This window comes from Theobroma cacao, chromosome 9, assembly GCF_053813885.1.
Source record: "Theobroma cacao isolate CCN51 chromosome 9, ASM5381388v1, whole genome shotgun sequence".
NCBI lineage: Eukaryota > Viridiplantae > Streptophyta > Magnoliopsida > Malvales > Malvaceae > Theobroma > Theobroma cacao.
Window position 1 is genome coordinate 49,833,345 of NC_142647.1, and position 133,379 is coordinate 49,966,723.

The window sequence follows — 133,379 nt, forward strand, 5'->3', positions numbered from 1 at the left end:
AGCCCCACTTGATTTCGACAAATACATTCAAATGAATCGAAAAAACACCACCACCACCGCCACCACTACCATCACCTCCAATAATCATCACCACTTAATTTCACTCAACTCTGTAAATTTCGAACATGAATTATCTGAATCTAAACAATATTGGTCGAAATACTTGAAATTTATGAGAAAAAGGCACCAAAGGGTATCTTTCTTTGGCCATAAAATCTTCTCCTATGTCCCACTTGACCCATAATTAAACCAATGGATAAGGTCCAAAAATCCTCATCTACTTCAATTTGGCGGTTTTAAGGAAGTTTGTGACTGTCAAAAATTGGTACCCTCGAGTACATGGAAGGCTGTCCAAAATTCTCCCTGATCTTTCAAAAGATTCGAATGGATATTGGCTTTGAGAGACAAACAATTTTTACTGGTAAATCATATTCAACCAAAAAACAAGAGAGAGAGAGAGAGAGAAAAGATTTATTTATTGTAATGGAGGCTGGTCGTGCACGTCAACAGACTTCCAACTCAAAACTCTCTCTCTCTCTCTCTCTCTCTCACTTGGCAAAAGCCAGACACAAGCATCGTGGGGGAAGAGATGGAGACAGCTAGGGTATCGGTCCATCTATTCTCAACCTTTAATTTTATCTCTCTTAACGAATAGCCTTAAGTTTCTTTGTTGCTGCGACGTGTACCTACCGCTGTCTGCCACCTAAGCTGAACCGTTTAGACCCTACAATTTTATTTGGTTTCAAACAGCAGTCTCCAACCGAAAACTCGGTCCCCACCCGCTACCGGACTTGCCTTTTGGCCAACAACTTTGCCACCTCCAGACAATTTCAACTCCCATTTTTTTCCCCTGCTTCACAGCCACGTGTACTTATTTAGGTGGAGACGGCTAATAATACGATTCCGATTATAAAATACTCTATTTATTTTTTTTGAAAAGCAAATACTCTACTTATATCTATTAAGTGGAAAAATAAAAGCTAAGATGAAGGTTTTTTCTTTTATAAAAATTTGATCTGAAAATGAGTAATACGATAATACTGTGATATATCCGAATCTGAATTTTATTAAAATCTATTTATTTATATTTTATTTGAATTTGATTAAAAATTAATACTTAATACTTGAATCTCAATATAAATGCTCTTAAAAATTTCTAATTCGACATTTTAAGCTATAAATAACATGAGAAAATGTTCTAAAAACTTGATTTAAATCCGAATTGTGAAATCAGTAGATAAGATGAAGTTTTTTTTTTAATTTCATTTTGAGTTAGGTTAACTTTTCAACTATTTTTTTTTATAAAGTAAAGAAATACTTGGGACACGTTTTAGAGGAGGTGTTTTTTTGGGGCAAATATTCTATTGCGCTCACCAAAAGTTTTTTGCTTTCCATGAATCGTGTAAGCTATTACCATGACAACCACATGCTACAACAAAAGACACCAAACGCCCATCATCAACCAATCTATGGCGAGAACAAATCTTGCAAGTAAAAATCATCCTTCACCACATCAAGAACGGCTTGGATTAACTCCACGTGGCCGTCAGATAAGGATAAAACCCAGAAGCATCCCGCTCTCTTTCCCGAAGCTCAGTTCCTAACATATAAAAAAGAAAGAAAAACTCGTGACGTCATCATACCGTTTTCCGAATTATCCATTTATAAATCCACGTAAGACCAAATATAATTAATAAAATATTAGGTTACACGTATTTAAATACCTGTTTGGGCCCTCAGAAAAACACACGCCAAAAAGAAACAGAAAACAGAGAGAAGAGTTTGAGTTTCAGAGATGAAAAAACAGAGCGACACCCGGAAAATTTCTTGGACTAGAGGGAAGTGTTTAGGCAAAGGGTCGTTTGGTACCGTGAGCTTGGCAGTCAAAGAATCGGACGGTGCCGTTTTTGCAGTGAAGTCCGTCGATTTAGCTACGTGTCTTCCGAGCCAATTGGAGTCTTTGGAGAACGAAGTTAGGATCCTCCGCTCGCTTTCCTCTCCTTACGTCGTCGGGTATCTCGGCGATGACGTGACGACGTCCTACCGGAATCTTCACATGGAGTTCTTGCCGGGTGGCACCGTCGTTGACGTAGCAAGTTTTAAACGACGGTTGGCTGACGTGGACGAGAGGATTTTGCGGTGGCAGACGCGGTGCTTAGTTTCGGGTTTGAAGTACGTGCACGGTGAAGGCATTGTGCACTGTGATGTGAAAGGGAAGAATGTTTTGGTGGGCCCTGATTTCACCTCCGTAAAGCTCGCGGATTTCGGCTCAGCGATTGAGATGAAAAAAGGAAGCGCGGGTGACGGATGTAGGTCCCTGATCACGCCACGTGGAAGCCCGCTCTGGATGGCTCCGGAGGTGATCCGCGGTAAGTATCAAGGACCGGAGAGTGATGTTTGGTCCTTAGGCTGCACCGTTATCGAGATGGTCACCGGGAAGCCTGCTTGGGAGGATCGCGGTTTCAACTCCCTGAGGCAAATCGGATACTCGGAGGAATTACCGGAGTTACCGACTCAGTTATCTGAACTTGGTAAGGATTTCGTGGACAAGTGTTTGAGAAGGGATCCGAATCAACGTTGGAGCTGCGATCAGCTGCTGCAGCATCCATTTCTCGCATCAGCTTCAGCGCCGAACACGACTGGGGAATCATCTCCACGTTGCGTGCTCGATTTTGCCATCTCATCGGACTTCGAAGAGGACGAAAACACGGAGAATTTCGAAGCTTCAGCGAGGCAGAGGATCGGTAAATTTGCGACGGAAGCAGGCGTACTTTGGGAATCAGATGGATGGGTAGCGGTCAGGAGTTACGCGCCGGAATCGGTCGTGAATTGTGAGGAAGGCACAAGTACAGAATATCCGGAGTTGACGAGGACAGAGAAGGAAACGGAGGGGACAAGTTTGGAATTTTACCATTGTTTCGCGCGAACTAGTAGCAGTAGCAACTCAACCGCGTGGCTGTATCGTCATAACGAGGAAGCGCTAGGGTCGAAAGGGTCAAGTAATTCACTACGGTGCGGTGGGTGGAGGTGTAGGAGGTGCTCGGCTGGTCCGAGCTGTCGGTGTGGGTCGCAAGAGGTGGAGTTAGCGGTGGAGAAAGCAGATTTGAGATTCTCCACATTTTGTAATTTATTACAATTATTCTCGTGTAAATCAAGAAAATTCAGATATATTTTATTGGCATTTTTCAAATATTACTCCTTTGTTACTATATTCTTTCCCCCTTTTTTCACCTTTCTTCCTCGGCCTCAAATTTATTTGCTCATGCGATTCCGACCATGAAAGGATTTGTCATAGGCCACTAAATTATGTTAGTGACGGCAATCTTTCCTTTTTTTTTGAACAATCTGAAGGGCGTGGGTGGCTTTAACTTCCCGTCCAAGTTGGGTTCAATGCGGCGGACAAAAAAAGGCATGGCTTGAATTTTCTTCATCCTTCGTTTAGAAAGTTGCATGACACTTTTGATTCAATCATGAGTTCATCCACTTAAACTAGAACCCATTATTAAGTTTGTGTTTGGAGAGTCCATATCAACTTAATTCTAACACAACTATCTATTTTTTACGAGATAAAATGCGTTTTTTATGAATTTGATTGATTCGATTTTAAAATTTAAAAAATTAGATTTATGAAACATTCATACAAAATAATCAAAATTAATTTTTTTAATTGGTTATTAGAGTTTATATAAAGATATTTATATATTTTGAGGTATTTTAATATTTATGTATATTAAAATATTTAAAAAATATATTATTAATAATCATTTTTTATACTATTCAAAATAATCGAATAGATTATTTCTCTTAATCAATTAATATTGAACCAAATAAATCAATTTAAATTAATCAAAATGAATCGATTTTGATTGATTATTTTGATATAAATGGATTGATGCTCACCCTAAGCAAGTTGAGAGGATATTTAGGATAAGCAATGAGGCGTTAAATATTTATGCACCAAAAGTGGAGTCAAAATCTTTTCTTCCTCTTGTCCCCTAGTATTAGCTATTAGGGTGCTGTATCATTGACGGCTTTCCTTAGTCATGAGAGGGCAAACGAAAAGATTGGACCAGTTCTCGATTGCACAACTTGATGTGGTGATAATCTCTCCATTCAGTCAAGTGCACAAAACTCCATTAATTTAAGTGCACAATTTGCTAAGATATTATTTGCAATTTACATTATTCTTATCCTTTAAGATATGCTTGGTCGACAGGAAACAAATTCCCCCCGAAAAAAAAAAAGAAAATAAAAGAAATTGGGGAAAATGAGAGGAGGCTGATTCCACGAGTCTTTGAACACTTTCTGGAAGTTTGGATGCTTCCTCAAACATCCTCTCCATCGTCTCTCATGTAAGATTATGGTTTGTCAACAAACGACACGGAAATTTTCCCAGGTGTGAATGCCAACTCATCTCATCTAGATCATCGTACGATGTTTAGATTCCTTAGCTGGTTTTGGATTCTCATTGCCTTTGAACCTTCCCACGAATTTCCCATGTTCCTTACATCACTAATCTTTTTGATATGATTTATACATATTATTCGATACACGTTTTTTTATTTATTTTAAATTAAATAAAAATTTATAATTAATGATTAATTAATACATAATGTTAAAATGATATATTGATATGTTATAATGAATTATAATATAAAATGTTGATACAATTATATGACATTTTTACTCTCCATCTAATATTAGATGAACGTAAAATAACATATAATATTTTGATTAATAATAATTTATTTATTTATTTTAAAATTTTAATTAATTAATTATTAATTATAAATTTTGTTAATTAAAAATAAAAATATATTTGCAGTAAAGATAAGGGTACAACAATTTTCTTTACACGCATTTGGATGTGGGGGAAAGAAACCAAAGATGTATTCACAACTGTTTTCCGTGTGAAGAAAATACTTCCAATTGTTGATATGGAAAAAGTCTGTGTGAGCTTTAGACTTCTAAGTAAAAAATTAAGAAACAAGGAAAACGCGGAATGACACGTGGGGAGTGTGTATGAACAAAATACCTAGTGAAGGATCTTAATGTATGAAAAGATTAGAAGGATTTGGATTATTTGATGACTATCTTTTTCACATTTACATTGCAAATTTATTCAATGTAAATCATTATTGTTTGAAATTTGTGAAACAGATTCAGCTTGACCTTGACTTAGTTGAGTTCTAGATCGATTGGTATTATTTTATTTATTTCAAATATTAATTTTAATTTTTTATCATGAAAATTTTTTTATATACGTACTCTTAGATATTTTATGAATGATTAAAAAAACGTACAAGACATTCAATTGAAATAAAAAAAATTAGTGTTTGGTGGTGAGATATCAATAAAAATTAAAATTAAGGGTTTATTGTACAAGATTTTTAAAGAAAACTGAAACTATTTTATTGAATCATTTATAAGTTTGGGTATTAATTATTTTGAATTTTTTTTTGAAGTAAATACGAAGAGGTACGAGAGGAAGCAAAGATTTGAACATTGAACCTTCTCTTAAGGAAGATAATATTTGTTAGGTTAAATATGAGTTTATTTATTGGATTCAAGTTTAGTTTGTTTATGTAAGCTCATGAGTTGTGATTCAGTATAATGCAAGCTCCATATATATTATGTCAAAAATGTAATAGATAAAAGTATATAATATTGTTCTTGACAAGCTTTAAAAGGATTAAAATCAAACATTTAACTCAAGAGTAAATATATATGTCACATATTTAAAAAATTGAGTCCGAGTATTTAATTTCGTAAATTAAAAATAAAAAAAACATTGTTAAACTCAAAAAAATTAATTTGGGCCTAATTAATAGAGATTCATTAATTATCGGGCCATCTACACAGCTTATAGACTCATCTGTTTCAGAGGAGCCTTTTTTTTTACGAGCCCATATTCGGACTCTTGATTGTTTTCCTAAGCCCAAAGTCCTAAGTTTGTACAACAAGGTACAAGCCTGCTGCTAATTCTTACAAATCAAAAATAGCTCGTCGACTAGAAGAGAAGACCCTTTGGTTCTTCTCCCTTTTAGTTCTAGATCTACACTCTTTCCCTCTTTTGATTTCATTTCTCAGATTTACCTCCACTGATCGGAGTTTCGAATATCGAGAACGCTAATCTAAGCCGCAGCCATGGCTGCTGCCAACGCTCCCCTCTCCATGAAAGAAACCTTGACGGTAAACACCAGCAACGAAACTTGTTCGCTCACTCTCTTTCAATTCGTTCGTTTTTTGATCTGCTGCATTTCGTTTCATTTTCCAGATCTAATGCTTATTTTATTTTTATTTTTGTAAAAAATTTCGTTGCAGTTGCCGAGCATCGGCATAAATCCGCAGTTCATAAGCTTCACTCATGTGACTATGGAGTCGGATAAGTATATTTGCGTTAGGGAAACGGCGCCGCAAAACAGCGTCGTTATAATCGACATGAGCATGCCTATGCAGCCTCTCAGGCGTCCGATCACTGCCGATTCCGCTCTGATGAATCCGAACACTAGAATTCTCGCTTTGAAAGGTACATTTAATCATCCTCTTAATTAGTGATTTATTTTTGCTCTTTTACTGAATCTCTCTCGTTATTTTTCGTGAGTTCTCCTTATTAGCGGTTAAATTTTAGTTGAATATCTGATAATTTAGTTGTGACGTTATAATATGAAGCTCAACTTCCGGGAACAACTCAGGATCATTTACAGATATTTAACATTGAAATGAAAGCGAAAGTGAAATCATATCAGATGCCTGAGCAGGTTATTGTTTTTCATTTTGGATCCTTACTGTTTTGTTTTGATAGGCTCTTGATTTTGATTCATTGCGTTGGTTCTAACTATTTGCTGTTTTCCGCTGTGGATAGGTGGTGTTTTGGAAGTGGATTTCTCCACAGAAGCTTGCCCTGGTCACACAAACTGCAGCATATCATTGGTCAATCGAAGGCGAGTTATCTTTGTATTATTTTTTTTTTGTGTTTCTAAATATGCATTTTGTCTTGACGTTAGTATTATGTTTATCATTTGAGTCTCTAATAAATTTGTGTTCTTCTTTTCCTACTGTTGCATCTCACATGCAGGTGAATCTGAGCCTGTGAAGATGTTTGAGCGAACTGCTAATCTTGCAAATAATCAAATCATTAACTATAAATGTGATTCCAATGAGAAGTGGTTAGTCTTGATTGGAATTGCCCCTGGTTCATCTGAGGTATGCATGGCCGTATTTTTTTATCTCTTATTAAATTTGGTCTTATTGATTAGATTAGAGTGTTTTCCTTTTTTAAGATAAATGATACTGGATTTTGAACTCTAATGAAGTTATGAAGTGCCTGCCTTGCTAAGCCTACTGAATTCTGTTTGCTTGTGTATTGCATAATTTTTTATTGGTGAATGTAGGAAGAAACAGATTCATTTGATATGCAGTATTTCTTTCTTTTCTTTGTTCGTATAATGATAAATGATTTTCATGCCATATGTATGATGTGTTATTTGTGATCATTGACCTTTTTTTTTTCTAATTTCAAAATCTTGTTGCAGAGGCCACAATTGGTCAAAGGTAATATGCAGCTTTTCTCTGTGGATCAGCAGCGTAGTCAAGCTCTTGAAGCACATGCTGCATCATTTGCCACATTTAAAGTGCGGTTCTGCCCTCCAAATTTATTCTCTTTCATTGTCTTTATTACAAATCTGTATTGTTTTACGTTTCAACTTTTAAACAGGTACCTGGAAATGAAAATCCTTCAACTCTTATTTCTTTTGCCACAAAGACATTCAATGCTGGACAAATAACGTCTAAGTTACATGTCATTGAACTCGGTGCTCAGCCAGGTAACATTTTTTTTCACTGGCATCTTCTTTATTGTATAAGCAGATGCATAACACATGCACTTGTAGAATTTCCTTGTTTAGCTTATTTTAATTATTGCATGGTTAGATGCATGCATTTCATAAGTGTTATGCTATTCCATGGTTCTTTTGCTGAATTTTTGGGTATTGATCATGGAATTTCTCATCAGGCAAACCTTCATTCACAAAGAAACAAGCAGATTTATTCTTTCCTCCAGATTTTGCTGATGACTTTCCTGTGTCAATGCAGGTTGATTTTGAGCTTCTATTGATCATTCTTTTATATTTCAATTATTTTACTAAGATGAAAGGGCTAACTATTTTTTTCTGGCAGATATCTCAGAAGTATGGTCTAATATATGTGATCACAAAGCAAGGACTTCTTTTTGTATATGACCTGGAGACAGCTACTGCAGTTTACAGAAATCGGATCAGTCCAGATCCTATATTCCTGACAACAGAGGCTTCATCCATTGGTGGCTTTTATGCTATAAACAGACGAGGCCAGGTTCTGCTTGCCACTGTAAATGAAGCTACAATTATACCATTTATTAGTGGTCAGGTATGAGAATCACATATTTGTAGCTATGAAAATAATTTTTTCTTTTTGGTTACATATGAACTGTTTTGTAGTTGTTTGTTAAATTGTTTTTGTGTGTTTTGCAGTTGAACAATCTTGAACTTGCCGTAAATCTTGCCAAAAGGGGGAATCTTCCTGGTGCTGAAAATCTGGTAACTAAATGTTGGTTTTGGCTTTTAATTTGCACTCTCAGTCTTGGCAGCTTAACACTGATTTTTAACCCAGCATCAATGCTTATCTTTGAGATTAATTTTTTATTGTGTCAACCTGTAATCCAGCATATCAGGCGGCTAAGTTAAAAGCTGGTTGCTTTAAAGGAAAATTTGAATTGAATAGTTCAATAGTATCTTTTTTATTCTACATCTACCTTAAGTTACCTTTATTTTTTGATGATATGTTCTTGTGTTTGTGACTGATTTTCAACCTAATTTAACAATCAGTTTCTTGCTACCTGTTTGTGCATACCATGTATCTTTACCATCATTTGAAGGTTTTGGCGATCTTTGTGCTCAGGTGGTGCAGCGGTTCCAGGAATTGTTTTCACAGACAAAGTACAAAGAGGCTGCCGAACTTGCTGCTGAATCACCTCAGGGAATTCTCCGTACTCCAGACACTGTTGCCAAATTCCAGGTATGTATTTATGTATTAAGTTCTGCACTTTGGTACAGTTGTTCTATTTTCCTTAGTGTTGTTAGTTCTTGTTCTCTCAGTTGAGGAAATCCTTGGCAGTTTTCCATTTCAATCTTCATGCAGAGCGCTCCTTGCAAAAGTTCAAATATTTTTGTTCTTATTTGAAAGCTTGGAAGGTGAAGGTCCTATTGTGCTTATATTGTTCACATGTTGCAGAGTGTCCCTGTTCAAGCTGGACAAACTCCTCCATTATTGCAGTATTTTGGAACCTTGTTGACTAGAGGAAAACTCAATGCTTTTGAGTCATTGGAATTATCACGCCTTGTTGTAAACCAGAATAAAAAGAATCTTCTAGAGAATTGGTTGGCAGAGGACAAGCTTGAGTGCAGTGAGGAGCTTGGAGATCTTGTTAAGGTTTTATTTTAAAGCTCATTTTGATCTTATTCTGATGCTTTGATTTTTCCACTGGTCTATATGAGATGTTTCTTCCTTGGTAATCTTATGTTATTATCAGATAGGTCTTGAGAGATCACATAGTCAACTCTATGAGGATTTTTTTTTTTACATTAATTAGGGTGGTGCTGGGTCAGTGCACATCAGCACATGGTTGGACAATGTCTATTTTAAGTCTTTTGGCCTGGCATCTATTTAGGTGTCTATCTATTTTGTTTTTTGTTTTTTTGTAGACAGTAGATAATGATCTTGCACTGAAAATATACATCAAAGCAAGAGCAACTCCTAAAGTTGTTGCCGCTTTTGCTGAGAGGAAGGAATTTGACAAGATTCTAATTTACTCAAAGCAGGTATGTACTTTGCAATTCTACAAACAATCATTATTATGTAAAAGCGTCTTCCATTTGTAATTGTGTCACTGACATTGATACAGGTTGGATACACTCCTGATTATTTATTCCTTCTGCAAACAATTTTGAGGACAGATCCACAGGTATGCCGATTCATTTACATTTACAATTATTGGAAATGTTGTGTTTTTATGCTCTTATGCTTATGTGGTTGACCTTTTGTACTATTAAAAACAGTTAACTTGATGCTTGCTAACTTTTTTAACTTTCTTGATTGCAGGGTGCTGTTAATTTTGCTTTGATGATGTCTCAAATGGAGGGTGGTTGCCCAGTTGATTATAACACAATAACAGATCTATTTCTTCAGGTTTGATTGGTCTTGCTTATTTTTGTGAGTGTGGGTTTGGATGTGTTTTAAAGCTAACACTATCATGAAAATAATTAAGGTTATTAAATAGAGTGAAATACAGGCTTCACCTACCCTGTTTTCTTTCCAGCATCCTTAAATTGCTTAGAAGGAAAATTGAAACATATATCTTTAAATTTCAGAGGAACTTGATTCGTGAGGCAACTGCCTTTTTGTTGGATGTGCTAAAGCCAAATGTACCAGAACATGGGTACCTTCAAACGAAGGTGAGCTTTCTCCTCTCTCTCTCTTGCTGTAATTTTTATAGTTATCTTGGATGTCTTTACCATATCATGATCTACTCTATTCAGGTTTTGGAAATCAATCTAGTGACCTTTCCAAATGTTGCTGATGCAATATTAGCAAATGGTATGTTTAGTCATTATGATCGTCCACGTATTGGCCAACTCTGTGAAAAAGCTGGTCTGTACATACGAGCTCTTCAGGTAAAATACCTTTCCAATCGTGTGCCTAGCATCTTGATCAGATGGTTGATTAATTTTTTTTGACTATGAAGAAACTTATTGTCTGTGCAGCATTATACGGAGTTGCCGGATATCAAACGTGTCATTGTGAATACACATGCCATCGAGCCCCAGGTTTTACTGCAAAAATGCTCAATATGTTGTTCATATGAAAATTTTCTATCTTACTAATTCTTCAACATGTTACTTTTCAGTCCCTTGTTGAGTTCTTTGGAACCCTTTCCAGAGAATGGGCTCTTGAGTGTATGAAAGATCTTCTAATGGTCAATCTTAGGGCAAATCTTCAGATTATTGTACAGGTAAAGCATCAGTTTGTTATGGCAGTCATCAGTAATGTTGTTCCTTGGATGATGTTTATGGATGCATTGTTTGCAGACTGCAAAGGAATACTGTGAGCAGCTTGGTGTTGATGCATGTATAAAACTCTTTGAGCAGTTCAAGTCCTATGAAGGATTATACTTTTTCTTGGGTTCATACTTGAGCTCCAGGTTTCTTCTTCTTTTTGTTTTTCTTTTTTTAAAAAGTGTTACTTCTTCTTTTTCTTTTTAAATATTTATAGAAGAGAAGATATGATTTTAGCATTATATATCTACTTTGTATTAATTTTCCAATTCTTTTTTGTCTTGGGATAGTGAGGATCCGGATATCCACTTCAAATACATTGAAGCAGCAGCAAAAACTGGACAAATAAAGGAAGTAGAACGTGTGACTCGTGAATCAAACTTTTACGATGCTGAAAAGACCAAGAATTTTCTGATGGAAGCTAAGCTTCCAGATGCACGTCCCTTGATTAATGTTTGTGATCGTTTTGGTTTTGTTCCGGATCTCACTCATTATCTATATACAAACAACATGCTCCGATATATTGAGGGTTATGTTCAAAAGGTAAAGTTACTTTTGGTTTCAAAGGCATTGGCAAAATGAATGCCAGCTTATTCATCCTACTGGCCAGGTTAAATTAAGTGGGACTCTTGGGTTATAGTTTTTCATTTCTTGCTATAGGTAAATCCAGGGAATGCTCCATTAGTTGTTGGGCAGCTGTTAGATGATGAATGCCCTGAGGATTTCATCAAGGGTCTTATTCTTTCAGTTCGTTCTCTTCTTCCAGTTGAGCCCCTTGTGGATGAATGTGAGAAGAGGTATGTTTCTGACTTGCTATATCGGGGTCCCTTACGTCATATTTCTTTCTTTCTTATCCTCACTTGGATTTTTGTTTTCAGGAATTGTCTCCGGTTGCTGACTCAGTTTTTAGAGCATCTAGTGAGTGAGGGCAGTCAAGATGTGCATGTTCATAATGCTTTGGGTAAAATTATCATAGAGAGCAATAACAACCCAGAGCATTTTCTCACTACCAACCCGTATTATGATTCACGTGTCGTGGGTAAATATTGTGAAAAACGAGATCCAACACTTGCTGTTGTTGCTTACCGTAGAGGACAGTGTGATGATGAACTGGTCAATGTCACAAACAAGAATTCCTTATTCAAGTTGCAAGCTAGGTATGGACTATCATTCTTATTAGCTTGTAATCATGAATCCTGGTGCTTTTATTTCGTAAATTAGCTTTAGTGAACTGATACTTTTCTTGCAGATATGTGGTGGAGAGGATGGATGCAGATCTTTGGGAGAAAGTTCTTAATCCTGATAATGAGTATAGAAGACAGCTTATTGATCAGGTTGTGTCAACTGCTTTGCCTGAAAGCAAGAGTCCGGAGCAAGTCTCAGCAGCTGTTAAAGCATTTATGACTGCTGATCTCCCACATGAACTGATTGAGCTTCTTGAGAAGATAGTGCTGCAAAATTCTGCCTTCAGTGGAAACTTCAATTTGCAAAATCTGCTGATATTGACAGCTATCAAAGCGGATCCATCAAGAGTTATGGATTACATTAATAGATTGGACAACTTTGATGGACCTGCAGTTGGAGAGGTAGCTGTGGAAGCCCAATTGTATGAAGAAGCATTTGCCATTTTCAAGAAGTTTAATTTGAATGTTCAGGCTGTAAATGTGTTGTTGGATAACCTTAATAGTATCGATCGAGCTGTGGAGTTTGCATTCCGTGTTGAAGAAGATGCTGTCTGGAGTCAAGTGGCTAAGGCACAACTTCGTGTAGGGGATGTGAGTGAAGCTATTGAGTCATTTATTCGTGCTGATGACGCTACTCAGTTCTTGGATGTCATAAAGGCTGCTGAGGATGCAAATGTATACCAAGACCTGGTGAGGTACCTACTAATGGTTCGGCAGAAAACCAAGGAACCCAAAGTGGACAGTGAACTTATCTATGCTTATGCCAAGATTGGTGGGCTGGGTGAGATAGAAGAGTTCATTCTTATGCCAAATGTTGCTAATCTGCAAAATGTGGGAGACCGCTTGTATGATGAAGCCCTTTATGAGGCAGCGAAAATCATATTTGCATTTATTTCTAACTGGGCTAAGCTGGCCATCACACTTGTTAAGCTACAACAGTTCCAAGGTGCTGTCGACGCTGCTCGGAAAGCCAACAGTTCAAAAACATGGAAGGAGGTTTGCTTCGCTTGTGTTGATGCTGAAGAGTTCCGCTTGGCTCAGATATGTGGCCTCAATATCATCATACAGGTGGCTTTCTTGCCCACTATCTTAATTTACTTTCTTGTTATTCTGCTTGGGACAGAGGAGCATTACAAAATTGCGTGTTAGTATGTTCTCAGGCAGTTTATGAGTAATCAAAGTTTGATAATTAGGTAAACTAAGGCATGAATTTACATGTCATCAGTTTATTGGCTATGCTTTTTTGTATGATATAGTGTTCTTTTTATATTGTTGATTGGTTCGAAACAAAGTCATATGTGGTTTTTGTTTGTAATAATTACATATGGGGTTCTTGTTTTAATTGCATTAAGTCTTTCTTTTCTAGGTTGATGACCTAGAGGAGGTTAGCGAGTACTATCAGAACCGGGGATGCTTCAGTGAGCTCATATCTCTAATGGAGAGTGGATTAGGTTTGGAACGTGCACATATGGGCATCTTTACGGAATTGGGAGTTCTGTATGCAAGATACCGTCCAGAGAAGCTTATGGAGCACATAAAACTTTTCTCAACTCGTCTAAACATTCCAAAGCTTATTCGAGCTTGTGATGAACAGCAGCACTGGAAGGAACTAACTTATCTATATGTTCAGTATGATGAGTTTGACAATGCAGCTACCACCATAATGAACCACTCTCCAGAAGCATGGGATCACATGCAATTTAAAGATATTGTAGTCAAAGTTGCAAATGTTGAACTCTATTACAAGGCTGTGCATTTTTACTTGGAAGAACATCCTGATCTTATCAATGATGTTCTTAACGTGCTTGCCCTCCGTGTTGACCATGCACGTGTTGTGGATATAATGAGGAAGGTATGTGCATCTCCTAGGATGTGATAGGGGTTGCCTTGTGCCCAATCTCTGCTTTTCTTGTTGATCTGTTATTCACTTCTCTTCTTTTTAGAGAAAGATAATGATATGGAAAGAGTTCTGCCTATTATAACTTATTTGCGCATGCAATTCATTTTCAGGCTGGTCACTTGCGTCTTGTTAAGCCATACATGGTTGCCGTTCAGAGCAACAATGTGGCTGCTGTTAATGAAGCTCTGAATGAGATTTATGTAGAGGAGGAGGACTATGACAGGCTTCGTGAATCTATAGATCTCCATGATAACTTTGATCAGATAGGCCTTGCACAGAAGGTGAGAAGTGTGACATTTAGTTGTTTTCTGTGCATTTATTAACTCTTTTGTTCTTTAGTTGTTTGAAACTACCAAGAGTTAAGTTGTTTTACAAGTGAGAATGGTTTGTATGAGTAGATTGAGAAGCATGAACTACTTGAGATGAGGCGTGTTGCCGCTTATATATATAAGAAGGCAGGGAGATGGAAGCAGTCTATTGCCTTGTCAAAGAAGGACAATCATTACAGAGATGCCATGGAAACATGTTCACAGTCTGGTGATCGGGAACTTGCAGAGGAATTACTCGTCTATTTTATTGAGCAGGTAATTTTTCTATTGCTTTGTTTTATGTAGGCAGGTGCTAGACAAATCTACTTTCTCACTCTTGTGCCTTTTATCTCATATAGGATATCACTAAATTTGGGGTTCACTCACTAATCCACATTTTCTTATTGTCTAATGTAGCGAAAGAAAGAGTGTTTTGCTGCATGCCTCTTTGTTTGTTATGATGTAATCAGGCCAGATGTTGCTCTTGAGCTTGCCTGGATAAATAATATGATTGATTTTGCCTTCCCATATCTCTTGCAGGTAATTTTCCCCCTTGCTATTTGTTCTCAATTGTTAGTTAAAATTTTGAAGTGCTTATCCTCAAACTTTTTGTTTGGTTCTTTTTCTTGGCATTTTCTCCCCTATAAAGTTTATACGGGAGTACACAGGCAAAGTGGATGAACTCGTGAAGGATAAAATCGAAGCTATGAATCAGCTGAAGGCCAAGGAGGAGGAGGAGAAAGACGTGGTTGCTCAGCAGGTACATATATATGCAAAATCTCTTTGCTGTTTTGCCTACCATATTTCTATGAGGGAGAAAGAGGGGGTTGGAGTGGTGGGTTTTGTCCTTGTGGAACAGTTTTAATTTTTCTTCATGTTACGAAGTAGGAGATTTTTAAAGAACTGAGCAACTCTTGGGTGCTTATAGGTCGCACTACTCAATTCTATTGGTGATCAATAAGTAATTAACTATTATCGTTGTCATTTGCTTGCTCACACAGAAGCTATCTGTCTTTTAGAATTTCAATAAAACCTTGAATATAGGACCTTGGGAAGAAAACCACCCAACGACTACTGTTGGCTTCTTGAAAGCTGAATATGAGGCAATGCTTTGAGAAAAGGAAAAATTAGGTTTTCATCCGTTATCACTGCAAATGGGCAAGAAACTCTTTTTATTTTCCTTCATCTAAAGAATTTCTTAAATCAGATTATTGTGGTTGCTCAAATGCTGTTAGAGACAGAATGAGCTGTCTGTACTGTATTCTAATAAGCTTCACATGCACTTATTTTCTAGAAGGCAGGCAATTAAACTACCAATACTATATGATTTCTCTCTTTAATTGTAATTTTTTCTAGACACTTGAGGTGCCTCTAGTGGATGCTAATCTTCTTTCCAAAGAACTAATTCCCTTGTTTTTTCCACCTGCAGAATATGTATGCTCAGTTGCTGCCTCTTGCTTTACCTGCACCTCCAATGCCTGGAATGGGTGGAAGTTTTGCTCCACCACCACCACCACCTCCAATGAGTGGGATGGGGATGCCTCCAATGGCACCCTATGGCATGCCACCAATGGGTTCCTATTGATCTCTGATTAAACAAGGATAGGTAAGCAAGAAATATGTTGACTTATACAAGGATGAATCGAATCTCTAATTGCCCATGATATCATGTTTACGTTTGAAGGTGAATTTGATCTTTTTCATGGTTGTGAAATATTGAGGTAGTAGCCTTGCTTTCTTTGGTAATGCATCTGCTATTGGGTTGTGGTTATTTGTGCCCAACAGATGCAGCTTTACCCTGTAGTCGAGGACGTTAGCAACTAGGGTTTTGACAAAATTTTATGCAGCTTAGTGATGACTGAACGAATTTCGTGCAAACCTTGCCAAGTCTGCCATATGTATAGGTTATTCTAGCTCAGTCATATACATTTTTCTGTTCTCCTAAGTGCTCGGACATGTAGTTGCTTCGTTTTAGGAATCCAAAATTTTGTACTTGCTAATCTTTCCTCCCCCAGTGTATAACAGAGTATTCTTTATAGTTTAAATTTCACAATCTCTCTCTCTCTCTCTCTCTTGTTGCAGATAAGTTTTATTAATCTTTATCCTTGGCTGGACTCCTCAACTCTTATTTTGAATTCAATGAGACTCCATTGTTTGGTTGATACGCCTTCTGAATTTTGTACATTCTTTTTTACTTGCTCAACCTCTAATTTAAAGTTGGAGAAATGAAATTCTGATTGAGAGTTGATGTAGAGTTGGTAACACTCTCTCTGCCTCTGTGATTATATATGCCAAATGATACAAGGAAAATTCTGGATCTCAACTCGTCAAGTTAGCTTCTGATTGTATGTAGAGGTCACCAGTTTGATCCTTCGCTCAATCTCTAGTCCTCAAAGATTAAAGCCGTTAAATTGAAGTCACACCTCGAGGTCAAATAGTGTAAAGTAAAATTTGAATCTTAATAAAAATGAACAACTTGATTTTTAAAGAGAAATTATTGAAAAAAAAAGTTAAAATACCTTTCAAGTGTATGTATTTGTATATTTTGTTCAATTTAATTTTTATATTCAAAATCGAAGTAATCAAATTTTTTTATTTTAAAAATTGTTCTAATTTAATCTTTCCTCAACATCTAAAGTCTTATTGTGCAGTCATGTCTTATATATATGGTGCTTAAATAACAAAATCCAACGCTGCCTTGATATTAATATGGTAATAGTGGAGATTTTATTTAAAATGCTTATGAAAAATTATCATGTAAAATTTTGTAGAATGAAAAAATTGATATTATTTAGTTAAAATAGATTGAAATCTACTTAGAAAACGAAGGAATTTTGTAATAAAGAGTTTTACGTTAGGTTGTAATGTCCACCATGAGCGGAATTTCTTTTCATTGTTTAGCCACTCACACTGGTCTCTCTAATGTAAGTAGCTGTTAAAATGCAAGAGTTCAGCAAAGAGATGACTAGGGTGTCTTTACTATTTATTTTTTATCTCAAGTGTCAAAGCAATTATGGATAAATGATGACCTTCCATTTGATCAGAACACCTTTTCTTGGCTGTAAATCTTATCATCGTGAATGACATTTGAGCTTTTATCTTGTCACCCTTAAGTATAAGTTATGTGTCAGTATGACCTTTTAGTCTCCACTCTAGCCTTGTTGGTTGCATGTGGTGACCATTACTTCAACTTAAATGTACAAAAGTTAAACCATTTCCTAATAGCTTAAGCTTTTAGGACTAGTGATAATCAAAATGGATTCAAAATGACACAACATGATTATTCACTACATAGTTGTGTAAGGAGCCCATTGACACTTGTACAGCATAGTCACATTACAAAGAATGTAATTGATGACAAAATAATATTACGATATTTTATTTATCAAAAAAAATAATTAAAATACAAAGAAAATACATAATTATTGAGAGATATATACGATGTGATGTTAATTTTTTATACTAGTACATAAAAGGACAGGAAATACTTGCTGCCGTGTTCATCTATCGTGCCCCTTACCCGAAAACTAGTTTGATTAAATATATGTTGGGTGAAAAAAACATAGAAATGAACAACGATGCAACACATTCTCCAGACAGGCCCAAACAATTTTTATTCTATGGGAAAAAAAATAAGAAATTTATGACATGAATAAATACAGTGCAATGAAATAGCGAACTGTATGTGGTGACCATATTTGAGAAGACAAAGGATGGTTTCCGGTTATGTGCACCAAAAGCCACAAAGATCAGGATTGCCTAAACAACTACAATTCCCAAACATACTACCAATCAAAAGCTGTAGGATGGAAGAAAGAGACTGAAGGCTCTATCGCCCCAGTTGAAAGGAAATAAAAATTCCAGTTTTTGTCGAAAAAGAAACAGGTGTCCACCACATTGAGGCAATAGTTGAACAAAACATTAGAGGGCAGATTGTTGTCGGGCAACTCAACTTTGTTCCATGTATTGTGGTTGACATCGTAGACAAACAACATAGTAGGAAAAGGCTTAGCATGAACAATGGTTTTGCTGTCACCAACAACACAGGACCCCTTTACCGTTGCGTCGCAGCGCTGGCCATTCCACAAAGGCTCCGAGGGTTGAGGCAGCACTTCCCAGTAGCTCCTATTAGCTTTCAGGACTTCACAGCAGCCACCCACGATATAGATCTTGGATCCTATCAGGATGCAACACACGTTGCGAAAAACTGTTCTGAGGTTATGACATATGTAAACAAAATCTGTAACGTGGTAGACCATTAGATCCCTAGGATTAACAAAGTACGCCTTCGTCAATCGCCATCGTCCGCGGCAACACAAATAACGCCTTCCTTGCACCACTTCTCTCAAGCATCGCTTGGCAATCTTTCTACGGATAGTGGTCCTCTGGATTCCGTAGACCTTTAAATTCCAAGGCAGTTGGATCCGAAGCTAATCTAAAAATCTCGGCAACAATAGGATCATCGTATATCGGATCAGTAGTGTCAGTAACACCAACCTCCTCCCTTCTGTTACCTCCTCTCTCGGTGATTATATATATATATCAAAAGAGCCCAGAGTAATCATACATATAACACATGCGACCTACCATTGGACCTGGTGGCGGAAGAAAGTTGGATGGAAAGCTATCCAATACTGAGGCCCAAAAAAGTCACTTGAAATTGACTTAGAGCCCAGGTTGATAAAATTAAGGGGCATTCCATTCCAACCAGTTTGGTCTGACTTGGCCACTTCCACCTTCTCAAATTTGTCTAGATCCCCTCGCTAGCATACTATACTATGTTGTGGAAATTCAACTTTTTTTTTTAATTAAATTGGCTTAGCAAAGTACCTGCTGTAAAATAGCGCATGATTAGCTAGCATCAGCACTACAATAAGCAGACATACCATGGTATACCCGTGTCAAATTTTATTCATTTCATATAAGTGAGGAATTTTTTTATAATTAAATTATATAAAATTACATTATAATATTTAATTTGTGTTACAACAAGACAAGAGAAAGAAAATGTTGCAACGTCATCCCTTTCTTAACACGGAGGGAAAGTTCTATAACAGTGACTTGGCCAGCAAACCGCTACTCCAGAGAAGAGTAAAGCCGCCCCACAATCCAAACACCCTCCTTCCTCTTATTATTGTCGAAAACCCTGCGTAAACCTCACGCCTCTTTTCGCCTCCCTCCAACAGTCTAAAAACAAACACACACGCACACTCTCTCCCACAACATCCACATATATAAAAACCCTAAACCCCCAAAATCATCCTTGATAAAAGAAATAACCAAACGCCTCACTCTCTAAAAGGAAAAGCCAATATGGCAAGCAAACAGCCCGATCACGAGCACAGAGAAGACGAGGATGCCCCTGCCGCCGAAGATGAAGACACCGGAGCTCAAGTGGTGCCTATCGTCAAGCTCGAGGAGGTCGCCGTCAGCACCGGCGAGGAAAATGAAGATCCGATCCTGGATCTGTACGTATTCTTCTCTTATTTTACATCTCTGATTTGAACTGTTCGCCGATTTATGTAGAAATTCAAAATGATCTGAATTTATATTTATATATATATATATATTGTTTGATTTATTGTAGGAAGTCCAAGCTGTACCGATTTGATAAAGACGGGAGTCAATGGAAAGAGAGAGGTGCTGGTACTGTGAAGCTGTTGAAGCACAAAGAAACTGGAAAAGTTCGCCTTGTTATGAGGCAATCTAAGACTCTCAAGATCTGCGCCAATCATCTCGGTTCGTACTCTTTGCTTTTATTTTTTTTCTACTTCCTTAATTCGATTTCTACTTTGCATTTTTTTTCTTATTTCATAATTTTATATAAAAAAAATTTTGTGTAGTGTTGCCGTCGATGACTGTGCAGGAGCACGCAGGGAACGACAAATCATGCCTATGGCACGCTTCTGACTTTGCAGATGGTGAATTGAAAGATGAACTTTTCTGCATTCGATTCGCATCAGTGGAACGTGAGTGTGTTTTACTTTAAATTACTTTGCTTCCTTTTATTAGCTAAATTAATTGAAACGATATTATTTCCTATCTTTATTAAGACTAAATCAGTATGTCAGTTAGTTGAGCACTGATGTTCTTTCCAAGTAGTTACTAACTAGCATTTTGGTTACTAGTTATAATGTTACCCAAATTTTGTTTTATGACTGACTGTATGAATGCTTGGTTGCACATAATTCGAAGGGGTATATTTAAATTCTGAGCAATTGAAAATTTAAATTGCGTTCATTCTGCTTGAGCTGGTATTAGTTTCAAACAAGTATTTGGTGTAGAAAATGATTGCATTACAAATTTCTGACATGAAGTAGGTAACAGCATTCACCTTTTATTAACATAGATCACAGCATATCAGGCAGATTTTTGCTGATTTTTCCCTCTAATGATGTGATATAGCTGTGTTAGGGGAATATGAAAGTAGTTATCATAGATGGTTTTCTTTGTGGTTATAGATGGCTGCAATGGCTTGTTGAGATTTACCTTTTGTTCCCTTTATGGGCCATTTTCCTCCTTTAGTGGTTAGTGAAAAAACTGCAAATGACAGAATATGTAATAACTGCTACAGCTGAATGTTGAGTAATACTATATTTCTGTTTTCTTCATAGTTGCAGAGAACTTCATTTTTATCCTTACTCAGGTAGCTCAAGTTGAGTTTGAATAGTACTTTATGGAATTTTTTGATTGATAGAGTTAGGCATTTCTATGATGGCACTTTGAAGAATCTTCTCATGTTAACCTTAGTTTTCTTATTGGGTTTGATGTTTATTTGCTTGGAAAACTAATAAGTTGGCAGAAGGATAAATTTAATCTCATATCAATGACAAAATGTCTTTTAAATAAAGAACGATAAACTAGGATTTCCAATTGAAGAAATTTAAAATAAGTGCTATTGCTTGTGCACTAGCAATACATGCTTTGAATTATTATATGTTTTATTTTTGGTTTCTGAATACATGTTGTAATAGTGTATAATTGTATCTTGAGCTGAATTTATAAGTCTTTTGGGCATGGAAATAGTTACATATATGATTTAGGCTCTTTAATATAATAACTCTGCCTGAGATCTTGATATGCCATGACCAATGTTTCATCAAGGCGGTTGTGGTTGGCTTTATTGTTTCTTTAGTCTTTTATCCTTCCCAATTCCCCTCCCACCCCAAAGAAAAAAAGTTAATGACAAAAGAGTGTTAGGAGAATACCAGAAACAGTTATTGTAGATGGCTTTAGCTTGTGGTTATAGATGGCTGCATTGGGCTTTTGTAATTTGCCTTTTTTCCCTTTGTTTGACAGCTCTCTTTATCCTTTGGAGGGAACCAAAACTTCAGTTTTTTCACTGATTTTTCTCTTTTCTTAAAATTAGATTGCAAAACCTTTATGGAAATGTTCCAAGAAGTTGCCGAATCACAAAAGCCGAAAGAGGAAAATAAAGATGCATCTGCTGCCGCTGGACTACTTGAGAAGTTGAGCGTTGAGGAAAAGAAAACAGAGGACAAAGCTGGAGAGGAGAAGCCTGCTGCAGCGAAGGAGGAAAATGAAACAAAGAAGGATGAAGAAAAAGCAGATACCGAGAAGAAAGATGGGGAGTCAGATTCCTCAACTTAAAAGCGAATCGGGTTTGCCTTCATTGCCATATGGTATTGGCCAAATATGGTGACGTTAGTCACCTGACCTTGCTCCCCCACCCATGTCTTGGCGAAGTCCTGCGAATGAAACTAGATGGGCCAGTTTATGGGCTGGAATGAATGGTCGAGGTCCTTTGCGTCCTTAGGTTTGAGTGTTTGTCGATGTTTGGTCAAACCCTGGGTCATGTTAGTCACGTTTGCATGTTGAGAGTTGTGTTTCGCGGTTTGAGTAGTGTCAAGGAGGGTTCATTCAACCGGGTTTTTTTCCCAGTATTACTGTATGTCTAAGTTGTCGTCCTGCCCCCAGTCCATGCACTGAAAGAGTACTCGGTATAGACAAGTTCTCGTTTGTTTTTATTTTCTTGTGGGATTTAAGTATTTGAATTCTGTATCTTCATGTAAAAGAGTAGAAAGTTTGGGTGAAAAAAGAAACATATTTGGTTTCCCAGAATTAGCAAGAAAACTTCTATTTCAATGATTTTCAGAAACGATTACATAAAGGAAAAAGCCCCTGGAAAATAAATTATTTAACGCAATTCTCTCTTTTTTATGAATGAATTTGTTGATTCATATAACCAGATGCGAATATCTTCTGAGTCAAAGCAAAGGCATATCCATATCAGTTTAATCATGGCGCACGTGGCAACATCATAAAGGTTTTAAAAATTCGGCCCATGAAAGCAACTCGAAAGTGAGATCTCTTCAAGGCCTCGCTGTCAACTTCTTCCGAGTTATCAAGAATTCGGGACCCCCCTCTCCTCCCCTCCGAACTGGCCTAGACAAAAAGGATACCCCAAGTGACCTGCCAATAACTTTACATGGGATCAAAGGGGGCGGGGGGAGGGGGAGACAGGAGATTGGAGAGTTATAAATGAGATGATTTGGATGGAACACCTAACTCGTCTCCCTCCCCTCGTGCAATGTACTAAACTTTCACAATCAATGTACAGGGTAGGACATGGGATACTCTAGGATAGAGCCAAGATTTGGTTGTTTTATGGTTTGATAAACAAGATATATTAAGTCCTTAATCATGAAAAGATTTTGTTTGCATGGGTTTATGAAGCCAATGATTTTTATTTTTTTTTTTAATTTTTTTATAATTTTGTGAGAAGACCAAAATGGGGATTTGGTTGTTGTGTTGGATGTATAAAAATAATGCAATATGAGAATCATAATCAATTCTTTGGCCCCTAATGGAACCCCTCCCCCGACAAAGCTATGACCGTTGGCAAGGTGGGCAGAGGGAGGAGAGAAAAAGTGTTGGGTTAAGTTAACATCATACCACCACCACCACCACCATGGCATCTCATACAATTGGGCAGGCTATGTCTATCATTTGCAACTTGTTTTGAAAGTTGCTGTCATAATTGAACCACCAATCTGTGATAAAAATTGTGAATGTCATAAATTTTTAATTAATAATTAAAAAATTCTCTTCATTTTCCGTTCTCCTACCACTCTGTTCCTATTCAATTTTGCTTTCACCAAGCTTGAGTCCATCTTATTAGTGGATACAAGATTAAAGAACTGTAAAAAGACTGGTGGATTTGGCCTCTTTCTGAAAATGTGAGAAGGCTCAAATAAATATCTGTGATGTCAGTTTGAGAAAAGCTTTTTCACATCTAAACACATAGTACTATATCAAGGAAGTAAAAGATAAAGAGAAAAAAAAAATTTCCAGGTTTTGAAGGGGAGAGATTGTGTTTTGTGTCCTAAAAGATTCCCAGGAATGGGAAGGAAGGGGACCCCCCAAAGCAAGGAAATAAACAAAGGCTATTCTGACAATAGAAAAAGGACAGCAAAATGCTTCCCAATGGTCCTACAGTTGGTCAATGAGATAAATTTTCTTCTCTCTGCCATCAGCCAAAACCACAAAGCAGCAGCAGCAGCTGATATAATGGATGGAATATGTAATTTGACTACTCACTTGATCTGAACTTATTGAGAAAGAAAAAAGAAATTAATTTGCTGTCTAAATCAGCTTGTAATGATCAAATAACCATACGGGGAGAAAGATAAAGATTAGATTTGATGGCTACCTGTCATGTTAAAATCTTTGGATTAAGACACCCAATTACCATTTTTGAATGTAAAATTTCCTTTTGGCCCAAAACATTGAGAAGACAGAAAAGAAAGTTTATGGCTATGGATGACAAGAATCAACATCTGGTTCTGATAGACTAAGCCCATATCTTGGTCCATCAATTTTCCATGACTTTAGCCAACTCTTCAGTTTTGTCAATTTGCTTGAGTGGTTTCCAATTCTTGAACTTATCTAATATACTTTGAATTGAGAATAGTTCAACCATTCACAATTTGCTTGCCTTTGCTTTAACATGTTTAACCTGTTCTAAAACCAAATCCCAGTATGCAAAGTTTTCATGTCCATCATTTTGGTTTAACTGGAAGCCTATGTCAGATAACATCGTTTGACTAGTTAGTTACCTTAAGAAGGGTAGGATGCCAACCAAGTGTACGATTTATGCTTCTCTAAGGTGACATTGCAATGAAATGTGATTCTTGGGAAGTAAGAGTAAAAATTGATCATGGAAAAATCAGATGGAATATCAGGTTCATTTTCCATTATGAGTAGTTGATGTCCTTGTATGCATCACGTCTAGGATCTAGAACTAGGAACAAACTAGCCAAAGTCTAAGCAGATAATTATTTTTCCATTTGAACCAGCTTGATTGAATGCAAAAAATATCTTCTTCCATCATGAACTAAGAGATGGTGACTGAACAAGGCATTTAAGTTTTAATTATGTCCCATTTATTGGTCAGTCACAAATTTGAAAACCAATTTTGCTGCTTTAAATTTTCCTCTCTATAATCCCTTTACTTATGGTAGGTTGGAGACAGCTTTGAAATAAATGAAGCCAGTTATCAATGACTAAGAAACTTTCACTTGAAAATCATATAATATCTTATTTTAATAGGTTTTCCATGTTTGGGATCATTGCTGCATAAGGGATAGTAGGATAAAAGAATTGCAGGAAAATGCCAATGATTCAGAGTAAAAGATATAGGAGTAGGATAATTTGTCTTGAGATTCTGGGTTAAGTTTTCTTATGATTATTACTCTATCAGGACAATTGTTAAAGCTTGGACTGATATAAGTAGAACTACTATAAAATAGTAAGAGGAATAAGGAGCATTGAATGCGTTTTGCAACTTCTTTGGACGCACACATCACTTGCCTCTTCACTACTTACTGTTTACTTCCTACATTCTCTCTAATTCTCTTCCTCTTTATATTCTCTTTCAAAGGTTTTGCTGCTCTTCTAATCAAAATTTGACCTCCTTCGTTCTACCTTCCTCTCCCCTTTTGTCTCTTTCACAGCCATGAATAATCCATCAGAAGAGTTTCTAGAACAGGGAATATCACAACAGGTACAAACTTTTTTTCATTTCACCATGAATCCTAGCCACTGCTATCTTCACATGTTAGTGTTCTACTTAAGTCTTTCTTATCCAAAAAGGGTCAGGAAATGTGATGCAGTTATTATCTTTTCTGTTTCTTGTCTGTCTCTGGTGTTTTATAGACTTGGTTCCCTTGAGCTTGTGAGTGATAGTCATTTCCCGGAGCTTGCTCTCTTTGATGAATGATTAGTGAAAATGCTTCTGTATAAGATAAAGTGGGGGGGGGGGGGGGGGGGGGGGGGTTTGAAAATTAGGAAATGGGAATCTAATGGAAGGACAGAAGCTGCTTACTTGCTCATGTTTACACATTTCTCCCTAAGTTTGAGTTGGGTTTTTGGTTTTCTGTGTCTCTGTGTTGCACTAGTTTTGGAAAAATTTAGAGAATTGAACCTGTGAGTTATTCCATTGCATTGCTTGGGAAAATAGAGGGTGTCATATTAAGCTTTATTGTACACTAAAACTACACCTTGAAAGGTGTCCAAGGAAGTGCTGTCAGCCTGAGGCAGAATGAAGTTATGAATTTTATGGACTCCCAGATTCAATGCAGGAAGCTAATTTTTGATAATACTGCTTGTCTCGTTTATCTTTCTACTGGTTTTATTGGCGAGGGGGGGTTGAAAATTTGATAGATTTTGGTTTTCTGGGTCAGAACTTGAGGAAGGCTTCTTGCATGACCGTGGTTACTTTAGCTTATCAAAGCCTTGGAGTTGTCTACGGTGACCTCAGCACCTCTCCTCTCTATGTTTACAAGACCACCTTCTCAGGGAAGTTGAGCCTCCGTGAGAATGATGAGGAGATTTATGGCGTGCTTTCCTTTATCTTCTGGACATTTACTTTCATTGCTCTCTTTAAATATATCTTGATTGTGATGTCAGCCGACGATAATGGTGAAGGTAAGCTCTCAGATTCCTCATAATTTGTGATAAAAAGACATGATTGAGTTTTGTCCCTCCAAGCTTCCCAAATGATTTTGTAGACCAATTCAGATCTTGAATTGTTATTCAGGTGGTACCTTTGCATTGTATTCTCTGCTGTGCCGGCACGGGAGCCTAAGCATTCTACCAAATCAACAAGCCACAGATGAAACGTTGTCTGCATATGCAACACATGGATCCATGGAGACATGGCAGAGCTCTGCTCTGAAGTCATTCTTTGAGAAACATCCTAGATTTCGTAAAGGGTTGTTCATTTTTGTTATTCTGGGAACCTGTATGACGATTGGTGATGGAGTACTCACACCTACAATATCAGGTAGCTGGGTGTACCTAGCTCTGTATCTCCTGAATTTACTTCATTTTGAATAACAATTAAATAGGGACAAAAATGCACATCATAACAGGTAACGTTCCTTCTAATTTTTCTGACTTAAATTAGAATAAATTGAACTGCATCCTTATAGATATCACGAAGCTGTAGCTTTGACCTGAGAAGTTAAAGATTAGAAGAAAAGAACCATGATTACTGCATGCTTAATGGCGTATGCTTACTCTCTCAATTTAGTGTACATCAGTTTCTTGCCTGTAAGAATTGGAAGTATTGTGGGTAAATGCTGGCTCGGTTACTATCTTTTATCTGGTTCTCTCTCAGTTTTTTATCTCTGTGTCGGTAGTAGTTGATAGTAGCTCCTAATAGTTTGATTTCTAAACCAGAGCAGTTTATGGATATTTTTACAGAGATTTGTTTAAATTCCTCCTTTCAGTTCTTTCAGCAGTTTCAGGAGTCAAACTTAAGATCACAGCACTCCATGAGAGTATGTCCACCTCTTAGTTACTGTGCTTATATATGTAATTTGTAAAACAATCACAATCTGTTATTATTCATGTTTTCTTTTCTTCCAGATTACGTTGTTTTGATCTCATGTGTCATCATTGTGGGGCTATTCTCACTTCAGCATCATGGAACACACAGGGTTGCTTTCATGTTTGCTCCAATTGTCGCAGCATGGCTTCTGTGTATAAGCAGCATTGGAATATATAACATATTTAGATGGAATCCACACATATTTCATGCACTTTCTCCAGTTTACATGTTGAAGTTCCTTAAGAGCACAGGCACGGAAGGATGGATCTCATTAGGAGGAGTGGTTCTTTCAATCACAGGTACCTCCAGGCAATTAGTATGGTTTACTTGCTTCAGAACAGAATCCTTGAAAGTTGAAACAAACATATTTTCCATATTGTCTCAGGTGTAGAGACAATGTTTGCTGATTTGGGCCATTTCTCTTCATTGTCAATAAGGGTAAACTTTAAATTCCAGTTGATACATCAGGCTCCAACTGTTAATTACTCAGCATGCCTTGTTTCTGGCTTCTTTCAAACTTAATCTAATGAGCTCTAGCACCTGCCATTCACATCCCAGGTAGCCTTCACATTTCTGGTATATCCCTGTTTGGTTCTTGCATATATGGGTGAAGCTGCTTTCCTCTCTAAGCACCACGAAGATATCCAGAGAAGCTTCTATAAAGCCATACCAGGCAAGAGCTAAACTAAGTATGAAATTGAAAACAACATGCTTTGCTTCCCATAATGACTTTTTCTCTTTTTCATGCAGAAGCTGTTTTTTGGCCAGTATTCATTGTGGCCACTTTTGCTGCTGTTGTTGGAAGTCAAGCCGTAATATCAGCTACGTTCTCCGTTATAAGCCAGTGCTGTGCACTGAATTGCTTTCCCTACGTAAAAATCATTCATACTTCAAGCAAAATATATGGGCAGATATACATTCCAGAGGTCAACTGGATATTAATGTGCCTCTGTTTAGCTGTGACAATAGGATTGAGAGACACCAACATGATGGGTCATGCATATGGTATAGATTTCAGCCATTGATTAAATGTATAAGTATTGTTCACTAATCTTAGGGTGCACAAATGAACTTCTATTGTTTTGATGGGTTTGTAGGTCTGGCAGTGACTACAGTAATGTTTGTGACAACCTGTTTGATGGCGTTAGTGATGATAATCGTCTGGAAGCAAAGGATAGCTAGTGCAGTTGCATTCTTAGTGATTTTTGGATCAATGGAATTGCTTTACATCTCAGCATCTGTTTACAAGGTTCCGGAAGGGGGTTGGATTCCATTAGTGCTTGCTTTCATCTTTATGGCTATAATGTATATATGGAACTATGGAATGACTAAGAAGCACGAATTTGATGTGGAGAACAAGGTTTCAATGAATAGGATAGTGGCTTTAGGTCCTAGCCTTGGCATGGTAAGGGTCCCTGGGATTGGTCTTATTTACACTAATCTGATAACAGGTGTTCCAGCTGTTTTTGGACACTTTGTCACAAACTTACCTGCATTCCATCAGGTGCTGGTTTTTGTTTGCGTCAAATCTATCCAAGTTCCATACATTAGTGAAAAAGAACGGTTGGTCATTAGTAGGGTAGGTCCGAAGGAGTATTGCATGTTCCGGTGCATCATCAGGTATGGTTACAAAGATCTGCAGCAAGAGAACTATGATTTCGAAAACAGATTGGTATCAGGGATAGTACAATTTGTGGAAGCAGAAGAAGATAGTACTTTGAAACCAACTTCTATACCATGTGGAGAGTTGCGAAACTTGGATATTAAAATTTTTTATGCTCAAGATCACACCTTAACAGATTCAAAGTTCAAGGATAACAATATTATGGAGCAGTCTTGTTGTGATATTTTAGAGACAAAAACTGGTATGGAGCATTCGGGAAGTTCTCCCCTGAAGGAAGAGTCTCTGCAGATATTGAGAGCCAAAGAATCTGGGGTTACTTTTATTTTAGGCCATTCTTATGCAAAGGCAAAGAAATCATCTTCCATTCTCAAGAAATTCGCCATAAATGTCGTATATTCCTTTCTGAGCAAGAATTGCAGAGAACCTGATGTGGTACTGAATGTGCCTCATACTTCTTTGCTAGAAGTTGGTATGGTTTATTATGTCTAACTTCAAAATAAGAGTAAATGAACATTATCCCAAGAGAAGGACACTTACATGTGAGCAAACAGAGGGAGTAAAAACTGCTAACCCTAACATAAAGAGTTTGTCTTACACAATTAGGATGACAAGCATAAAACAAAAAGCTCTTCAATAGTTATGTTCTCTTGTTTGCCAATCTGAGATCATCATGTTCACATGGTATGGTTTTTCTCTCTTGCTTGTAAATGTTTATATGTCTTTGTGTTGTGACTAACATTTGACTGTCAGGTATATAATCTGATTTCTTGAAAAGTATTGGTTCTTTCGATTTGATAAGTAATGTGATTACGTAGAACTGCAAATTTTCATCTTCATGAATGTAAATTATATTAAGTTCATCATGAAATATAAGGTGATCGAGAATAGATTCTGCGTCGCAAGCAAATGTTGTGTTATCCAATGATTAGGCCTGCACACCATGTTCAACATGCTTCTTTCATGTCAAGAATTCTCATTCCCATTGACAAGATTTAAACAAATTGCTGATGCTTTATGTCAATGTACCTATCGTTACCTTCCCAACCATCAAAACCAGGCCTTGTTCTGCATCGTATTCATGGATTTACGTTCACCAAGATGGGCTAGCATATATTCTTCACTTCAAGAACGAGAGGACGTGGAGAAAATGTGCTTATTGCTGATGATGGACGGGATGTTGAGATAAAGATTGAATCATTGCTCCTGCATTGATCCATGGCTCAAGATCAGGAAAAACACCTGCCCTTTGTGTCGGTTTAAGCTAGCTCTGCCTCGGTCTCAGTTCCCTCCTTGTTCATAGTTAATTTCTCTGTAAATCTGTCAATGGGAGTTTGCTATTTTTGTTTGCATGGACTCGATCAAAATAAGTTGATAGGAATATATTTGCAATCAAACAGATTGGACACCTGATGAATTACTGTAATGGGATAATAAATAAATTGAAAGATTCTAAGTAGTTACAAATTATAATGACTTTCTTTTTCCTGACTCTTGGAGCATACGTAATTACCATATATGTAAGAGGTATGGGTCTTCTCCGAGAAAGCTACCCCTTAATTTTCGTTTAACCTCCTATAAATATACTCCATTCCTTAATCAACACTCTCACCACCAATCCTTCTTTGTTTTTCATTTCACTGTCTTCATTCGAAGATCCATTTTTTTCTCCCGCTCAATCTCTTGATCAAGCAAACCCCACGTGAACCTCTCCAGAATCTGTTAACATTTTTTCTTGTTTGTTTTGTTGATCCGACATGGATACCAACATTGGTTCTCAGCTGGATTCATGCAAACCTGCAAACAGCATACTAGGCTGCCCACCCCAAAATGGTTCAGCTTCAATCCAAGACTCCCATGCTCCTTCCGCTGTCTCCTCGGATGCCACCCTGGGGCGCCACCTGGCTCACCGGCTTGTCGAAATAGGAGTTAAAGATGTCTTTTCTGTGCCTGGTGACTTTAACCTGACTCTTCTTGATCACCTTATTGCTGAGCCAGGGCTCAAAAACATTGGGTGCTGCAATGAGCTCAATGCTGGCTATGCTGCTGACGGATACGCCAGGGCTCGTGGGGTTGGTGCATGTGTTGTCACGTTTACTGTTGGTGGCCTCAGCATAATCAACGCCATTGCCGGTGCTTACAGCGAGAATCTTCCTGTTATTTGCATTGTTGGAGGACCCAACACAAATGATTATGGGACTAACAGGATCCTCCATCATACCATCGGTTTACCAGATTTCAGCCAAGAGCTAAGGTGCTTCCAAACTGTCACTTGCTATCAGGTACGCGACATTCTTGAATTTGTTCAAGATTTTCAAATGTTTTATTTTTAAAACATTTACTCATATGTTATCCGGGATCAATTCATATTCTTTTCTGGTCAGATGGCACCATTGATAATTAAGTTGTTATGCAGTCAAAACGGATATTGCCTTTTTTCTAGTTTGGCCCAAGCTAAATGGCTTTCATGTACTGATCTGATCATGTTGGTTTTCGGTTTAATTCTAGGCTGTGGTCAATAACTTGGAAGATGCGCATGAACAGATTGATAGAGCTATTTCTACTGCTCTGAAGGAGAGTAAGCCTGTATACATCAGCATAAGTTGTAATTTGGCTGCAATTCCTCATGCAACTTTCATTAGAGACCCCATTCCATTTTCTCTATCACCTAGGTAGAGTTTTTATTTTTACTTCTTGAAGCCAATGAAATGGTTTCTGATTTCCAACTGTCCGCTTTTTAGACATTCTATAAGCGTTTGAATTGTTGTTGCAGGTTGAGCAATAGGATGGGTCTAGAAGCTGCCGTGGAGGCAACTGCCGCCTTTTTGAATAAGGCAGTGAAGCCAGTCATGGTAGCAGGGCCAAAACTCCGAGTAGCGAAGGCCTGTGAGGCCTTTGTTGAACTGGCTGATGCTTGTGGATATCCGGTTGCTGTGATGCCATCAGCGAAAGGATTAGTGCCAGAACAGCACCCTCACTTTATTGGAACTTACTGGGGTGCTGTAGGCACAGCTTTCTGCGCTGAAATTGTGGAGTCTGCTGATGCTTACTTATTTACCGGGCCAATCTTTAATGACTACAGTTCTGTTGGGTACTCTCTCCTCCTTAAGAGGGAGAAGGCCATCATTGTGCAGCCTGATCGCGTAGTTATTGCTAATGGACCGGCTTTCGGGTGTGTCCTAATGAAGGACTTTCTCCAAGCACTAGCAAAAAGGCTTAAATGCAACACAACTGCTTATGAGAACTATCATCGTATATTCATCCCAGACGGTGTTCCTCTCAAATGTGACCCTCAAGATCCTTTGAGGGTCAATATCCTCTTTCACCATATACAAAGGATGCTTTCAAGTAACACAGCTGTGATTGCTGAGACAGGAGATTCCTGGTTTAACTGCCAGAAGCTGAAACTACCAGAAGGATGTGGGTGAGTACAAAGGAAGAAATGCTCTAGCTGCTTAGTTTTTGATGCTTGTTTAACAAATATAACTAAGAGAACTAAAGTTGGTGTTCCAGGTACGAATTTCAGATGCAGTATGGTTCAATTGGGTGGTCTGTTGGAGCAACTCTCGGATATGCGCAGTCTGTACCAGACAAGCGTGTGATAGCTTGCATTGGCGATGGAAGCTTCCAGGTTAGTGTGGATATTTCGGCTGTCTACAGTAATCAATCATGAAACTAGTTTTCTTCATTTCCAACTCATTTTTTCCTATACACAAAGGCCCTGTAATGTTGATTTCCAGTGTCAATGTTAACATTGTTCTTGGCAGGTGACTGCACAAGACATATCAACCATGCTGCGATGTGAACAAAAGAGTATCATATTCCTAATTAACAATGGTGGCTACACCATTGAAGTTGAGATCCATGATGGACCTTACAATGTTATCAAGAATTGGAACTACACTGGATTAGTTGATGCTATTCACAATGGTGAAGGAAACTGCTGGACAGCAAAGGTTAGATATGTTCAATCAGTCACATCCATGTTTGTCTGCTGTATGTTGAAACTAATTGTCAGGACCTTTTTTTCTTCTGTCTTTCTAGGTTCACTGTGAAGAGGAGCTCATCGAAGCAATTGAGAAAGCCACAGATGAGAAGAAAGATTGCTTGTGCTTTATAGAAGTCATTGTTCACAAGGATGATACGAGCAAAGAGCTGCTCGAATGGGGATCCAGGGTCTCAGCTGCAAATAGCCGCCCCCCAAATCCTCAATAGAGAAACTGATCAGGATTTTCGATAAAGAGCACCTTGCAGAATTTAGAATTTATTCTATTTATTATGTGCATCGCAAGAATGTTCAAAGTCGGATTTTGATGTCCTATCTGCTTTTCTTAATATTTATGAAAGAATCCGAAGCTTCTTCATGTTTTTTCAGTGTGCCTTGGAACTGTTGTGAACAACATAGTCCACTAGAAACGGATTATTTAAATTACCATTAATAATGACTGATTGATGCTGCCCTGGTTTTGGTTTAGGTCTTGCAATTAAAGTAAGAAATCTTCATTAGTAATAAAAAAGCAAGTAAGTAATTCCTTGAATATCAAGCGTCTAAAGATACTCGTGCATTCAGGGAAAATTGTGAATTGAAGGAATATTATGACTTTTCTGGTGTATGATGCAAGTATTTCTACAGTTGCAGTTAAGAAATTCTGGATCTCCTGGCCAGCTAAGTTGTTCTAGTCAAATTAAACTCAGTATGGATTCTATATTATGATTGGCTCATGGGGTAGGCTTGCTTCTACACATAATCATTCATGTCTGGGATTTCACCATCATCCTATAGTTGCATGTAGCAAACTGTCTCAATGAATGGTCTCAAGTCTCATATTCCCCTTGTCTCCGGGCATATGCCACTCCTTTTTTCTGCATTTTCTTCCCCCTCTGAGAGTTTAGCAAGGTTCCCTGGCTACCAGGGAATACATTTATGACCTAAAGATGGCCATGGAAGCACGGACCGTGTTGAAATTTGGGTCCCCCCCAGCAAGTAAAGCTGACCTGTTATCTTTGAAGTAGACCCCCATGAAGTCTTGGTGCCAGCTGCAGCCTACTAGAAACTTTCAAGTTCTACAGCCAACTTCCAAGTCTTTAAAAAGCTTGCAGAAGAATAAAGAGATGAAAAAGGAGCAACCTGAGCCTAATTGGCTCTAATGTTCTTTACTGAAATTATAACATCAAGTGACTCTATACATCTGATTCAACCACCCCCTGAAAACAAAACTTTGCCAATTCACATATTCTCTTTCCCCACCTGAATAATTAGTCATTATATTGGTAATTAATTACAGTAATCACCTTTTCCGTATTGACGTAACAATAGGAACTTCATTCCAGCATTGGAGATTAAGCATGTCTGGACATACCAAGCAAAAATAGAAGAAAGCTATGACCTCAAAGAATAAACCCTCATAGCCCCAACTTTATCTAAAAGCAATACAGAAGCATGTGTATAGATTTAAGTAAAGGAAAAATATATATATATATATAAATAAATAAAGAAAGAAAGACAAAAGAAGAGAGAATAAAAGTAAAGCTGGAGATCTTATTCTGGTAAGCTGTAATAATCAGTGCTTTTTTCTTTTTCTTTAATTTTTGCACTGTCAGCATCCTTCACCGTCCTCATTCACCCTGCTTTCTTTTTTTTCTTACCCTTGATTCACAAGCAAACTCCAGCAAAAATGCAAGTCAGTGCAACAAGGAACTCTACAAACAGTATAAAGAGATCGATAGCATATAGGGGCAGCACATATTGACCCAATGATTCCAGCCTTCCCAGTGGGAGGCTAACACTTGGATGGCAAAGGGGTTGGAAGGGAAAGAGCCATAAAAAAGGGGCAGTTGGCAACTTGCAATCAGTCATGTCTCAACTCCTAATTTTGGGCCATATATTTCCAGGAGATCAAGTTTAACACATGGGAATAAGCAGTTTTGCCTAAAAATCTGCTTACCTAATAAATTCCTGCTGAAAGCCTTGGAATTCTACCAGGATTGGAGAAACTGTTGCAATATAATCTGCAGGAATGTTAAGTTAATTAAATAAAAAAAAAAAAGAAAAGAGGAATGTTAAGGTAAATTTGACCAGAATTTAATGGCTCACCTAACATGGCTTGCCAAGGACAACTACATTGCAGTAGAGAATTTACTGCCAGCAAGCTCAAGAAAATCTCTCAGCCAGAGTCATATAAAAGCGAAGAGAATAAATCTCCATAGCTGACTAAACGAGTTAGCAAATCCCAAAAACAACCCTGGCTAGAATTCTGCTCTTTGCTTGCTTCAAATTGTAAATATTAGCATAGGAAGGGGTATTCTGTGAAGTATCAGTCCTCAGGCCTACGTAAGCATAGCTTGCTTCAAAAGTACAGAGCATGAATAAAAGGAGAAGGATTCAGCAATTTCAATATGCTTAAGCTCTTCCCGTCATCCTTTTGAATGAAAGCGGAAAAAAAGAGAGAGGAAAATGCCACTTGAATATGATGAATCAGAACTCCGTCAAATCACCCGCCTCAAGAAAGAACTCGAGGCTGCTTTGGGTAGAAATGGTTCCCTGGAGAAAGAGAACCAGGAACTGAAACAGGAGGTAGCTCGTCTTAAAGCACAAATCAGTTCCCTCAAGGCACATGACAATGAGAGAAAATCTATGCTCTGGAAGAAGTTGCATAACTCCATCGACAATTCTAATGCAGACGCATCTCTGCAGAAATCATCAGATTTCCTGAAAGTTTCGGAACAGCGTCTTGAAGCAGAAAATGTATATCCAAGGCCAAGTTTCCAGGAATTAGCTGTGAGAAAGGAAAGGCAATCAAAAGTACCAAAACCACCACCACGGTCTAATTCTTTTATCTCCCCTTCTCCAAAGGAAGTGAGTGAGAACAAAGTTACGACGCCATCAGTACCACCACCACCACCACCACCATTGCCATCAAAGCTTTTAGCTGGCTCTAGATCAGTGCGCCGTGTACCAGAAGTTGTGGAGCTTTATCGTTCTCTTACAAGGAAAGATACCAACATGGAAAACAAGACCAATGCTGCAGCAACTCCGGTACTTGCATTTTCTAGGAACATGATAGGGGAAATTGAGAATCGCTCAACATATGTTTCAGCTGTAAGTACAGTTAAGTTATAACTTATCATTCAGATTCCTGAAACCAACATTTTTTTTTTTGTGTAATAATATGCCTATTTAATGAACAGATAAAATCCGACGTAGAAAAACAAAAGGAGTTTATAAATTTCTTAATCTCAGAGGTGCAATCTGCAGCCTTCAAAGATATATCAGATGTAGAGGTATTTGTGAAATGGTTAGATCAGGAACTATCTTCCTTGATTGATGAAAGGGCAGTTTTGAAGCATTTCCCACAATGGCCAGAACGAAAAGCAGATGCTCTGAGGGAGGCTGCTTTTAGCTACCGAGACCTAAAGAACCTTGAAGCTGAAGTCTCATCGTTTGAGGTCAATCCCAGCGTGTCTTTTAATTCAGTGCTTCGAAGGATGCAAGCATTGCAAGACAGGCGAGCATGTATAAACTGAATTACTATAACTTGCTATTTTCAATCAATAGTATATATTAACTGCATGATGAAATATCAAATTTACAGGTTGGAGCAAAGTGTGAACAACACAGAAAGGATTAGGGACAGCACCAGCAAGAGATACAGAGATTTCCAGATCCCATGGGGATGGATGTTGGATACAGGACTGATTGGTCAGGTAGGTAGGACAAAACATGGTGGTTCAACACAGAAAATTGAATCAAGAAAGAAAAAAAGAACACTTTCCCATTGTCCACATCTATGTTCTTATTCAACCTTGAAGTGCATTTCAAGGGATTGTCTAATTAATGAAATTAACCTTGCTAATAAAGCCGCCTAGGTACCAAAACTAGGAAAATTCATCATTCTTAAGTATACTTTTTTACACATTAAATACATCATGCAAGCATTGTTGAATTAAATCAGAGATAACAATAAATTTCCATTGCAAATGTTGCAGTTGAAATTCAGCTCATTACGGCTAGCCAGGGAGTACATGAAAAGAACAACCAAAGAGCTGCAATCGAACGAATCCTCACAAGTAAACAGTCTCCTGCTCCAAGGAGTTCGATTTGCATACAGAGTTCACCAGGTAGGTACCCCCTTCAATCTCTCAACAAACTTAAAATACCTTCATCTTTTTCTTTAAAAAGGGTTTTTTGAATCCTTTACCGACCATTTTAAGATTCAGTTTGCAGGTGGTTTTGATGCAGAGACCATTCGGGCATTCGAAGATTTAAAGAAGATCAGCAGCAGCATCACGAATCATAAACAATAAAAGATTACTACTGTTATCTAAAAGGCTATGATTTGTTTAGAAAAATATTGCTACTGTTATTTAGTATTTGCAAAGCTTAATTGTTCATATAAATACAATTTGATTTCAAGTTCAATAGATATATAATAATTAGAAATTCAGAAAAACAGAGCAACTCAAGATAACTCCATTGAAATTAAGCAAAATGTACCCAGAAAAAGGTACGATTACAACTTGGAATGCGATGCCAAGAAAAAGTCGACAAAAATAAAAGATGGGTTACAATCAAAAGCTAAAGAAAAAGATTGGAGAATGGTCTTGGAGTGAGCGGCAACAGCAGCTACTTAGATCTCTGCCTCATCTTTCTGCGCTTTCTTTTCAACCTCCTCATCCGCTTCTTCTTCCACTGAAAGCAACGAATTCACCAACGATTCTTAGATTTTCCGATTTCATTTTGAATGAAAGATCGAAACGGAGAAAATAAAAAGGAAATCAAATGGATATTAAATAGAGCAGAGCTTACCTTGGCTCTCATGGCGTCGCTGCGAGAAAAAGCTTTTACTCTACCAGACTGCAGAGCGGAGCTTCTGATCGGCTGGTATTTATAGCGTACCCTAATTCTGAACGGGTACGGGTTTGGAGTCAGCGGGCTTCATCGTAACCCGAAATCCTTTTTATTTTCCTATTTATAAAACAGAGTAGTTTGGATTTGACAATTTAGTTCGTGTCTTTCACGTGTCAATACGTATCTTGACAAACATGTTTAAAACATGATAATTTCATGTTTTAAATAAATTAATTCATGACATGTTTAATTAATTGAGTTATTATGTAACATGATTGATTAAACAAGTGAAATGTGTCCATTCATATAATATAATCAGTTTAACACGTTTACAGATTAATTATGTTTAAATAAATTTATCACGTAACACATGTAATAAATATATATATGTGTGTGTTTAAAATTTTAATTTATTTAATTAATCATGTCATGTTCGTATTTACTTACATAAATTTTAATATTCTATTTAAATATAATATAATTATAACAAGATGACATTAATTGAGAAATCTAATGCTACATTAAATTATTTTAAATTGCACTTAAATATTTCCATCAAAAGCAATACATGTACGACTTTTTAATTTGTTTTCCCTATTGCGAAGATAGTTGTTGAACTGACAATATGACTTTAGTGTGTTTGTATGTAATTTTCATACGTCCTACTATAAAGTTTTGAATAGCATAAATGTCGCATAAATATTAATAATGCGTAGCATAAATGTCACATAAATATTAATAGTAAATAAATGTACCTGCCACGTCACATTATTGAAATATTTTAGAAAGGAAGTAATTAAATAAATATTTCTAGTAGTTAAAGACAAGCACTTTTTCGATTAAAATAGAACTAACAAAATTAATAAAATAAATTCAATTAAAATAATTTGATTAATTCAGTTTTTCCATCAATATGTGAGTAAGCGTGATTAAGTCGATTAATTAAGTTGGTTTCGATTTTAATTTTTTTTGTTAACAAAATTAACCAATTTAAGATTATAAGTTTATAGGGAGGTATAACCCATGTTGGAGTCATTTATTTTGATTTAATGTTTTTAATTATGTTTGTTGGAACATTTTATTATTATTAAGCTTAGAATATTGTTAATATTTTATAGTTTAATTTTGTTTACTTTATGATTAACATGGGAAAAAATAAAATTAAGAAAATTAGGCTTGAGTAGATTTAAGCTTATGATGAGTCCCAATATTTTTATTAATTCGATTAATCAATTAAATTTTAAATACCTTTTGATTAATTCATAGTATTTAATTAATTTGATTATAAAATTTTTTAATGGAGTTAGCTACGTTTTACTCTGCCTGAGAATATATTATAAAGGGCAAAAAAAAAGAAAAAGAATTCATTTCTCCATTAATGACGTGGCAGACGATGACTGGCAGAAAACAGTTGACAGAGAATCTAATCTGCAGGTCCCTGAGGCGATAACTCCCATGCAATCCAACCGCGCCATGTCGAAACATTATGGACTCTCCATTGACGCCAGTCCTTTCTTCGATAAGCAGCACACGTGTTAAACGGAGAAAGCGAGAGTAAGGTGTCACCTTAAACACCAAAAACTAGAGAAGCAAAACGTTACCCTGGGCCCAAACCAACCCCGGCCCAAAAGTAAACGAAACATCCCTATCTAAAGTATTATCCTTTACACTTCAAAATAAGTAAATAATATGTTTTGATCTCGGGAAGCGTGGTTGGTGGCAATGGGCCGTGATAACCCGTTCTTGTCAAATCTAAAAATAAATATTAAAAAAAGGAAAAAAAGAAAAAAGGAAAATGAAGTGCAAATGGAGACAAACAGAAATTCGCGTCTCTCTTTTCCGTTCAGCTTACATCTCTCGAAGTCTTATCCATCCAACCAAAATAGAGAGAATAAGAAACGAAGAACATGCTTCCGTTCACTGTTTAACTCACACCAAGAATCGCCATGGAAGCAGCTGAACCAAGCTTCTGAAACACTGGCAATCTGCTATGTACGAATTAGTATTTCGTAATTGAATTTTGTTTTTAGGGAAGAAAAATAAGGCGAAAGGGAGAAGATGGGGACTGGAGCTTCGAGAAACGCAGAGGGAGGGGCGCATGGAGGGGAAGATAGAGAGGAGAGCCTTGACCAAGCCGGCGGTCAACTTTACGTATCGTTGAAGATGGAGAACTACAAGAAGAAAGGAGACCTTATTCCTCATGTTTATGGCTCCGTTCCTCTTGTTGGCTCTTGGGATTCCTCTAAAGCTGTATTTAATCTCTTCATTTTTTTTATTTAATCTTTTAATCTTTATTTTGAATTAAGTTGTGGATATTATTATTATATTTAGTTTCTAATTTTGTTTTCGAATATTTATAGCTTTCAATGGAGCGCGAATCGGCTTCAATGTGGGAATTGAGCTTCGTAGTTCCTCCTAATCACGGTAAAGTGTGCTAGTTTGGCTATTCTTTTTGGTTTCCATATTGGTTATGTTTTCTTTGCTTGCTGAGAAAACTGATAGAATATGAGCGTTAGGGAGAATAAGAGCATCGTTTAACTTATTATTTCAGAAGAGGTTCACTTATAATTTTTTACTGAGGTTGAATAATACCCTGCATTGTTGAATGTAATACTGTTTTGTATGCCTTCTTTACTTTTCGCCAGAATTTGGTTTGTAAAGGTAGATATTAGGGTCGGTGAAATAGATGTTTTGGTTTCTGACAAAAAATTTATAGATTCTATTTGGTTCACTTTTTGGCTACCTTTTTTTTTTTTTTTTTTGCTTTCTGTTGGATTCAAAAGTAGAAGTTGAAAGAGTATCTTAACATTTTATTGGCAAATGATTTATGCAACTTTTAGTTTGTCGGAGTTTAAATTTATTTGTATGTTTTATGTGTTTAAATGTAGAAACTCTGGATTTCAAGTTCCTGTTGAAGCCTAAGTATGGCTACACGCCTTGTATTGTTGAGGAGGGTCCAAACCGGCTGCTCACTGGGGGTACCTTACAAGGAGATGCAAGGCTGGCACTATTTAAGCTAGATAATGAGGAGGTTCTTGAGTATCGGGTGTTCATTAAAGCAGACAGGGTTTCACCCTTTGATCTTGCGGCTAGTTGGAGAGCTTATCAAGACAATCTCCGGCCTTCGACTGTTCGTGGAATTCCTGATGTGAGCATTGATGCAGTGCCAGAGTCAGGTCGTGGGGTATTAGCTATTTGCCACCCTTTTTCTTTAACTTTTGATTTTAAGAGACAAATGGCCAATTTTCAATCTACAGATATCTATTGACAAGATGGTCTTTTGTGTAAATTATTTATTATAAATCATTGTTCCAAACTTCAATATGGTTTTTATTGTATTTGGGCATAAAAGATACTGTGTTTATCACACTGAATAGATCTTCGGCTAAATTGGAGCTTTACCTTGAATCTTGAGCATTATATTTGTTAATGTACTTGGACATAAAAATTCTAAGTTTTACCGTGCAGAATGGCTGTTCAGCTAGTTTGGAGCTTGACCTCGAGCATTATGTTGTGCCTGCTCCGTCCACTTCTGCGAACTCAGGTCTGGTTTATGCAGCCAACATGGCAGAAAATCCACGATTGCTATCCCTTGCTGGGGTTTCTGTTGATCGACCTGCAACTATAAAGGTTTATCTCGGTAACCCATTCTGCAAAGGTGTAAACTAGACTGAGTTATGGGCCTTGAAAAGGATTATTTACATATTATCAGTTTAAGGATATTAATACACAATTTTCTGGTATTCCACACTGTGTACTTTCTACATATTGCTTAATGCATCAGAATCTTAATTCTAAAGGTAGTGGCAAGCATAATTGAGGTAAATGCGTCCATCGATTGGGAAGCAAATATAGATGCCACACTTACTAGGCAGAGAAATGCTTTCAAAAGTTACCTCATTCCATTACTTTTTAGTAGTCTGCATCTAATGTAATGTACTACTTTTTCATAGGAGATGGAGGCTGTCATACCAGATCCTTCTAAGGTATATTCAGGATTTGGGATGGTTGAATCAAAATCTGTGGGGACCTTTTCTCCTTTGCAAAAGCAAGATAGTCACAGGGGGCTCTTTGTGGATAGGGGTGTTGGATCTCCAAGGCTGGTCAAATCTGCTAGTGCAACTACTTTTAGTTTTGATCTTAAATTGGACCCTGAAACCAAGGTTTGTATGAAAATGTATTTCCTTTTTTTAGTAAAGTATGATTTGCTCTCTCAGCTGGTGCTATTCTTATATTTGTTTCTTTTTCTTTGAGTTTTAGAATTCGATGCCAGCAGCTGCTGGAGCTGTTGCAGCTGCAGCTGTAGCTGATCAGATGCTTGGACCAAAGGAGGATAGACACCTAGCAATTGTCCTGGTATTCTTCTGCATAAGTGATTGGTCAGCAGTTTAAATTTAATCATCCTTCTTCTACTTTACTATAATTTAGTTGTTAAATTGTAAGATCTAGACTTAAAATTTTTGACCATCTTCATATTCAAGAAGTAGCTCCATATGACGAGTTCTGCCAATTGTTTGAAAGAAGGAATGGATTCAAGTTGTTGATATTAGGTGGTTCTAATTAGTTGCTTGACTGTCAGGTTGGTTTGCCAGCTCGAGGAAAGACCTTCACTGCTGCTAAACTTACAAGATATCTTCGCTGGTTGGGACATGAAACTAAGCATTTTAATGTTGGCAAGGTTATTACACTTTACCTTGAATGCTCTCCTTGCTCTCTGACTTGTTTTAAATGAAAGAAGAGTAACTTGATTTTTTTTTTGTCCATAACAGTATCGGCGCCTCAAACATGGTACCAACCAGGTAAATCTGAGCATCCTTGTTCAAGTTTATCAACTGGGAGTATTGAAGATTAACGAACTCACTCAATAAACACTCACTTTCGGTCATTGGCTTTTTCTAATAAATTCATGATTAAATTGGAATATTGCACAAGTTATTTGTTATTTTTCTGGAGTGATTGTTGATAGGTGATGCATACTTTTATAGACTGCTGACTTTTTCCGAGCTGACAATCCTGAAGGCGTGGAGGCACGTAATGAGGTGAGTGTCCAAAGAAGAATCTTGTTTTTTATTTGACTTTTAAAATTGAGTTTTTTTTTTTTTTCAAGTGCTCAAATTAATGCCATTTATGTTGGTGGTTTAATTAATTTTTTATATGGACTAAACTAAATGCATATTTAATTGCTTAGTGTTGCTGAATTTAGAAATCCCTCATATTTTGTTTTAGATTGGGAGGCAATTGAGTTTTCGATGTTATGGTATGTATTACAGTGTTAAAGAATTCAATTTTGATTATGAATGTTCCTTAAAAGATTGTAGATTTGGGATTTCATTTTGTTATCAAAAGTAATTTTGGTCAATAAACTTTTTTAACAAGCATTCTACAGCAGCTAACTAAAATCTGAAGATGTTTTTTCTTTTCTATCTGAATCTAATAAAAACTCCTAGCTCATCTTCAAGTTACTTAAATGAAATAAATGCAGGTTGATACCACAAGAATAAAAATCACATAGAAGAGAACCGTAAAATGTTAGAGGTGATGTTGAAGCAATTGTGTGATACAAAGCAATTTCTGGATTTAAATCATTTTAGGCAACATGATTTAATTTCAATACCTATTCAATACTGGTTTTTCATTCCTTCAAGTGTGGAATTGCAATTGAAAAAGATGCTTTTACTAATGAATTTGGTTTTTATTTGGATGATTGGTTAATGGTAACCCCATATTAACCTTCTTCTTTGTACATAGTTTTAATATATCACATGCTACTAGGTAGCAGCCCTGGCAATGGATGATATGACAGCCTGGATGCAAGAAGGTGGTCAGGTAAGATTTTGATATGAGACAATTGTATTCTCCCTTGTCTGCTGACTAATTTTCTTTATTAAATCCCTTTAAATTGTAGGTTGGAATATTTGATGCAACTAACAGTAGCAGGAGAAGACGGAATATGCTGATGAAAATGGCTGAAGGAAAATGTAAGGTACTGTGATTGCAGAATGAGGAACCAGCTAAGCATATCCCCAGTTGAACTGTTATGGTTATTAGGTGAAGCATATATGCTATGTTACAGATGAAAAGAAAAGGCTAATATACTCAAAGAGCAGGATTCATTACCTTTTTAGGTTACTTAGGAAATATACTCCTTGATGTATTCATGTGGCTTGGCACAAATATTTGGGACACTGAATAATTAATGCTTTGTAATTAGGTTGGTTAGAACTGCATACACTGCCTAACAGGGGACTCTATATTGTTTGTGATTTATGATCCTGCATATGCTGTTTTACATTTTCTTTATTGGAAGAATGATTAACAGATGTACCTGTGATGTCTTGGTATCAGTTGACTGTATGAAGATTCATCTGGAAAATGATACCTCTAGTTTTGATTTTCTAATACATTTTTATTTGCTTTTGTTTGTAGATTATTTTTCTAGAAACAATATGCAATGATGAACGGATTATTGAAAGAAATATCCGCCTTAAAATTCAACAAAGTCCTGATTATGCAGAAGAGTAAGGCTCTTCTTAATAACCTTTTGCTTCTGGTCAGATGAAAATTTCTGTACTTAGTTATCGATCTGGTTTTGCAGGCTGGATTTTGAAGCTGGATTACGAGACTTTAGAAATCGATTAGCTAATTATGAAAAGGTATTTCCTGAAATTGTTTAGTAATTGTTCTTGGTAAGCATTTGTGTTTTGGATGCCCAATATTGGACTAAGGTGCACAATAATACTTGTTTCTAGGTGTATGAACCAGTTGAAGAAGGGTCTTATATCAAAATGATTGATATGGTTAGTGGGCATGGTGGACAAATACAAGTTAAGTTTAATTCTTCTTCTTCTTTATTTATATGGCTTTTGTCCTTCATGCATGTGCCTGTGGGATAAATGTTTATTGTGGGCATAAAATGGTGTATTTTGTCCCTGTCTTGTTGTAGATTTAGTTGAAAGTATTTTGGTGTATTTGGTTGTCTTGTTTGCATTGTTAATGACCGGAGTAGGTTGTCATTAAGAGTAGAATTTTTGTTCTTAAAGCCTCTATTATTTCTTCTTTCCTGAGTCTTTATTGTTTTCTGTTTATCCCTCTCCTTTTGAATTCCCTGGGATAATTTGATTGCTTTACAGTCTGATCTAAGAATTTATATGTTTTAACTTGATTCAGGTTAACAACATCAGTGGCTATCTTCCTGGACGAATTGTCTTTTTCTTGGTATGTTGTACAATAGGAAATCTTTTCAATTATATCAGCATTATAAACCCTAGTTATTTAGTCCCTTTTCTCAGTTCCTTCTGTTTGTTCTACTGGATGCAAAACTTCTTGTGGGTGAAGGAACTAGAGCTTTTTATTACTTGGAGCTTTAAAAACTTTGGAAGGGTTTTTTCCTATGTCTATCTCAAATAGTCTTTTTCTTCTTTATGTGGCATAAATCATGATTAACATATCAAATCCTAGTGAAATTGTATTGACAACATCAGGCACCTGCACTTGTCTTCATGTCTTGCAAGATATAGAATGAAGCTTCAGACTTGTAGCATTCAGATTGTACACCTGTTGACCTTTGTTATATGTACATGTATCTTATCTGAAGATTACTCATATCACAAGTGCCTGTGTTATTTTGGAACACATTTGAAGTTGAATGCCCCTTAATCTTTAATGCTTTCTAAGCATTTATTATTTCACCAGTGATCCTTGAGTTAAATGTTTATATTTACTTATGTCATATTATCATTTGCAGGTTAATACACATCTCACACCTCGCCCAATATTACTTACCAGGCATGGAGAGAGTAGTGATAACGTTAGAGGCAGAATTGGTGGTGACGGTGTACTAAGGTAGCCTTTTCTACTGATTGTGATTGCATTATATAATAGGTGGTTTCAATTTCATTCTAGCCATTTTGTTTGAGTCTTCTGTAATATGATAAATTTTTTTGGTTCGATTTAAGTTGTACTCCAGTCTTACTTACAAGAAAATTTTGCTTCCTGTTACAACAGCGACACTGGAGAAATTTATGCAAAGAAACTTGTGAACTTTGTTGAGAAGAGACTAAAATCTGAAAGGGCTGCTTCGGTAAGTTCCAACAGTTGTCGTTGTCGATGTTGAATTGTTTCCATCTATAACTAAGTTTATCCCTCAGAATTCAATGGCACCAAACTTGCCCCTGCTTCCCTCTTCCTTGTCCTGGTCCGTCTTTAATTTTGGAAGCCTTGTTTTAGACTTAAGCAGTGGAGTTATATGCCTATTGGCTGTTATTTCTTCTGCTTGAGCTAGTATCACTTGCTAAATTATTGTTCTAAAATTCAAGAAAAGAAAATCCTTTTCAAAGTGTTAGTAAGGGTTTCTCAAAGACCTACATTTTGGCATCAAGGTTTTAATAAATAAAATTGTTTGAATTGTATGGGTTTTGCTGTGTTGGGCTCGATACTTTAAAAGGTTGCGGACCCATTGACACTTCATCAAGTAGTGTTTATAGAAAATGTATGGACAATATTAAACATTATAATTGGTATTGATAATTTTTGTGATTTTGCTGTAATCTAGATTTGGACCAGCACCCTGCAGAGAACAATTCTGACAGCAAGTCCAATTGTTGGATTTCCCAAGGTTAGTTTGAAACCATAAGAAAGTAACTTATTCAGACCTTTTGTTGACACTCCAGCCCATTCTGGCAGCTGAAGTAAACAGAGATATTGGTATGTTAACGGAGATATCTTCTTCACGTTTTTGTTAGATACAATGGCGTGCACTCGATGAGATTAATGCTGGAGTGTGTGATGGAATGACTTACGAAGAAATAAAGAAGAATATGCCAGAGGAGTATGAGTAAGTGTTCTCTACCACCCTCCTGCTACTTTTCTCTTCAGTGTGGGTTGAGAAAATTGAATGCACAAAGCTTTTGTATTTTAATGGTGTTAATAAGCTTTTCTTATCATTGGCCTTCTAAATGGCACTTTATGGAAAAACTTGTGTTGGATTAAAAAAGCATGCACTGATTTTTTAATCCTTCTCTTGATTGTGCTTTACTTTCATCTTTGTTGTATTCTTGAATAATTATATCCTTGTTTTATTATAGATCTCGCAAGAAGGACAAGCTGAGATATCGCTATCCTCGTGGAGAATCTTACCTGGATGTTATACAAAGGTCTCAAATTTCTCAATTTACTGAACTTTGAATTGTTTGCAAAGAATATTTTGTAGTCTAACTTGTGCGATACAATTCACATTCCACATTCCACATTCATGCAGGCTTGAACCTGTAATTATTGAGCTTGAACGACAAAGAGCACCAGTTGTAGTGATATCTCACCAGGTTATATTTAATTGCAACAGGCTTCTGCTTTATACTATTTCTGATGCTGTGCTTATACATCTTGAATGATTTGTTATTGGTTTCATTTTGCAGGCAGTATTGAGAGCATTATATGCTTATTTTGCCGATAGGCCCCTCAAAGAAATTCCTCACATTGAGGTAATTAATAGACAAGTAGAAATTGACGTGTCTTGACATATTTGTACCGTGGGTGACCGTGATCTATCACTCTTCTGTCTCTGTCTCTGTCTCTGCATGTGAGATGCTTCTTCTTTAGGTTTTACTTGATGTTCCCTACTGGAATGGAAAAGCTAAAAAATGGCAGGATGAATCGTTAGAATTTTGCATCTTTAGATACTGACTTCGCATCATAACTCTTGTTATAAAATTAAACTCTTATCGATATATGTTGGGATTTGCAGGTGCCACTTCATACTATCATAGAAATACAAATGGGAGTAACAGGCGTTCAGGAGAAAAGATACAAACTCATGGATTGAAGGAAGAATGCTTCAAGAAATTTGGTTCATCCTGAGAATGGATTTTATCCAATCATTAAGATAGATTTTTCATTCATTATATTTCAATTCTTTGTCAAAGTGTAACATCAGCATCAGTGGCACTGTCTTAGCAATAAGTACTAATAAAATACCTAAGTTCTGCTCTAAGCAAATTTCATGAAAGCCCCTAGTATTCTATGTTACATGCCTGACTAATCCGGGGGGATCCCATTCTGTCACACCCCTGGCAGGAATCGTACACCGCCAAGGGCGTTAGGGTCAAGAAATCACGAGCCTACTAGCACAAAAAGGTTCGATAAGTTGCCCGAAACGTGCAGGAAAAAAAGGGGGTGGAAGACAGCAAAGTCGTGGTTTCCATCAGTGAACTGGAGGTTTATCGTGTGAGTCATAAAGGGCACTCTGTCTGGTTGGATTCACATGGGACCCCTGACCCCCTGCTCGGTGACCCTACTCTTTGGCTTTGCCCCTCCCCAGTTATGTGAAGCAGAAAAAGACAGAAAAAGAGGAAGTGGAAATGTAAAAGGAGATAATGAGTGATTAAACTAAAAAGGGTGAGAAAAGAAAGATCTCTCTTAGGCATTGGGATCCCTTAAAACGCATCACATGAATCAAGACAAACCCATTCCTCCCTTCCTCAGCTGCCGTCGCCTTCACGTGTCCTTCACTTCAACCTTTTTCTCTCCCATGGGCACGACTCTCATTTGCTCCTTGGATTATGGGATTCTCCTTTGACTTGACTAATCTAAATTATATGAAGATTATCACAACATTAAGTTACAAAGCAGAGAGAGAGAGAGAGAGAGCTGTTCTTGCTGACTAACACAAGCAAATGTTTAAGGGCGAAATTCCCATAATTTAATCCCCCAACAAACAACTTGACTTTCACGTAAACGTTTTCCTAATGTATAGAAGATTCCATTAATTTTCTTATTGTTCTTGTTCAGACATTTAATGACCATATAACCCCACTTCCATAGCTGCAAAAAGCCTGTCCCATCTCCATCTCCATCACATTCACATCTCTTCATCTTTAGCTATTCCAAAAATTCAACCTTGCGACAGTTGCAGTCATCTATCCAGGGAAAAGAAAATGTCTGTTTCGCTTGACTCTCCAGAACAGACCACCACAAACCCATTTTCTCATCTCCTCAACAGCATTTCCTCCTATGATGGCAATGTCATGCTAGCTGCTGTCATATCTTTGCTTCTTGTCATCCTCTTCGTCCTGCTTCTCCACGTCTACGCCAAATGGTTCTTGGCTCAAGCTCGCCAAAGAAGTCGATCTTCCTCCATGTCTGTGTCTCACGTCTTCCGCCCTGATCGATTCCACCGTTTCCATGCATTCACGTTCGACACTACCTTCCGGAGCTCCCCATTAAAGGGCCTCGATTCCTCTGTCATTTCATCCATTCCATTGTTTGTTTACACAATGGAAGAGTACAAGCACAATTTAGAGTGTGTTATCTGTTTGAGCCCATTCGAGGACGATGATGTTGGGAGGAATTTACCCAAGTGCGGCCATTGTTTTCATGTGGAGTGCATCGATATGTGGCTGCAGTCTCACTCAAATTGCCCCATTTGCAGAGCTCCTGTGTTGAGTAATGATAAGGTTGCGGATTCTGAAGTAAGTTCTTTGGAGAGTGTGGGAGTTTTATTGAACCGTGAGGTGGGAGTGATTGATGGAAACCTTAGATTGGACAATCTGACTGAATTATCAGATTCAAACAATCGTCCAACTGCTGCTGCAGATGATGATATTCTATCAGCATCGTCTTCTTCCTTGACGCTGTCATCTTCCCTTGGTTGCTCTTTGAAGAGAATGCTGAGCAGGAACAGATCAGAGCGCAAGGTTTTTCCCTCATCCAACGCCAGTGAGATGGAAGTTTGAGTAAAGACAAAAGAGTCTGCTTTGCCTGTTAATGTTCATAAACTCTCCACCACTTTGTAGAAACTTTGTATAGATTTCTTGGGAAACTTGTTATCATCTTCCTCCGAGTCTCTCATTGGACCAGAGGATTAAAACCTATCGTTTTTAGTTACATTCATTGATTACAAGCTTTTCATTAGGCGTTAATCATTTGCTGCTGCAATCATAAGTTTTGACTTATCAATTCCTTGGTCATGATGATCCAAATACAGAGCAGCCCATGACCTCCGTCACGCTACTCACTGCTCACTTCACATGACTATCTGACTCGGTAAATTTACCAAGAAAAACAGTTTAGTAAAATTGTTTCTTTTCTTTATATACAGACAGTAAATCTTCACTGTAATTTAATGATTTTATACTGGTTAAAAGAACTTTTAAAACATTAAAAAAGGTTTGAGATGAACCATGAACATGTGAACATTAATTTGGACTGAACAAAGGCTGCTTTTGGTAACAAATTAGTAATTCATGACCAAGATGTGGGGCTCAAAAGACTATGACTGTCTGAATGCAATTGTGGCAGAGTTGAAGACAAAAGTTCTTTGTACACACCCTTGATTTCTGGTCAATGATGTTGCCCCATATCAATCAATCATGTGATCTGAGTGAGAGACGGGGGTCAAACAACTGCAACTGGTATTTACGAGAAAGCCTTTGCTTGGATCAGGTTCAGCCCCCCATTGAATTCACCTCCTTGTCCTCTGCTGCTATCTCGATTTTAGAGATTGCTGGAAAGTTGAAAAAATAATGAACGTACCATGAAAAAAGAGTCATCTTCTCTCGCCTTTGGCAAACATGTCATAAAAGATTTACAAGCTGATAAAAAGTCCTAGATGACGTGCCTGCAGAATCCTGCAATGCTGTAAAAGATTTTAGTGCCGGCTAATAATGCAGCCAATGGAGTCAATTATTTGGTACTTTTTGGCATTTGGCATCTGCCTCAGAAAGTCTAACTTGGTGTAGCAGCGAGAAGACCACAGTTTTATTTTTTTATTATTACAGTGCCCACGGTTAAATTTTTTTTGTTTTTTGGTCAGAATAGGGGAAGTACCTTAGCCTTGGAACAAAAAAGTTTTAATGATTTTAAATCTGGTGGGCAATCTGGCCCAACATTACATGTGTAAGGAAAGAAGCAGGGTTTCTGTTATTATGCAAAACAAAACCAAACCCCATATAGTCATTGTAATGATTTGGGTCAAAGTATCATTAATTCAACAATTTTCCAAGTTTAAATCATGTAATTTTCAAAAACTTAAGCTCAAAAGTTCCTAACAACGATTCACATTCACATCAGGACAAGAATTTCCTGGACTGAACACATGCTTCACTACTTGGATTTGCAGTGGGTTAACGAGGCAGCTTCAATACCAGAAAGTGCAGTTGGTGAGGATATGAACAGCCATCTCATCTATGAGTTAAACTTTCTTTACAAAAAGAGAGAACTCAGATGCTGAAGATTCATCAAGACCTTTCTAAATATGCAAGTCTTTAGCAGATATTGAAGATGATATAATGCAGCAAAACTTCCACGGACTGCAGCAGAATAAAAAAACGTAAAAGCCAATTTCACTTATAATCAAACGGGGGTAAACCTTGTAGATCCTTCTGAGTTTGGTAGACATGAAAGCTGAAGAAGATGGTAATTGAATTCTGAACTACTGTTGGAAGTCACTTCCCAATAATGTTATTTTAATTTACTAGACTAAAAAAATAGAGTAAGGGACCATTCATCTTTGACAGGATAGTCTCTTGAAATACACCGTGGCACACAGCCAATTAAAATCAGTTGGTTGATGAAAATTAGTTACAGGAAATTATTGACATATAGTCTTTGTTTTTCATTTTTCCTCCAGAGAAATAAATTCGGGGACATGTTTTTGACAGATGGTACACTTCAATTAACAAATTAATCAGAGGAAATTTTAGAAGTATGCATGGGAAAAGGTGTATATATATTACAGTTGCTGAAAGGATTCTGAAAAAAACCAACCAGCTGATCTCTAGCTGGCTTTCACGCATGGTCTGATGAATTACATGTGATTATATATCGAGTTCAAGGAGTGGTGGGACTCAAAGAAGCTCTACAAAGAGGGCAGCTTGACTGAGAACTAAGCCACTTGTCAACACACTCAGAATGGTATGCATGGTTACATTCTGGCAAAACCTTTAGCTTCTCTTCATCTTCAAAAAGGCCTAGACAGATAGAGCATTCAGATTCTTCGATAAAACCATTTTTGCCTTTACTGTTTGCGACCACAGAGCGATGCCAAACGATTGGCAAACTATTGATAAAATCAGGGTCAAGCCCGGGGGAGGGAGCTGGGGTTGCATTCTCTGCAGCAGCAGTTGAGGGGCGGCGTTGGCTACAAATCCAATGAGCATAGAGGAACAAGGTGGCGATGAAAATAACTAGGGAGAAAAAGATCAGTAAGAGGAAAAGGCCTCGGCTGTATGAGTGGTAGCTGGTGTGGTTCAACACAGTTAAATCCCATTCAAAGACTTTGAAGCCTCCTGGTGAGGCCATAACGTGGGGAAGAGAAGCCTTGGTGGGATTCGATCTCCTTGGTGGGCTGAAAACCGTGGAATTTAAGGTGTTGGGATGGGCGGTTTTGGGGGGTTAAGATTGACTTACAAAATGGCCCATGCTGTAGTTAATCACAGCAGGCGGCTTGACATCATGGTTGGTTGCTGTCCGCATTTGTTATATTACCATTTCTGCTTGTACCCAACTGCCATCAAACAATTATGTGATAATGTATGTATCTCCATAGAACAGTTCGGGGTTAGGAGACTCAAATTTAGCTTGGATTCAGTTGACTTTGTATTGTCACACTCCCTTGAGTTATTGCCAACAGTTTGGAATCAGATAACGCTCAAATTTTTAAATCTCAAAATGGAAAGAGAAAGCATGTTGGTCAGCCTTCCTGTTTATACTTGTATTACAGTTCGTGATCAGTTTGCTTCTGGAATCTTGATACCAGACACCCTCTCTCTTAAATTCTCCAAAATTCACAAACAGAGAAGAAAACTGGTTCTTCCAAGGAGGAACAGTACTGTTGGAGGATCCAAAAGAATGGCCTTAGCACTACTGCTAATTGAGCTAATTGATAAGGATTATGTAGCTAGGCTTTTTCTTCTTTTCTTGGTCAATTATGATAATTTAATTTGCAAGTAATTCTGCCTTCAAGTGCCCTGCTCTGTATTCATGCCAAACATCTTTTGCTTCTCTTTGCTACATTCTGCTTGCTGTTGGTAAAAATTCAATAAAATAGACATGTTTAACTTTTCTGAATTCATGGCAATTAAGAAAGGCTTTCTATTTTTCACTTTTATCTCTATGACCTACTTCTCATTCTCTCTTGTTGAAAGTGACTCTTGCAACATAATTCTTTGGATTAATTATTATTTTTATTTTTATTTTTATTCTTTGACAGATTGAAATACATCTTGAATCACATTGAGAGTCATAAAGCACATTTCATAATTGACGGATTAACGAAAATGGAAAATTTTCTGTCATTCTGTAATATTTTATTTTTCGGGGTATTTCTTATTTTTGTTCCTTTAAACCATGGCTTGCAGAACTTATGCTCCTTTTCTCTTTAAATTCTAATAAAATTTTCTCACTTTTCAAAAAAAAAAAAAAAATCTTCTGTCTATTTTGGTAGAAACTCTCCAGATATGGGCGGTTTGAGCATTAATTAATACTTAATACTTCCCAATCTGGCATCAAAGGCTTAATGAATGTGATTATTGCTTCATCCCTGTCCCTCTTCTTCTGAAAATAGGGAAAAGAAATGATTCCCTGGCACTAGAGGCTGATAGGACCAAAACTCTAACCAAGTCAGCTATGGGGGCAAGTCATTGAAGCCAGCTAAACTTTACTCAAGTATCCCGAGTTAAAGAACTGATTGTGAAGATTTGGAGACGCCTGCTAAAGGTATTTAGCCACTATCTTAATAGAATTATAAAAAATTAATCTAAGAAGCTATAAAGTGAAAAAGTGGATTAGACGACTTTCCCCCACATACCACTTCTGATTTATTATTGTATTTAATGAATCCATTGACTTTATACACATTTGCAAAATGCGTTATGATTAAGCACAGTATGCAAAGGTCTTCACATGTCCCAAAGCACTCTCCAAACACAAGAGTCTCTTGAGTTAGAGATTTTAACAATGACTTCTCTTTTACTTGTCTATCAGGTTCAGCACTCTTAGTGTCCTTCCTGACTTTCAATCAAGCAGCAAAACTATGTCAATTATAAGACATGGATATCCATTAATCCAATTCCATGCATTTTGTCATATGTTGATATGGAAATGGAATTTTGTATTGTTTTTCAAGATATACACATACAAAATTTCAAGCCCAGAGTGCCAGGATAGACATGGAGGTAGAGCCAAGAGCTAGGGCGACGAACGAAGCCTTCTTCAACCACGTCTGTGAATTCATCAATTTGTTGTGGAAGAAGTCGACGGCGATGAGATCAACCAAAGCCATGTAAATGAGAATGCCCGACGACAGAGAGCCCAGCAGACCTTCCATTATCAGGGCATTTGGGCTGCTGTCGTCGTATCCCGTCAATGAGAACACTATCATTCCCAACAATATTCCCATTGGGGTCGTCACTGAAAACATGAAGCACATGTATGCCACTGTTCCCACGCTGAAACCTGCCTGGAATCATTTCACAATCGTCCGCGCATCAGAAAACCAATACATTCACAGATAAAAATAGAAACATTAGGAAATACCCTTATGTTTCGTTAACAGGACATTCGTTTAATAGGGTCAGAAATCTTCTGTTTTCATTTGATTTCCTGTTTGTTTGATGTCTTGTTTTATAATTTTGGGTCAAAACTTTCGGCTTGTTAGACTAATGAATGATTCTGATACTTTCCTTACAATGTCGTCGAAACTTCTCGTTAGACTGTTGCGTGATAGTTTAACTCAAAATATTGTGAAGGGGCAGGAATCTGCTAGTCTCAGTCCTACATTTATAATTTAGTTGAACAGTAAAAGAATTTTTCTTGAAAAATTTGTAAAATTCTAATCGGATATGTCTTCTTAAGAGAATGATTGTCAATAATCAAGATAGCAATCTTTGAACAACCTCATCATAACCTGGAAAAGCAGCAATTGTTTACCTGAGCAATGCAGCCGCCAAGGCCCATGCCTTCGAAGACCTGGTGAAAGGCGAGCGCAGCAACCAGTGGTCTGATCGTACACTGATTTTGCGACATCCCCATCGTCATTCCGATGATTACCGAATGGAAAATGATCCCAATCTCCAAAACCTGAGAAACCAGCTTCTGCTTCAGCTTCACTAATTCCTCGTTCGACAAATTCCCAACTTTCTTTCCCACTGTTCCGTCCTGTGTCCCGACCGGTAAATAATCCCCACTCGGCTTATGACTGTGCTCCACGTGGGAGCTTGCGGTTAAGTCCACGAAAAGAGCCAGCAGAGCCCCGACCAACGTCACCAGCCCGGCGAACGGGAAGTCTTTCCACGGATGACGAGACGCAACGTGGCAGTCGTACAGGGCGCCGAAGGCGTCGGGGAGGACGTGGACTAAGGAGGTCGAAAGGATGACTCCAGCGGCGAAGCACTTGATTATCAGAATCGCCTTATCGTAAACGGGCTTGCCTTGGAAGTAACGAGCCAGGATGACAGGGGAAGATATTCCCAACACACTGGTTAAGAAAATCACTGAAAGTGAGATGAGCTTGAGGTGAGTCGCTGCTGCGCTGTCCCTGCAGCCGAGTGTTCGAGCCGTGTCGCTCACGCACGACGCCATAACTACCTTCCCACCTCAAGGAAAGAAGACAGAGCAGACGCAGAGAGAGAGAGAGAGACAGGTGGGGGTTAAGATTGTGTGTGGTGCGGAGTGCGCTAAAGAAAAATGTCGACGACTTAATTAAGGGGGTGGGGTTGATGGGGTCGAAGTGATGTACATTTCTTCCTTGTTGCTTGTCGTGTGTGTAGTAATGGTAGTTTTTAGTCAGTCTTTTCCGTCAGCTGGAGTCTTCTTATTTGCCGATTGGTGGAAGGAAAGGAAAGGAAAGGGAAATTTGGGTGTTTGATGAGTGTGAATTGCATATGTGATTTTGTGGAGAAAGTGGGGTTGGAAAGCAGTCACTGCTGTCCAGAGAGGAGCTAGTCTTCCTCCCTTTTTGCATTGCCTGGACTCATAATAGTTGTTTGATTGAGATAATAATCACCCATGAATCACCATGTCCTGGCTTTTCTTTTTCATTTTCAATTGATTTATGTGTATAATTAAGGCAAGCCCAAGACCATAATGTCAGTAGGATAGAAAAGAACATAAAGTAGACCTTCAAGTCATAATATTTGGGGCTAATTATAGGACAATATGGGCCTTCATGTATCTCAGTCTTTTCTTCTACTTGCAAACTTAGATCCTTCGGATATTTCAATGGGCTGGCTGGACCTCAAATCCTGCTCACCGAACCATTTGGACTTAACCTTTGGGCTGACAATCATAAGAGCAAAGTTGCTAATTTGGGTCCTAATTCGATCTTTGTGAAGAGTATTTTAAATGTAAAATTTTGAATGTATCAAGTCTATGTTAGAGATTGTACCATGAAAAGAAAATTAGGTCCAAACAAAAACTGAAAATATCCTAGATTGTTGTTTCTTCTTCCATATTAAGATATACCCTTTTTTATATAAAAAAAAATTATCTTTTGTGTGTGTGAATTATTGAGACTTGAGCCGAAATTTGGGTTGAGAAAAGGATGAGTCGTTTATCATTGGCTACAGCACACATGCAATGCAATGCAAATATGCAAATCTTCACTAGATCATTATTATTCAATGTTCAGTCCACTTTGTCGTCTTAAAGTGTGGGAGCTGTCCAAGCGGAGATGTAGGCCTTTTGCATGCTGGTCATCAAACAGAGCCATATGGATTGTTGTGCGGAGATATAGGCTTTTTCCATGATGATAATGCAATGCAAGAGACCCATTCGGACGTAGAATTTTATCTCTACAAATGCAATGTTTCATCAAAATGATTTTGGGTCTTTTCCCGTTCCTTATGAACTTTTATGGGTCTCGATTTGATGCCCTGTGGCCCAATGATAAGGGTACATGATAAGAAGCAGATGGCCCAAACAGTGAAAGCCACTAAATTTCCGAAAGGAACCTTGTCGTGTCTTTCCTAATATGCTCGTTATGAAATCTTATACAAGATAGATAAGGAAAAAGCATTAGATTTATAAACAGAAGTGTTGTACAACTCAACAGAGGGTAATGGTTCCACCACAAAGTGGTAATGGAGCCAATTTGGACTTGACTTCGACGTTATGCCAAGCACTCCAACGTGTGAAGTAGGTAAAGTGATATGTTCGTAACAGACATCGTAGATTTAAATGAGAGAAAATATTATAAAATTTCATATCGAATAAGTAAAAAAGAGATTTTGAGCTTATAAACATGGATGCATAATGCAACAAGTTAATTTTTTGAGAAAAAAGTAATGATCTTGTAACATTAATGTTTATTTGATCGTAACAAAAATACCATAAATTCAAATAAGAGAAAATATAACAAAATCTCATGTCGGATAAGTAAAGATGAACTTATAAACGTGAATATTGCACACCACAAATAGATTAGTCTTTTGAGGAAAAAGTAATAATCTTGCAACATTAGTACTTATCAATTTTGAATCGATTGAGTTTGCAATATATCATTTATGCGTTGCTTATTAAAATTAAGAAGGAAGAGCATAATAGAAGATGCTCTAACTGTAGGAAGTTAATGTAGATGTTTCTTATTTAATTAGCCTTTCCCTTTTACTAATTAACCAGGCTATCAGACACCTTCAACTTCAAGAAGATTTTGAAGCTTTTACATTCCTCCGTTAGCTTCAAGAAGTTTTGGTACGAAAAGAAACAGTACAAAGGCACAGAAAGAAAACCAAAAGCAAGCAGAAACACACAAACTATCCCTACAGGGCAATGACCCACTAAGAACCAAACAAAGATCTGGAGGATACAAGTCTGGCCCAGATAGTGACAAATCTCAAGTACTGGGTCACCTCCATGATCATCTTTAGAAGGAGATCATTCACAAAAGCCCAAAGCTTGTTCCAATCAGAACTTCGTATAAAGTCCAAATAGATCTGGGCCCCTGACCAACATAAAGAAAGACCTGGGCCAACCCCTATCATTTTCCCCTATGTGGCAAGCAGGAACCCCAAGGGGATGATGATGTGCATACGCAAATTCCAAAGCAAACTTTCCTCTGCTAATAATTGCACGATTTTTTCCTTTAAACAAGCAGGGATTTATTCATGCACGAGCCAATTTGGTGAACCAAATGATGAGACAAATAGAGGAAACATCGGGAAAAAGAGATGAGAAGAAAAAAGTGCCCTAATCTCTTTCATTTCACTGTTTTGTTTTTTTTTTTTTTTTGAGAGCTTTTACCTGATCATCGATCATGCATGGCACTAGTGCAACGACATTATCATTCAAAACAATCTGTGCTCTTCTCACTTTCCTGTTGGGAAACTTTAATAATAATGTTTCCTTCCTTCCTCAACGTCATCTAAACTTCGACATGATCATCAGAAACTTCTGAAATGATAGAATTATGACAGTGATCATACCAATTTTATAGTTTCTTTAGCAAGCTTCTATCTAAGCTTACACTGGACCTTGTCCAACGAGAAATTCATCTACAATGTCGATTTTCTACCATCAGTAGGACCATATAGAGATTTACCCTTTTAAGTATGTACCCCTTGGCCCCTTGGTAAAACAATCACAACCTTGATTTTGCAAGGTCATAAGCCATTGGAAGTTATTATATATACATATAGTTCGTCTGATATTCAGGTCAGGTGCTAACGTGAATGAAAGCCCTTGGAGGCCTTAAGTTCAACGTTGAACATCAGCAGATGAGGCTAATACCTAGAAAAATAATTTATAGTGCAGCCAGTCTAATCCAATGTTTGAATATGCCTTGGAAAAGTTGCACACCGAGCATTTTTGTCAAAGGTTGCTAGAGGGGAAAATGGCAATACTAGAAGCTCAGCATCACCCATTTCCAATTGATTTTCAATCTCTGTGACTATTAGTCCATTGTGGTCCAACATCAAATTCATCAACTCTAATAATCTTGGTCACTATCTCGAGGGAGATTTTTGAAAATTAAGTGTCAAACGAGGAAATGTTTTCTAGTCACACATTTTTTTGTGTGTGCAATGTAATCAAGTGTGTACTCTCGCACCAGAGAAGAAAATTGGTGTACTATCTTGGAAAAAGATCAACCCAATCAACATATTTTTATGTTGAATTACAATATTTATTTATTTTTTCAATTATATTTAGAGAAAATAACTTAAATTTCGAGTTGAGTATGAATAAAGACACTACAAATATGATGTAGTTTTTAGCCACTGAAACCCTGCCGAATATCATGCTTCATAATCAAATTTGTGATCAGTCACAAATTTATATTCCTGGGGAAAGAAGGAAATCATGAACTTTATTCTTTAATTTGTAGAGGTAAATATGAAGCAAGCTTTACTAATTGAAAATGGAGTACTTATGTTTATTGCATGGACGTCCTTTTGAAAGGTCAGCCAATGGTTTAGGCGTCTCATGTTTTGGCAGACTGTGTTAATCACCGATTATACCAAGTCTTTAAGGGCAAACATGGGGTTTGATTTTGAAGGACCGGAAAGGAATCAACAATGGCCAACGACGAGAGGGCTTAATTCCAGATTTGGTAGGAGGGAATAGATGCCTATAACTCATGCTGCTTTATCTAAACATGGTTTCATCGACTTGACAAGTGACCTAAAACCCTAATCAAACTTTGTTTCCTTCTGCATAAACTAGGGTTACTGGAAATGGAGGGTTCCGTATTCAAGATGGTGATGAGATTGACACCTTCCCAACTCGAAAAATGCTTCAGTACATAGCAAAGAGAGAAATGCGCCGAAATGTTAACAGTAGGAAATGCTTTGCTAAAAACATCGAGGGCCAAATTTTCGTAGAGAGAGGCCAGCTCTGATATGTAGTTTTTATAGATTTTTTTTTTCATGATAATGGGAAATCCCCTCTTCAATCTTTAACAATGGCACGTTAGGGAGGGGAACAGTATGAGACGCGACAAAGGGGAAGGAGGGGGTCCAGATAAAATATTTACCGAAGGGGAAAGGGACAAAGATTGGACCACGCAGAGGCTGCTTGATTAGTCGGAATCATGAGGTGCAAAAAATGAGTTTAAGCAAGGACACCGAGGGTGGCACCTAATTAAGGAAATCTCTTTAGATTTTGTGTCACCGATGTGAAAGGAACAAGAGAAAAGCCCCCACCAGGAGAGATGGATGGACTTGTCAAAGAATACATGAGGTGGGGTTTAGCTCATCAGGCCAGACGAAAGGGAGAGGGCGGGGTCAGGATTTCTTTTGTTCATACCTCTCTCGGGTCTACAAAAAGGGCCCTTGTTGGCGGGGTTTTTGTCAATTCATGGAGGCTGTTCTTCTCTTCGTTTTTCAAGCCCTTTATGCACCACAAATCTTCTGGACAGGACAGTAATTTCCAATGTGGGATGTGAAGTCTCAATGTGTCGCTACCTCCAACTTCTGTAACAATAACCTTGCAGTCCTTAGACTTTGAAGCCATGTTATGCACAAATCGGCACAGCGTCCGCACCAGCTTTCCAGACAATGGACCTTCACGATACACTCCATATAGGAAGTAGAACCCGAATGGATGGAAAAAATCAGGTATGGCAGGCAATTTAAAGCACGGCAGAAGTTTCTCGATCAACCTTGAGCTCTTTGTGTACATCAAACAAGATAAGGGTGCATTCCCTAACCTCAACTTGAAAAGCTCCCCACTGTTCCATACGCTAAGCATTGCCCAACTACTTGGAAATACTCCCCCATTTGGCCCTGAGTAACCCCACGATTCACCCTTCGGATAAGCCACCCAAGTCCCCAAGCTCAGCTTGTTTCTCAGTATATTGCCGATGTCATTCGGGAAGAACTCTGTTGAAGACATGAATTTATGGTAGAGGGATTTAGCTTCTTCAACCCTGAGCTTTGCTAATTCAACGTTTGATGATATCCGGGACATCCGATGGCTAACAGGATTCACGAGAATAGCTAGCGTCCGGAACTTAACGTAACTGAGCTTGTCTACGAAGAGCTTGAACGACGCCTCATTATCTTTCTCTGTGGCCATGTATGCGTAATCTACATCACTCGCAATGAACCATTCTTCCAATTTGATCACCAAGCTCGAGCCAATCCCTCGTCTCCGATAAAGGGGTGCAACCCTTAAGCCCAAGATATAGCCCACCCTGGCTAGATCGTTGGGTGGTTTATGAACTGTTACAAGCTTTATAGAGCCCTGGATGACACCAACCAACTGACTGTCCAGCTCGGCTACCTAATATTAAAAAAACCAAATCAAAAATGGAACTTCTCGATAAGACATCAGTATGATTAATAATGGTCCGATGATACATATTAAAAAAAGAAAAACCTTAGTTTGTAGAATAACTAGAGAGAAAGAGAGAAAGGAAATAGTGGTACCAGCATCTTGTAAATCGGACTGTTTCTGATTCTGCAGATGGGGTCACCCAAAGTGTCTGTGAAGAGGAACACTTTCTCAGCTGGCCCTACCTCACATCTTCTCTCGAGATCTTCCACTCGAGCTCTATCGTTTTGGGCGTCATAGCTTCGTATAATAAGCTCCCCATATCCCATTCTAATACAATTTCCTCTCAATAATCTCCCACCATATACACCAAAGAGTAGTGTTTCATATATATAGAGAGATCAGAAAAAGATAACTCAAGATGAGAGAGAGAGAGAGAGAGAGAGAGAGAGAGAGAGAAACCAAAGAAAGGACCAGGAAGAGAGAGTATATTATTGCTTGAATTTGATATAGCTATAGCCCGTACTCCCACTTGCTGACTTTGGCTTCGAAAGTTTCATGCTGGTCATGATTTTATACGGAAGGGCGGGAGGGGGAGGGGATGGGGGTAGGGTGGTGGTGGTGGTGGGGGAGAATTGTGGAATGTTCTCTATCATCAACATCAGCCCTAGGCCTTCAAAACAATAATACTAGACAAAAGGTGATTAATAATAGTTAGGAGATGTGCTTTTTGTCATTTGTCTTTTGCCATTGTTAACTTAATTAGGCCAATCCACGTTAGGATAACCTCAGCCTCACGCCTTTGTGCACGCCTAAGCCTCCCCCCTGCACCTTCTTGTTGGCCAACTACGATTCATTTCATCACCCAAATTAAGCACTCCAGCTTAGTTTCTCTCCTTAAATCTCCATAGATACACATAATTTCCTCCCAAAATACACACACACACACACTCCCACCTAACCAATCTAATGGATATAGAAACCGTACGGTCTGCAAGAAATGAAACAAAATATCTTGGAATCTAATCATATAGTTTTAGGATAGTTAATCAAGTAGCATCACATTAATTAATTAACTTATGGTGGAAGATGAGGTTCACCTAAAGGAGTCATCTAGATTTCGTGGGGTGTGCGTGGGGAGGGGGTACGTGTTGGCCTTGGAGTGCATGGCTTGTAGAAGCCATCAAAAAGATATAATTAATAATATCCAAAGGTGGGGAGATTAAACTAAAAGGGGTTTTGGCATTTGTGATTTGAGAGGGAGAAGTCGTTTTCTCTTCACAGCAAACGGCACTATTTGCATCGTGTGTTCATGATTTCCCTTTTCTTTTGTTTTTAGGGGGGGGGGAGGGAGCGTGGGCTTGGACCAACACTTGAGATAAAGACACTTGAGATTCGAAAGTGAAAGCGAAAACCCCACTAAAAACTATGCTTGGCTTTCTACTAATCTAGAAATAATTATACACGGGATTGGATATATAATAATGCAGGGGCGACGTGCCTTGAGCGCGTATGTTTTAACCCAAACATTCTTTCAAGTATATGCTGTCGCCACCCCCCTCAAAGATCATTGGCATTAGGTGATTGTTGTGTTTGTTTAGTGAAATCAACAACTTTTGTAGATTTATACTGAAACAGAATTGTTCAGGGTTTTAACTTTCGTATGTTCAAGACAAAACAACAGTTTCATTGTTTCTTGTAATAACATATTTCAGATAATTTACCTTTCAACTATAAATTCAAATGACAAATAACAATTTCATTATTTATTGTAAGAATATGATTCAGATGATTTATTTTTTAAATATAAATTCAGAGAAACAAATTCTTTAATAGACGAGTTAATTAAAATTGAAATTTTACATGGTTTGTTGTAAACAGTTTCACACCAGAAACTCTCTTTCTTATTTCATTTAAGACTCTAAATGACAAACCGAAACTTGACTTGCTAATCACTGATCTCTTTACTATCTCTCAAAAGAAGAAGAAGATCAATCATCCTTTTATGTCAAGTTAATTCCTCCTGCTGAAGACTCCATCAAACAGCACTAGCAAGTCATGTAAAAAAAAAAAACCAGAAAACTCCTAATGGCATGGGGCTTCATGCCATTTTTCACTAGGCTTAGTACCCTATACGCCATGTGATATTTTTGGCGACCCTAGCTCTCTTCCTATCCCCTTCTTCCCCTTTTACTTTTTCATATAAATGTTATCTAACCATATAACCATATAAAGTCTATCATCCAGATGTATTAGGCAACTACTGGTCTAAAAGGATCTGTATTGAGTTAAAGGTTAAAAACTTACCATCTCTGCCAAGCCTCTTCCATTGCTAGGACTCTCCATTCTAGGTAGGGTGGCAGACTTTGAATAAAATAGTTAGCCTGATTGGAATCTCTTAAAACTAGTTTCAATCATTGATTGTTAAAAAAATTAAATCAAAGCACCAAAATTTTATTCATCGGAATGAAACTTCTTTTTCTTTTTTTTTGAGGTATCTTATAATGTGATTGTTCATATAAAAAATATAAAAGACAATTTAGAAATATATTTACGCACTTGCTTGGGGATTTTGTTAAAATCTTGATAATAATCATATGTGATTAGTGCACCAAAACACACATCAAACAGAAACCCCAATAACACATCCACATTCACACTTTGATCAAATATTTATTTCAGAAAACCCAAACTGTCACTACCATCCTCTTTAATTCTTTCTTTAATTGAGCTAATCATGTGCACTCCCAACGACTTTTCTTCCTCTTTTTCTTCATTAATCATAATAATCATCAAACCCCCCTCCCCCAAATGCAAAAGTGTACACGTGTGAAAAAGGTCACTCAAAAACACCCAGTAAAATCACAAAGGAAGGGGCTCCTCCCTCCTCCTTCCCCCCCTCCACCCACTACCCACCCAAATGGGCAGTGAGATCTTAGCCTAAAAGAAAGAAAGAGAAAGCAAAAAAGAATTAATGGGTCCTTTCAACTCATGATTTAACCCTCCACAAAAGAAGTGAACAGATTGTCTTTGTGTTTTTCTTTGCATGAATTATGTTGTCTGCATGCTTTTCTTTGATGGGTACTTTGGAGGAGCATTTGGGATGGGGTCCAGTCCATCAAAAAGAGTGGGGTCTTTATGTTTTTGGAAAGGGTATTTGCTTCTTTGGAAGTTTCTCATTGGCTCGGAGGGGGCTGCAACTGCTTACTTCCATTTGTTCTTCTTCCAGCTTGGGATTGGATCAAACTTATTTGTCAACTAAACCTTAATTAGTGCTCTTGCTTTTTCTTTTTAAACTCAATCCTTCAAGTCAGAGAAACATACATCAAGTATCTGTTCTCTGTAAGCTTTTCGTTCTTAGGATGTTCATAAAAGATTTCTTCCTTAATCATAATCGATAATTCTAGTCCAGTCTTTATTAGCCAAGTGTCCTGGAATATGATAGATAACCTAAGGGCCTGCAGTCTAATTTAGGTATTGTAGAATGTGTCCTAAATCCTAATCTAGTGCAGCAAAGAGAGTTTAGAAATCACATGTAACTTTTACTAAACTAGCCAACCAAGATGCCAGAGCATGAATCCATGGAAAAGGAAGTAAAGAAGAAAATATCAGGCTTTAGTAGTATACCAGGCAGGATACCATAATACATACACATTATCTTAATCTTTGATGGATTGGTGGAAAGAATGAATGGTGCTAAGAGACATCATTTCTTCGGCAACAAAACAATAGACAAAATGGATACGCAACCACATGGTTATCATATTCAGATAGCATAAAATTAGAGTGGAAGAGATCAGATCATCTAGATGTTCTTTTTCCAATTTGCCAAACAATCTTATCATGGGAAACATCACATTCACTAGCAGTAAGGCATCTTCTCCCTCTCCCAGGATTTTGGTTTATTTCCTAAAAGAAAAACAGCAAGTGAAATGACAACTAAATATTATCCATTGTATTTTTCTACTCCTTTTTGCTAGGCTATTATCCATTAGACTTTTTAACTTTAGCGATAAACAGCATGTGAAATGACAGAAGTTACTAAAGAAAGGAAGAATACACCGAAGAACAATGATTGTAAGATTGTCATCTTTTAATGAATTAAAGTATGAAATGGAATGGAATGTTATCCATGAAAAGACCTACAACTTTGATACTGGTGTGAGTCATCTAAGCTCAAAAGAAATTAATTTAATGAAAGCAACAGTAGTGTAAAACAAACAACTAGTCTCCAACCAACATACTCCAGGAATGATCTGATGATTTCTCAACAAAATCCTCAAATATCTAAGATATCCAATTCATCAGTCCCGAAAAGTATATTGATATCTCATAATGCAAGCCTCATTCAAAACTGCAATAACATGGATATTTATATATAACTAAACCCTAAACATTAATTACAGTTGTTGGATGTCCAAGAGTGCACCTTGTAATAGTTTTTTGACAACTTCCAGGAGAAGAAAATAAGGAACTAATGTACAGTATCCAAATACTATCAGCAACAGTTGGAAGACTGACTTTGATCTATGTCAAGCCCCACTCTGTGCAGAGAAATGAGGTGCTCGGCCAAGTGGTATTATGAGATCCTTCATAACCTCATACTCCTCCATACTTATCTGGGCACCATCCAGCACCTAACCAACCAACAGAGACAGTATTGAACATCACAAAAGATGAAAATTTTACCAACAATTTTGGGGAATCAAATCTAAAAGCTGTTTCTAGTTGGGGAAAAGAAAATACAATTGAATCCATATATCATCAGCCTCAAAATTTTTAATATGCTTAAAAAAGTATGGAATCAGTGATCTCATGCAACAACAGCAGTTTGTTAAAGCTATTGAACTAATGCATCAAAAGACAAGCAATCGGAGAGTCCATGGCTCCTATGAGAAGAAGCAAAATCAATTAGATATCATTTTCTAGCAAGATATAAAGTCAAAAAGAGTGTTTCTCAAATACTTCTAGTTGATAGATTCACAAGCAGACCAGACAAGCTGAAGATGCTAATCAGCCTTAAAACAGATTACCACAGCTCAAAAAGCTTGCAAATCAAAAGAAGAATCCATTATTTGAAGTTTAATGGTAACTGGAAGTATTTTGCTTTTCAAGTGTCAAACACTTAAGCAGTCATCAGAAATATCATGTTATCAAGCGTTAGCTGATACACAAGGGTGAACTTTTCAAGAATTCCACTTACAGTTGTACATTGAATAATATCGATTAGCTATATTTACAATCTCAGAGCCTCACCTTGTGAAGGAGCATCCTCCCATTAGTCATATGTGGAGTGAGGGCAGGTATTCTACATACAGAAAGAGCATCAATAAACAGAAGAACAATTACTTGCCACTGTTTCATTCTGAATGCTGGAAGTGCTTCCATAAAAGAAATTGTATCTACTAGGTGCCCCTGTATAAAAGAACGTTTAGAGTACATTCAGAAGCAGCTCAACTCAAGATTATGGGAAGTGCAAGGAATCTTTTGGTAAAAAGAGCTTTCACCAATAAGCAGAAGTAGTAAGTTATGCTTAGAAATATGGTCTTATAAATACAATAAAACTCCTAAATAAAACATTTCAATGTCCTCAAGGCCCTAATTAGACTTATCATGAATTTTCTCAATATGATTAACCATTTCACAATTATGGATTCAGAACCAGTACCATTCCTTGCTCCAAAGTGGATATTGGTATTGGCAGTCTGAGATCAGTAACAATAGCAGGTAAAGCACGAGAAATACAGCTAGCAAGAGTTTCTTTAATTTCAGAAGAACGACCATCTCGTAAGGCAATCTTCCGTGGATACTCCCTCCCATTAATTGATAGGTATTCTTCATGGAAACTTTCATCTCTCCCATATATATAAGCCAAAGAAGATGATGTTATCCATTCAAAAAGTGCATTCCACATTGTTGCAAAAGTTGATAGCTGAAGGACATAAAAAAATGTAGGAGAAGTAATCAACATCTAAAGAAACTGCAGTAATAATACGGCAATATTGTTAACCCTTTCAAATATTGAGAAATAATATGGCAATGTTGTTAGGTCTATGATGCTTACAGTCAAACTGAAACCCTCTGGAGGAGCATCAAACCATGAGTCCTCTGGGTTAAACATATCAGAATGTGGAATCCCAGGTTTTTTCGGCCACTTTACAGGGGCTGTTTCTGGTTCAAGCATATCACCATCCTCCATAGGCTCCTCCTTGTCCACCTCGCATAGAGATGGCAATATGATAAGCCCATTTTCATAAACTGTACACATATTTTGTGACAAAATAGAGTTATGGACAAACTCAGAAATTCTGAATACACCATTAAAAGGATGAATCCACATACAATTCACTGAATGCACGCAGAAACCTACCAGCATCAGTGACATCAGAATCTCCAGATGCCACAGCTTCTGCTGCCTTGCTCAATGCCATAGCACAAGCTTCTGCTGATACAAATCGTAACATATTATCATCACCACCATCTTCTGCACTGCCACATATTTCAGAATCTCCTTTCATAGTTTCCATTTCTTTAACTTCACAAAGATTGCCATTCCCAGCATTGTCAGCTTTCTTCTTATCGGCCCAAGTAACAAAGCGATTAAGTTTCTTGGCTCCGGCAGATTTAAGGGAGGATTTAAGCACTGTTTCACTTGATGTCACTGCCTTGTCAGCATGGGTTTCCTTCTCTGCTTCAGCACTACTTGTATCCAAACCACTCTGGTAGACATTTTTAGTTGAAGGCAATTCTACAATGCTAGAATCCTTTTCCCTCAAAGCAGAGGATGATCCTGATATCACACATTTGTCCTCAGAGTCTTTACAAATTCCTTTTTCTTCCACTTCTTTCAAATTTGAATCAAAACAGCTCTGTTTTGACCCTGAGGGCATCTTCGAAATGGTATATTCATCATTCATGATTATTTCACTAGTAAAGTCCATCTCATTAATAACAAAATCTTCTTTCTTACTACTCAGCTTCGTTCTGTCACCCTGTTTAAAACTACCTGGTTTCTTCGAAATGGTATATTCATCATTCATAATTATAGTACCAGCAAAGTCCAACTCATTATTAACAAAATATTCTTCTTTCTTACTACCCAGCTTGGAACTACTAGAATCAAACACTGCAATAAAAAAAGTTTAACCATTGTTAAACTAAATAAAATTAATTATTTTCTATAAATAATGACTTGAATAATTGGAAAAACAAAAATTCTCACCTTTGTTTTTGTTATTTTTAGGAGGTGTAGGCTTAGAAATCAATTCTCTTTGTGGAACATAGCCTTCAATAGCATTGGAAGGACCCGCCAACGAAACATCCTCAGCTTTTACTTCCTCATTCTCTTTAATCCTCAAATTCGAAAACCCTAAATCCCCATTCTTCCCCAAATCATTATCGTCCAAATCCAAGTCCCCAAACAAACTCAAAATGTCATTCAGTTTCGCATGATTCAAAACCGAACACCTCTCTTCTTGTAAACTCCCAGCAAAAGCTCGGCTATTAATTAGGCAATTGGTGGAGCAAAACATGTAAGTTTCTTGCAAATCGTAAACTTTGTGTTCTTTTAAAGAGATTCGGTAGCGGCCTTTTCGACGGGGTTCGGAAGGTAAGGGGTTGGCGCACAGAGGGTAACCGCAGGTGTTGGAAATGGTCCTTTCGGTCACGACATGCTCGTAGTCGCTTCGAGAAATCAAGGAACCGGAGGCCAGTAGCTGTTTCTCGTCACGAATTCCGTCGAGGAGGTGGAGTTGAATCTTGTGTACGGCTTCCGATACGGAGATTGATTGTTCCTTAGCCATTGATGACGAACTTTTCTTCGAGAGCCTTTCCCTGCTATGTTGTTGGAGAGAGGGCGGTTTTAGAGTTGCAGTCGGTATTCGGTTGAACTTCGCAAAAGCGAGGGTAGGAAATAATTGGTTTCGGTAAGGGTTTTTTTGACATTTCGTAGTCGGTAAGCCCATCTATATTTTGGGCCGGATATAATCCGACTCAAGCCCACATATGGAAAAAGAAATTAAGGGGAAAGAAAAAAAGCCCACCATGCTCCAAAGCTCAAACCATGTGATTTTTCTTTTTCTTTTTTTGTTAATTAATAATTTGAAATAAAAGAAAATTGTTTGATTTGAGGTATGAAATTAGAAAATTGTCACTAATTTCATTTTTTAAATGTCTTGGTTATTATTTATTATCCTAATGAATATTGTCCGGAAGCACGATAAATTCTAAATTTAAATTCAAAATTATTTATGTATATATATATATATGTATAAATATTAGAATAATATTTTAAACAATTACTTACATTATTTATTCTAATATTAGTTATTATCCTACTGAATACGAAAGATTTTTTTTTCCGTTTAGGTCAAAATGATATTGTTCGGAAGCATCGAAAGATTCTATATTTAAATTAAAAAATACTCATGTTGTTATACCTTTAAATATTAAAATAATAATTCTATTTTAAATAATTACCTCAATTATTATTATTATATATGTCCATGTCATAAGGAATTAACACTCTTACACAACCCTACAATTATATGATAAACCAAATCCAACAAATATCATCCTTAATCAAAATAAAATATAAGAGTAGTTGAATTATTTGATTACAATAAATATTTTAATATAAGAAAAAGTTGCTTGAGTTACAAATTAAGGTTATCTTCTTAGGTACACTGGCCTTTCTTTTTCTTCTTTCTTTTTCTATCTTAAATGAGCCTTTTCCTTTATGATTAAGGCATAATGTAGTTTGCTACTTTCTCCTTTTACTATCATATCCATATGGAGGCTTGATTATCAACCTTCACTTGCGTCTCGAAATGTTTGTCTCGTTTTTTACTTTTACGGAAATATATTTTGTTTAATTTTAAATTTTTTTATTTTTTTATTTTTTCGGAAATTAAGATCGACGGTCGAGGACAAAGAGTAAGAATATTATAATGGTATAGACTATAATGCATGATTTATATATAGATTTGGGAGTGTCATAAAGCTTAGCTTGGTCTCCTGTATCCAATGCCATAAATTCTCTGAAGAAATATCCTCAAGGCTTCCTTCAACCTGTACCAATCAAGGCCCCACAAGGTGTCTGAAGTGAGAGCATGGGACCGACCGCTGTTCCATCAGTTACAATCATGTGAAAAACTTTTTTCCAGGAAAGTGGGCCGTCCGATCCTATAATTCTCATCAGATGGACCCCACCTGACACGCTTAGGCTCCATCTGATGTGGGATTTTTGCCAGCACCATGATCTTTGCTAGGATCTTAGTTGCTTGGATCAATGATAAACAAAAACCAGAGTGCACCAGTGACCAGACACGCACACACACACACACGAGTTTGAAGCTGGCCAACCGCTAACTCTGAAAAAGAAGTTCTGTTGGGGAGTCTTTGTCTGAAAGCGTTTTTTGTTTGCTTACTCAATCCTCTTTTAGTTTAGCCTTAGCCATTGCAGTTAGTTCAAACTCATACCTTACTCTCTCTTTCTCTCTCCACCAACTTCACCTTTTTTCTTTCCTTTCTCATTTTTTTTTTTATGGTGGGAAGAGTTTGTTTTCTGACCATGAAAAGATTATCATCCTCTTCAAAAAGGGTAGTGAACAATGTGGTTAGAGGGGAGATAGAGTGGGAGCTCAGGCCTGGTGGCATGCTTGTTCAAAAGAGGAACGTGGGGGATGTTTCTTCCGGACCCATGATCAAGATCAAAGTTTCTCACGGTTCCTATCACCATGACATCACCGTGCCTGCTCAATCCACTTTTGGTAAACCATTTTTTCTTGTTCAGCTTTCCTTCGTCTTCATGCCTTCAGCTGTTGCAATTTGTTGGAAGATTGGTTGTCTTGGTTTTTGTTTTGGAAACGGTATTAATGCATATCAGCAAGTGTATGGTGCTTTTCTCTATTTTACCAACTTTGGACTTCCATTTTGGTATTTAATTAAAGACGATTCAAACAATTTTCTTCAGGAAATTTTGAGTTCTTCTTTGACTCTGAACACAAGCTTTTTGACATTCTTCACTTCCACCACCATGATCCAATTGATGTCAAAATTTAGTCTTTTGAGTGAGGGCTCTTTTATCATAGTTACTTGCTCTGTCATTATGTGTCTCTGTTTCTCTATTTCCTCTTTATCTCTTGTGCATATGCTTTGGTATTGCATGAGTTGTTGGACTTGGCTTCATTGCTTTGGTGGGTCTGAGTTTAGCAACCGGATTGTCTAATGGGTTGGCAGCTTTGCATACATTGTTGTACGATATGAAAATTGATGCTAAATTGCTGAGTTTGGTTCAAATTGAAGGGGATTTGAAAAGGGTTCTTGCACAAGAAACTGGCTTGGAGCCCAAGGAGCAGAGGCTGCTGTTCCAAGGGAAAGAAAAGGATGACGAGGAATGTTTGCATATGGTTGGAGTAAAAGATATGTCAAAGGTGGTACTTTTAGAGGACCCAGCTAGCAAAGAGAGGAAGCTAGACGAGATGAAGAGAAACCAAAGTATCCTAAAAGCCTATGAAGAGGTTGCTAAGGTCAGAGCAGAGGTTGATAAACTCTCTGAGAAGGTTAGCATCCACTGAAAATGGAGAAAACTAAATTTCTTATCTTATGATATGGAACCTTTTCATCCTACTGATTCTTTTTTTTTTCCTCTCTTTTTTAAGGTTATTGCTTTGGAGGCAATTGTTCGTGGAGGTACCAAGGTTTCAGAAAAGAAATTCCTTGTCTTGACAGAGTTGCTTATGGTGCAATTGCTCCAATTGGATACAATTGAGGCTAATGGAGAAGCCAAAGTTCAGAGGAAGGTTGAGGTTAGTGATTCTCCAGTTGTGCTTACTATCACAGATTTTTGTATTTCTTTTCTCTAATTCTCTATCGGTGATGGTCTTTATTGAAACCGGTTCCACATTTTCTAGACACATTGAGCTACTTGTTATCAAGTTAGAATTTTGTGTTGGCTTTAAGGCGATGGTTTTCTTTTCACATGCCACAAAAATTCAAGTTATCGACTGTAGTTTTCAAGGTTTATACCAACACAATATTGCTGGAAAGTGAAAGCCTTTTTGTTTGAAAATCAATGAGAACTTGACATGTTTATGGGTTGGAGCCCACACCAGCAATCAGTGATTATTCTCAGTGAGTTCATGACAAAAAATTCAACATAGATGGATCCTTCCTTGCTCTAATTGTACCCTTTTTCTTTTGGTACAAATAATTGTGCTTGTTAATAACAAATTTGGTGGCTTTTCCCCTTGAGAAAAGAAGTTTAAGCTATCCTCAGCATGGGGTGTCCTTTTGGGGCTCTATGCAGATGAAAACTGAGATACTATTCCTCTTAGAAACGGCTAGTTAATCATGTCACATGTGCACCTCCTTTGTGGTCCTGGCTTCACAAGCCTTGGATCCAAACCAGTAATCAAAAAGCAAAAAGGACAAGGTAGGTTTGTAAATTGAAGAAGTGAACAAAAGGAGACTTTGCCAATTGATCAATGGGGCAACAATTGTTAACTTTCCATTGGCTTAGGCTTAGCATTACCTCGATTGATACCCCTGAGAAGTAACTACAAAAAGTTCTTCTTGCTGTGCATTTGTCGGCTTGAAACTAAGTTCTCCACTGCATTTCATCACTGAATAGATATCTTTATCTCACCAGTTCAATGTGTTTTACATGAATGATAAATTAAAAACATTTGCATTTTCGATTTACCTGCACAGGTTCGTCACGTCCAAGGTCTTGTGGACACCCTAGACAATTTGAAGGCTAGAAACTCTAATCCCTTCAGCAGTAGTTGCAATGCAGTGTCAGTGACTACCAAATGGGAGGCATTTGAGTCGGGGGTAGGAAGCCTGACTGCCCCAGCCCCCTTACCATCCTCTACAAGAATAACTCAAGATTGGGAAGTATTTGACTAAGCAGAAGTTCACATATATCCGTCAGTAATGTTCAAACCCGGAACAAAGCCTGTATGCTGTTATAGGACCGAACCTGCAATCTTAGTACAGTTTTATATGCTCCTTCTCGTTGTGAATAGCTGTTCTTTTTTTTTAAGTACAAACAGATGGGGAGGCTTCTTCTTGAGTCATGGTAAGATTGTACATCAATTGTCTTTGTTTTGGTAGATAATTAAGATGTATCTCCTGCATGCCCCGTTTGCTTCACTGTTGGTATCTTTAATCAATGCTAGGTGAAGCAGGACATATTAACCTCATTTCCGTTGCACTCCTTTCTGTAAGTTTCCCGTTCTAGAATCAGTGAATTACCTGTTTTAATGAACTAAGAATTTGGGAAGAGCCATTTTTTTCTCGTTACTAGCTTTTGAAATCCCTCTTCCACAAGGAAATGCACACCTCCATTGCAACAATATTTAGCAGATTCAATGCAAGTTCAGTAACTTGCAGAATGCTCAAGAATCTCGTGTGAAGTGTTGTCCTCTCGGAGCCAAAGGACTGTTAATTTCTTGTGTAAGTAGGCAATGCAGAAGAAGTTACCATCGAGAGATTGTAGTAGTAATTCTGATTTGATTTGCATTATTTACCGGTAATTAGATCCTCGTATTCTGTAATAATTTGGAAATTTTACGTAACAGCGATCTTAGATCATCGAAGTGATTAAATCATAAAAGTAAATCTCCAATGACAACACAGACAAACAAGCGCAAAGCTTTCACTTTGACCATGAACGATTTAACCCTCTCACAAATCATTAACCCAGGACTGAAAACTCGCTTCCAGGCTGTGTTACTCATGCACCAACTTCCACATCTGGAAAACCGAGCTAGATTTTTTGTCCTGGAAGAAAATGAAGTCAAGTACGTCCGAACAGAACCAAAACCCCTCCAAGGGGCAACCTAAACGACGTCGCCCGTCACGACCAAAGGGGTCGCTGAGGACATCCTAGGAGCCCTCCATGCATGACCATCTTTACATGATGTATAGAAAACACGAGACATCCCAAGTCCTTGACGGACGCTAGCTCTAACTAGGTTTCTCCCGAGGCCTTCAGTAACGGAAACGGATGACCCTTTTTCAGGCGATACATGGGGAACAGAATAAAGGAAGGAGACGAGTATTAACCAGCAGATCATCATCGAGATGGCAGCGGAGTTGGAGTTGGAAGATTGGAAAGTGCCTCAGGAGTTGCAGGCTGTGGGCTTTGATGTAGAGTTTGCCCGAGTCGTGGGAAGATGTGGTGACATCGATCACTGTGAACTTGGGGTTGGAAAATGTTTGCAATAAGTTGATAAATGCTAGGGGGCTGGAAGGAGTTTTCCAGGGCTCGTGATGATGAAGAGAGAGTTGTTCAAGGGGATAGTTCAGAGATAGTTTCAGCACAAAAAAACACAAGCAAAATGGATCAAAAACAAGTATAAATCTATTGCTCCATGTTTTCTTCTTTACTCTCTTTCTCTTCCTCTGTTTTTATTTTCAACCTATTCCTTTTGTTTCAGCCCATACAGGCAGAAGGATTATCCTAAAGACAACTAGATGGGTCCTAACAGAGATACCAAATGAACAAGATATAAGACAAAGAAATATAGCATCCAAGGCCAAAATCAATAGGATTTGCAAGCCAACATTCATCATAATGAAAAGAATATCCATGTGATTGATTGAGTTTTTTTGACCTCTTGTGCTGCCTGCAGTGTTGTTTCAATTTTAGCTACAGCTTACAAGTCTAGTTTTTGTTCTTTTATGTGCATATCTCCTGCAATGTTGGTATTTATGTTTAAATTAAGACACAATCATAAAATGATAAAATAAGGTCTCGAACTATAATTAAGTTCTCATTTACCGAACTTAATTTATAATATAATGTCAAATAAACTCAATTTAAATGTCTGATCATGTGATTTATTTTCATATATGTAAGTATTTGGGTTAACCATTAACCACTTTAGTATTATCTACTCGGATTCATGTGGCCATTAGCCACTTTAGTATTATCTACTCATTGGATTCATGTGGCATACAATAAAAGGTTGAGTGTTTGATTGACACATAAAAGAATTATAACTTATTTAAGTACACTTGCATGACTTTAGACAACTCCAACATCGCCTAGTTGGTTAGGACATTTGGCTCTCACCCGAAAGGCCTGGGTTCGAGCTCTGGCAACGGAATAGCAAATTTTTTGGTCACATTAAACCTCAGTCACTATCTGAGACCACAATTGATCCAAAATTTCCTGTTGGAAGGTATCTTAAAGTAAGACAATCAGGAAGCATTAAGCAATAGTTATACATGCAGCAGCCATATTCTGTTGTTTACTGGAACATAAAAGATCAGTTGAAATGAGACTTCCATCGACTTTGATGATGCCAGTCCTTCAGATACATGATCAAATAGGAACAACAATCCAGAAGGCCGGACTCCGCCTGCAACCTCACCTCCCCCCTCATATCTCCATTTCTTTCTGCCCTTTTTCTTCCTTCCTTTCCCTTTTTCACCTTCGATAAAAGTTTTAACACATGACCAAGAAAGTGAAAGACAGATGCAACACACAGTTCAACTGGATTCGAAAATGTTGCCTCGCGATTTTCCAAACAAGCACGAACTAACTCAATCCCAAATTAATGACCCAGTAACAATGTTAAATATTCCCAACAACTTCTGACACTGATGTGGAGAAAGCTAGGAATTTATTTGAAATAGGCGAATTACACAGGTTGCCGGTGCTGGAGTCTATAACTAAATGTTAACTGCCTTTGATCAAGTTTGTTTCATGGCTCCTCATACGTGCCATTTGAATATTCCTCACCTGCAACACCAGATGTCCCATTTGATAACCGGTTTGTGCTGGTAGAATTCGAATACGGAGAATATGTGGAAACAGGGCTGCTTCGTGAATACCGGTTTTGTGCAGCTGTGCTACTCCTAGTAACCTTGAGACGAGCCTTTCGACCCTGTAGCAAGTATATAAGGAAGTTTATCATGTATAAGGTATGCAGTTTCAGAGAAAGGCGCATCAATAATAACTTCAGCTTGGTCACCAGCAGTTAATAGCCACCAGAGTTCACCATCATAGATATGACCAGAATATTCTACTATATGAGAAATAAGGGGAATATATAGCATAGGATATTAGGGGATGGCAATCACCTTTCCCATGCATTTCTCCAAGTGAGGAGCAAACCTCCCAGCCACAATCGATCTACCACAGTTCATGCATTCAAATATTTCACTGGCTACAGAAGGGTGTGTTTGTCCAAATATATCCACTACATACTTGTTATTTGTTTCACCACTGTTACTAGGATCAGCTACCCTAGCTCGAGCTTGTGCTGACAGCCTCAACTCTTCTTCCTCTTCCTCCAAGTTACGATCAAGACCCAACTTTGCTATCCGATGACACTCAGATGCGACATCAGCAATTATGGAATCCAGGAGATCCCCGAAAAAATGAGATGACAGCTGCAAAATGCATTCCAGTCAAACACAAGAATTATGCTTAATTATCAGTAAAGCATCCCTCAGTCTTCGTAAATGAACTCCAAAAAAAAAAAAAACACCCCATCACTCTTGTTCATCTGATTTCAAATTGAGCAATGTAAAAACATGAATTACCTACTATTTATGGAATGATTATTCAAACTTTTCATTTAAAAGAGGAAAAGAGTTAAACTGAGTGAACAGGGGGTACCTGAGTATTATCTTCATTTGGTCCAGACATGAGTTATAAAGCAGTTAGGTAATGATAGCTCCCAATTCAAAATTCAGTTAGAGCCGGAGGAATTTACCGATCACGCAGCAACCTGGTAAAATATTTTCAATTAACTATTAAATCTCATCAAAATTGAAAAAGAAAATCCAAATATACTAAACAGCAATAAACTCATAATAAACACAAATTCATCAGTAAAGAGAACCAATTAGTTCAGCAACAACGATAATCAACCTTAATAAATCATTCAGTAATTATTTTAATTATGAAATGATAAATTCCATCAAATTTAATACGCCAATTGTTGATGATCACGGACTTTAGATTCTCTAAGCTCAGAAAATGCAGATTGAATTCCCAATTTTAAGATATCTTCAGCTGAATCTTACTGAAAAAATTCACTTAATCATGTAAATCGATCAATAATTTAGGCTCACAAACATTAATTCTATCGTCGATCCACAGTGCAAAAATTCACATATTTGAAAACAAAAAGACGGATCTCAGCATAAGATTGAGAGAGAGAGAGCTTACGCGTTGGGAATCGATTCTCCGCTCGATCGAGAGAGAGAGCGCTCTTTTACTTCTCGACTCGACTCCCCAGCGACGGAGGAGAAAGGTTCGAATCCTGTGCATCAATTACACAGGACGCATCCACGTGGAGAACATCAGTGTTTGGAATTTTATCATTCGAAATCAGAACCGTGAATCTAAAGATTTGCAGGCGTGATCGTCAGCTGGGCAGTTGGATCCCACCGGCCTACTTATGGTGGGCCGTGTGATGGTATGTTTGGTGGGCCTATGGCCCACATAAAGCCCACTTTTTCATTTTGCGCTGTGATCACATGCCATATGTTGCACGCGGATAAGATTGAAAGGGCCATACAATGACCCCCAAGCAACCTGAATCTATCCTCCCTTGGTTAAAGAATTTCCTTTCACATTTTTTTCTATCAAATTTTCCTTCCTTATTAAGAAAAAAAAAGCATAGTATATTCCATAGTACATAAGTAATTCTTCACCCCTAATTATTTTTTTTTTCTCTTTTATTTTTACTTATGTATAAAGAAAACATATATAATTTTAAAAAATAAAAAAAAACAAATAAATAAATTATTCAACCTTTAATTAAATTGTTTGCCACATTTAAGACTTAGGAGACATCTTTTGTCTAATTGATAGGATAACAACAAAAGAAGTCATCATTTTATTATTTTTTTAATTAAACAAAAAGTCTCATGATATTGTATGAAAACATTTTATTTATCATGATGGTGTTAGATTTGTTTTCTTTATAGAAAAAAAATTCACGTGTGATATAATTTATTTACCATACTATTTGTCAAAACCTTTTTTTTTTTACTAATTACTATATCTTGTAGTAATAATTTGAGTTCCAAATTATTGATGTAAATGAGGCTAAGGAATCCAAAAGAAAGAAACAACAAAAGGAGCTAGCATTGTCAGAGCTCACTGAATTTAGACCTGTGTTCATATCAATCCTATCATTCTTCTACCTTCAAAATTGACATACAAATAAAACAAAGCAACAGTATAGATGCTGGATTTGGATTATTAATTTTATTATTTTTTTATATGATAAAGTCAAATTGAATAATTATATTATTATATAATAATGTAAATATTTGATTTTGATTATTAATTTATTATTTTTAAAAAAATTATTTTACTCGATAAGAACAAATTGAATAGTTACATTATTATACAATAGTGAAGATCGATTTTGATTATTAAATTATTATTTTTTTAAAAAAATTGTTTTACCTAATAAAAACAAATTGAATAGTTATATTATTATGAAAGAGTGTAAATGATCGATTTTTATTATTAATTTATTATTTTTTAAAAAACTTATTTTACCTAATTAAAACAAATTAAATAGTTATATCATTACAAACAGTAATAAAAAATGATTGAAACTAGTAAAATTTTAAAAAAACTAATAAAAATAATAAGACAAGTGACAAAATTTATGAGTTAATTTTCTTCCATTGGACGTCGATCCCACTACCTTCATTGTTTGGTGGGTATTATTATTACGCAATTAAAAGTCATATGTTTCATACGATGGAGGAAGATATAAAAACATGGAGATGGACAGCCTTTAGCTGCAGCGGGCTCTCGATTCCACCATCCATGGAGCCTTCTTCAAGCTCACAACCACCGGCCGAGCTAGTCTTCTCGGGCGACAAGCACTTCGCTTTGCATGGCAAGATTTGGTTACTCGCCGTCGTCCTCACTTTCGTGCTCTTCCTCGCATTCATCATCTTCCTCCTTCCTCGCCTCCGACGCCGCACAAACTATGAAGCAGATGTTTCGGACTCTAACGTGAACCCAGGGCGGCGGAACTGTCCTTTGATGTCTTTGAGGAAGCGGAGGAGGACCGATGAGGAAGAAGTAGGCGAGGAACGACAGTACTCGATTCGAATCAATGAGAAATTTCCTTTGTAGAAATGAGTGTTTGCGCCTATGACCAAGTTTTTGAACAAGATTGCTAACTTGTGGGCTGTGGCTGTTAGTTTCTCCTTGTTTTTTTTATTATTTATATATAACCAAGAGATGAATTTTAATCTGAAGTGATTTCTCACCTTGCTTCTGTTCTTGTATTTGTATACTGTAAATCAACTTCGGGTTCTTAAACTTTTAAGTCTTTGATTCTCAGTTTAAAGAACAATACCTCGTCAGTTCGTTTCTTGATTTTTAGAACTGGCCACCATGGGATATAAGCCAATTGCTTCCACTTGCTTCTGTCATTTGCTTGCTAAGGAAACAGGGAACATGCTCAAAGTGCCGGCCCGTGACAGTAACACCAAGCTAAATCGGGCAAAGTCTTCAGCCAATTGATTTTATTTCAATTACGGCTTTGAAAAGAATGTTTGCCACAAAATATTAAAGAAGGAAAAACAGAGGATTAATGGATAAGAATCAAGCCTTACCTGTTGCAATTGAACATCTGGAACAGATTAGAATGCCAAGACCAAACTCTTGAGAGTTCTCCAGGTTTGGGACTTGAAATCATCATTGGCTACATTTCAAGCAACATTTTACAACATTTTCCATCAGTGGAATTACAACATTTTACAGTGAATTAGCCCCTCAAAAAATTGATGCTCATAGTTCAAGTTACAGAGTTTCTTCTGAATCAAAAGACAAGACTGCCGACCAATATTGAAGTTAAAGTAACTGTGAGGTTGTCATCAAGCTCGGTACTAATCGGGAGTGACTCCACCAGGGCTGAGGCAAGAGACACAACCAAGAAACCCAAAACAATCTCCCAGCTTTCTTGAATATATCCAAAGTAGGCAAAATAGTACATAAACCTGTTACAACATTGTTTGCCATGAATCACATGCTACATCATGTTGAAGCTTAATCTGGAAGGAAAAAACAAGGGAAAAAGGAAAATCTATGCAATGCTTACCCAACAGAGGCCAAAAAACCAGCTGTTGCCATGGCAACACTACCAGCTATAGACTTGTTACTATTGTAAGGGAGTTTCTGTCTACCAAATCGCCTTCCCACGACATCCGCAATACCTGAAACAGATAAAGATGATAAAGATTGCATAGCTCAGGCATTTTCAGTAAAAAGCACCTCAGAAAGTCAAAACAAATCACCCCATCTATTGTTTCTGAGAAGTACTTGAAATTTTCATCTTGACCAGCTTTAAGTCCAGTTAAATCAGGACAGCAGAAAATAAAAAATTAGCGAATTAATTAACTCTTACCATCTCCAGCACAAAGGTTACATATTGCAGCCACTGCAATAGGTGAAGTCCTCCAGTAGAGCGCACAAGCCAAAGTAATAGTTGTAGCATAATATAGTGGTCCTTTAAGTAGTTCCCTGATGTAGGGAGAAAGTTAGGACAAGTTGAAGAAGTCATAAAAAATGAGAAATAAGAAATGACTGAATAATAGATTAAAAATAACACATTAGTCTACCCTCTTTCATGCCATGTCTTGTCTCAAGACAGAGGCAGGAAACAAACACCCAACAAGAGAAAAGCTACTAACAAGTAGAAATGTTCCTGATATTTCCTATTTGCAACATAGAGATCAAGAACTAAGTATTCATCCACACTCTAACCTGTAGTCTCCATATCTGCTCATTGACTTCACAGTGGCTTCATCTTTCCATAATCCAGAACCTATAAGAAGCATCCGTATAATATTGACACCAGGAGTAATAGCTGCTAAAATTGCTCCCCGATACCCAGAACTGTAATGATAAGTATTAGCTATTTCATTGGGCAAATATATGGTAAATATATAATGCTGCCTCAGTAAGGAGACCACCTGAATAATGGCCAGCAAAGCATGAAAACAAGCCCGATACTTATATGCACAAGCTTCCTATTCAGTTTCTGAACAAGAAAAGAAAGCAGTTACACAACCTTCACAAAATAACAAGTTCCTTTAGGAAAAAGCAGTTTTATGTCTCCTTTTAATGGACCAGGTTACTTAGGAACAAACTGTTTACCAGCATTAATCACCAGACAGAAATTAAGAGAAACCATTTCTTTACTCAATACATGAAAGATAGCAGATGACTGAATTGACATTGAATGCAAGATCAAGCCTAAGCACTTATATCATTCCCTGAAACGTGAAAATCTCTATAATTAACACTTTGCTATCCAGAAATCAATGGCTAAACGAGAAATATGGAAAATTTGAAATGGTTTATACAAATCGCAAATCCAACAATACACAGACGACTGAATCACATGATTTTAATCCTCAAACGCATTACAATTTCCATCTGTTCCCCCCTCAGAAATCAATAGCATAAATTACCAACTCCATTCTGAAACTATCAGGCCAGCACATTTTTCATCCAGCACTCTCTTCGAAGTGAGAAAAACTCGTCCATGATGCAGAAGAAAGAAACAGAAAACTTACCATGAAACTAAAAACTAGCTGCTAGATCTCACTTCCAATAACAGGCAAGTCAAATTCCAAAGAACACGATAAAAAATGCAATCAGAGGAAGTTAATTCCTAAGGATTGAGCTCATCATTCATAAAGATGTAGTTAAAATCGATTAATCATGTCAAAACTAAGCTTAGGATGCGTTGACCGTGCTAATTTTTTTTAGACGAGGTAAGTGCCGATGGCAATAACGCCATGTTTGGGAGCATGAATTTAACATTAGAATCGGAATCGGATGGAATCATCCGAATCACGAAATCTCGAACTTCAATGCAACCAAAAGAACGCATCGTTTAGCGATAAAAGCAAAGCAGGCTTACACTGACCTGATCAAGGCCTCTTTTGGCAGTTTCTTGCCAGAGTAAAAGAAACGCAAAAATAACGCCGCAGCAAACCGCGGCGGCTAACAAGTCAGACACCACCGGATTCTTATCTAGCATTATTAACCACCACCAATATCCGTAGCTAAAAACGAAGCTCTCTCACTAAAAACAAGAAATGCTAATAAAACAAAAAAGAAAAAACTCGTAAGCTTCCAAAATTGACTGCTTAGCTGGACAGAGTTATATCCAAGTCAGCATTTGAAAATGTTTAACTCCACGATAATCATACTAATAATCAACGCAAGATAAACGAAACTAGGTGGCCGGAGTTTTTGACAACCTGGTCACAGAGGCGGCGTTTGGCGGTCTCTTGCCAGACACGGAGGACCGAGAGAGCTACGAAGCCGGAAATCACGGTGGCGCAAACGTCGGAAAGGACCGGATTTTGAGGAAATATCATGGAGGCAGCGGGAGGCGTCGGATTTCGGCGGGGTTTTCGGGAGTTTGTCGATCGTAAACTGAAACGGTTACCGAATTCGTTGCTGCTGGTGGCGGTGAAGGAGAGAGATACGTGAGGGTCGAAGATGAGGTTGTTGAGCTTAGAAGTAAGTTTAGGAATTGTTGAAGAGTAGAAAGGCACAGCTGTAGAAGCCATCCGAAATTATTAATTTTCTTCCTTTTTCTTGCCAGAATCTTTATTGACCTTTTGGTGGTTTCGTTTTGAATTTTCCAGCTTGAGCAAAGGCGAGTCTAGTGGGCCAGGACCAAATAACGGATTCGGATCTGTCACGAGTGGATGCCCGATTAAAAATTCAGCATTCGACCCGACTTGATTAAATCGAATCGGATATTAATTTTACCATGCAAAATCGTATTATTCAAATTTAATCGAATGGGGTACCAATTAAAATTCAGTAACTACCATCCCTAGGTGGGTGTAGCACTTTTATTCTTCCATAGGCTTTACCGAGGGTACATGACGTATCTATATCGACAGTAATAAATGTAACCTTACTCTATATTAATTTTGCATTTCTGTCTTACTAAAAAGATTATTTGGCACCTCTTCTTGAAAACAATTTTAATTGTAAATTTCAACGAAAATAATTTTAATTGATTATGAATCTCTTTATATTAATAAATATAATTTTTATCTAAAAATGGAGTAATTATTTGTTACAATATGAATATGGTAATGAAAAGTACAAATGTGACACACACACACACACACCTATATAACAAAATCATACCATTAGAAAATTATTAGAAAATATCAAAACAAGATCCCATCATTATAAATTAATAACCTATTTCGATTGTAATTAACATTTTCTTTTGAAAATTCGTCAATGAGTTATTAGTTGTTTAAAGAATAAGTGAATTTGTCACCTCTTAAATTGAACTTTTAAAGATTGGATATGTAAAATATATTCCTCAACCTCTCTGAAGTGAAATTGAATTTGAATTAAATATGAGTTCTTCATGTGTCACACGTATAAATAATCTATTAGAATACATATATATATATATATATATATATAAATTTCTCAACAATAAAGACGATCGGCAACTAATTAATTATTAATTAAGATTTAATTTGGTGTCAATCAATTAAAGTGTTAGGCAATAATTAGTTAAATTGATTCACCTCTCGCAGTTTCTTGGGCCATATGGAAGTAATAAACCAATGTAAGAAAAAATGGGAATAAAAGAAGAAGTTTTTTACAATTTAATTTCATATTTAAGTTATTTATGTTAAAATTCAGTAGCAGTAAATATTTTTCTAATCTATATAAGTGTTTAATTTTTCATATATAAAATTGCTCTTCTCGATACCGATCATAAAGATGAATCATATCCTGAAAAAATTATAAATTAATTATACTACCTATACTTTCTTCTAAAGCTTAGGTATATGCATATAATTAAGTAATGCTTTTATCTATATATTAAGCTTTTTATGTACCAAAAAATTTCTATTAAGCTTTCTAAAATTGTACTACCTATACTATGAATAGAGTCAATAAAATTCCAAAAGTTTTGAAATATGTTGACTATAGCATGTTCCGAATCAATTCTCTTTATATATAGTAATGCATACAAATTTCTTGTTCATAGAATTAAATTCAAATTCCTCTTCTTTAAATAAAGATTATATATATATAATGAGATCTTGCATCACCGACAGAGCCAAGGGGTAACGGCTGGTGGTAGCCGCCATCATTTAATTTTTAATTTTTTATTAATTATGTATAAAAATTGATATATATATATATATATATACATATAAAGTATGATTATCTTTATAATTACCTTTTAGTTACCTCTCATGTAAAATTTTGAATTTATCACTATTTGACATGTAAATGACTTAAATTATTTCCAGAACCCATACACGTTGATCACATGACTTTCCAATTTTTCACTAAGACATACATGGATATATTTCTTAGGGTTCCATATATGAAACGATGGCATGGTGTTTCCAGGTCAGGAACACATCTTGGAGCATTTGATTTCCCTCGAATGGAAAACTGTACAATTATTTGGAGCCTCTTGTTTTTTTTTTTAAAGGCAATTTGGAGCCTCTTGTTCACTTTTAATACCAGGTTATTACAAGGCAACTTATAAGGTAACAATAAAGAAGGTAAAAATAACTATTTCTAAGACAGCTCAAATGCCAGATCACCTACCACAATGGGAGAAGTGGAAAGACTAATTCACCCAAATTAAAAAAAAAAAAGATTATTGTTATTATTTTTTATCAAAATCCTGGACATGCAGATGGACTCTAGCTAGACAGGGTGAAGTGTTGCTTAGAGGCAGGTAATGCTTGAAATCCTTCTGCAGTATATTTGTATTTGTAGGTGATATTTTCACTGTTAAATGTGCTTTGTGAATCTCGATGTTAGCATGAATTCTGTAACATTTTGATTACTTATTAATAACAATCTTCGTAGCTTAACAAGGGAAAAAGAATCCTGGACATTTTGGGTATAGTAGAGGCTTAAACCATAGATGGAAATCAAATAGATACATGCATATCACTATGCATAAGCATTTGAGAATTTAGTAGGTAGCCCTGGCTTATAAATAGGAAAAGGTCTTACGCTTACTTGCCTCACTCTTTTCTCTCTTTTCATAAGGGTACCTCTATACACGCTTCGTGAAAGTAATATTTTTATTAACTCTCTAGTTAAATTTTAAGCGAATTGATCTGAAATATTTTTTACATATGTAATGATTTCAATTCTTTCGCTTCGTTTGATGTTGCTATAGTTTACTTCTTTTGGTGTTTAGTTGTAAGCTTCTTATTCTAGATCACAATATTTTATCAATCAAAAAGAAAAAGCATGTAGAGCAAGCCACAAACACTCTGACAAGATTATTGGGGTTGTTTTAATTTCTTTAATCGAGTTCAATTTTTTGCAGGTGACAAACTTGTTGAAGCAATGGAAGGAATTAAGATCGAAAATGTTGAGCAGACCCCCGATGCTCCATTGCCGATGTTACCATCCAGCGGAAGTGGCAAAGCTGACCATGAGATGGCTCCTGCTGATCAGATTGATCAATCCAAGACTGGAAAACATGTTCCCGATCAGGTTCGTCAGGGTGAAGGACGAGGGCTTGGTAATAACATGGACCCTAAGAAGCTCAAAAGGTGAATAACATCTCATAGTTCTATTTTATATTAGAGATTCAGATATGTTTTCTCGAGAAGGTTTGTGAATGCTTTATGCTCTTTGTATATTCTTCTGGCCATGTAGAATTACTGCAGGCCGTGAATATTCACTAAGGTATCGACTCAAACAGCAGCAACACACTGCACAGATGGAAACAGACGTAAGAAGTCTCCAGGTAAACAAAAATCATACAATTCTTTCATGTTATGTTTCTGAGTTTTGACATAAAAAAGTTCAAATAAAAAAAATTTGTAAGGTTATATCTTTTGGGGAATGAATCGAATGTATAGATCGAATCTAAAAGAGTCGAATGAATGAAAGAGGGAGAGGAATAATACCAAAAGAGAAGGGTTTTTACCATAAATGAAACTTATATACTTTTTGTAAATCCGTAAAGTACGAATGGTCAAAATAATATTACATGTCTTAATCGTAATAGGATAAGATTTCAAATAAAAAATACAAAGGATCGAAATGGTATCACGTGTCTTGATTCTAGTAAGTTACAATTTTTGTCATAGGAAAAGAAACCCTAACACTATCTTTATATGTATATAGGCTGGATTGGCACTCTACTCTTCAAGGATCAAGTATGCTGATACTCATAACTCATTGTTGCGAGCGGAGAATAGTTGCATGCAACAAAAACTGACTGCCTTGGGTCGACAACTGGCGTTCAAAAATGGTTTTCCCCTATCTCTCAATCCGTTTCTCTCTTTCCAATGAGTATGACAAAATGAGTCAAAAAAAAAAAAAGTGATGTTGGGATATCTTTTCTGCAGCTGAATATCAGCAGCTGAAGCTGGTGAGGGAAGAGCTGAAGGAAATGTCTTTGCTGTATCACGTACCGTATCCACCAATATTCTCCCAAACAGAGAACTACGGCTACCAGCTGGTGAATAGGGCCCTGAATCAGCCAGGATTCAATCAATCTATGGAACCAGCTGGGGCGCCGGATATGCAGAATCAAAACTGGGAGAACCAGTTTGGATTTGGTCATCCCAACAACGAAGGCATCAACCGTGGTCCGATGTAAAACCTCCAGCTTCTGCCCTGTGCAGAGAAGAGAAGATCGATCTCCCTGTTTTTAATCTTTAGTTTTCGTGCTTGTTATTCCAGCTGGTCGGGCTTGTTATTTTCAGTTTATTTTGCATGGACTTTTCATTTGATCAGTACCTTTATGGATCTAATAAAGGGAGAAATATTTCGGACGTGATATTAAGTTTCATTTAGGATTGAATGCATTACAACATTTGAGATTATACATATTTTTACAATATTATTATAGATTTAACTATATTATGTAAATTTTTTATAATATTATAACTAAAATATATTTATAAAAATCGCATACATTAACAAAAATGGTTAAAAGAATGGTTTTTAACTATTATTTAAATTGATATTATTGTTTTTATTGATCATTAGAAATGATATTTAGATTGATTGTTAAAAAAATGTTTTTATTTTTAATTAAAAATGATATTTTTTGAATAGTTTAAGAGTTTTTTGAAGTATGATGTCAAAAATTGTTTTTATCAATCATTAAAAATGATATTTTGATTGATTAATAAAAAAATTACTCTTTTTGCCGTTTATTAAAAGTGATGTTTCGATCGATCGTTGGAAAAGTTATTTCTATCAATCATTAAAAAATGATATTTTGATCGATTGTTAAAAAGATTACTATTTTGATCGATTATTGAAATGTAATATTTTGATCGATCTTTGAAAAAGTTATATCTATTAATCCTTAAAAATTATATTTTGATCGATCGTTAAAATGGTTATTATTTCAATCAACTATAAAGTGATATTTCGATCGATCATTGACAAATTTATTTTTATAAATCATCAAAAATGATATATTTCAATAAATCACTAAATCTATTATTATTTTTACTGTTTCTTAAAAGTGATATTTCGATCTATAATTAAAACTAGAAAAATTAACTTGCAAACAATTGTAAAAAAAAAAAAAAGATAGAGAAAAAGACAGAAGCCAAACTTACATCTTTTCTTTTTCTTTTTTCGAATCAAATCCTATTAAATTTGATGATATTCATTTGAGTGCTTAGAACTCATTAGTAGAAATGCTTTGAAAAAAAAAATTAATAAAACAAAATGTCCTTCAGGAACTAGAGCTAATATGGCAATGCAGTTGGCATGGTTTAGCTGACCAATTAGCTGCAGAAACAATGATTAGGGTTCCAAACTTGCCCTGAATTCAGTTTCAAGAGTCTTGTATCTTTCTCGTGCATTCAAATTACTATAGTTAAAGCGACAGCTACTATGTTTTTCCCTTTAAAGGGGTCTGCTTTTATTACCATTGAAAAGGGCAGAATTTTACCCTTCTTAGAGATAACCATCAATGTCAGAAGAAAAAGCCAAGTTCATGACCAAAATAACTTAATCAACCCTGCCAGAATTTACTAGACTATCCTGGTTGAACACTAATTTTTGACAATTTTCTCTCTTTATGTGGGTAATTCTGTATTTTTGAGATAAGGTTTAACCATGGGTGTTTTGAACTCAGGTTTTGTTCTTACATTTCATATATGGTAAGTCACCTGGGTTTTGTGTATAAATACCCGGCCAAGCAAGGCTCTTAATCACAAAGCACTTTGCTTACATCTTTATAGGGTTAGTTTGAGTTTAAAGTAGATTTTCCTTTTATGAAGTTTTTCATATCTGCTCACTCCTAATGCTTGCTTGTTTTGCCTCTTTCCTGCAGGTTGATATAGAAGCATATATATTAGCGAGTCGGAAGCATGGAGGGAAAGAACAAGAAGATTGCCCAGGAGACACCAGCTGCTGCCTCGACCAGGCGTAAAAGTGCCACCAATGCCAGGTCCATCGCCTCCATGTCTCCATCAAACCTTCCTAAAGCCCCTACTTCATTCCAAGGCTGGAAAAAACCATCTTTCATGCATCATGCTGGTGCCGCTGGGGCCTCTGGCAGTGGAACTAACACCAGTTCCTTCCAGGCACCCGACCCTTTCTCCATGAAAGGTGAAAAAAACAAGACCATTTCGTTACAGGAACCCAACCCTTTATCCATGAAAGGTGAAAAAAACAAGACCAGTTTCTTCCAGGCACCCGACCCTTTATCCATGAAATTAGTTGAAAAAAACAAGACCAGTTTCTTCCGGACACCCGACCCTCTATCCATGAAAGGTGAAAAAAACAAGCGGATAGATCAAAACCCATCTCCTACGTCTAATCAGAATCTGACCCTCAAGATTTCTGATGGTGTTAATTCTGACAAAACCGAGGTTGGAAATGGTGCTGCAGTCCGCTGGGGTCGTAAACTGGATCTCGATATGGACCCCAAAAAGCTTAGACGGTGAGTTTATTCTGTCTTCTTTAACGTATCATGCTGACCATTCAAGCATTCACTCCTTTTTCGCTTTGTTTGTAGGGTCATTTCAAATCGAATTTCTGCTCAGAAATCAAGAATGAAGAAGCTTCAATACGTTTCTGAGATGGAAAAGAAGGTGGAAGTTTTAGAGGTAAGCATTATCTCTCTCTAGGTTTCGGTTCTTCTTCAATTTGTTCCAAATCTACCAAAAGTTTTGTCATCATTGTTCTCCATTTCTTACGTTTCCAGGCTCAAATCGCTGTGCTCGCCCCTCAAGTTGCATTATACAGAAACCAGAAACACTACCTGCAAATGGAGCAAAAGGGCTTGAAGCAACGGATTGCTGCTTGTGCCGCCCGAAAAAGTCTCGTAGATGGTAAGCAATCTAAACTCTCGTTTTCTCTCATTATCTCCAATCAGAGATATAAGTATGACTTGTTTCATGTTTTCGGGCAGCCGAGGTCGAAATGAATAAGGCCGAACTGAATCGACTGAGACAGCTTCAGATGGCACAACAACAACAGAAGCTGCAGGCGCAGGCGAGCATGGGTGGTTGGGAACATGGATTCACATTGCAGATGGTGAATCCAGGTCTGTCACAGTCCGGGACTGGACACACCATGTACGTCCATCCAAACCAAGGTAAAATTAAGTTGATCATGCAACCTGATTCATTATTTGGGACTATAATCAGTTCTCGATCAAATAAAAAAAACATATACAATATATAATACATATCGCATACCAGTTACACTTACAAATCCGATATTGATCTCACTCATTGCATAATGCATACGAAAATAAAATTAACATGGTGAATGAAAGAGTGGCCTCATTTCCTTTCCAATATAATTAATGGGCAAACAGACATTAATTAATAAAAAAAATTGGGATATGATAATTGAAAACCCCATTAATTTCGATGATTCTTTTTATTGGGTGCAAATTTAGATTGAACCTCCACCACCCCCCCCCCCCCCAAAAAAAAAAAATCACACAATTATGGTTGAAAGAAGACGAAATGAAAACCATTCACAGGGTTATCTAGCTAATATCACAGCAGCCTCATCGAAATTTTCAGGAGTCAGAAACGTGTCAAACTCATGCTTGGAGGTTTGTGGCAGAGGAAATGATTGATATATCTTTGCATGCACTTGCTTTCTTTTTGTTTGTTTGTGTTTAAACCTGGACTTATTTTCAAATTTTGAACATTATTAATTCCATTTGGAGGCATAACATTGGTAATTCTTTTGGATAATTGTGGTTTTAACTTCACAATTTACTTGTTAATATGATGAATTCTTATTGGACATATATAAAAGGTATAATTTTTTAAATTAACATAATAATAAATAAAATATTTAAATTAGATTATGATTATCACATTAATAAGATACATAGTTTTTTAGCCATGAATATGTAACTCTTCTGCAGCTGTTGTTGGAGACAATACAGCAGAAATAATCAGCAGGCTGAGCCAAACTAGCTTGAACCCGCAACAGGAACCACCTGGACAGATTCCACTGCCTGGCTGGGAACCAGGGCTAGAACCGCTGCTAAATATGGGCTTCAACCAACCTGGACCGGGGCTGTTGCAGAACCCAAGCTTGAATCAATCAACACAGCTGCAGAATGGGGGTCTGAACCCAACCCTGGGAGGGCTGTTGCAGAATCCAAGCTTGAATCAATCAATGCAGATTTCAAGCTTGAATCAATCAACACAGCTGCAGAATGGGAGTCTCAACGACCCAACCCTGGGAGGGCTGTTGCAGAATCCAAGCTTGAATCAATCAATGCAGAATCCAAGCTTGAATCAATCAACACAACTGCAGAATGGGAGTCTCAACCCAACCCTGGGAGGGCTGTTTCAGAATCCAAGCTTGAATCAATCAATACAGCTGCAGAATGGGAGTCTCAACCCAAACCTGGGAGGGCTGGAGCAGCTCCTGAACATGAACCTTGGGAATCAAAACCCTCGCAATGACTTCATATGAACTAAACTAATTATGATTTGTCAAGCTGGTTTCTCTGCAATCTTTTCGTTATTTGTTGTTTGGTTTCAGCCTGTTTATGTCTGCTGTCTTTATGCGGTAGTTTTCTTATAATCTCATGGACTATGAATTACTGTTTCATCATTTGTTTCTTTTTCCTTTTTTGCTAAGCCATAATTTCAGCACCATAAATAGATGTCAATTTCAGCACCATCTCACGAAGAATTCCTTCCTACCCAAGCCCTTTTCCGCCAGTGAGTCGACACAGTACTGATTGTCTTCTCTAAAAAGATTCCGAGAAGATATGTTGAAACAACTTCTATTATTTGCTTGTAATTATGGATGCAGTAATGTTGAATAGACATTTAGGATAGAGTGAAGCTGGAATATGTGTGGCTGATAATTAATTAACCAGAAATAATTAGGGCAACTTCTGAGGTATTAATGCTACTTATGAAGCAACAAACTGGCAGTTTCGTTTCAAGGTTTCCTCCTTGAATGAATGAATCCATGAATTGTACATCTTATACGAGGTTCTTATATTTGCTTCAAGGCCACACACGATCCACATACATGTATGAGAAAATTGATAATGCTTTTATGCAGTTTCTTTCAATGATAAAACAAAAATTTTATCCCTGGAAGTATCCTTTGAAAAGCTTCAAGGCAAGCAACATATTGCAGAAGGTTTGGAGACAGAGGACAATCAGATTGATTTACTGTCAACTACTCTATCGTTATTTCACATCTTCAAGCAAATAAAACAAATTACTCTATTACCTACTTGAAAGAGAAAGCTCTGATAGTTACCCATTGTCATTATTGTGAACAAAGAGAGGTCAAATTGATCCTATATAACATCTAGAAAGCTGATCAGCAGAATGAGAGAAAAGGAGAAAAACAAGCCTATATGCACTGCAATAAACTTGGGCTTTTGTTGCATTTATTTGGTATAGCATATACTTATGCAGTAAAATTTTAAAAAGTACTGCTCTTTAAATTTTTATTTGCACTTTTTTTTACTTTTAATAACAATCAATAACGCCTACTCAATGCTAAAAAGACTACTAACAGCACTACAAAAAAAAAAAAAAAATACAACCCAAGATTAAATTTGTCATAGTAATGTACTTTACATATATTACTACGTTGAGGGATGAAGAATTAACAGTCGAGAAGTCAATGCATTTGCAGTCATTAAATTTGGAGTGAATAGAGTTGAAATGTTCTATGCATAGTGGTAGCGGGTGGGGAATTTAAATGAGATTGTATCATTCTATCTTCCGGTGTTTGCTAATTTTGGTGTTAAACTTGCTCTAATCATCTTAGTGAAGATCTTGATTTTGTATAATTTTCTGATACCTAAAGCTTTGTTTGGTTGAGAAACAAAAGACCAGTAGGAAATGGTCCAAAAAACTACGTACCACAACTTCTTGGGCGGCAAACTATAATGACAATCATTACTCGACCGAGCTTCCTGCTCGACATGTTTAGTTATGGATGCAATCAGAAATCACAGCATGGATCGTGTGACTTCATCTTCCAAATATGTTTTGAGGTTTCGTTCTCTTTCTCTGATCTTTAATCACTGTCTTTTTCTATGTGTTAACTTTAATTATATATCAAGCTGAAATGTTTTTGAACAATGGAAAAGCTAAGACAAGCAAATATGATCTAAATTTCATTTGCACTATATATTTTGTGACAGAGATCTGGGGCTTGCATGTTTTTGGTTGCTGTAGTCCTGTGAAATACATATGTATTTTAACGCACTTTTCTTCTCACCACGAACAACCAATTGCTGGGAATAAATCAAGCACTGGGCACTGCAGATAGAGCCTAAAACCTCGACTCAAAACTTCCTACTCCTACGTCCTAAGCCGCCTGATCTGAGTTAGAATCAGGCTCTCAGGCTAAAACTATTTTAGTCTAGTGTGTTATGTTAGCAAGAAAAAGAGAAAATGAAACAAAACTGAGGGAGATCTGGCCTGGAACTAGAGGCAATTGAAATTTTATTGCAAATACATGCCTTTGAGCATGGGAAAATTGACAGCATAAATCATAAAAAGGTTTGGCATTACTTCTTCAGTGCATGTCGGACACCAATCTATGATTTTGTCTTGTACAAGTACCAACAAGATCTGACTAGAACTCTCAGCAATTCATATAGTCAGATCCAGGGTACTCGACAGTTTAGGATTCATTGTAGAATCATCTTCTTTCAACTTGCTGCTCTTCGAGACCATGTTTACATTCACAGAATACATTTCTGTCTTTGAAGGAGAATATAAAGAAAGGGACAAATCTCTATCGGCAGCTTCTTCCTCAATATTGGAGGTTTTTCTCCTAACTTCTTGCCTCAGCTTTGTGCTCAGTGACAGGCTCAAATCAAGGTCCCCACCAAGAGCTTTTCTTTTGGCTATTCTTTGCCTTTCTGCTCCTCTTCCGCCAAGCCATTTGTTCGCAAAAGAAGGATGCATTAGTATTGGCTGCATTTGTGCTTGGATGGTTTCACAATCATCTGGCAACTGTAATTTATCTTGCAAGTCTTCCATTTTCCTGGCAGGCCGTTGATTGAAGATGAAGTTATTGTTCATGTAGAAAACCTCATTCCTTACGTTTGAACCAAGTTCTTCATTCATGTCTGAACCACCAGAACCAGCTTCCCTTCTACTATTTATGCAATTAGTCAAGTAAGGCTCAGACATATGGTTTCCACGAAAAGCACTCATTGAAATATCACTATACATAAGTAATGAGAGAGAGATGTTAGGCTTACAAAAGAACTAACAGCTCAACCTCTGGACGCAAAGATATTCAGGGTGGTTTTGTCAATCTATACCTGAAGTCAGAACTAACCCTTTGATCATGAAGCATGGACTGATGCCAAAGATTTTGAGAAAGGTTATCTACACTTCCCAAAAGCTGCTTGTTGTTTAAAACTATCATACCATAAAAGTAATATCAGAAAGATTGATAGAACGCCAAGAGATTAATCAACCCTAAATGTAAAATTTAGGATACATATGTTTGTATGGTCAACTTGTACCTTGACCCTGATCATCAATCTTCTTGCTCCGGTACATCTGTATGCTCAACAACCAAAATTGAAATCAGAACAATTACTTCTGTGCTATCTTCCTTAAAAGAATTTAATGTTTGATAACAAATTACCTGCAAATGGCTCTTGACATGAGCAATACTAAGACCCTTGATGTTCATTAGTTGCAAGACCAGTTTTGGTGTTGCTTCTACACCAAATAGAATATCAAAATATGATTTACAAGCAGGATCTTAAAGGTACAAAGCAGTTTGAAAAGGAGTAATTATGGAAAGAAATTCAAGGATCTTACTCTCCTGACCGCCAAGTCTCTCCACAGCTCGAACAAAACAAAGATGAAGTTCAGGGGTCCATCGCAGCCTAGGCATCTTTGATCTGACATACGGCCGCACCCCACTTGAAGTTGCCTTCTTCTCACCTTCTTCAACTATGCTGTTGCTTGAGCTTGCACTGTTCCTAGTCTTCCTTTCATCGTCACCTTCCTCTTCCTCATCCATGTTTAATGGATTCCTCTTCATGATTCGTGCAAGATAGCAGCCTTGTGGAAGAAATATGAGATAATTCAAACAGAAGTGATGATCAAACAAGTTCTGATAATTCCTCCACTTCTTTTCTTCAAACAGTAGTGTGATAAAGAAGGTTCCATAGCTTGGAAGAGTGTAGAGCTGGGTTTCCAACTAATCCAAATGGAAAGTAAAAACCCTAACACTCAGCCTTGGTGGAAAATTATTTTTCTACACACATAGCGGACCCAGATCTCATTCTTTGGATGGTGATGATGATGTTGACAGAAACACATGTGATGTCATGTATATCCATGGATGCAGTCATACTGTAGAAAGGTAAATGACAGGGAAGTACTAGAAGTAGATTCCGTCTTGGGCGGTGAACAAGGAGAACAATGTTCATGAGGTAATAACTAATGAAGCCAAAGATGGAAAACAATGCATGTTTTTTCTTTTATTTACATAAAACCTCAATTCCATGAGTAAGTCTTTAATGCTTTCTACTGTCCTATTCACAAATTCTCAATGCTATCATTGATATCATTTTTAAAAAATTGAAAATTAAAGTTGATCGAGACATTTTTAGATATAAAAATCGAAACCAAAGGGTTTCTCTAATTCTTGTTCAACTTTTCTTTCATTATCTAAATAATTGTTATTGTGATAGCTTAATGGAGTTAAAAGATTAATTATCCTTTTTTCCTATAGCGGGAAGAGACAGTGAGATAAGCTCCTAGAAAACAGAAACGTTATGGGTGTGTGTTGCGGGAGACTGTGCTGTTGATTCTTGCTGTCGGTGATCACGGATTTGTCTTTGTCCCTTAACCATATGACCGCTCCTAATAACAACAAAGCTTGTATTTTCCTTGGCTTCTCCCAAGATTCCTCAGCCTCTCAAGTAGGAGATGTTAATTATATACGATCTGATGGTCCTCACACACTACATCGGATTCAATGATCTTCAAATTTTTCTTATCAAATTCGGACAGTCACAGCTTCCATGATCGTGATTCTCTCATGAGCACGAAAATTCATGATGGTTTTTTATCTGATTCTGGGGGTTTTGTCTTCCATGAAATTAATGTTTTGATGTTTGAGGAGGAGGAGATTCTTCTTTTTATAGCTCTCACATGGCCTATTGGCCAACATGTACACAAGACAACATAGCCTACTGCAAATGGAAGTAAAAACCATTCAAATCTTAATTTAAGAGAAAATTGTAAAAAATGATCTTTTTTGATAAAAATATTTTAAAAGTAACTATCAAAATAAATTTAAATAAATTAAACCATTAATCACAATTTCTTCTCATTTTTCTCCATTTGTGCTTCGTATTTCTCTCTCACCATCCCAGTCTTTCAAATTTTATCGATTTCTCTGTTCGACATTCGTCTGTTATGCTTCCGATTTCTCTTTCACGTTTTCAGATTTCTCTTTCTTACGCTTTCAAGACACCAAGCAATGGTTTTAACGTACTTGAGTAGGTGGCTATTTGAGAAATTCGATTTTTACGTATTTTGGATAAAATTAAAACGGTAGAAATAATCACAAATGTATGAAATAGCTTTTAATTGAATCAATTCGGGACCTAGATATCAATAAACTCAAAATTTTAAAATTTATAAATCTAGGTTTTCACAAAAAAAAATTTTATTTTTAGTCAAAATAGGTGTTTTAGATAAAAAAATTTGTATTTTGATTAATGAAAACATGTTAGAAACACTTTAATCTGTGCCAAATTATTAAAAAAACAAAAACAAAAAAAAGTTGAGAAGATTTGAAGTTTCATAGGTTTTTGTACATGACGTGTAACAAGCTAACCATGGCTTGTCATAGGCTTTTGTACATGACGTGTTACACGTTACCCATGGCTTGTCACATGTTTTTGTACATGGCATGTCACATATTTTTGTACATGATGTGTAACACTCTAACCATGGCTTGTCACAGGTTTTTATATATGACGTGTCACACTCTAATTATGGCTTGTCACAGATTTTTGTACATAGCGTGTCACAGATTTTTGTACATAGAGTGTAACACGCTAACCATGGTTTGTCACAGATTTTTGTACATGGCGTGTAACATTATAGCGTGTAACTTCATTAAGAGTAATTTTGTCCAACTTAACTAAAAATAGTTAAAATTATAAATAGAATTATTTTTAAAAATATCTTATCTTTAAATATTATTTTTTAAAATGCTCCTTAATTTAAAGCTAATTAAACATTAATATCATATTGCTGATGTTGAATATCGATTTTTACAAACTTATATGTCGAATTTACCATCTTTCCAGTTGAAATTTATACTTTCAATCATATTTTAAATCAAAAGAATTCTAAGAAACTTATTAACCTTAAAAATTAAAGAAACATATGAATAAGAATTTAAAGTAATCAAAAATGGATTTCAATCACATAAAGCAACTTTGTGTATGTTATTGAAATTTAGGTTGTTGAGATTTGCTCCAAGAATTGTGCCATTTTAGCTGTTCTGTTTTTTGTTGGGAGAGACAAACGAAGGTCTCCAGACCTGCATGTGACAGAGGACATCAAACCAGTACATGGAAAAAAAAATTCTTTGTTTGATGTGTTTATTGAGACGTGGGAAGCTTCAATCACTGCAAAACTGTAGACAGGGTCAACTCCTAGCACAATCCTCTCCTATTATTTTAATCCCAAGGGATGTCACCTAAACATTATATAATATAGTGCATGAGAATACGTAGACCTTTATATGCGGATCAAGCCGATATTCCAGAATGAGCATATATGTCCTCGCTCTACCCATCACATTCCCATCATGGGTTATACATCATACATGCATTGTCATGACAGCATCGTGTCATGGTACATGCATAAGGCAATAGCCGATGTCCATCATCTTTGACGATGTCAATTGATAAAGTATTTTAACCCGAATTACTCAAATCCGTGATAGATAATAATTTTAAAATCGAAACTCAATTATAAAATATTTTAATCATATTTAATTAAATTAAATAATATAAAATATCCTATTACATAATATCCGTCAACATTATTAATCATTCATTTAACCCAAGAAACTTTTATGGGTTCAGCAGCAGAAAAGATGTTACCCGAAACTGAATCAAATCATTAACATTCTGAATAGTGTAGGAATGATGGACAATTTCCTGGATCTAGCCCAAGAAACTGGATGGGTTCAGCATCAGAAAAGCTAGCCCAGTCTCTACTTTTTCATCTCTCTGGGTTTGCCCAAGAGTCAAAATCAGCCCAACAAGGGATACCCAGGAATCTGGCCAAGGTTTTTTACTAGGAAAAGCACACGTGAACAAGAGATAGAAAAACCGAAAAGGACTGTTGACCTATTGTTCGGACGGACGGCCAGATAAGGCAAAAATGCAGAGGCAAGAAAATCCATGAAAAACCCAAGCAGTGGTGTTTACTAAAATTAGCTGAGAAGTCATCGTTGGGACACGTCTCCGCACTGTAAGCTCAGAAACTTGGTTCGACAGAAGGTGACGTCTTTGTAAGCTTTGTCTGTGGGAGTTGGTAAGTCGAGCTTCTTCAGCCTTTGAAAACACTCTGCCCCGTTCGATACACCAACACCACCCAAAATCCCATACCTTTTTTCGTCATCGCAGTTTATTGTTTGGCCTCTTCGGCTGAACTCCAAGAATCTTATCTTTACCCTTTGTTTCCCTTTTCATGGATTCCTTTTTTTGTCGTCGTTTTCTGTTCAGTTTCTCCAGCTCGAACCACTCTGGGATTCTGTTTGGATGCCGAGAAATAGTAGAAAATTAGAAGAAAAAAGATAAACTATTCACTCCAGAGGGACCAGGCTGCTTTCTTTTGACCCGTATTAGACGTCGGTTTGGCTTTATTTTGCGGGAACTGAAGCTCACTTCTTGAAAGATTTTGTTTCTTTTCCCCTTCTTTCAACTGGCGACCAAGCTCTCCCCATATCCAACAAATGGCCTTTGCTCGTCGGTTCACCTCGTTGGCTGAATTATCTTTGCCTTTTCAAAGCCACCGATTTCTGGCTCCTCAATTTTATCAAACTTTCTTTTGGAGACATAGTCTTCGAAGAATTTCAACGAGGATCTGCAACCACCAAAATCCGAGCTTTGTTCTTAGGAAAATACAACCGAAAACAAGAGAGTGTAGGCTGTTTAAATCGGTGGAATTGGACCAATTTTTAACAAGTGATGATGAGGATGAAATGAGTGAAGGCTTTTTTGAGGCAATTGAAGAACTAGAGAGGATGACAAGGGAACCCTCTGATATTCTTGAAGAAATGAATGATAGGTTGTCATCAAGAGAGTTACAGTTGGTTTTAGTTTACTTTTCTCAAGAAGGGAGAGATTCTTGGTGTGCACTTGAAGTCTTTGAGTGGCTCAAGAAGGAGAATAAGGTTGATAATGAGACAATGGAACTTATGGTTTCTATTATGTGTAGTTGGGTCAAGAAGTTGATTGAAGGAGAGGGTGATGTTGGTGATGTGGTTGACCTCCTTGTGGACATGGATTGCGTGGGGTTGAAGCCGGGTTTTAGTATGATTGAGAAGGTGATTTCAATGTATTGGGAGATGGAGAAGAAAGACAGAGCTGTTGTGTTCGTGAAGGAGGTTTTGAGACGGGGAATTTCATATGAAGATGAAGATGGTGAAGGACAGAAGGGAGGGCCAACTGGTTATCTTGCTTGGAAGATGATGGTATGTTCTCTTAAGCTTTCATATTTTCCTATCCAGATATTCTAGTTTGTGTGTTAGAGATTAATTTCTTGTGCTTTTTGTGTAATAGAGAATTGGTTGAATCAAATTTGCTTGTTAGTTGGATTTTTCATTGTTATTCCTTTTGTTGATAACTTGGTTATGTTTCCTTCTTGTTCTTGGAATTAATGGTGGCTGCTTTCTGTGTTTTGTCATTAGTTAGTCCTTCTTGTTTTTGTTTGTTGCCTAAGTGTTCATTACTTTCTTGATTGTCTATAACTATATTTTGATCCCTATGTTATACTAGTTAGAACTTTATGCTTTTATATGCAGAATGCCTACAGTTCAATGTTGTTTTTCTCTTCTGCTGATTATCTTCAATGGTTTCTGAATTGGGCTTTGTCATTCTTCATTATACTCTGCACTGAAAACAAGTTCTTAATGTCTCTCACAAAGTCACAGTTTATTGCTATTCCAGTGTGTATCTGTTAGACAGATTGTATTCTCATTCTGTGTCAATAACCAATCTACCTATGTTCTGCCAGGTTGAGGGTAACTACAGGGATGCCATCAAATTGGTGATTGAGCTTAGAGAATCTGGGTTGAAGCCTGAGATTTACAGTTACCTCATTGCAATGACAGCAATAGTCAAAGAGCTTAATGAATTTGCAAAAGCCTTGCGTAAGTTGAAAGGTTTTGCAAGGTCTGGTTTGGTTGCTGAACTTGATATGGAAAATGTAGAGCTTATAAAAAAGTATCAATCTGATCTTCTTGCTGATGGACTAAGATTGTCTAATTGGGCAATTCAAGAGGGAACTTCTTCACTTTTTGGGTTGGTTCACGAGAGGCTTCTTGCTATGTATATTTGTGCTGGCCGTGGACTTGAAGCTGAAAGACAGCTGTGGGAAATGAAACTTGCGGGTAAGGAGGCTGATGGAGACCTTCATGACATTGTTTTAGCTATTTGTGCTTCCCAAAAGGAGGCTAGTGCCATATCACGATTGCTTACTAGAATGGAAGTTTCAAGCTCTCTACGGAGGAAGAAAACTTTATCGTGGCTATTGAGAGGTTACATTAAAGGAGGGCACATTAGTGATGCTGCAGAAACAGTGATTAAAATGCTTGATTGGGGCTTACATCCAGAATATCTAGACAGGGCAGCTGTTCTGCAGGAACTGAGGAAAAGGATCCAACAGCCTGGAAACATCGAAACTTATGTTAATCTCTGCAAGCGACTATATGATGCGAGTTTGATCGGACCTTGCCTTATATATCTGTATATAAAGAAATATAAGCTTTGGGTTATAAAAATGCTTTAAAAGCTGATGAATGGCGATGACAATCTTGAACCCAGATTTCTTTTAGAAGCAGTATACTTTCTGGGTCAAGAATTCATTGGAAAAACACTGGAGTTTGTAAAGGTGAATTTTGTATAGCTTTAAGTGGCCCTGGAGTCATTATAAGGAACAAGGATGGTCGGTAAATATGCAGATCAACATTGAACACTGCAAATACATGTTGAGCATTTTGTTCTAGGGCGTCATGTAAATACATGTATTATACATAATAAAGAATTCTCCTCAAAATGTAACTAATGTGACTACCGCATTTGTGCTACAGATACGTTCTTGCATTATTCCCTTCCCTCTTTATTCCCTTGAATATGTCATAGTTCCATCGGAGCTTCCTATACATAATATGAACCCGGTGATCTGCTAGTCTCCTGCACATGTTACAATCAAGCTCTGATCTTTTCTGATTGCAGCAGCTATCTTCACTTTATTTGCAATCTGTCCATTTCATTGTATTCATGACAACATAAAATGAAGAAAAGTTTTTGATATACATTAATACTTTGTTTAAGGACAGTAAAACTCTTAACCACAAGTTTAGGATGCAGTCCTAACTCTAACTACAAGTACGCCCGCTCGCAGCCTCTAGGATTAGACAGTCCCACCAATAATTGTAATTTATTGCTACTAAAAAGCATAGACCATTCTACCAAAACAAAGAGTGATATAATGACCAAACTAAACATTAGGAAGTAAAGAAAACCTAATGTTACGTATGTTGTATGTCATCAAATGTTCTCGCATGAAATTGGCATTACCTAATTTAGCTTCACTTAACTAAAGCAAGAAATGCGGTTGTTAAGGATATATTGTTAGTGATGTTGGTAGCTCTCAACTGCAGGGAATATGGTATAATTCTCAGCTACTACTTGGATGATGTATATACCTTACCCCCTCGTCTGCACATGTTGGCAAGGAAGAGCAAAGAGATTTCGCTTCTTCTTGCTCGTGTCAACCATTACTCTTAGCTGCCGATTTTCTCGTTTAGATTGCAAGGGGTCAATCCTTTTCCATCTTATCCTTTCACCGCCGCCTGATAAGAACAAAAGCAGCTCTAGAATCTAGACTATCCAGTTCTTCATCGTCTGTGTTTTACACTCTACCAGAGAACTGGCAAGACTGGGACCATTGATGATTGAAAATCAGCAGTGAAAAATGTATATTGAGTTGGTAAAATCATCTCATTATGGCTAAAATTCGGTCAAACCAATAAATTTTTTTCAACCCTGTTGGTGTTAAAAGGGTTTTGGTTTGTGGCTTCCTTCATAGAACTGCAAAGATTCTTAGAAAACCTTGATTTAACAGTTCATGGAAATTTGCACTGTTTTGTTGCAAATTGGGCCTGCTCCTCTCTCTCTTTCTCAATCAAAATGTCCAGGCAAGAAAACAGGCTGATTGCAGAATTCTCACAGGGGGGCCTAGCCACGTGATCATACTGTCTTGGCTCTATGCTCCTCCTTTTCTACCAGGATATATTCTGTTGTTGGGCACCTTTTTTGGCATATGGTATTGCAACTTGTAAATTATGTCTATAAACATTCTGGAGATGTTCACCAGAACCTTAAGTCATTTATTCACCCAATCAACTTCAGAACCTCATCACGGAAGAAAGAGAACGGTTAATTTATGAAAAAAGATGTACTTAGATCTATTTGGCTACCTAACCTTTCAAATAATTTGGTCCAATGTTTTCATTCCTCCATTTTTAATTCTCATTTGTTTAGAGAATCATTACCAATGTATCTTGGCATATGCATGGCACTTGGCAGATCTACTTTATAGTTTAATGTGATTTAATTAATGGGGTTGTGCCTTGTTATCTTAATCTATTTTCTATTGGTGAATAAAATTATCTTAATAGGTTAAGAAAATATGCAGGAACATCCATGATTTAGACATCTGAACCAATAGCAGCACACCAAGCTATTAGTCTTTTCTGCTACATGAGGACAGAATACTGTTTCCTTTTTTTTTTTTTTTGTTTAACATTTATTCTTGATAGAAATGGTGTCTGCCAGAGAAAAACCAAACTTACTAAGGAAAATGAACACATAATGGAAGATATCTGCTTTATCACATTTATTGGCCTATTTTTTTTGTTGGACAACTATATTTGAAGCTTAATCTCTTCGACTCAAATTGCAGTCAATCCTCGACAAACATAAATATTTATGATATCACGGACATGAACAATACTTTAAATATAAATCCTGACATTGTATTTCACCACAAAGAACTGTTGGCTTGATGGATAAAGTCTGGCCTAAATACATGTGGTTCTTGTCATGAATTACTCCATTTCCTTTGTTGAATGATTAAGCACCAAACATCTTAAATTTTGAACGAGATTGTCGTTGAAAATTTGAAAACAGCGTCCTCAACTGTAGGATCTGTCTAGTGTTTGATGAGACCCATGACCATATTACATTACATGTAACATGATCCATAGGGCAACCAAAGCCACCCACCTTTGCTTAACCTTTTGAGATATACCCAATTTAATCCATCTTTTCTAATGTTAATATATCAATAGTTAAACCTTAAGTTACCTTCATTAGAAGAAATCAACTTATGAGCACCCAGTTGACAAAGTTGAGTTGGTCCCAGTTCTCATCTCCCCTTTGATGCTGACATGGTAATAATCCATTGGAAACCGGCTCCATCCTGGTCTTTGTTTTGGCATTGGAGTTAGCCACCAAATTAGCCATCTTTCTTTCTGGTAACACCAACACCAAAACTGCCAAAGTTTTATAATAATAAGGCTCACTGTTTTCCATAAGAAAGAGAGAGAGAGAGAGGGAGGGAGAAAGCTCAGAAGAATCTATCCTATGAAAGAAAGAGAAAGGAAACTCAAAGAGTAGTACTTGTTGCAAAATTTTTTTCTTCCCTTTGTTGGGCTTCTGCCCCTGCATCACACCTTCCCCTCTCTGTTTCCCTGGTGCTTGAAGAAGGAAAGAAAGGAGGTAAACAACCATTTTTTCCTCAAAGCTCTTTTCTTTCTGTTTTGTTTGTTGATTTTTTTAGCCAAAGACCAGACATTTCTATGTCAGTAGAAGTTAGTAAATTTTGCTTGAAAGAGTGAAGAAAAACCACCATATGGTATATACTGAATAGAAAATGCGTGGCATTAAGCTAATAGAAAGATTCAAAAGCACTCAAGTTCATGCCTTGAATCCACCAGATACCACTGTTGTTAACACCACTGGCTCTTCTTCCACAGCAGGTAAGCTTAATAATCATAGAGTCAAATTTATAGGGTCAAAACTCAAATCCAATAAAGCCAGTTCTGTCTCAGCAGCTAAAACTCTGCTTCCTTTTGGACTCCCTCGAGCTGACCTTCTTGAACCACCCATAGAACCTCACTTAAAACAAATTCAATTAGTAGAAACCTTAGCTGATCTTTACCGCCGGTTCGAAACTTGTTTAGAATCAGAGAAATCATTGATATGCATTGAACAGTACTCATTTTTGGGTAGCCTCGGTGATCTTAAGTTACTGAGAAGGTGCCTCCGTGTTGCAAGGCAACATGCCTTTGACGTGCACTCAAAGGTAGTTCTATCAGCTTGGTTAAGGTATGAGAGGAGAGAAGATGAGCTTGATGGCGTATTTCCCATGGATTGTAATGGGTTCATTCTTGAATGTCCCAAGGCTGCTCTGGTATCTGGGTACGATCCAAATACAATTTATGACCACTGCAAGTGTTATCAAGAGTGTACCAAGTCTGCTGATGCGCAAATCTCTAAGGGGAATGAGTGTTTGACATTGGAAGAAGATAGTGATATTTCCTTTTATGTTTGCAATGAGGAGATAAATTGTATTCGATTTAAGATTGCTGCACTTTCCAGCCCATTTAAGACAATGCTATATGGGAGTTTCATAGAGTCAAAAAGTTATAAAATTGATTTTTCTCAAAATGGTATCTCTGTAGAGGGAATGAGAGCTGTGGATTTGTACAGTAGGAATAGGAGGGTGGATTTGTTTTCTCCTGAGATTGTTCTGGAGCTCTTATCTTTTGCAAATAGGTTCTGTTGTGAGGAAATGAAGTCTGCTTGTGATATTCATTTGGCTTCTTTAGTAAGCTGTATAGAGGATGCATTGGTCCTTATTGAATATGGGTTAGAGGAAAGGGCAAATGTTCTAGTAGCTTCATGTTTGCAGGTGCTGCTAAGAGAGCTCCCAAGTTCTCTTTATAACCCCAAAGTGATGAAAATATTTTGTAGCTTTGAGGCAAGGGAGAGATTGGCATCAGCTGGGCACGCTTCTTTCTTCTTGTATTATTTCCTAAGCCAGGTGGCTATGGAAGAAAATATGGTGTCAAATGCAACAGTGATGTTGTTGGAAAGGTTGAGAGAATGTGCCACAGAAAAGTGGCAGAAGGCTCTTGCTTTGCATCAACTGGGTTGTGTGTTGCTCGAGAGAAAAGAGTATAGAAGTGCTCAATATTGTTTTGAAGCAGCTACAGAGGCAGGTCATGTTTATTCATTAGCTGGTATGGCAAGATCCAGGTACAAGCAAGGGCAACAGTATTCAGCCTATAAGTTGATGAGCTCACTTATCTCTGAGTATAAAGCAGTTGGGTGGATGTACCAAGAACGGTCTTTGTATAATGTTGGGAAGGATAAGATTGCTGATTTGAACATTGCAACTGAATTGGATCCCACCTTGTCATTCCCATATAAATATAGAGCAGTCTCAAAGGCAGAGGAGAAGCAAACTAGGGCTGCTATTTCAGAGATTGACAGAATCATTGGATTCAAGCTTGCACCAGACTGCCTAGAATTGCGAGCTTGGTTCTTCATAGTAATTGAGGATTATGGAAGTGCTTTGAGAGATATTACAGCACTGTTAACTTTGGAGCCAAATTACAGGATGTTCAATGAGCAAATAAGCGGGGATGATTTGATTGAGCTCCTAAACCATAAGGTTCAGCAGGGAAGTCAGGCTGACTGCTGGATGCAGCTTTATGAGCGATGGTCTTCTGTAGATGATATTGGCTCTCTAGCTGTCATTCACCAGATGCTGGTTAATGATCCTGGAAAAAGCCTCCTGAGGTTTCGGCAATCTCTGCTTCTTTTGAGGTAAGTTTTTTCTTATCAAGTTTTTGTTTAGGTGTCTTATTGAACTGCAATTCTTGCTCTGTCTATGGATTTTTAATAAGGTTGTTGGATTTCTAGAATCCTTTGGTCTTCAAAATAGACATCTGGATTTTTTAGAATCCATAGTGATTCAAATGCTGTCTTATACAGGAATCATGTTGCTTTAAGTTGAGATAATAGACTTATACCTGTGTACAGGATATTGGTGTCATGTCTTGTTCTGTTTTCTTTTAGCTGATGTCTTTTTCCGTTCAAAGTTTCCTGTTTTGGGATGTAATTGTTCTCAGCTTTTATCCTTCTATATTTGATGAGATGAAGAATACTGAATATCAATTAACATTGCAGGCTAAATTGTCAGAAGGCTGCTATGCGATGTTTGCGATTGGCTCATAATCTTTCTAGTTCTGAGCACGAAAAGTTAGTTTATGAAGGATGGATTTTATATGACACTGGCAATCGGGAAGAAGCTCTTGCTAGAGCTGAGAAGTCCATATTGATTCAGAGGTCATTTGAAGCCTTTTTCCTGAAAGCGTACACATTGGCAGATTCGAGTCTGGATCCTGAATCTTCTTCTTATGTCATTCAACTTCTGGAGGAAGCCCTTAGATGCCCTTCTGATGGTCTTCGGAAAGGACAAGTGAGTAAATCTATGTTTGGACTCTGTCATTTGACCATCATCATACATATTTGATTGTCTATGGTAATATTTGTGCAGGCACTCAATAATTTAGGCACCATCTATGTGGATTGTGGTAAACTGGATCAAGCTGCAAACTGCTATATGAATGCTCTTGAAATCAAGCATACAAGAGCTCATCAAGGGTTAGCACGTGTATATTTATTAAGAAATCAGCGAAAAGCTGCATACGATGAGATGTCCAAGCTAATAGAGAAGGCACATAATAAGGCCTCAGCATATGAAAAGCGATCTGAATATTGTGATCGTGAGATGGCAAAGAATGATCTCAACATGGCAACAAAACTGGATCCACTTCGAACATACCCATACAGATACAGGGCAGCTGGTAATTTTCTAATTTCTTTTCTCAGTTTATGAAATATGATTCTGGTTGGAGACCCATATTTTTCCTTGGTTCTTGAGCATGCATGACTTCTTGCTTACAAAGAAAGACTCATTCTGAATCCGAGAAATAGCTGAACTTCAAAGATTTTTGGGACTCTTTAGGTTAAGTAGGTTGAGTGCTTCTTGCTTCTTGCACCAATTGTCACTGTTGGCAAGGTGTACATGATCAATCACTCTAAGCAAGTCTTCCCTTAGAGTTCTATAGGCACCCATTTCCCCTATTCTTAATGACTTGATTATAAGAAAGGACATGAAGTACATATCTAGATATGTTGTAAAGATGGAACATCGATCTTTTACTGGCCTAGTTTTCTTTGTGCCAAGAAAAAATGATCTTCTTCCAATTTTCTATTTTAATATATAGCAGGGGGATAATATTTCTGTAATCATACTGTCTGTTTCTATTGGCCCCAGTTTTTGTTTATTTTATAGAAAATTTTTTACTTCAATACATCTTTGTCATATGAGAAATTTAAAATCAGTGTTGACATGCGGCATTATTTTATTATCAGTGCTAATGGATGACCAAAAAGAAACTGAAGCAGTTGAAGAGCTTTCAAAGGCCATAGCTTTCAAGCCTGACCTGCAAATGCTTCATCTTCGAGCAGCATTTTACGAGTCAATAGGTGATCTCAACTCGGCTCTCTGTGATTGTGAAGCAGCTCTCTGCTTGGACCCAAACCATATGGATACTCTTGATCTGTATAACAGAGCACGGGACCGAGCCACCCATCCACAAGAAAATGTGAGAGGCATGGGGAGTTAGTTGTCAGCAACAAGGAAAAGAATCATGGAGTCTTTTCACATAGCTTTGTTTCCTTCCTGGAAATGATGGGCTTGTAAGCATGTAGCTGCTGAATGACAATGGTTATTAAGACCATGAGAGTTGCGTGTAAATATGAGCAATATGGAACTAACGATGTGGTGAAATAGAACACGCAGCCTATCCTCCATCTTCCTGGAAATCATTAGTTTCATGCGACAGAATTGATTCTTCATGATAGTGGCAAGAGATGCAGGTTAAAGAGTTTACAATGTTGTAACTCTAGTCATTGCTTACAAAAAAAAAAAAAAATTGGTATACAGTTCACCAAATATCTTATCATTCGAGAAGGACTTCTTGTCATTACTACTCTTAAATCGTCTTGTACATGAACAAGATTTAAACAGGCTTAAATCTCATTTTAGCTTGTAATTTTTGGTTCTTTTATCTTCTTTTGCTTGCAATTTGGTAGGCCTTCTGGTAAACTTCTCCTTTTCTACCAACTGAATCTCTCCCTCCATGTTCCTCTCTCTCCCTCTCTCTTTTGTCCCTCAAATGATATAGTTCCAGTCTATTTCCAACAGCTCTCCAAGGCCACTTGACTTCATGCTTAATGAAGAAGATGATAGAAAGTAGAAGAGTTTCGGAGGTAAGAGTGATCAGATGGTTTAAAACATACTGATACAGGATAAAGGGAAGAGAATCAACATCTATTCATCTCCCAAGCTGTTGTACTGGAATTTATACAACCCATTTTAACATATGAATGAACAAATGAGGAAATGGAAAGGGAAAAAAAAACGAAAAGAATGTAGTAGCAGCAAACCAAGGCCAGCAACTCTTCCTCTCTCAGTATATACAAAGAATCATTTCTCCTTACCAGGCATTAGATTAGAGAAACCAGAATCTACCCGAAACTCCATATGGTTCAGAACCCAACAACAAAAACACGGAAAAAAGAGAATGCAAATTTATTCAGGTTTCAACTTCACTGATCAACTTGCTTCTGTAGACAGGATTTCAAGCTCGGCCCACCAAAGGGGAGATAGTTTTGGAGTTGCTCCATCAGGTCCCATTGCTGTGATCTCTTTCAACTTAGCTGCGATTTCTCTCATTGTTGGTCTCTCTTTAGGATCAGGATGAACACAACTTTTAATCACTTCAAAAAGTTTCTCTAGCTCATCTTCTTGGAAAGATTTAAGAGTTGGATCCACCATTTCTTTCAAGGGTTGGTCCCTTCTCAAATAGTCGGAGGCCCAGTCTGCAAGAGAGCCATTGTCAACCGAATATGGGATCCTACCAGTTATCATTTCAAACAATATTACACCGAAGCTGTAAACGTTGCTGTCTGCATCTGCTGATGGGGATTCTAAGAGCTCCATGGTAGCTGATCCCACCTTGGCTGCGGTAGCATTATTCATGAAGCTGAAATCAGATATTTTGGCAGCATAGTCTTCAGTCAGATAGACAGAGCAAGACTGCAGGTTTCTAGGGGCTATAGGTGGAGTTAGCTGATGCATGTGCTCAAGGCAGTATGCTACTCCCATGGCTATTCTCAATCGCATTCCCCAGTCCAAGTGCTCGGCTTCTTGTACTGCAAGAAATCCAGAATTCAGCATCATACAAGCCATTATCAGTTTATTTGGAATCATTTCATAAACACTCTTCTTATGCTACAGATTAAAGGGTTAAAAGGACTTACTATGTAGATGCTCAAAGAGTGTTCCATTAGGAGCATACTCAAAAACCATCATTCTTGTGAAAGGCACATTTTCTTCGCAATAGCCGATGAGGTTCACAAAATTCTTGTGGTTCACTTTAGACAATGTGTCTATCTGAAGGAATGAAATCATCGAGGTTCAGCAATGGTCTAGGAAGTGTTTTAAAGACTACAGTGATTCATGATATGGCAGTACCTTCTTTCTAAATTGTGTTTCTAAATTCTTTGACCAATCTTCACGAGATGCAACTGCAGTTGATGTCACGGCTATTTCAACCCCACTTGATAGAGTTCCCTTATAGACTGTGCCATCCGAAAAAGTGCCAATTATGTTGCTGAAATCTTCACAGGCTGCTTCAAGTTCTGATCGCTTGAGCTTTGGTGCACCTGAAATGCAGACACCAATATAAAGATGATGCAAATCTGTAGACTATGCTGATACAGAGAGAGGTTCCAAAAACCCCATCTTCGTTTCACAAAGAACAAATTTAATCCAAAATTCTGAGCCAAAAGGCACATATAGTAGTTTTGCCAAAGAGTTCGATGTAAATTGCCTAAAAGAATGCCTTTTGGGCTACATATATTTATAGCAAGAAATGCATGCGAAGTATTGTGAAACGAAGGAAACATACCTGTTACAAATGCCTTCTGCAGCTGCCCACTTAATCCAGTGGCCCAAGGTTTTACGGTAACTACCTTGCTACTTCGGAAGAGGACAATGCCTAGGACTGAAATCAAAACAAACACAGAACCCCCAATACTTGCAACCAAAACTAGAACCATATGATGCTTTATGTCAGAACTCTCATCTGCTATTTGGCTTGGAGTTGAAGCAGGGAAATTGGTAGGGACACCATGTGATTGTGGTGGTTCAGAGATAAATACTGGTGGATCAACAGGAGGTTGTGAAGCTGGAGTCGGTGCTAGTGCAGGTGAAGGTGAAGGTGGCAAAAAGATACTAGAGGGGGACGCTGCTGGAGACGAAAATGGCGACTCCAATGGAGATAGAGATGGTGACAAGGATGATGGTGAAGGTGACACTGAAGGTGAAAATGGGGATTCTGATGGTGAAGACAGATGATTAGGTGCAATTGAAGGTGATGGTGACAGTTGGGAATCCCTTTCATTGGCTTTCACTGCATTTGAGGTATCTACTACCTGCTGCAGCCGCCTCCAGTGAACTACATCTTCTGGCTGCGCAATGTTCCTAGCAATGAGAAGATGTCATGAAGCAAATGGCTAATACACTGTAGCAGCATCTGAAGATAGTGTGTCAATTTCACTTGCTTACCGAGGAAAACCTCCATTTTTACAAGATGGTCTAGTAGCACCATTAGTCAGCTGATTCTCATCTACTTGAAATTCGGAAAGCTTCTTAACCTCATTCAATTCAGGTGCTAGGCTGCCAAGAAACTCATTGTTGTCGAGTAAACTGCATCAAGAACAAATTGGAAAAAAAAGGACTAAATAAAAAGCCGCAATAAAATAAAACTGAACATAAACAACCTGAAAAGAGGATCTTACAGAGTTGTGAGGGAAAGATTATTGCCAAAATTAGATGGAAATGGTCCACTAAAGTTATTGTATCCTAAATCCAACACCTCCAGCTCCTTCAATTCCCAGATTTCTTCAGGAACGGTTCCTGAAAAAGAATTGTTGCGCAATATGCTGCAATTGTGCAAGATCGAAAGCAGCAGTAAGAAAATGGTTTAGATAAAGAAGATTTGTCAAAAGTATAAATCAACTAATGGTAAGACTTACATAGATTTTAAATACCCCAGCTTCCCAACCTCAGGTCCCAGGGTCCCAACAAGGCAAAGATCTTTCAAATTTCTGCAAGGAGCATAGATCTGACTTCAGGGTTACCATCTAAACCAGATATTTTTGGAATCACTTCATCAAAAAACAATGGAATGAAAAGCCAGGAAACTGCAACAACAGGTAAGTTGTACATCATATGGAAGCAATAAGCAGTTGGTTATCTTATCAATATCTTAGCTTTATATCCAATTCAATTCTTCATGAGCAACTTCTACATCAGGCAACAACCAAAACCCTTTTTACCCCTTCAGAGAAAAATCACTCTGAGAATCAACAAAGAGCCAAATTCCAGTAATTGACTCTGCATGCCTTGAAATTGTTAATCAGCTTGCCAAGACCTGGAATCTAAGATGACCCAACGAACTACCATTAACAAAAGGGATTCTGAATGTTTTCATATCAACAATATCTCCCCCTAAATCTTTACAAATTTGGATCTAATTCTGTAAACTATACTAGGTACTCTAATACTAAAATTTACAAACAGAAACAAGCTTCATTAGTTCTAGGATAGCTTAGTTTAGAAAGTATAATGGCAGACGATTATCCAGAACATTAACCGTAGCCTCTAATTTGTATAATTATATGAAAATGAGCAGATCTTCAAACAAAATAACACCAAAGAGTGAGAAAATTTGCAAGAGAAGAGAAACTCACAGAATGACTACTTTTCCATCGGAGCACTCGACCCCGAACCAAGAACAGGGATCAATCTCTCCATCATTTTCCTTCCAGTTCCACAAAGCACCAAAAGGGTCGATCACCACTCTCTCTCTGAACCTCAACAAAGCCAAACCTGCGCCATTTTTTACACACACACACAGATATATCTGTTTCAGGGCCTCAAGAAACTGTACGGACATGCAAAGCTAGCCACATGCCATGGTCATTGGTATATTACCTTCACTGTTGGAAGCCGAGGAAAAGCTCATGTTCTGATCAAACAGTGACAAGACCAGCATTAACATCATCCTGAACTTGAACAGCTTGAATCCCCACCGTCCATCCATGTCCCAACAAGAAGATTTCCAAGCTTTTTCCTATCAACTTTTGAGAAAACAAAGAGATTCAAATATATATTACAGACAGAAAGATACAAAGACTATTACAGAGCTTCTTCGAGCCTGCTTAGAGGCTGCTAGCAAATTTGGACGAAAAGAGAAGAAAGCGCGTGTGCATATCGGTGATTATTTATTATATGAAATGAAACCGTTTGTAAGTTAAAACCGAATAAACTTCTTCAACAAGACCCAAAGACATGGAGACACTCACGGTTTTAACAGAGACAAAAGAAAAAGAAAATGTAAAACTGGGTTCTTAGTTTGGTCTTCTTCGGCGGATTCACAAGCTGTTGGAATTTTGATTTGTCTGCTTGCTGATGGGATTGACCCTCTCCGCCCTTTCCATATTTATAGCGCCGTCCTGTGAAATCCCCCCACGTGCCTTTCACATGGTGAATATTCTTCTTTTCTTTTTCACTACTGCCTAGGTAAACAGTTTCATTGTTTTGTTAACTCACTGGTTCCAAAATTGTCTGAAAAATAAAACTTACTGCACCATTTTTAAAGTTTAAAATGGTGGAAGAAAAAATATGGAGAATTTTACAAAATCTGACAACTCAAGTAAAGCTCAACCCAGGGCTTGTGTTAGTAAGGGATGAAGATGGATATCTTATTATCGGGGAATTCTTATAACTCAATCCTATTATATACAATTCAGGTGTTTTATATTTAGAGTTGAAATTGTATCTATTTTAAATTTAAATAAAGCATTGATATTATTTTTTTTGAATATATGATATTTAAATTCAATTATATTTTTATCTATAATATTGAATATTTGAATCCAAACATGATAAATACGCATATGTAACGTAATCATTTCTTTTTATAAAGAATTTTTAAATTAATTAATCTATTTAAGAATTAACCATCATTTGTTTGTCAATAATCTATGCCACAATGTCTTTAACAAGTCAGACACCCCAACATAAACTAAACAATGTTTTTCATTTTTTTTAACAGATTACCATACTTCCTTGCCGTCTTCTGACTGGTTGTGGTGTCTAAAAAAGTCTAACCCAAAACTTAGGACATGTTAGAACCCATGCTCAGCTGTCCGAAAATCTGAACCAACTTTCATTGACCCTGATCTCAGGACTGGTACAAAGAGAGCCAACCTGAATGGATCAGGCACATTCCCAACTTCACTTACATTTCCAACGTGCCTGTCAGCTGTTGAAATGGTCATTTTCAAAACCTGTTCAATCCTGGCCTGCACAGGACAAGCCATTAGAAGATAACTTGGGATCAAATAATTCAACAAAATAAAATATTTTTATACCCCACTTGGATTTTTGCCAGGTATATCAAATTAAATAATATTCAACCTCCCCCCAAAAAAAAAAAGAGTGAACAGAAAGATACCCATATGTTGTAAATCTGATAATAATTTAATGTGGAGAACATGCTTTGAAGGTAAGTTCCAAAGGTTGGGAAAGGGGGTATAATTTGTGCATACTATGAAAGGTGAGAGACAGAAAATGATGTCTAAGCTTCTGTGAATATGATTTTGATGGCTCAGTGTTACTTTGTAATTGTTCTAAATGTGTTTTATTTCTGATAAATTCATCTTTAATTAGCTGTAATTTTTAATTTGTTTTATTTACCAGTTGCCTGGTGATGGATCATAGGCATCCTTCTTAAGGCACAATGACCCCTGACCTTTACTTGTAAGGTATAAAAGACATGATCCTATTATGATTACGTGAAGGAAACCTCGTAAGACGAAATTAACTACTCACTTAATTGACTAATTGATCAACTAACTTGTTCCAAAGACAAAGTTTAAACCCAAGATTACATTTTGAGTAATTAACAATGGATATTAGTGGATTAATTCTAAGATTTGGAATGCTTAGTTTGAAATATTCTATGGTTAGGACTTGGGAGGAAGTTCAAATAAAACAAGGGTTACCTTTTGCAAAATGTAAATTTGGATTTATTTTTTTACTGGTATATAGCCTTTACGTAAATGTGGAAAAGGTAAACAAAGCTAACTCCATTGGTGCATGACAACAAGCCATTTGGTGCACCGAAGAAATTGACAGTCCAGCGTACAAAAACCAAGAACCAATTTGTTAATTTATGTTTGGATTGTCTGATATTGAGCTCTGTATTTCTAACTTATGATTACACATGGAGAGCCTCAATGGGGGGCTGGACCCATGGCCGGACCACCACCACCAGCACACTAGGTGTAGAGGGGGTGCAAAGCCTTGTGCCACGGTCTGGTTTGTGGGCCATAGTTACTTAAACCTGAATGCTTCTTCTTCCTCCTCTTCTAGGTGTCTGGTTTATGAGTAGAGTCGGACTCATGACCTGAAAGTGGGCTCGGTTTGTTCACCTTGTAGAATAGACAAGACAACCTCCCTGGGACAAGAGAAAATGCCGCACGACCTTTTCTAGCTGTGACATTTTCGTGCTCCATGTGAATATTAAACATATTTATCCTTTGATTTGTTATATTCATGCAAAGTCTTAATCTATAATACAAAGTTAAACAGCCGTCAGATATTGTTTTGCTGATATTTCTTACATGTGACGTGTAACCTGATGAAGATCATCAGTCAACCGACACCAAGAAGACTGGTAGGCCTGGCTCAAATCTTAAGCAGAGAATATTTGTTGTAAACTAAGTAGAGTTGAGATGGGCTTCTTGGATAGGAGAAAACCCAGAAAGCAATGGATTGCAATTTGCTCATCCTGCGCCCAAGAAGGCTCAGCTTCTGTAAGCAGCTTGTCTAGCCATTTTACTTCCTAGGAAAAATCAACTTGAATGACAGGCATTATGTTGAGCAATCGACATGCAAAAGGAGAGAGAAGAGTTTTTAACCTGGAAGCATATGTTCATGCAGTCAGGGTTCCTAGTAGAAAAGAAATGACAAGCAGAATAAGATAAAAATGGAAGACAAAAAGATAACAGTGTTGACCCATCTGAGAGACAGGCCAGCTAATTTCTTTAGACTTCGATTCCATGGTAGTTTCCATTGAAGGCTTTTCAGAAATGTTGCTTTGTAGGTAATTTTCTGTTTGTCTGCATTAGCCATGAGGCTAATCAGATTAGCCTTGAAGTCCCTGTCAAGGTGTCCTCCATGCCTATAATTACCAACATCAAGCATAATTTATTCTCTTAATCTTCTATTATCAGTTCAATATTACGATCTTAATCAACTTCTACATCAATATCTCTTTCCGAAAAGGTTACAATCACAAAGTTGACATGTTTTGAGTATTGAGTTCTTTTTCAAAACTAACCTACTCCAAGATGTTAAAATACTCTTTAAAATCACTCTCTGAATATGAATTCACAGCCTTCTCTTTACAGGCACAGATTGCTGCTATTATAAGTAATCAGGGAGGACGACATCAGAGCTTCATGGGAAATTCATAGTTCTGTTTGTTTATTCTGGTAAGGGCTTTGTCTAGTTGTCTTGGCATCCAAGTTTCTGTCAGGAAACAGCCCTGGAAGCAGGAAATTAGAAGTCCTGTCACTAAGGAGGACCCAAGCATGATTATGAAAATGTCCATATTGTATCAGTTTAACAAAAGTTAGGGATGTCCATGGTATAGCAATCTGATCACAATCAGCAAATGTTTGCAGTGGTTATGAAGTAATTGTCCCTTCAACTCAAAAATCATTCTGCCTCCAGCAAACCAACTATGATTGAAGCATTAATCCCAAAAGGATTTAGATAAGACTCAATTCTTTTTGCAGTTAGAATGATGTCTGCTAAAGAAGACACATTTTATCCAAAAATGTGATTTTATTTTCAAATTGGAGCAGATGAATGATTGAATATAGACTGGATTCAAGAGAAAAGAGGGCAGCGGAAACACTAACAGACAAAAAAATGAGAGCAAATAGTGCAGGCATAAGAGGAACATAACAACTGCTTATAAATTTTATATTCTTTTATAGAATTAATAGTAATTTGAATGTTTATGTGCTAAGTCTTTATTGCTTTACACTGGCAATCTCCGTTTGCACTCTCTAAAAGGAATTCAGCACTACACAAATTTGAGGTATCTGCTGAGACTGTCTACTGGATGCAAGTGATCGATACTAGCTTCTGAGTTCTAAATGATTTTTACTCTATCTCCAGCTAGATACTCTCACCAGGGGAGCTCCCATGTAACCCAGGACCATTTGATTGTTATCCTCTCCATCCGTTCTGACCCAATATGAACTCTCCCCTTCGCTCACCAGCTCCCTGGCCTCCAGATAGTTCCCCCTGCTCAACCTCTGAGGCTCGAAGCCTAGTTCTGAGAGAGAACCACACTCCCTGACAGTTTCTTCCCACTCCTGAGCGTTAGAAAGAGAAGAAAGATGGGGTACCACAAACAAGCATTCCATAGCTATTCTTGCCTCTAGAAGCTGAAATTGTTCCATTGACTCGAGCAAGGCATGGCAGTAGACCATCTGCCCTTCAAAGAAAGAACTGAAACTTCTATACTCAATCCATTTTTCAGCACCAATTCCATTACCAAAAGCAATGACACCTTCGTTGCTGATCAATGCCTTCGCTGTCTTAAGAAAGTGCTCGACATGCTCCACACTCCTCCCTTTTCCCATGTGAGGGAGCCCTACCATGCAATTGAATGCTAACCACTCACTTTTCCTTCCCCTTACCCTCGCCTTTTTAATCTCGCTCACTAAGCCTTCTATGTCCATCTCCTCCACCTCCAATCTCAGACCGAAATTCATTGCATGTCTCCATAGCTGCTTCTTTGTCTCCTCAAAAGTTGTAGGATTGCAACTCCCATCCTCTTCCCCCCATTTTATTGAGGTCAGCCGCAACATTCTCAACCCTTTCCTTCCAAGAGCCTCAATCAAAGGGGGCCATTGTATGCCATTGCCAATTTCGAAATCCACAATATGTACTGCAGTAGCATCAGCAGGGATGGCTTCTAGTATGGCTGAATTGGCAGTGAAATGAGCAAACCTACCATAGGGGAAGATCTGATAGAAGGCCATGAAGGCTGCCTCATAATTTTTGCTTGATTCCTGCCCTAGGTAGTTAGCTTGCTTGTCCAATGCTACGGCCAAATAAAACGCAAGGCGTTCAAGGCTGTTGCCAGTTGGAGACGCCTTATCTTTTAGTCGCCTGATAATTTCTTCTGCTAGCTCCATTTGTTCGCTCCCCATGGCGTCCCCATACGCTTTGAGTAGATGAAGAATGACCAATTGGTCATCTACTTCCACATATTCGGCAGGCAAAACCAATGATGCTTGTATTGATGGGACATCCACAGAAACTTCACGTGATATTGGTGAGAGATTCTGGCTGCCGACATCTTCAGTGAAAATCTGTTGTGAAGAGATACTGCTGTCACTAGCCATCCATTCAGAGAAGTTTTCGCCACCATCAAGCAAAAACTGGTCATTTGAGGGAGCATCACCTTCATCCACACTTGGTAAACACTGTTCCCTTGTTAAGATGCCAAGCAAATGATTTCCTGAAAAGGGGTAACCATGTGTTTGACTGCCATAGAGAGTTGAAGATAACAGTGCAGAAGAAGAAGAAACGTCAGAGAAATCTTCAATGGATACTGATGAAGTGGAAAACTCAAAACTGCTCACTTGGGCATCCATTTCTGCTAAACAAAGTGCTACTTCCTCAAGTTGTGAGTCTATGGGGTTGTAAATTGGCCACCAAGTGTTGAACTCCATTTCCATCATTTCAATGGCAAATAAGATTGGTGTCATTTTTCTTGGAGAAAGGAGCTGTGCTATATATAGCAATGATCAAGCGCCAGGAACAGATGCAGAAAGAAACAATAAAAAATATAGTAAAAAATCCATCACATTGTTGTCATAGATAGACACTTTCCCCATACTTCTATCCCATTGAATTCCTCTCACTTTCTTTGGCAGCTTCCGAGGAAGCTTAAAGCTGTGTCCCTGTCAAATGTTCATCCGCTCAAGTCAAGAAGGAAAATTAATTTTGAGAGAGTCCCAAGACACAAACAGCATTATATTATACATTTTTAAGTCGAATTAGATTACCCTTTTACATCAATATCTCTTTCAAAGAATTATCAATTCATGATCTTAATACTGACGTGTTACAAAATCAAAACAAACCCATCTCATATTTAGATTAAAATAACGGAGGGATGGTGATTTCTTTGATTCTTTCACACAAATCCAAATCAAAGTTTCTTCCAAGTAATAATCATTTTTAATACAAAATTCTTAATGATTATTTAGCATAAGATCCTGGCCATGGCCTTCCAACCATTATATGTATACCATTGACAGAGAAACAAATCAGTTAGGTGAAAAGCATAACAGAGTTTTCATGGATACGTAATGTAATTCTAGCTTTGATTCTTGATATGTAATCTTGCCATCTATGTACTAGGATTTCTTTCTATTATGAAGAAATTATCAAACAATTTCTGCTTTATCTTGGAAACCTGTTGATCTTTTGGCCACAGGATCCTTCCCTACCATCCCTTTTTGTCATGACAGATGTATATCAAGCAAGAATTTGCTGTGATCAGCCTTCATGGTGAAAGATTAAAAAAGAAAAATTGTCTCATGTGTTGTATTCCTCCATGATCCCAAGTTTTCTTAAGCTTTTCACTTCCATGGGCTGTTACGTGGTCAAGCAACGCTGTAGATGAGTTACAGACGCATCTTGTAGCCCTCATTTGGCTTCAATTCTGGCGTCTAGTCACTGTCGTTTATGTCATTTTCAGTGTCAATGGCTCACAGATTAAACTGTTCCTGAAGGACTGACGCGTGGTCAGAGTAATGGTTCTGTCCTGGTTTAGAAACCAGGAAATGGGGTCTCTTTACTTTTGAGAAAAGTATCGAATTTGATCAGTTAAGGATGTGGAAATGGATTGAAAACTAATCATCAAGTCGAGGGCTAAGTTTCATCAAGTTTTGCTCTGTCCCGGTGCATCATAACAGCAACCAAGGTCTGAAATTGACGATGAACCCTGGATCCAAGCTCAGCAGGCTGGGATGAACGTTGAAAGTAGTACAAGATTGTTGCTTTCATATTCGGTCATAAAACTTAGTCTCTTCCTATAAACCTAACACCAAATCCACCATTTCACTTCACTTCCATAAGCGAAAAGGGCAACTTCAACTTGCCAGATAACGTTTAACTTGTATAATTAAAGGCTTGGAACTGAATTAAGAGGCCTTTAAAAGCAATTAATTCTGAAACAACCTTCCAAAGTTTCAATGCTTTTAACAATCCCAGCTTTCATCTCCTTTTCAAGCCAGGTACATTACGGAGAGAATCTCATAAACATGCAGGAAACTTCAATTCTGTTTTAACTTCCCTCTCCTCTTCTACTTACCTGTTATGTCAAGTACCCTGCATCAGATCTTTTTCGCTTTTGCCCATCAATGGGGATAACAGAACCTGGAAGATTGAATTCAGGACTTCCTCTTTTGAACAGAAACTGCTAAAATTTTTTCATGTTCCAAAATAATTCCATTTTTCTTACCAGAGTCTACAACATTGAAAAGATTTTTTTCCTGTTCAGGCAAGGGAAATAACAAGAATTTGCAGAATGACTACAAAAATCCACAGGCTAATGTCAAAAGCTGTACTAAACAAAAGTGAAAAGGAGGATCTCACAAATTTGGTAAAGAAACTATCTCCAACAAGTATATCAACAGCAAATACGACAGAAGACATTGACAGATTTCTTGTTCATCATCAGTAGAGAAAAAGGAAATCCTCTTAACCATAAACAGTAAAAAAAGTTACAGTTACACAAGCTTAAGCCTGCTAAATCCTACTGTTCTCCTTTCTTTTCAATGGTCACTCACTACTTTATAAAGCTAGAAATACAAAAAGTTACCAAAAAATTACAAAAAAAAAAGTCAGCTCTTACAATCTTAAAGCAACAAATCCTTTGCTTGGGGCCCAAAAAATTAAAAATGGAAAAGAAAGAAAACCAAAAACTACAATTAATTGATCCAAAAATTCCCTTTTATAGTAAAAAGAAAAGAGTTATTTTCAGAGGGGTGCACAAGAGCAAGAAGGGCACCTGACTAGGCCATTTTCGTTGCAGGCCGTACAGTTCTTGAACCCAGATTTTTCAGTGTACAGTTTACGGCTACCGTCGCATTCGTGGCACAGAACGAACCTATAACCTCCGCAGACGTCGCAGGTGCCGGGTTCAGCTGCAGGCAATCCTTCCACGAACTTCTTGAGCTCGCCTGCCTCGTGTAGCTGTCTGATCTCCTCTGCACCTCCCATGTATCTCCCGCCAATGAAAACCCGCGGCAAAGTCAACTTACTTTGACCGAGGATCCCTTGCAACTCGTTTAAGAACCCGGAGTCCATCGACAGATCTCGTTCGTCGATCGAGACTCGGAATCCTCGGAGGATCGATCGGACGGTCTTGCAATCCTCGAATGTCGACCGAACCACCCGGAGGCTCGTGAAGTAAACCACAATGCGCTTGTCGGCGCCCGGGATAGAAATGGAACGATCCGTAACGGAATCCGGGATTTTCCCACAGGAGTCGGGCCTTGTCCCGGCGCGGTCGGGGGCCCAAGCGCGGAGGAGGGAGTTGGCGATTCGCACACGGTGAAAAACATTGGCGGTTCTCTTGGTGGCGGAAGAGAGAGAAGATTCCTCCGTGCAAAGGTGCTGGATGTCTTTGAAGGAAGAGCAGGAGAAGGGAGACGAAGTGTCATGAATCCGCACCGGCGATTTTTTGTTACCCCACGGCCGCCACATTTGATAGCGGTAGAAAGATCAGAACTTTTATTTCCCAAAATTCAAACTTTGCAACACTTGAAAACAACACAAGAGAAAGAAAGGATATTCTTTTCCTGTTTTTCTATTCTGGTTCGTTTTGGGTATTTTGAAAGGGGTGGTGATTGAAGGAGCAGCTGCAAAAGCGGGGATTTTTGTTTGTTTTTTGTTTATTTTTTGCTTGCAGAGTTTGGGAAAAAGTGGGCTCTTTCACTCTTTTTAGGTTTGGCTTTGGGGTGGGGGAGGAAGAGGGGAGGAAGAGGTGAGCGGTTAGTTTATTGGCTAAGGTAGTTGGGAGGGTGGGTTTAGTTTAAAGCTTTAAAAAGGGTTTAAAAAGAGGGAAGCGGAGGGATTAGAGGTTGTGATTAGCAGCGGATGGAAATACTTAGCCTAATTATAGATGGGAGGTCCTCTTTTCAATTTCCCATCACTACTCACTAAGATGGGAATCCCCTCCTTCATTACAGATTATTTCCCCTGTTTCCTTCTGTTTTCCAACTCCCAATTTCTCTGCTGTAAATCCTGATTTCCTCCCCTGTAAATTCTGCATCAACCATTGGGAGAGCGGTAAAGTTAAAAGTTGTAATGAAGGGTGTGGTAGGAATTGAGCTTCTTTGACAGTATCAGCACTCATGTTTTCTTTTTTGGGACAGAAACTGACTTGATTTTTCTGATGCCTTAAATCTCACTTCAGCAGCTTGGATCAAGCTTGTTGTTACTCACCAACTTCTGTTAACTTAATTTCTGTCATGAAACTCATTAATTCTTGCCCATATTCAATGGGAATATGTTATCAGAACATTAATGGAAACACGGGCATTTCTCTTGCTCCATCTTTCCCCAGCAAATGCTAGTAAAACCAGTGTTAAAACTTCAACATCTTTTAATAATCCTAACACCTCTTTGCCATTTGAGATTTTAAGGTAGAAGAAAAAAGAAAGGAAAAACAGAGATGGATCCCAGCATGTGGACTTTGGGACCATAGGCCAATCCATAATTACTGTAACAGAGGACTGAACCAATTGTTTCCAAAAAGTTAAAGTTTAAAGATAAAAATTAAAAAAAAAAAAGGGGAAAAAGAAATAACCCACACAATGTGAGTGGGCTCTGAAAAGTTTCACATGGTTGCAGAAGAAAGTGGGAGAGGATAACATAATCCACATGCTGATTGATGGAACCATAAACATGAAAATGGCCTACAAGAAAGAAAACCTTGTTTTCTCCATGCCAAAATTTCCATTTGCCTTTTTGTTTTATCAAACTCTGCCAGGACACCCTCCCTTAAGGCAAGTTGTCTTTTCCGTACTCTGGGTCATGTTGGCTTCCATTGTTTCACACTGAAGCATCATCCCTGATCTGAAAACTGGTTTTTTCCTGCCTGGAATTCCTCTACTTAAATCTAGGAAAGGGTTCAATTTCAAATACTAACAATTGCAAATTCTGGGTTGATGCCAGCAACTCGAAATATGAGTAAAAATCTTAGGCAGTGAAGTGTGAATTGTTGACTAAATTTTTAATTTCAGCTGGAACCCAGCTCATGGCAGCTCCATTTTTCTAGAATTTGATCTCTTTTTCTCTGCCTTTCTTTTCCCTTTTTTTTCTAATTAATAAGCTGGTCGGTTCAATTGTACGTGAATAGAATTGAGTTAGAATTTTTTTTAATATTATATTTTAAAATAAATAAAATATAATATCAAATAGTAATATTTTTATTTTAAACAAATAAAAATGTAAAAAAAGTAAAACAAAAAAGAAAATCTTAATTTATTTTACCTCTTAAAAAATGATCAAAATACTTGAGAAGTCCCTATATTAAGATTTTTTTTTCAATTTAATCTCTTTACTTAAAATCGTAATATTTTAATCTCTTAATTTTAAAAATTATTTTAATTTAATCTTTCTAAAATGTTTTGTTTAAATTGATTATTATAATACTGACATAATGCTGACGTGACGTTAGATGTTAACATAACATATAAAGGGGGTTTTTGGGTGTTGATGTGGCAATGCCATGTCAATATACTAAGGGCGATGTGGTATTGCCACATCACACTTCAAGGTTGGGCCGATGACATGGCAATACTACATCACCATTATGATGACATGACATTATCACATTACTTTATGAGTATGGATTGCCACATATCACGTTAAAAGGCTGCCACTTGTCATATGAATATGAATTACCACGTGTCACACTTATTCTTAAAAAAAACACTTAATAAAATTTTAAGCAGGAGTTCTAATAAATAAACCAATGTTCTTACCATTACACATAAACTTTTATAATTAATAACATTTTACTTGAATTTCATTTCTTCTTTTCTTCATTTTTTTCTTTTTTATATATAAAATTACGTCGTTTTGAAACTCTTTTTTTTTTCTATAAAATTACATTGTTTGAAAAAAAAATTCTAAAGAGTTTTTATGGTTATAGTTTTTGAAAGTATAAGAAAGTTCCAAAATAATGTAATTTTATGAAAAAAAAAAATAAAAATAACAAAGAAAAAAAAAATTCAAATAAAATATTATTAAAAGTAAGAGTTTAAGTGTGATGGTAAAAATATTACTTTATTTGCTAGAGGCCTTGATTCAAATTTTAACAAGTCTTTCTTTTAAAGAATAAGTTGCCATGTGTCAACATCTAAGTGTGTCACATGGCAACCTCTTAACACATCACGTGGTAACATATTTGACGTGTCACGTGACAATCTATATCCATATATGTTACGTGGCATGCCACGTCATTGACTCAACTTTGAAGTGTAACGTGATAGTGCCACGTCACCCTTAACATGTTGGCGTAGCATCGTAACGGTCAATTTGAACAAAAAAATGTTAAAAAAATTAAATTGAAATAATTTTTAAAATTAATAAATTAAAATATTACGATTTTAAATAAAATGATTAAATTAAAAAAATATCCTAATACAAAGGACTTTCAGAAAAGAATAACAGTAAATGGCAACATGGAAAATAAAGAGGACTATTAAGGTCATTACAGTCATTAAGCTTTAAACTAATCCATACAACGAAGCTGATTTGTTCGGAGAACGGTTGTGTTGGGGTTTGGATCGATCGAATTGATCACAGAACAGAAGGAAAGAGGATCAGAAAAAAGAAGTATGAGCAAAGGGGAAGGAGAAAACTGCGGTAATATTAACATAACAGTGAAGTTCAGTGGAAGATCGATACCGATATCGATAGCGAAGGATTCGACGATCAAAGACCTTAAATCTCATCTCCAGTCCCTCACCAATGTTCTTCCTCGTGGACAAAAGCTCATCTTCAAAGGTTTCCATCTCCTCTTCTTGGTTTGTAATTTATTTATGCTTTTTGGGTTTTGAGTAGATTTTCTTTTTTGGGTGTTTTGAAGGGAAGCTTTTGGTGGATGCAATGACATTGAAGGAATCGGAAGTCATGAATGGAGCTAAGCTGATGCTCATGGCTTCCCAGGGTTTGCACCAAGGGGTATTTTATATCATCTCTCTCTTCTTTTTTGTTTATGCTAATGGGGTTATTGAAAGTATCAAATTGAAGAATTTGTTTAATGAACAGGGCGGTCCTCTACTAAAAGAAGCTCAAACTCGGCCTATTTCAAGGAGGAGTGAGGATGAGTACAAAAAATCTGATGCAAGGTCTGAAGTTGTTATGGATAAGAATCGTTTGGAACGATGGAAAGCTACCGGAGTGGTAGCATTAGCCGAATGCAATTTGAAGGTATTTTTGTTTGATAACCTTTGTTGTTGTGATGATTCAGGCTCATTTCTGTTGAATTTTTACTTATTATAGCTTGAAGAAGCAAGGTTCCTGCTTTGATTAACATTCATAAAGCAAATTGTTTCAACTTTTGATGTTAAGCATCTCCGAAACTTATTCTTGTTGCTTGGATTTCATCAGGCCATACCTGATGAAGTATGGGCTTGTGGATCTTCTGCAAGAGTCCTGGATGTCAATAACAACTGTATCCAAGATGTGCCCGAAAAGATCAGCTGTTTGAATTCCATTCAGGTAGACAGAACTTTCTCCTCTGTGTTCCAGGAATTCCATTTGAGATACTTGATTAATATTATTCGAGATAATATCATATGTATTAGTGTGTGAATCTGAACATTTTGTAGAAACTTCTCCTCAATGCAAATGGTATTTCTGATGAAGCCATTCACTGGGAAGGACTAACATCTCTGAAGTATCTAACAGTTTTATCCATCAGTCATAACCAGTGAGTTCTTCTTTCCCCTCTTGATATCAACTTTTTTCTTCTTCATCTGTTCAAATTTTGATCCCAATGTACTTTGCACTGATTTTATGTGCAATGCCAGGAAAACACAACTTCATATAGAGTGATATCACACTCAAAACTTGTAAAAACAGTTGTTCCAGCAGTAACACTTGTCCTAATATTTAGATTAAATATAAATAAATAAATAAAACATTGATAGGTGAGAAGGTGGCACCCAAGTCTATTAATATACATAATCCTTCTATCCAATTTCCAAACACTTAGAACCCCCATCTAAACCTGTTACAGAGCTTATGAAAAAGTATAATCGGATTTCGAGTTTGCTTTTCCCTTGTTTGTGAAAGACATGCGTTTTACGTGTAAGTTGCTGCTGCTTAAGCCCTTTTCTTTGAGGTATTAATGAGTTTTTTGTCGTTAATCTGCGTACTAGGCATTATTTGTCAGTGATTTGTCATATTATATTGCTTGCAGGGGGAGGGGCAATTCACTTTTTTTATGAAGCTTACTGAGGAAATGGTGTTGATTAGAGCCTATTAGTGGCACAATATGATCTATAGAGATAACTCTATTTAGTAGGAAAATGCTTAGGTTGCTTCTTCTTCTTATATTTGCTTATATGGAAACTATATTCCCATTGGTATAGTGAGAGAAATATTGATATCTTATTTTCTTTGTTTAGTCCATGATTGAGCCTGCATATATAATTATCAAAATCAAATTCCATTTGCAGTTTGACCAATCTACCTTCTTCACTTGGCTTTCTAACTTCTCTGAGGCAACTTCATGTCGCCAATAATAAGTTGACTAGCCTTCCAAATGAAATAAGCATTCTGGCTCAGCTTGAAGTTTTGAAGGCCAATAATAATAGGTAAAGTTTAGGTTAGGATTCATTGATGTTCTGGGCTTTTTTTCCTCGTTTTTCTTTCATTGACTTGGGTACTTATGGGCAGTAAAATAGGCTTCTTTTTCATGCATGATTTTCTTTTTCAGGATAACCACTATTCCTGCACGAATTGGAGAATGTAATTCTCTTAATGAGGTAGGATTCTTAGCATTTGTCTTTACATAGTATCAAGCCATGGAAACACCTAGTGCGTAGTTTAAGCAAACTGCTCAATCTGTTTCAGGTTGATCTTTCAGCAAATCTTCTGTCAGAGCTCCCAGAGACATTGGGCAACTTGCATAACCTGAAGGTTCCTGATAGATTCTTTATTCTATCTGTTTTGTCTGCCTTCTTTTTTTATCCAATTTGTTCTACCTATTGCATTGTCCTTACTGTGTCTGCAGGCCTTGTATCTCAGTAACAATGGGCTAAAACGCCTTCCTTCTACATTGTTCAAGGAGTGTCTCCAGCTAGCAACACTGGATCTCCATAACACAGAAATCACAATGGATGTCCTTCGGCAGGTGTGTACTTCTCTTCCTATATTAGTTGAAAGTTGGCCTTATTTGTGGTTTTCGTCATTTGAGATGCCTGAGTAAGACCATTATTCTTTCGATAGTTTGAAGGGTGGGAAGAGTTTGATGAACGCCGGCGCTCAAAGCATCAGAAGCAGCTGGATTTTCGAGTCGTAAGCTCTGCTGCATTCGATGAAGGTGCTGATAAAAACTAGGTTCTACACACATCGTTCTGTAATTTGCAGCAAAATAGAAAATCTAAAAGATTCGATTTCATTGATGCTGTGAATGGTTTAAACAAGAGTTTCCTCCTTGAAACAGTGTCGAAATGTCAATTTCTTGTTGAGGTAGTGCTGTCGGACTGTCAAGAAAATTGATCCAGGAAAGACAAATGCTTTCTCTAAAAGTAAATTCCAAGGTTGAATATCCCTTTTTTCTTTGTGCCATCAACCTCAAGAATCATGGATTTGGAGTTGACAAGGCAGAGACGGCTCTCGAGAGGAAGTGTAGGACTTATATTAGACATATTGTCCAAATATAATATCTATATATTATCATTTAATCACAAAATATTGAAAGCTTTTTTCCGTACAAAAAATGTATTTAGTTCATCAAACAATCAAGACTAGGTATGCCTATTCTAACAAGCCAAACATATCGAAGCAATTTATGGAGTTTCCATTGGACAAATGGGAAGTTTAATACACAAAATGGCAAGTGTCAAGAAAAAGCGAAAACCAATCAATTAGGGGAGCGTATCATATTGGAAATCTAAGTTGCTGTTCAATTCGTTGTGAGGAAATATCCATGTTCGCGTGCTCATTGATATAACACCACTGTAAAAGCTTTTTATCCTAAATCACAACCCCCACTCAGCAGGGAGTGGGAGTGAGAAAAAACCAACCTAGCTAAAGTAGATAGAAATCTGAGGGATGTCAATATCATTGTCCTCATCATCCTCGCAGGCCACGACAACGTCCAGGTGCCTTCGATTTGGAGGCAATTCGGCTTTTGCCACTTCCCGGGCTAGATCTACCACCTTCTTGTCCATCCGCTCTCTGTGCCGAGGGAACATGCTATTATACAGCAAGCAACTTCCATAGGATATGCTGTAGGCATTCAACCCCTTATCCTTAAGCCACTTGATGAGTTCCCTCAGAGTTGGGTTGTCTCTCAGGATCCACCTGTCCCAAACAGTCCAGCTCATGTCACCGTGTTTGATGACCTTTGGTGGGACTGGCTCAGCCATAGAGAACAGAGGCAGTGCAAGGTTTGCAAATGTGTTACGGTAGTCCTCCAGTTTGTGGCCTCCATCCAGAGCCTTGTAAAGCTCCAGGCAGACAAGACCTGTGGCCATAGCTGTGGACGTAGCAATTGCAGGGATGATTCTTCCAGCAATAAACTTGGCCTTGAGCTTGTCCACCTCGGGAATGCTGTAGTTCCTGGCCCTCATGTTTGCAAGCCCAGCTATAAAATCCATGTGGTAGTTTGTATCATCATCCTGTAAATTCAAGAGATACAATTAATAAAAAAAACCATTTGTTTGTTCAAGTCTTCATTGGCTTCAATAACTGCAAATTTATGAGAACAAAAAGGTGAAGAAGCCTAAAGGATATACATGGTAAATATATCAGAACAAGTGAAAAGTAAGACAAACCTTTTCAAACTGAATAGGTTTCATCTTGAACCCTTGTGGTAAATTTTCCATGCAAAGCTCTAACTTGAAAATGAGTTCATTGATAACTGCTGCATCATCCACAGATGCAGTAGAGAGAGTAGTAGCCTTCTCATCTGTTACAATTTTCGCATCTTTCAGTGGCTCGAAATCTGGGACTATCACTTTCTCAACAGCCTCAGCCAACATCTTTGGATGCTTAACAAAATCAGGAATGGGAATGCCAAATGTTTCAGCTCGCAGGATAGAAGCAGCCATAACAAACTGCAGGTGACTTGGATCAGCTGCTGAGAACTGAAGAGGCCGAGGGAATCGTTTTGGGGCAGACCAGAAGGGAGCCCCAGTACTGGTTGCAGCATCTTCTGGAAATGTATAAATCAGCTGCTTTACACGGTTAACAAAATAGTCTTCAAATCTGGGTACAAAAGAAGTATAAAGTCAGAAACAAATGCAACAAAAGCACTACCTTCAATCATAAACATAAGTCAGATCAAATACCTTAGACGAGCCCAAGTGATACAATCCTGGAATGTCTCACACTTTTCTTTCTCAAGGCATTCAAGAACACGTTCTAAATTATCTCTAGCCTGAGCATCACCAGCATTCCTTTGTGCAGTTTTATACTCAACTGGGCTGGACAGAAAAGCATTCACTTCAGCAGGAGTTTTCTCAAGTAGACCCTCAAACTCAGAGCGAGCCCATGTCAAACAATGGTCAATATTGTGAGGGAATGAATGCACAGTACACATGGGAGCTTGCTTCTCAGGTGGGTCTCTTGAAGCACCATAGTTTTCAGTTAGGTGAGGAATGACCATCTGAGTATTGCATTTAGCACCTAGAGTTCCAGACTCAAGAAGTGGTTTCTGGAAATATAAGCACCTCTGATCAACATAGAGCCTGGCATTGACATTATCCAATGCATTAACAACCACGGTTAAATTCTCCCAGAAGGTGTCATCAAACACATTTTCAGTTTCAGGACCCACACGGTTTTGCAAAGCTTCAATATTTAAACGAGGATTTATTGATGCAGCAGCAGATGCAGCAACTGTGGATTTAGCCTGCCTAATATTCCAATCCCGGAAGAGAAACTGCCTGCTGAGGTTGCTCTTTTCAATTACATCATCATCAGTGATGGTAAGCTTTCCTTGTTCACCACATGAAACTCCCATTAGAGCAATATTTTTTAGGAACTCACAACCTAGAGCACCAGATCCCACAATGAATACTTTTGCATCCTCCAGTTTCTCTTGGAGCTTGGACCCAAACACTGAAATTTGTGCATCATAACGGCTATTTAATGGTCTGAAATCACTAGGGTCCAGAGGCTCTGTAGGAAGTGACTCCACTGAGTCAAAATAAAAGAACTGTAGAATCAAATGATAGAAGATTAGAAGAACAGAACAAAAGACCAAGTTGAATAAATTTCAATAAACTCTTGTTTTCAAGTCTCTAAGATGGTAATAATGAAAGAGGAGGGATGGGGAGCGTACTTGGCTGCAATAAGATGTTTGAGCCACAATTCAAGGTACTGTATCCCATGTTTAGGTACAACACTTTAGTTTTCAGATGACTCAAATTAAATTCTTACTAATAAAACTACTCCTTTTCCTCTTCTATGCCCACCTCAAACAAATTTAAATTTCACATTTTCCCATTCAAAGAGAATTGCTCAAAAGTTTCTGATTATAATTTTAATTCCTTAAAAATCCATGCTTAAGGGTGAGTGGGAGTAAATTCTAACTTAACAACCATTCCAACAAACAACAATTTGCAAAAAGAATAATGAACACTGACCTGAAAAAGGGGATGAAACTTTCCTGAGCATGCTTTGACAACCTCTTGTCCCACAATTCCACCAAACATGGCAGCCATTGGATTCAGTACTGCTCTGGAGCCAAAGGCAAAGTGTCGCAAAAGTTTCAGGTTGACATCTTCCACCCTTCCATCTCCCAAGCTCTCATTAATGTTACCAGCAATAGAAATTAGCTTATTGGCATCTTCTTCTGAACCAGCAACTGGAAAGCGTCCCAAATCAGAGACAAACTTATCCAGTGCTTGGAATGCTAAGTGTAACAGAGGTGGACGGTCAAACTTTGAGAAATCACTCAGCAGAAAATCACCAGGGTCTTTGAGAGCCTCTCTAAATGGTTTAAAATTTAACACCTTGGGCTGTTTCACCTGTGTAACAATACCACCTTTTATATACATACCAAAATTGGAAGTATCCTCCTCAAGAGTAAATGAATATGGCCTTGCGCTCTTAATCTTCCTTGGTTTTCCATCATTAAGTTCTGTCATTCCATGAACTTCTGAGAAGACAACAAGATCCCCATCTTGAAACTCAAGCCTCTCATCATCAACACATGATACAAGTGCAGGATTGTCATTGCTAATGGACGCAATTATACCCGTGTGAGGATCCTCTCCATCAACATCAATCACAGTGAACTCAGGCCCAAAATCACAAAATATAGAACCAAAAAGACCTCTAACTTCAGCCTTGATGAAAGAGATGGGAGGCTGATGATTATGACAGTAATCATTAAACTCAATGGCTTTCTCAAAACTGATATCAGTAAATACAACAGCCTGCACGTATGGAACGAAGGCAAATTATGAGATCGAATATAAAAAGAATTTACAAATCAACATACAAATGTAATTTAGAGCAAGATTTTAGACCAAATTGCATATTTTTTTTTTAAGGTCAACACACTCTCCTGAAGGACCAGAATTCCCCTTCATTTCCCATCTAGTCCCACCTTACAAATAGCTGAACTTAGTTTTATTCCTAAATGAGTTGGATAAAAATAGCTGCTTTGAGATAATGATAATCAATGTTCAGCATTATTTCTCTAGGTTTGTTACAAAACATTATGGAGCAATTCCAAAGTCAGGTGACCTTTAATAGATCCAAAACAATAAGAAGGTAATAATTATAGATCAGAAAAGATCTAAAGATAAATAAATACCTGGAAGTCAGAAAGCTTTTCCTTGGTTAATTTTGTTGTTAACGTGGAAATGATCACAGCGTTGTTAAGCTCTTGTAACTTCTGAACAGAGGCAAAAGCCCTGTTTTTACCAACATCACTTTCTGAAAACACAAAGTTACTGGACAAATCCCACAAATCCACCAACCCTTCATCATGCAAGGTCACAGACTTGACACCAGCAAGAATGAGGTTCTTGGCTGCACAAGCAGAACAAATAAAAGTAACGGTGAGAACTGCAGATCTGATGCTGAAAGAACAAGACACAAAACAAATCTAAGACATCAAAACTCAATCCCTCGTCACCTAAGGCAGAGATCGAATACACATCTCACGAGGCCGTCCAAAAGAATTCTAAAACCAGGGATTGAGACCATGCGTTCCATAAAGATCAGAGATAGATTAGCTGCAACATAATGTTAAGCTCATAGTTTTCAACATTACACATGGTTTTCCATTACCTTTTAATTTGACTCTTCCACTAACTATACAGCGGTTATTCAGAAACTCAAATATCAAAGTTTGCACACACAAAATTCAGCCAATCAAATAAAACCATCATAAACAAGACATAACTAAAATTTTAAAACTCTAAATATCAACTCCCTAAAATTTCATCAACTTTTACATCTCATGATTCCGTAGAACCATTCGATGAAACTATAAACTGGATCTATCTCAACCCATAAGGAAAAGCAATTATGATTGCATATAGACAAGATACAAATCAAAATTTGTTAACCAAAATAGAGCAGGTCTCGAAAATTCATACCAATCTCAGCTCCAAGACCCTGCATCCCTGAAACAAGAATATTTGATGCGAAAAGCCGCCTCATAGTCTCACGGCCATAGACGGCCAGCTGCCGACTGTGGAGATCCTCATCGATTTCAGTGTGATTCGCATCGCCAAGGGCCATGATCGATGGTGAAGATTCAACTACTCTACTGTTAGTCTGGTCGCTGTTGCCTCCGATTCTTGCACCGTTATCACCGTTCTTAGCCGTCGATTCAGTGGCGGCGTCGGCGGCAATGATGCAGTTATCAAGGCGGTGCTTCTTGAAGGATGATGCAGCTGCGTTATTGTTGTTGTTGTTGTTGTTGTTCGTGGTGGTGGTTTCGGTGTCAGTTTCTATAACTACTTCTCCATCATCAGCAGCTCTCTTTCTAGGAAGCATATAGAGTCGTAAACTGCCGAAAATGCCACAAAACCCCATAGAAATTACGGTCAGTGCCACATATGAATATAAAATTAATAAGCAGTTATGGCTGAGAGGAAGAAAGGCGCGGTAGAAATACGCGACAAAGATCGGAACAGAAACTATAAACCCCAACCCTAAACCCAACTTGAACATGATTCTAAGGCAGAGACGAGAAGCAAAAAGGAAACGCACCGATTACGACTATTAGCAACAGAAGAATGGAATCTTTCAGAAGAAAGAACAAGGCTTAAATCTTGTTATGAAATCTTTCTTTCTTTTTCTTTTCTTTTTTTTTTTTTTTTGGTTTTAGACACGATTCAAAGAAAATTGATCAGAAGAAAGAAGAAAATGGGGGTAAGACTAACAGGATTTACCTTGGAAGGAAAGGAGAGAATCAGCTTGGGCTCAGCACTAGCTTTGTGGGGACTGAGGCAGAGAAATGACTCTTTTTCAACTTGTTGACTGTTGAATCCTGGTAAAAAGCGAAAATTCAGCTTTTATTACTGGCACATTTACCTCGGCTTACCCCTAACAAAATAAGGAAACAGAAGAAAAAGAGTATTTGAAAAATATATTACTCTATAAGTGTGTTATAAACGTAGAGAACGGTCCTATTTATACATAATCCTCTTTTTTTTAGATTAGATTAAGTTATCAAATAAAAATAATATGAAAAATAATAATAAAATCTAATTCTAAAAAATAATATTCATATTAAATTTTAATTTTAATCTAATTAAATAAAAAAATATCAACTTATAAATAAATCCCTTCTCTTCATTTCATTGTGAGGATATCAAAATCAAAAGTTAAAAAAAAATAATAATAATCTCGTAACAAGAAAAAAGACCAACAACGAATGTCACCCGATCAGTAGGCAAGTGGGACTTACCATGTAATAAAATTATAAATAAAATCTAACTAGATTAGACATAATAATGTCCAATGCTATCAGATTTTTATTGTAGCTGTTAAGGTGACACATTATTGAAAATAA

General features: G+C 37.3%; 23 protein-coding genes, 1 long non-coding RNA gene and 1 pseudogene across 33 annotated transcripts; 13 read left to right on the top strand and 12 right to left on the bottom strand.

Moving 5' to 3' along the window:
* Positions 1-1,724: 1,724 nt before the first annotated feature.
* MAPKKK13 (mitogen-activated protein kinase kinase kinase 13) lies at positions 1,725-3,397 on the top strand. Its single transcript, XM_007016836.3, has one exon. The coding sequence runs from the start codon at positions 1,796-1,798 to the stop codon at positions 3,278-3,280; it is 1,485 nt and encodes a 494-aa protein (XP_007016898.3). The 5' UTR covers positions 1,725-1,795; the 3' UTR covers positions 3,281-3,397.
* Positions 3,398-5,999: 2,602 nt separating this feature from the next.
* LOC18590974 (clathrin heavy chain 1-like) lies at positions 6,000-16,535 on the top strand. The gene is made up of 30 exons (XM_007016839.3): positions 6,000-6,192; positions 6,325-6,529; positions 6,673-6,761; positions 6,866-6,944; positions 7,079-7,206; positions 7,536-7,634; positions 7,718-7,826; positions 8,015-8,094; positions 8,179-8,406; positions 8,511-8,576; positions 8,938-9,054; positions 9,271-9,468; positions 9,741-9,857; positions 9,941-10,000; positions 10,138-10,224; positions 10,407-10,490; positions 10,575-10,709; positions 10,800-10,862; positions 10,943-11,047; positions 11,124-11,236; positions 11,381-11,633; positions 11,751-11,887; positions 11,969-12,247; positions 12,340-13,342; positions 13,641-14,126; positions 14,285-14,455; positions 14,573-14,758; positions 14,900-15,022; positions 15,132-15,242; positions 15,912-16,535. Exons 1-30 carry the CDS (start codon positions 6,148-6,150, stop codon positions 16,065-16,067), a joined length of 5,112 nt encoding a protein of 1,703 aa, XP_007016901.3. The 5' UTR covers positions 6,000-6,147; the 3' UTR covers positions 16,068-16,535.
* Positions 16,536-19,641: 3,106 nt separating this feature from the next.
* On the top strand, positions 19,642-22,564 carry LOC18590976 (ran-binding protein 1 homolog b-like). Its single transcript, XM_007016844.3, has 4 exons — positions 19,642-19,950; positions 20,070-20,221; positions 20,326-20,451; positions 21,852-22,564. The coding sequence occupies exons 1-4, from the start codon at positions 19,796-19,798 to the stop codon at positions 22,091-22,093; spliced, it is 675 nt and encodes a 224-aa protein (XP_007016906.3). The 5' UTR covers positions 19,642-19,795; the 3' UTR covers positions 22,094-22,564.
* A 2,733-nt stretch (positions 22,565-25,297) lies between these two features.
* KT1 (potassium transporter 1) lies at positions 25,298-29,510 on the top strand. The gene is made up of 9 exons (XM_018128420.2): positions 25,298-25,508; positions 26,188-26,431; positions 26,544-26,789; positions 27,238-27,288; positions 27,377-27,637; positions 27,724-27,776; positions 27,897-28,011; positions 28,089-28,343; positions 28,436-29,510. The coding sequence occupies exons 1-9, from the start codon at positions 25,461-25,463 to the stop codon at positions 29,449-29,451; spliced, it is 2,289 nt and encodes a 762-aa protein (XP_017983909.2). The 5' UTR covers positions 25,298-25,460; the 3' UTR covers positions 29,452-29,510.
* A 1,206-nt stretch (positions 29,511-30,716) lies between these two features.
* On the top strand, positions 30,717-33,191 carry LOC18590978 (pyruvate decarboxylase 2-like). 2 transcript variants are annotated; one of them, XM_088810009.1, is made up of 6 exons: positions 30,717-31,241; positions 31,468-31,631; positions 31,733-32,383; positions 32,473-32,590; positions 32,727-32,924; positions 33,004-33,191. In XM_088810009.1, the coding sequence occupies exons 1-6, from the start codon at positions 30,717-30,719 to the stop codon at positions 33,172-33,174; spliced, it is 1,827 nt and encodes a 608-aa protein (XP_088666135.1). In that variant the 3' UTR covers positions 33,175-33,191. The 2 variants fall into 2 exon arrangements, with proteins under 2 accessions (XP_088666135.1, XP_007016910.3); XM_007016848.3 differs by having other exon boundaries at positions 32,727-32,915.
* Positions 33,192-35,200: 2,009 nt separating this feature from the next.
* On the top strand, positions 35,201-37,400 carry LOC18590980 (CHUP1-like protein). Of its 4 annotated transcripts, none has more exons than XM_088809499.1 (5): positions 35,201-36,058; positions 36,148-36,464; positions 36,552-36,663; positions 36,946-37,077; positions 37,184-37,351. In XM_088809499.1, the coding sequence occupies exons 1-5, from the start codon at positions 35,414-35,416 to the stop codon at positions 37,223-37,225; spliced, it is 1,248 nt and encodes a 415-aa protein (XP_088665625.1). In that variant the 5' UTR covers positions 35,201-35,413; the 3' UTR covers positions 37,226-37,351. The 4 variants fall into 4 exon arrangements, with proteins under 4 accessions (XP_088665625.1, XP_088665626.1, XP_088665627.1 ...); XM_088809500.1 differs by having other exon boundaries at positions 37,199-37,351; XM_088809501.1 differs by having other exon boundaries at positions 36,946-37,081; positions 37,177-37,320.
* A 213-nt stretch (positions 37,401-37,613) lies between these two features.
* Positions 37,614-37,963, bottom strand: LOC18590981 (uncharacterized). Its single transcript, XR_001929184.2, has 2 exons — positions 37,766-37,963; positions 37,614-37,648 (listed from the first exon to the last, which is right to left on the bottom strand). It is a non-coding gene; the product is annotated as an uncharacterized LOC18590981 (long non-coding RNA).
* Positions 37,964-39,603: 1,640 nt separating this feature from the next.
* F2KP (fructose-2,6-bisphosphatase) lies at positions 39,604-47,810 on the top strand. Its single transcript, XM_007016857.3, has 23 exons — positions 39,604-40,057; positions 40,168-40,231; positions 40,696-40,991; positions 41,276-41,437; positions 41,761-41,970; positions 42,068-42,163; positions 42,387-42,485; positions 42,577-42,606; positions 42,793-42,846; positions 43,580-43,633; positions 43,713-43,790; positions 44,234-44,325; positions 44,403-44,460; positions 44,557-44,631; positions 44,975-45,022; positions 45,552-45,649; positions 45,812-45,887; positions 46,359-46,421; positions 46,549-46,640; positions 46,891-46,959; positions 47,064-47,127; positions 47,221-47,286; positions 47,550-47,810. Exons 1-23 carry the CDS (start codon positions 39,866-39,868, stop codon positions 47,625-47,627), a joined length of 2,214 nt encoding a protein of 737 aa, XP_007016919.3. The 5' UTR covers positions 39,604-39,865; the 3' UTR covers positions 47,628-47,810.
* A 759-nt stretch (positions 47,811-48,569) lies between these two features.
* Positions 48,570-49,722, top strand: ATL63 (TOXICOS EN LEVADURA 63). Its single transcript, XM_007016859.3, has one exon. The coding sequence runs from the start codon at positions 48,739-48,741 to the stop codon at positions 49,534-49,536; it is 798 nt and encodes a 265-aa protein (XP_007016921.1). The 5' UTR covers positions 48,570-48,738; the 3' UTR covers positions 49,537-49,722.
* Positions 49,723-51,631: 1,909 nt separating this feature from the next.
* On the bottom strand, positions 51,632-52,102 carry LOC18590984 (RING-H2 finger protein ATL66 pseudogene; annotated as a pseudogene).
* A 1,556-nt stretch (positions 52,103-53,658) lies between these two features.
* On the bottom strand, positions 53,659-55,764 carry ZIP6 (ZIP metal ion transporter family). The gene is made up of 2 exons (XM_018128473.2): positions 54,731-55,764; positions 53,659-54,260 (listed from the first exon to the last, which is right to left on the bottom strand). The coding sequence occupies exons 1-2, from the start codon at positions 55,379-55,381 to the stop codon at positions 53,946-53,948; spliced, it is 966 nt and encodes a 321-aa protein (XP_017983962.1). The 5' UTR covers positions 55,382-55,764; the 3' UTR covers positions 53,659-53,945.
* A 4,101-nt stretch (positions 55,765-59,865) lies between these two features.
* LOC18590987 (Acyl-CoA N-acyltransferases (NAT) superfamily protein) lies at positions 59,866-61,596 on the bottom strand. Its single transcript, XM_007016863.3, has 2 exons — positions 61,165-61,596; positions 59,866-61,018 (listed from the first exon to the last, which is right to left on the bottom strand). The coding sequence occupies exons 1-2, from the start codon at positions 61,336-61,338 to the stop codon at positions 60,035-60,037; spliced, it is 1,158 nt and encodes a 385-aa protein (XP_007016925.1). The 5' UTR covers positions 61,339-61,596; the 3' UTR covers positions 59,866-60,034.
* Positions 61,597-64,625: 3,029 nt separating this feature from the next.
* On the bottom strand, positions 64,626-68,899 carry LOC18590988 (RNA polymerase II subunit B1 CTD phosphatase RPAP2-like protein). 2 transcript variants are annotated; one of them, XR_016028566.1, is made up of 7 exons: positions 68,232-68,899; positions 67,380-68,135; positions 67,074-67,267; positions 66,678-66,941; positions 66,266-66,424; positions 65,439-65,646; positions 64,626-64,918 (listed from the first exon to the last, which is right to left on the bottom strand). XR_016028566.1 is itself a non-coding variant. In XM_018128304.2 (6 exons), exons 1-6 carry the CDS (start codon positions 68,809-68,811, stop codon positions 65,542-65,544), a joined length of 2,058 nt encoding a protein of 685 aa, XP_017983793.2. In that variant the 5' UTR covers positions 68,812-68,899; the 3' UTR covers positions 65,273-65,541. The 2 variants fall into 2 exon arrangements, 1 of the variants encoding a protein (XP_017983793.2); XM_018128304.2 differs by lacking the exon at positions 64,626-64,918 and having other exon boundaries at positions 65,273-65,646.
* Positions 68,900-70,362: 1,463 nt separating this feature from the next.
* On the top strand, positions 70,363-73,295 carry LOC18590989 (BAG family molecular chaperone regulator 4-like). 2 transcript variants are annotated; one of them, XR_001929621.2, is made up of 5 exons: positions 70,363-70,779; positions 71,315-71,571; positions 71,671-71,817; positions 72,722-73,091; positions 73,192-73,295. XR_001929621.2 is itself a non-coding variant. In XM_018128455.2 (4 exons), the coding sequence occupies exons 1-4, from the start codon at positions 70,554-70,556 to the stop codon at positions 72,917-72,919; spliced, it is 828 nt and encodes a 275-aa protein (XP_017983944.1). In that variant the 5' UTR covers positions 70,363-70,553; the 3' UTR covers positions 72,920-73,295. The 2 variants fall into 2 exon arrangements, 1 of the variants encoding a protein (XP_017983944.1); XM_018128455.2 differs by having other exon boundaries at positions 72,722-73,295.
* Positions 73,296-75,176: 1,881 nt separating this feature from the next.
* Positions 75,177-77,341, bottom strand: LOC18590990 (SAGA-associated factor-like protein). Its single transcript, XM_007016873.3, has 4 exons — positions 77,202-77,341; positions 76,647-76,758; positions 76,106-76,417; positions 75,177-75,909 (listed from the first exon to the last, which is right to left on the bottom strand). The coding sequence occupies exons 2-4, from the start codon at positions 76,674-76,676 to the stop codon at positions 75,727-75,729; spliced, it is 525 nt and encodes a 174-aa protein (XP_007016935.3). The 5' UTR covers positions 76,677-76,758; positions 77,202-77,341; the 3' UTR covers positions 75,177-75,726.
* Positions 77,342-79,649: 2,308 nt separating this feature from the next.
* Positions 79,650-82,660, bottom strand: FOLK (Phosphatidate cytidylyltransferase family protein). Of its 2 annotated transcripts, XM_018128426.2 has the most exons (7): positions 82,283-82,423; positions 81,946-82,120; positions 80,984-81,051; positions 80,775-80,906; positions 80,416-80,531; positions 80,110-80,224; positions 79,650-80,008 (listed from the first exon to the last, which is right to left on the bottom strand). In XM_018128426.2, the coding sequence occupies exons 2-7, from the start codon at positions 82,057-82,059 to the stop codon at positions 79,831-79,833; spliced, it is 723 nt and encodes a 240-aa protein (XP_017983915.1). In that variant the 5' UTR covers positions 82,060-82,120; positions 82,283-82,423; the 3' UTR covers positions 79,650-79,830. The 2 variants fall into 2 exon arrangements, with proteins under 2 accessions (XP_017983915.1, XP_007016939.2); XM_007016877.3 differs by lacking the exon at positions 81,946-82,120 and having other exon boundaries at positions 82,283-82,660.
* A 1,718-nt stretch (positions 82,661-84,378) lies between these two features.
* Positions 84,379-86,661, top strand: LOC18590993 (uncharacterized). Its single transcript, XM_088809746.1, has 5 exons — positions 84,379-84,478; positions 85,375-85,603; positions 85,710-85,800; positions 86,184-86,310; positions 86,408-86,661. The coding sequence occupies exons 1-5, from the start codon at positions 84,379-84,381 to the stop codon at positions 86,659-86,661; spliced, it is 801 nt and encodes a 266-aa protein (XP_088665872.1).
* A 6,296-nt stretch (positions 86,662-92,957) lies between these two features.
* On the bottom strand, positions 92,958-94,739 carry LOC18590995 (uncharacterized). 3 transcript variants are annotated; one of them, XM_088810142.1, is made up of 5 exons: positions 94,331-94,739; positions 94,152-94,228; positions 94,027-94,063; positions 93,820-93,919; positions 92,958-93,647 (listed from the first exon to the last, which is right to left on the bottom strand). In XM_088810142.1, the coding sequence occupies exons 1-5, from the start codon at positions 94,554-94,556 to the stop codon at positions 93,140-93,142; spliced, it is 948 nt and encodes a 315-aa protein (XP_088666268.1). In that variant the 5' UTR covers positions 94,557-94,739; the 3' UTR covers positions 92,958-93,139. The 3 variants fall into 3 exon arrangements, with proteins under 3 accessions (XP_088666268.1, XP_088666266.1, XP_017982443.2); XM_088810140.1 differs by having other exon boundaries at positions 92,958-93,650; XM_018126954.2 differs by having other exon boundaries at positions 92,958-93,719.
* A 3,166-nt stretch (positions 94,740-97,905) lies between these two features.
* LOC18590996 (pentatricopeptide (PPR) repeat-containing protein) lies at positions 97,906-100,833 on the top strand. The gene is made up of 2 exons (XM_018127122.2): positions 97,906-99,245; positions 99,788-100,833. The coding sequence occupies exons 1-2, from the start codon at positions 98,505-98,507 to the stop codon at positions 100,559-100,561; spliced, it is 1,515 nt and encodes a 504-aa protein (XP_017982611.2). The 5' UTR covers positions 97,906-98,504; the 3' UTR covers positions 100,562-100,833.
* A 2,441-nt stretch (positions 100,834-103,274) lies between these two features.
* Positions 103,275-107,979, top strand: EOL2 (ETO1-like 2). The gene is made up of 4 exons (XM_007016882.3): positions 103,275-105,672; positions 106,036-106,327; positions 106,406-106,715; positions 107,287-107,979. Exons 1-4 carry the CDS (start codon positions 103,712-103,714, stop codon positions 107,538-107,540), a joined length of 2,817 nt encoding a protein of 938 aa, XP_007016944.3. The 5' UTR covers positions 103,275-103,711; the 3' UTR covers positions 107,541-107,979.
* Positions 107,980-108,178: 199 nt separating this feature from the next.
* On the bottom strand, positions 108,179-112,548 carry LOC18590998 (Protein kinase superfamily protein). Its single transcript, XM_007016883.3, has 10 exons — positions 112,351-112,548; positions 111,980-112,125; positions 111,736-111,874; positions 111,019-111,090; positions 110,782-110,925; positions 110,549-110,689; positions 109,890-110,464; positions 109,454-109,644; positions 109,240-109,372; positions 108,179-109,131 (listed from the first exon to the last, which is right to left on the bottom strand). The coding sequence occupies exons 2-10, from the start codon at positions 112,086-112,088 to the stop codon at positions 108,533-108,535; spliced, it is 2,103 nt and encodes a 700-aa protein (XP_007016945.2). The 5' UTR covers positions 112,089-112,125; positions 112,351-112,548; the 3' UTR covers positions 108,179-108,532.
* A 3,333-nt stretch (positions 112,549-115,881) lies between these two features.
* Positions 115,882-117,986, bottom strand: LOC18591000 (protein NODULATION SIGNALING PATHWAY 2-like). Its single transcript, XM_018127120.2, has one exon. It carries the CDS (start codon positions 117,844-117,846, stop codon positions 116,233-116,235), a length of 1,614 nt encoding a protein of 537 aa, XP_017982609.2. The 5' UTR covers positions 117,847-117,986; the 3' UTR covers positions 115,882-116,232.
* A 1,802-nt stretch (positions 117,987-119,788) lies between these two features.
* LOC18591001 (Glutaredoxin family protein) lies at positions 119,789-122,236 on the bottom strand. Its single transcript, XM_007016887.3, has one exon. It carries the CDS (start codon positions 120,854-120,856, stop codon positions 120,128-120,130), a length of 729 nt encoding a protein of 242 aa, XP_007016949.1. The 5' UTR covers positions 120,857-122,236; the 3' UTR covers positions 119,789-120,127.
* A 1,651-nt stretch (positions 122,237-123,887) lies between these two features.
* Positions 123,888-126,926, top strand: LOC18591003 (LRR/ubiquitin-like domain protein). Its single transcript, XM_018127123.2, has 10 exons — positions 123,888-124,168; positions 124,251-124,345; positions 124,433-124,594; positions 124,775-124,885; positions 124,996-125,096; positions 125,848-125,985; positions 126,108-126,156; positions 126,245-126,310; positions 126,405-126,524; positions 126,620-126,926. Exons 1-10 carry the CDS (start codon positions 124,000-124,002, stop codon positions 126,728-126,730), a joined length of 1,122 nt encoding a protein of 373 aa, XP_017982612.2. The 5' UTR covers positions 123,888-123,999; the 3' UTR covers positions 126,731-126,926.
* A 246-nt stretch (positions 126,927-127,172) lies between these two features.
* LOC18591004 (ubiquitin-activating enzyme E1 1-like) lies at positions 127,173-132,563 on the bottom strand. Its single transcript, XM_018127119.2, has 6 exons — positions 131,956-132,563; positions 131,166-131,383; positions 129,988-130,782; positions 128,689-129,557; positions 128,173-128,605; positions 127,173-128,016 (listed from the first exon to the last, which is right to left on the bottom strand). The coding sequence occupies exons 1-6, from the start codon at positions 132,533-132,535 to the stop codon at positions 127,420-127,422; spliced, it is 3,492 nt and encodes a 1,163-aa protein (XP_017982608.2). The 5' UTR covers positions 132,536-132,563; the 3' UTR covers positions 127,173-127,419.
* Positions 132,564-133,379: the final 816 nt, after the last annotated feature.

What these genes read in the sequence shown, in the direction of transcription:
- MAPKKK13 (XM_007016836.3), top strand. Translation starts at nt 1,796, where the DNA reads ATGAAAAAACAGAGCGACACCCGGAAAATTTCTTGGACTAGAGGGAAG.
- LOC18590974 (XM_007016839.3), top strand. Translation starts at nt 6,148, where the DNA reads ATGGCTGCTGCCAACGCTCCCCTCTCCATGAAAGAAACCTTGACG. An exon ending in TAGAATTCTCGCTTTGAAAG is followed by an intron (nt 6,530 to 6,672) that starts GTACATTTAATC and finishes TATAATATGAAG; the next exon opens with CTCAACTTCCGGGAACAACT. An exon ending in AGCTTGGAGATCTTGTTAAG is followed by an intron (nt 9,469 to 9,740) that starts GTTTTATTTTAA and finishes GTTTTTTTGTAG; the next exon opens with ACAGTAGATAATGATCTTGC.
- LOC18590976 (XM_007016844.3), top strand. Translation starts at nt 19,796, where the DNA reads ATGGCAAGCAAACAGCCCGATCACGAGCACAGAGAAGACGAGGATGCC. An exon ending in GATCTGCGCCAATCATCTCG is followed by an intron (nt 20,222 to 20,325) that starts GTTCGTACTCTT and finishes AATTTTGTGTAG; the next exon opens with TGTTGCCGTCGATGACTGTG. An exon ending in TCGATTCGCATCAGTGGAAC is followed by an intron (nt 20,452 to 21,851) that starts GTGAGTGTGTTT and finishes TCTTAAAATTAG; the next exon opens with ATTGCAAAACCTTTATGGAA.
- KT1 (XM_018128420.2), top strand. Translation starts at nt 25,461, where the DNA reads ATGAATAATCCATCAGAAGAGTTTCTAGAACAGGGAATATCACAACAG. An exon ending in AACAGGGAATATCACAACAG is followed by an intron (nt 25,509 to 26,187) that starts GTACAAACTTTT and finishes TTTCTGGGTCAG; the next exon opens with AACTTGAGGAAGGCTTCTTG. An exon ending in CTTCTATAAAGCCATACCAG is followed by an intron (nt 28,012 to 28,088) that starts GCAAGAGCTAAA and finishes TTTTTCATGCAG; the next exon opens with AAGCTGTTTTTTGGCCAGTA.
- LOC18590978 (XM_088810009.1), top strand. Translation starts at nt 30,717, where the DNA reads ATGGATACCAACATTGGTTCTCAGCTGGATTCATGCAAACCTGCAAAC. An exon ending in AAACTACCAGAAGGATGTGG is followed by an intron (nt 32,384 to 32,472) that starts GTGAGTACAAAG and finishes TTGGTGTTCCAG; the next exon opens with GTACGAATTTCAGATGCAGT. An exon ending in GGACAGCAAAGGTTAGATAT is followed by an intron (nt 32,925 to 33,003) that starts GTTCAATCAGTC and finishes CTGTCTTTCTAG; the next exon opens with GTTCACTGTGAAGAGGAGCT.
- LOC18590980 (XM_007016850.3), top strand. Translation starts at nt 35,414, where the DNA reads ATGCCACTTGAATATGATGAATCAGAACTCCGTCAAATCACCCGCCTC. An exon ending in GCTCAACATATGTTTCAGCT is followed by an intron (nt 36,059 to 36,147) that starts GTAAGTACAGTT and finishes TTTAATGAACAG; the next exon opens with ATAAAATCCGACGTAGAAAA. An exon ending in ATACAGGACTGATTGGTCAG is followed by an intron (nt 36,664 to 36,945) that starts GTAGGTAGGACA and finishes CAAATGTTGCAG; the next exon opens with TTGAAATTCAGCTCATTACG.
- F2KP (XM_007016857.3), top strand. Translation starts at nt 39,866, where the DNA reads ATGGGGACTGGAGCTTCGAGAAACGCAGAGGGAGGGGCGCATGGAGGG. An exon ending in AGTCCTGATTATGCAGAAGA is followed by an intron (nt 44,326 to 44,402) that starts GTAAGGCTCTTC and finishes CTGGTTTTGCAG; the next exon opens with GCTGGATTTTGAAGCTGGAT. An exon ending in CAATTGTTGGATTTCCCAAG is followed by an intron (nt 46,422 to 46,548) that starts GTTAGTTTGAAA and finishes CGTTTTTGTTAG; the next exon opens with ATACAATGGCGTGCACTCGA.
- ATL63 (XM_007016859.3), top strand. Translation starts at nt 48,739, where the DNA reads ATGTCTGTTTCGCTTGACTCTCCAGAACAGACCACCACAAACCCATTT.
- ZIP6 (XM_018128473.2), bottom strand. Translation starts at nt 55,381, where the DNA reads ATGGCGTCGTGCGTGAGCGACACGGCTCGAACACTCGGCTGCAGGGAC. An exon ending in TTGGCGGCTGCATTGCTCAG is followed by an intron (nt 54,261 to 54,730) that starts GTAAACAATTGC and finishes AAATGATTCCAG; the next exon opens with GCAGGTTTCAGCGTGGGAAC.
- LOC18590987 (XM_007016863.3), bottom strand. Translation starts at nt 61,338, where the DNA reads ATGGGATATGGGGAGCTTATTATACGAAGCTATGACGCCCAAAACGAT. An exon ending in GTCCGATTTACAAGATGCTG is followed by an intron (nt 61,019 to 61,164) that starts GTACCACTATTT and finishes TTTTAATATTAG; the next exon opens with GTAGCCGAGCTGGACAGTCA.
- LOC18590988 (XM_018128304.2), bottom strand. Translation starts at nt 68,811, where the DNA reads ATGGCTAAGGAACAATCAATCTCCGTATCGGAAGCCGTACACAAGATT. An exon ending in CAGAGGGTTTCAGTTTGACT is followed by an intron (nt 66,942 to 67,073) that starts GTAAGCATCATA and finishes TATGTCCTTCAG; the next exon opens with CTATCAACTTTTGCAACAAT. An exon ending in GGAGGATGCTCCTTCACAAG is followed by an intron (nt 65,647 to 66,265) that starts GTGAGGCTCTGA and finishes TTGGTTGGTTAG; the next exon opens with GTGCTGGATGGTGCCCAGAT.
- LOC18590989 (XM_018128455.2), top strand. Translation starts at nt 70,554, where the DNA reads ATGGTGGGAAGAGTTTGTTTTCTGACCATGAAAAGATTATCATCCTCT. An exon ending in GCCTGCTCAATCCACTTTTG is followed by an intron (nt 70,780 to 71,314) that starts GTAAACCATTTT and finishes TTCAAATTGAAG; the next exon opens with GGGATTTGAAAAGGGTTCTT. An exon ending in TTGATAAACTCTCTGAGAAG is followed by an intron (nt 71,572 to 71,670) that starts GTTAGCATCCAC and finishes CTCTTTTTTAAG; the next exon opens with GTTATTGCTTTGGAGGCAAT.
- LOC18590990 (XM_007016873.3), bottom strand. Translation starts at nt 76,676, where the DNA reads ATGTCTGGACCAAATGAAGATAATACTCAG. An exon ending in CAAATGAAGATAATACTCAG is followed by an intron (nt 76,418 to 76,646) that starts GTACCCCCTGTT and finishes TGCATTTTGCAG; the next exon opens with CTGTCATCTCATTTTTTCGG. An exon ending in TGGAGAAATGCATGGGAAAG is followed by an intron (nt 75,910 to 76,105) that starts GTGATTGCCATC and finishes TACTTGCTACAG; the next exon opens with GGTCGAAAGGCTCGTCTCAA.
- FOLK (XM_007016877.3), bottom strand. Translation starts at nt 82,597, where the DNA reads ATGGCTTCTACAGCTGTGCCTTTCTACTCTTCAACAATTCCTAAACTT. An exon ending in AACGCCGCCTCTGTGACCAG is followed by an intron (nt 81,052 to 82,282) that starts GTTGTCAAAAAC and finishes TTTCTTGTTCAG; the next exon opens with AAACTGAATAGGAAGCTTGT. An exon ending in TAACCTTTGTGCTGGAGATG is followed by an intron (nt 80,225 to 80,415) that starts GTAAGAGTTAAT and finishes TATCTGTTTCAG; the next exon opens with GTATTGCGGATGTCGTGGGA.
- LOC18590993 (XM_088809746.1), top strand. Translation starts at nt 84,379, where the DNA reads ATGGATATATTTCTTAGGGTTCCATATATGAAACGATGGCATGGTGTT. An exon ending in TTTCCCTCGAATGGAAAACT is followed by an intron (nt 84,479 to 85,374) that starts GTACAATTATTT and finishes AATTTTTTGCAG; the next exon opens with GTGACAAACTTGTTGAAGCA. An exon ending in ACAACTGGCGTTCAAAAATG is followed by an intron (nt 86,311 to 86,407) that starts GTTTTCCCCTAT and finishes TCTTTTCTGCAG; the next exon opens with CTGAATATCAGCAGCTGAAG.
- LOC18590995 (XM_018126954.2), bottom strand. Translation starts at nt 94,556, where the DNA reads ATGAAGAGGAATCCATTAAACATGGATGAGGAAGAGGAAGGTGACGAT. An exon ending in GAGACTTGGCGGTCAGGAGA is followed by an intron (nt 94,229 to 94,330) that starts GTAAGATCCTTG and finishes TATTTGGTGTAG; the next exon opens with AAGCAACACCAAAACTGGTC. An exon ending in AGGGTTAGTTCTGACTTCAG is followed by an intron (nt 93,720 to 93,819) that starts GTATAGATTGAC and finishes ACTTATGTATAG; the next exon opens with TGATATTTCAATGAGTGCTT.
- LOC18590996 (XM_018127122.2), top strand. Translation starts at nt 98,505, where the DNA reads ATGGCCTTTGCTCGTCGGTTCACCTCGTTGGCTGAATTATCTTTGCCT. An exon ending in ATCTTGCTTGGAAGATGATG is followed by an intron (nt 99,246 to 99,787) that starts GTATGTTCTCTT and finishes ATGTTCTGCCAG; the next exon opens with GTTGAGGGTAACTACAGGGA.
- EOL2 (XM_007016882.3), top strand. Translation starts at nt 103,712, where the DNA reads ATGCGTGGCATTAAGCTAATAGAAAGATTCAAAAGCACTCAAGTTCAT. An exon ending in CAATCTCTGCTTCTTTTGAG is followed by an intron (nt 105,673 to 106,035) that starts GTAAGTTTTTTC and finishes TTAACATTGCAG; the next exon opens with GCTAAATTGTCAGAAGGCTG. An exon ending in ATGGTCTTCGGAAAGGACAA is followed by an intron (nt 106,328 to 106,405) that starts GTGAGTAAATCT and finishes ATATTTGTGCAG; the next exon opens with GCACTCAATAATTTAGGCAC.
- LOC18590998 (XM_007016883.3), bottom strand. Translation starts at nt 112,088, where the DNA reads ATGGATGGACGGTGGGGATTCAAGCTGTTCAAGTTCAGGATGATGTTA. An exon ending in AAACACAATTTAGAAAGAAG is followed by an intron (nt 109,373 to 109,453) that starts GTACTGCCATAT and finishes TCATTCCTTCAG; the next exon opens with ATAGACACATTGTCTAAAGT. An exon ending in ACTCTTTGAGCATCTACATA is followed by an intron (nt 109,132 to 109,239) that starts GTAAGTCCTTTT and finishes GATTTCTTGCAG; the next exon opens with TACAAGAAGCCGAGCACTTG.
- LOC18591000 (XM_018127120.2), bottom strand. Translation starts at nt 117,846, where the DNA reads ATGACACCAATCTTATTTGCCATTGAAATGATGGAAATGGAGTTCAAC.
- LOC18591001 (XM_007016887.3), bottom strand. Translation starts at nt 120,856, where the DNA reads ATGTGGCGGCCGTGGGGTAACAAAAAATCGCCGGTGCGGATTCATGAC.
- LOC18591003 (XM_018127123.2), top strand. Translation starts at nt 124,000, where the DNA reads ATGAGCAAAGGGGAAGGAGAAAACTGCGGTAATATTAACATAACAGTG. An exon ending in TTGAAGGCCAATAATAATAG is followed by an intron (nt 125,986 to 126,107) that starts GTAAAGTTTAGG and finishes TTTCTTTTTCAG; the next exon opens with GATAACCACTATTCCTGCAC. An exon ending in GCAACTTGCATAACCTGAAG is followed by an intron (nt 126,311 to 126,404) that starts GTTCCTGATAGA and finishes CTGTGTCTGCAG; the next exon opens with GCCTTGTATCTCAGTAACAA.
- LOC18591004 (XM_018127119.2), bottom strand. Translation starts at nt 132,535, where the DNA reads ATGTTCAAGTTGGGTTTAGGGTTGGGGTTTATAGTTTCTGTTCCGATC. An exon ending in AAAAGCTTTCTGACTTCCAG is followed by an intron (nt 130,783 to 131,165) that starts GTATTTATTTAT and finishes CCATACGTGCAG; the next exon opens with GCTGTTGTATTTACTGATAT. An exon ending in ATCACTTGGGCTCGTCTAAG is followed by an intron (nt 128,606 to 128,688) that starts GTATTTGATCTG and finishes TTTTGTACCCAG; the next exon opens with ATTTGAAGACTATTTTGTTA.